Source organism: Ochlerotatus camptorhynchus, unplaced genomic scaffold (genome assembly GCF_037179485.1).
Source record: "Ochlerotatus camptorhynchus isolate MF236.1 unplaced genomic scaffold, CSIRO-AGI_Acam_v1.1 ptg000168l, whole genome shotgun sequence".
NCBI classification, from domain to species: domain Eukaryota; kingdom Metazoa; phylum Arthropoda; class Insecta; order Diptera; family Culicidae; genus Ochlerotatus; species Ochlerotatus camptorhynchus.
In genome coordinates, this window is record NW_027040658.1 from 9,282 (window position 1) to 153,460 (window position 144,179).

The following is a 144,179-nucleotide window of genomic DNA, read 5'->3' on the forward strand; positions in this document are numbered from 1 at the left end:
TTTAGGAAGTCAAGAATACTTCATAGATGTCCCACAAACTTGAGGAAAATTGTAAAAACTTAGAAGAAGTTTCCAGAAGCTCTGGGAAGCTTCAAGGATGCTCAGAGATCTTGAGTGCGGTTCCAATAACTTCCGGGATATTCCGATATATTGAGGAATGTTCAGAATTTTGGGAAAAATTAGGATATGCAAGGGTACGTTCCAAAATATACAAAACAGTTCCGAGAATTTCATAAATATTTCTGGGAAGTCCCGAAAACTACAAAGGAGCATGGAAATATTTCAGGAACTTCCTTGAACTCTTGAGAGCTTCACGGATGGTTATAGATTTTCGGACATTTTTCGGACAATTCCAGAGATATTTAGAACCGCTCCTTAAATTTCTGGGTTATTATATGAACCTCATCAACTTTGGGGCAGTCCTGATAACTTCACGAAAATTTAAGGAACTTTGAAAATGTTTTTTGAACTGACTGCAGGAACATGAGGAAAGTTTTCTAATCTTCTGTAAAAGTTTTGGGCTCTCCTAGGAAACTTCAAGTGATGTAAGGCAGTTTAAAAAGTTCTAAGAATGTCAGGAATATTCGGAGAACTTTTAGCTAGGAAGTCAAGAGCACTTCAGCGATGTCCGAAGAACTTGAGGAAAATTATGAAAACATAAAAGAAGCTCCAATTAATTCAGGGATTTCAGAGAATTTGAGGAATGGCTAAACTTTTGGAGAAGTGTTATGATCTGGGTTAGTTCCAAAATGGGGAAGACAGTTTCAAGAAGCTCAGAAATATTTCATGGAAGTCCAGAAAACTACAAAGAACTTAAGAAATATTTCAAGAAATTCATAGAAGTCATGAGAGCTTCAGGAATAATTATAGTTTTTTCGGAAGTTTCCATTCATTTCAGAGCTTCAGAGAAGCTCTTCAGGAGAATTACGAGAACTTTGGGAAAATTTCAAGCACATCAGAGAAGATTAGAGAATATCAAGGCAGTTCAATTAACCTCAGTGAAATTATCGCTGTTCTGAGAAAATCAGGAAATTACCGGAAACTTTAGCAAGGGTACGAGAGTTTTAGGTAAATTATGAAACCAAGATCTGCAGTTTTGGAAAAAATGGAAAAGAAATCAGAATAGGAAAAGAAGTAAAATCGAAGTAAGAACGAAATTTTAGTGAAAAATTGAAATGGAAATGGAATGGAAATGGAATGGAAATGGAATGGAAATGGAATGGAAATGGAATGGAAATGGAATGGAAATGGAATGGAAATGGAATGGAAATGGAATGGAAACTGAATGGAAATGGAATGGAAATGGAATGGAAATGGAATGGAAATGGAATGGAAATGGAATGGAAATGGAATGGAAATGGAATGGAAATGGAATGGAAATGGAATGGAAATGGAATGGAAATGGAATGGAAATGGAATGGAAATGGAATGGAAATGGAATGGAAATGGAATGGAAATGGAATGGAAATGGAATGGAAATGGAATGGAAATGGAATGGAAATGGAATGGAAATGGAATGGAAATGGAATGGAAATGGAAATGGAATGGAAATGGAATGGAAATGTAATGGAAATGGAATGGAAATGGAATGGAAATGGAATGGAAATGGAATGGAAATGGAATGGAAATGGAATGGAAATGGAATGGAAATGGAATGGAAATGGAATGGAAATGGAATGGAAATGGAATGGAAATGGAATGGAAATGGAATGGAAATGGAATGGAAATGGAATGGAAATGGAATGGAAATGGAATGGAAATGGAATGGAAATGGAATGGAAATGGAATGGAAATGGAATGGAAATGGAATGGAAATGGAATGGAAATGGAATGGAAATGGAATGGAAATGGAATGAACATTGTTCCATGGCATTAGTCTAAATTGAGGCTCCAAATCGTTTTCTTATGAAATATATTGCCTCCGTCGTCATCATCGGAGGGTAGCAAAATGTCACAGCTGCTGCAGCTTACAGTGAGACGCGATATGAAGTGCGACGTCCAACAGCTTTTCCAGTTTCTGCCACCACCACTTCGTACCGTTGAACGCGAACGATGATTGATTATGACATCCACCGTATGGTGCTGCCTGGCACGAATGAACACGCGGGGACACATTACGGATGGTCAGTCTCTCTCTCCCACTTCCTCAACCTGTCACGGTTGAGATGTTTGTGGAATTAGGGAGAGACGGTGAGAATGGTCAGTAATTTGAGCTGGTGGATGTTGGAATCCCAAAGGAAGATTTATGGTCTTTGGGGATGCCTCGTTGATCCCGATGGAATTCAGTGCGGAATGGCAGCAGTGCGAACTATTTTCAGCAGCTGCCGGAGATGTTCGGTTCGAATGCAAGTGTAAGGGTTACCGAACGAAATCAATTATGAGATGTGATTTATTGTGAAACCGTCGGCAGAGTTGGAAATTTGAACTTTCATGAGTTGTTGAAATTCTAAAATACTTACTTTTGTATCGCAATAGATAGCCGCCTTTAATCTGTTTGCCCACGGATGCTGCAATGAAAGAATCAGAAAACAAACAGTGAATTTAAAATTCATTTAAAAAATCGGAAAACCAAAAAATTAATTCAAAAATCTTTCAAGAAACCAATAAATTTTCTGTATTTCTGTCATCATTATTCAGATGTTATATCATAAGCCATCCGATCGCAGCGTCTCGCACAGATGGATATTCATCACAAATATTTACGTTCCATTTCCCAATCCTGAAATGAAGGATTAACAATTCATTCCACGGATCATTGCCGGCCTCCTGTTTTGCCCCACCAACCCAACTTGTTTCATTGTAGCCATTATTACATCGTTTGTCTTTCCACGAACCATCTGCCACTCTTCAATTCGCTGAAATTTCAGACTGCCAGCATTTACCTCTCCGCTAAATGGCGAACGCACCTCCGCCGAGACTCATAATAAAAGTTTTTAATTGCATTTACATTTAAAATTTTATCATCTCATATATCACCGACACAGGACCGTGTGCCAACCGACCTACGTAGGTAGAACTCTCACACATAACCTGGATTGGAAAGCAGTGCAAAAAGGTGGCGTCACGACGGCGACCGACTACGCTTTTGGGGGGAAGCAACAGTGTGTGCCACCAACAGGCACCTTGTTGGAATTTTCTGCTGCCATTCGTCAGACCACCCACCCACCCACATAGCTCCCCATCCTTTCCATTTGGGCTGGGACCAGAAGTTTCACACGCTCAGGGTGTGGAGATTACACGCGTATAAATTCGTAATAGCGTTGCTCGACACCAAGTCATGCGGGAAAAGTCCTTCCATGGTTTGGGAAGGGAAACAGCCGGAACGGAAATGGAAATTTGCAACCGAACTTCTCCGGTTCTCGGTCGGCACGGTATTCAAAGCACATAGGCGCAGTACATTTTCCCGTCTTACTCGTAGGGCCGCTTGTTGGTTGTTGGAACAGTCCCAAAAGTGCTCATACAAAAAGCACACGTTCTCGGAAGGACATTTTTGGGTGGACGGTCGTTTTGGTGGCTTCTCTTGCGACAGACAGTCAGCGGATTGCAATGTCTTGACCATTTATCACTTTAGCCTAGCAGGGGGATGGACGTGGATGGGGATCCAGAGGAGGGGAAAACAAGGCTCTTTGATCACTTGACAGTGTGCATGTGTTTAGTTGTTTGGGATACTTCAAGGACTGGGATGTAAATCCTGCATGTATCATTTTCTTCCCGAGGTAATTTTGTTCAACTCAACTGCCGAGAAAATTGTATACAATGTTTCAAAACTAAATTATTCGCTATCTTGTGAACCTTGTTCATGTGAACACCTTTTCAGAAAACAGAAAATTTGCATCTTACCTAGGTAACAAAATATAGAATACAGTCCATTGGGATCTTTGTTTTTGAAAAATATATCGGTTACTACACAAGTTAAAACCACATGGTTTTATGAAAAGGATCTACCTAGATATTATCTATTCCAAGTCCAAAACAATAATGAATTGCATTTTAATTGCCATAAGTTACAGAGGCCGCACTAAAGAAACGTGCCTTAGATATGTGGGGGAGTAGAATCGCCGTCCGAATGCATTGCTGATGAAGCGCGTTGCAGATTGTTTGATTTGTTGCTGATGAAAGGTTTTGATTTGATTGATCCTTGTGTATGAAATTCAAATGATTTTTGGAACACTGCGTTCGTAGCTTACATCATCTGAAAGAGCTTCGTTTTAATAATCACTTCGCTTTGTGACACAAAACTAACAAATTGACAGATCGCTCCTATACACAGTACCATCTTCCGAACACAATTAATAGCAACAAGCAATACAAGAAAGAAGTTCTCATTTATTCGATTCCCCGAAATTATCATGAAATTAGTTTTACTTATTTTCAATCTCAATTGATCAGTGGTGTTATGGTAATCGTGACTGCCTCTCACTCCAAAGGGCCTGTGCTCAATCGCAATCGGCGTTGTCGGGATTTTCTGAGACAAATCTCTGATCACGCCAGGGAAGTAGGATCCAGGTGTTGGAGCTGGGAAGAACGCTGGGGCGCAATTAACGGCAGTCAAGTTGAAGGAGGTTAAATACGAATCCGAAAAGTGGACTGACCAGCAAAGTTCCACCGACCAGCGAGTGCTCACTCGACTGCGGATTGGCCATACAAGGCTTACACACGAGTTTTGCTGAAAAAATCATCACCACCAGTTTGCGAATGCTGTGGGACTGTTGTCCGCCACTGCAGGAAGTTCGAAACAGCCAGAGTGAAATACGATATTGAATCAACCAGCCGGACGGAACGGATGAAACGTGGTGAAGAGGACGGAAGAAGATGAAAAGGATAACAGGAAGAAAGCTGACGAAGAAGAGGGCAAACGAAAATGTAGAAACTGAGAAGATGATGGAGAGTAAACAGAAGAAGCCCGAGCAGAAGAAGATTAATGGAAATGTAACTGAGCGAAAATAAATGAAAAAAGGCGAAGATGCGGATGAAGAATGCAAACCAGAAGAATGTCCGGAGAAGGCAAGAAGAAGACACGGATTCAAGACGAAGCAAGAAAATTGCGAAGGAGATGTAAAGAAGAGAGAAGTAATTGAAGAAAAACAAGCAACCGAAGACGAGAAGAGCATTATAAGGACGCAGACGAAGTGAAGCGGCAATTGGAGCAAATCGAAAACATGGCGGATAGTAAGAAACGCACGAAGGCTACAGAGAAAAAAGGTGGTGAAAAAAGAAGATAATAAAAAATAAAAAAAGGGAAGTTAATAAAGAAGAAGACGTGAAAACAAGAGAATATAAAATAAAATGAAATATAAATAAAAAACTGTAAATATATAAATAAATAGATAAGGGGCTGTCCATAAACTACGTTGACAGTCTTTTGGGACCCTTCCCCTGCGTAGACAATTGTCCATACATTTTTTTTTAAATTTGTATGGGCCGTGGATAAGTGTCAACCTCCCTCCCCCCTAAACTGTCTACATAGTTTATGAACAGCCCCTAAAGAGATAAATTAATGAATCCAACAAAAGAAAAACAACTAAATACCTAAATGTTTTAATAGAAAAAAAAAATCAAAAATAAATGAATAAACCAGATACAGAACATTGCTAAATAAAAAAATAAATGAAAGACTTAGGGGAAAAGTTGGCTTTGGCAATACCTTAACCTATTATCGTCAGGGGGGTAAACAAAGTCCTAGAACACTCAAATTTGGCCAATAGTTGCTCTGAAACACAATGTATCCACATGCCAGAATTGAGCTCTCAAGGACGTTGTTTACTCCCTGGCGGTAATAGGTTAAGGTATTTCCGAAGCCAACTTTTCCCCTAACCAATATAATAAAAAATAACATAAATATTAAAGAGGTAGATAGTTTAGTAAATAAAAAATAATATTATTTAAAAAAATAATCAGCGGCGCAAGTGGTGTGGTGGTAAGCGTGATTATCTATCACCCCAGCAGGCCTGCGGAAAACAAGATCGACGGAAATGAATCAAGGAAAAAAAAAATTATTTATAATAATTTATATAGGGGAAATGTCTCTAATGTTGGCCTATGGATCTAAGATTGGGCCCATCGCTAAAAATCTGCTTTTTATCAATTGTATCTAAATGAACGCGTTATTGGGACGTTTCTAATGGATAATTTTGGTTGCTATTGAAAATTTAGTCGATTGCTGAATTTATGTATGGGCCCAAATTAGGGACACTTAGGCCGACATTACCTGCATTTCCCCTATTTATTAACTGATGTAGACCATTGGAAATTGTTAAATAAATAAAATAAAATAGAAAATAAATAAGTAACCGGCACTCTTACAGTATTTCCCAAGTTTTCTCACACACACGTCTCTTGGCGATGTTATGTGTTAACCTCTGAGTATGTTTCAACTTTTTTTTTATAAATAAGTAAATAAATATTTAAATAAATCGGAAGTTAATCAATCTATGAATAAATAAAATATTAAACTAAAAGAAAAAATATATATTATACTAAAACAAACAAATGAATGAATTAGGAGACAATCCACCAATAAATAATTATGAAATCAATACATTAATTAAAATAATGCATTCCTTAATACAAAAATAAATAAATTAATAAATCAATAGATAATCATTTTACAAATAAATCCATATATAAATAATTAAATAAATTAAAGAAACATATTTAAAATAAATTTAACTAACATTGCATGGTATAAAAAATTAATAAATAGCTTGATAAATAATTCGGTGAATCAATAAATGAATAAATAAAACTTTATAAGAAACAAATAAAAAAATAAATAAATAAAGTTTTAAATATATTTATTAATTAATTATTTTTAAATTAAACAAATGAATAAATAAAAACATTTTTGAACTTGTTCAAAAACAAAAATCATTAATTTTTTTTATTTTCATTTAAATTTAAAAATGTATTTAATTATTCATTTGTTTAATTTAAAAATAATTAAATAATTAACATATTTGAAAATTTAATGATATAAACAGATCAATAAAGAAAAAATAAATGTTTCAATGGTTTAATAAATAAATAAATGCCTTTATTTAAGAATTAATAATTACAGGGTGCGTGACGAATTTTTGCAGTAAATTTCAAATAGTAATTTCTCATGCTTGCGGATCATGATTTAGATATATTTGGCAGCACTGAATTGCTCATACTGTTAGGTGTAAGGTGTTGCGCGCCGGAGTAAGCGTAATAGAAATAATTCGGTGGATAAATGTGTCTGAAAGAACAGTGTATAATATAAAAAAGGCCTGGGAAAGTGATAAAACGGAGCACCTGCTCATACTGCTAATAAAACACATAAATGGCTTGCGGAAAATATTTCGGAATTTTGGGAGAAAGAAATTTGGCCCTTAAGCAATCCCGATATCAATCCGTTGGATTATTTTGTACGGGGCATCGTCGAACGGAATACTAATAGAACCCCTAACACCACACACTAAGTCCCTGAAAGCTAAAATCAAGGTAGTGATGACATCTATGGATTAAAACATTGTCAAACGTGCATATGGCAGTTTCCGGAAGCGTCTAGCTACAGTCGTCGAAAGGGAAGGCGATTTTTTTTGAATAAAATTAGTTACAACTTCCATATTTTGCGAAAGAAAATAAATCACATAACATTCATTGCTAGAATAGCTAACTGGTGTAATTTTTCTCAAAAATGTCATTTACTGCAAAAATTCGTCACGTACCCTGTAGATTAAGTAACAAATAAGTAAGTATAAAAAAATAAATCTTTATTAAATAAATTGCTCATTTTTGGTTTTTATTAGTTAGGTAGGTTCCGATTCAACACATTGTAGTTTCATTTTTATACCTATGATCTTGACTTTTTATTACCTAGGGGATGAGTACTTAAGGGGGTTAGATTTTGATAAGTTGTTTTGTGGGAATGACACTGATGAAGACTGCACATTGTAGTCGAAATACGTATCTGTCGTGAATACCGAAATTAATTAAGTGGAATTAAATGGAAGATAACCTTTTTTGCTGTTTTATTTAGATTAATAAAATAAAAATAAACTCAAAAAAATAATTTATAAAAAAATAATAAATTACTTAATAATAAAATAAATAAATGAACAAATAAGAAAATAAATATATAAGGAAAGGAAAAAGCTTCTTAGATAATTACTGATTTATTTATTACTAATGTTATCTATTAAGCAATTCGTTTTTTCTTGAAGTTCATTTGTTTAGTTATTGATTTATTTATTTAAATATTTTTGCTATTTAATATTTTTTATTTTTTTTATTTTTTGATTTATTTATTTATCTGGTTATTTTTTTGTATTAAGTTAGTTATTTAATTATGAATTGTTTTATTTTTGTTATGAATTTATAAATATTTGATCATTCAAAAATTTATATATAAATATTTTATTCTTATGCCTTTTTTAATTTGTTATTTAAATAATTTCGTTATTGAATATTTATCTCTAAGATAATATTTTTATTTTTCTACCTATTCATATTTTGATTGAATTATTATTTGTTTATTTCTTTATTTAGTAGTGTATTAATAATCTTGTTTATTAATAAATTAGTTTATTTAATGATTGATAATTTATTAAATAAATAAAATAAAAAAGTAAATAAATAAGTTACCAAAATAAGGTATCAACCCGAGCAAAGTCCAGCATCAAAATAACAGCAAATTGAAATCAAGTTTTGATATCAACATCAAACTGAAATCATAATTTGATTTCAGTTTACGCAATTGACATATTTGATACCAAATTTTGTTTTAATTTTGCTGTACATTTGCTCTTCAAAAATATGTTGTTGCGGGTTTGTTTTCATTGCCTTAGCATAACATCGAATTGAATACTTGTTTTGTTATCAACAGGAAAAATTGATATCAAATTGAGTTTTCAGTTTGCTCTCACTGATAGCAGAAATAGCTTTCAATGTGATGTAACAGAAAGATTTTTTTTGCTCTCAGTCAACGAGCAAAACGACAGCAACCTGAGTGCGAAACCGAACTTTTTGTCAGTGCAAATCTCAACCTGATCTAGGTTTTAAAAACAAACGAGCAAACTGACGTTTGTCAGAAAACAAGCAAACCCAATCTTGATACCCGATCCAGGTTGGAACTGAATAATAAACGAATTCGCTATGAGTCAATGGTTGAGCAAGATTTTACTGGTTATTATGTACGGATACGGAGACACGACAAAGAGAGAGAAAGAAAGTTTTTTTTTTCCGCGTTCTGTTTCATTGGTGAAGCTGATTGTTTTTATTCTTACTGATGCAGATTTTGCCGTCTTCACTTCACCCACTAAGCAATGCTCACCTAAATTTTGCTGCGGGGAGGCGAAATAGGTTGCAACAAATGGACGGTTTTGCGCTAACGAGGCATCTTGAGGGCAGTGAGGGAAAGATGGACACTTTCTGTTTTAATTCAAAAAATATTGTCGCATAAAATTAAATGTACTTAGTTTAGTGCTTTAGCTCACGAAGTGTCCTGTTTTTAATTGTGTCACGATGCAAATTAGGGCTAGAGATTGTTTTTGGATTTATAAACAATAATAATTAAATAGGGGCTCTTCATTAACTACATGGACTGTTTTGGGGGTTCTACACAGTTAAATATTTTTATTGGAAATTGTATGAACTGTGGACATTTGCCATATCTCTTCTCCTATAGATGACTACAGTAGCCTGGGGGCAAATAGATCCCCGGGGTAAAATTGATCACTATGAGATGTATTTTTGGTTAGCTTATAGCATATTTTTGGTGGTAGATATCAATACAATTCTGATAGCATTTCATCGTGAGACTCCAATAACTGCGTTGACGAGTTTTTCGAAACATACATGTTTTTCTGCATAAATTTCAGATTTATTGAAAAGATGTTAAAAATCATCAAATTTCATCACTCAAACAAGTACAATAGAAATTGATGCCATTGACTTGAATGCGGTACTTCTTGAAATTCAAAATTACATAGGGAAAGAATGCCACTCTTACATTAATAAACAAGTTTAAAAAAAATCGAGCATCCGGCATAATTTTGGAATTTCAATCTCCGAAAGTTTATATAAAAATAGTTTTCATTTCGGTGGCACTCTTGTTCCATCTGGCCCTGTATTCCCCGCCCCCTATGTAATAATAATTAGCGAAAAATCACCCTTTCCCCACATACGTTACATAATTTGTAATGCAAATCACAATAGATTATTTTATATTTCTTTTTCAGTTTTAAAAATAATTGTTTCTGTACTTACCCAAATGAATAATTTCAACATTCTCATTGTCATCCATGCATTGTGCGTTTATTGCAAAAATGTGGCGACCCCGACATGACACTGAATCTATTTTCAGGTTCAACAGTCGCCCCTTTGCACGCTTACTATAAAGTTGTTTTATTTCCCTTGCCCCTTTATCAACGTACCCAGGCAAGACGGTTTTATGACAGGTGGGCAGGAACTCACGGTCTCCCAGTGTTGGTGAGTTCTTTGCCGTTAATGTTCACGAAAAGTTCACTATTTTGCTATACAGAAATTCAAAACAAAAATTTTTATCTGCGGATTTGAACAGTTTTTGACCTGTTTCATACTACCGGAAGGTGTATGCTGGTCACAAATGCCGTCCCAAACTGATTTCCTACTCAATTAATCAATATTTGATGTGAAATTCGCTAATAAACACGAGGCGCATTTCTTATAGCAAACATGCCATAACAAAATGGGTATGGTATGGTTTACTTAAATGAACCATACCCATTTTGTTATGGCATGTTTGCTATAAGAAATGCGCCTCGTGTTTATTAGCGAATTTCACATCAAATATTGATTAATTGAGTAGGAAATCAGTTTGGGACGGCATTTGTGACCAGCATACACCTTCCGGTAGTATGAAACAGGTCAAAAACTGTTCAAATCCGCAGATAAAAATTTTTGTTTTGAATTTCTGTATAGCAAAATAGTGAACTTTTCGTGAACATTAACGGCAAAGAACTCACCAACACTGGGAGACCGTGAGTTCCTGCCCACCTGTCATAAAACCGTCTTGGACTCACTCTGACTCAATTTGTCTCTATCAACACACTCTGACTCAGACCTCGAGTTAGAAGCATGGTTAACCAGAACGACTAAGCTCAATGACTGAGAGAGAGTAAGTCTGGTTAGATGAACACATTCTCAGCATTTGTCCCGCTGAGTTGAGTCGGAATATTTTTGTTATTGCCTCTGTCCTATTCGTAGTGAGAGCCTGGTTGGAAAGTGAACATTGTGAGTTGTACCTCTCAAATACTGGTACTGAGTTTTCATTGATGCGAAAATTTGCAACATTGGTTCTAGATGCACTTCCACAGTTGTTAATTGAGAGCTCTCGATGCCTGTACCATTTTTGCATTGATATGATTGTGTGGCAAGTCCAATCATACTTCTATGTCCAGGGAAGTTGAGAAATTTTCCAACCCGAAAAATTCCTAGACCGAACCGGAAATCGAACCCAGCCACCTCCAGCATGGTCTTGCTTTGTAGCTGCGCCTTTACCGACTGAGCTAAGGGAGGCCCCGTTTCACTTATACATTTTTGCCAAAACATCAGCCTTATACATTCCATAAGACAAACCACGTAGGTCCTATAAGAATGCATAAAAGGTATGTGTGACCGCATATACATTTCATTTGACACATGATATTTATTAACTTTTTGCAAGGCGTCTGCTTATTAGTTGACTTATACATTTTATGAATAATTAGCAATAGAAATTTGCCAAAAGGTATAAGGCAATTTCTATCCGTGTACACGGTAAGAAAAAAGTACTTACTATTGGGTATAAAGCGAGTGGAAAATTCCATACGAATTGCACACAAGTAAATTAAAACTAATTTGGCCCGCTTAACCTACTTTTGGGTTCCTGCACTATAGTGCCGAGATGAGTGAAAAGAACTTACTTTTGGGGTACTTTTTTTTACCGTTTAGTGGACGCCCGAAAATTTCGTGTGTGTTTGAAAATGCTGTGCATGGCTGAAAGATTATTTTAGATTGCCGCGAGTGAACAAACGTGTGCTATTTATGAGGTGGAATTTGGTGAGATCTATCTGATTATTAATAAATTATAAATGCCTATTTCCAATTACAACTAAATACCTACATGCCGGATTCTGAAACTTCTCCTATCAAAACCTGGACGTTTTTTTAGAGTACCATTATCCATATGATTACGGTAGTGTTTAAATGCGAGGCTTATTGTTTGTGAAAGTGACCGCGGAATGGACGGGAATTACCAGGCATTCTGAAATGAGGAGCTGGATCTGCAGATCACATTCAAACACCCGGACTAAAGCTGCATTCAAGTATCACTTCAAGGATTATTGCAAGTAGATTTCTTACATAATACTACTGCTGGCAGTGGAGGTTAGATTGAATACACACATACACATATTCAAAATGTGTCGAATTGAATTCAACAAAAACTCTAATCTGCATCCATCACCATTTATTTCACGTTAATAAATCCCCTTCGTCATACCACACACACACACTCACAGCCGTTGCACAAACACATGCAAACCAACCTATGAAGTGTAACTTCCGGCTAAACCAACCCTCTGCTGGTATCCAATAAAATGTAATAAAGTTAAATTGTATTTCAAATTGACGAGATTATGGGGGTCTTCTTAGGAGTAGCTCAGCATCACTACGGTGTGGAAATGCCCAAGGAAAAACTAAATCACCAACTATCATGAGGGCGAGAGAAAGAGAGTTTCCCCGCTTACGAACCGGTTTCTTCTGGCGTTAAGTACCAATAAGGGATGAAAAAAAAAAGACGGAAGCAGCCATCTGATATTGAAAAGTTCCGAACCGAGTTATGTTACTACCCCAGCAGCAGCAGCGCGTCCCAATTCAATATCAACTCAAGTGAAATAAGGGGAAAACTTTTGCAACTCGAACCCCGTTTTTGGCGATCGCCCGCGGTAGGTGCCTTTTGGGGTTCGGCGAGTTTCGGGTTCAATGCAGGTACTCGAAACATGAAAGCGCGAGTGGGACCCCACTTGAAATAAATTACCACGCGAGGGTGAAATAATAGCGAGTGAGCTCCGGAAGAAGAATGGTGAGCAAATTTGAAAAGTTTTATGAACTTGGCTGCTTGAGATGAACGTTCCGGAGGAATGACTAGGGGTTGTAGTGGAAAGCGGTGCGAGGTTGAACCGCAGGTCCCACAGGTTAGGGATCGGAATTTGTCGATGATGATGAAGATTCGGATCGTCAGGCGAAGGATGTGGTATTGATCCGTGGGGAAATAATGGAGAAATTTGCTGCCGGCAATTGTGCGAGTTTTGAATGAGTTCGAGAAGAGTCTTTGGTGGAGGGGAAAGCCGATTGTTGGTAGGTACATGATTGATTATCTGCGGTTGGAGAGGTATATATATTCGGATTTGTGCAATTTGTGCTTTCTAATTTTCAATTTTGATCCGTTCAATTCATGACTGTTTCAAATTTTTAAGTGTTCTATTCTCAAATAATCAATGAACTAATCTATATTAACTATACGTTCATTTTCAATTGCATGTATCTTGAATTAAGATATTAAAAATGTATACTTACACAGCTTACAGCTGCATCCTTTGCATGTGCCTGAAATGAGATAGAGAAATAGACGTTAGAGTGGTTAGTAATACTGAAAACGGATCATTTTTTTCAAATTATCATATTCACTCCACCAAACACAACCAAATCAGACCCAAATATAATCCCAGCAATCTTTTGGCCACGCTTCAAATTGGAAAAATAGACCAACCAAACAAATGGTGGACACGTTCCTCGCCCAGCAAATACCCCATAATCCGATCAAGCTATAATTTGGTCCCACTTTCAAAACAGTTCCACCAGCAGTGCTCAGCGTACCATTCTAAAAATACGATTCCAATTCCTTGAGCCATTTTTTTCGGCCACGCTATCTCCTACCATTGCACTGCCGTCGGGATGGTTTTTCCTTGCCACACGTAGGTCGTCGAAAGGAAATGAGCTCGCTCCGTCTCGTCGGAATTCATTGCCGCGCCGCAGCTGTGGCCTTATCGGATGGTGAACAAGCAGTTCATTTCATTTTCATCCCGATCTCGATGGAGAATGATGAAAGGACAAGAACGAACGTCGAATAATGCGCACTGTCTTGGGGCCCTACCCGAGTAGAAAGAAGTAACAGACCAATAGCAAATGTTGATATTAAACTCCTTTTGCTTTTGCTTTGACCGATATAAGAGGTGAAGTATTATTTAAAAATAAAACAGAGTAATTATTTTTGAGTAATATTTGAGTAAACATTTAAAAAAGTGCTTACACTCCAATATTTAATCGTAGAACAAGAACTTTCAGCCAATTTTTTTTGTTTGAACTTTTTGTAAGATAATTTGTTAATGTATTTTTTTCCGCTGGAAACAATATTTGCACTATTTTTAACCGTGTCACGCGAAACAATTACTTCAGAAGTGTACTAACAAAAAAAAAACTCAAAATTCGACCAAAAGTTCTTGTTCTAATATTTTTTGTCAATTTTAAAGTATGCATAGTTTAGAATATTCCAAAAGTTTTCCGTTTGTCTGATCTTTTCTCGAAAACAAAAAAATTACATGGACATTTTTAAAATATTTGAGTGCTAACATTTTTTAGAATGTCGTCAATTTGGTCAAAGTGGCCATACATAGTTTGGAACATTTAAAAAGTTTTAATTTTTCATGAGCTGTATGCAAAATAAATTAAACAAGTACCTACTTTTTAAGATATTTGAGTGTGACATTTTTTTTAATTTTTTGCAAACAATAAAAATAAATAAATAACCACGCAAATTTTTTCTTAAAAATACATTACTTTCCTCGCCAACTTTGTCTCAGACGACATTTTGAAGTGACGCTTACGTGCTAAAAAATATTAAAAAATGCCACCTTAAAAAAAATCTAGACCCAAAAAGTCTGAATTTTATCAAAATTGTGGATGATTTCCCATATCAAACAAATTAGGCAAAGTTTCATGCAAATCGGTGGCCGAGTCGAAAAAAAAAATGTTTTTGCTATTTGGCCTGGAACTGCTCTACTGTCAAATCGACCAATCAGCAACTGACTCGGATATGACCACACCGGAAACATAATGACTGCTCCAGTGTAATGAACCTCGAAAATTTTGGTTCTCTGGTTCTGTTAAATCGAATTAGTTAAGGTGTAAATTTTCAATTTGGGCTTATTTTAATTAGCTCTTCTTTCGATTGAGCTGATTTTTATTGAATACTGCTACGCACACTTTAAATTTTCTATTGTTCTAATTGGAGGCAGATTGTGCAAGAGTTTCTTTGAAGGTCCGATGGAATGTTGTGAAATGTTGAGCTAGAATTAGGAGATGCAACAGTCTTTCAAATTTTTTGACGTAGAACTACGTCTGTGATTTTTCTTTGTAAAAATCAAAAATAGAACATGTAACGAAATTATGAAAGATTTTGAACGTTAATAATTCAGCTGTCCCTGGACCAATTTCAATAATTTCATCACCAATAGATCAGAAATATATCTATGTATCGATAGCGACTATTGATTTTCAACAAGAAACTATTGAAAAAGTGGACAATGTCAAGCATTGTCCAAAAGCGTCGAAATAACTAACAAATCCACTAATTACGTACATGCATACCGAAGTAACAATTCAGTAACTATTTGGCATCCACTCTGATTTATGATGGTTTTATAACGGCAATGAACAATCCATTTAGTATAAATACAGCATTTCAAAGTGTAAAACATTCCTGCTAGTAATTCAGCTTTTTGCTGTTTTAAAAACCTTTTATAGGCTGACAAGAAAGTCAAAAACTGTCTTGTTTAAAAAAAAATTCAAAACAGTTCTCAATCCCTCCTTAAAACTGCTCTGTAATTCAAGCATAAACGTCATGAGCAATTGTTTATTAATGTCTTGATAAAATACTTTATAAACATGTTCCATCATTATAAAAGCAACCATACAATCATAAGGTTTTGCATTAGAGCATAAAGCATTTATTGTTGCTTTTCATGCTTTTTAAAGTGCATCATAAACTCCCCAATTACTCTGTTTACAAATTGAGCCTAAAAAATGGTTCCTCATAGTTAATAAAAGCCAAATTTATGACAAGGAGATCTCGAAGGATAGACGAAGTAGGATAAAAAATTCAAGTCGATTTGAGCAAAATTTTACTTCTTTAGAAGAACCAGCACACCATCAACGACTGACCATCTGGCGGAGAAGAGTAAAGTGAGCGGGGCCCTCGAATTCATAAAACATTGTCGAAAGTTGAAAAACATACCAGCCGAACGGGAACGATTGCGCTTCCAGCTGTTCGAAATGCGAAATGTTGCAAAACAGTATTGCAAACTATCTGAGTAACTGCGCCCAATCCAACGGAAGAAAACCGCCTGGAAGAACCCTGGATCCCATAGCGCAACTAAATATCGAAAAATAAACAAACTTTGACGTTTAACTTTTTGCAGGCAACTTTGCCTCCATAATCGTCGTCATAAATCTGAACGGGTTAGGATCAAGCAAAATGGCTTTAGATAAATACAATTCAGCCTGCAAGTTTTATTCATAAAAGCCATTTTAAAACCAAATGAATTTGTTAAGGATTTCTTGAAAGCAAAACAACTTTTTCACATATCACCCATGAAAATCAAATTTTATGTCACCGCCATGTTACAATTAGTTGGCTTGTTTTTTACAATCTTCGATTTTCAATCTATATTTCCTTAGATATAACTATATTTTGGTAAATTTAGCAATGAGCAAACATTTAAATGCGAAAATTATAAAAAAAATCTCGGCCAAGCTCGATCTGAAGAATAATTTATTTTTTTCAATGTTTAATAGTTAGTCAAATCGACGTTTTACGAGAGCGGACTTATTTTTTCGACGTTTTCACGTACATTTCACATAAAATTTAATAAGACACTTAAAACTAGGCCACTTAATGTGAACTATTGTAATACATTTGGATATTCAACAAGATTTTTACCATCAGTTTCTATTTTAATTATTTGATACGATCGGATTCATAAATCCTTTTCTATCTTGATTGATGCTTTCCTAGAGGATTTAGCAAGTAGCTTGGGGGAAATGGCTCGCAAAGGAGTTTTATTGTTGCTAAATAGCTTTTGTTGTAGTTTTCAAATGGTTCTCAATGCGTTCGTCATACAACCTTTTGCAGTAAATCAATCTTGAAGAGCTTCGAAAATATACCCTTCAGAACCTTCTCCAGGGTGGGCCAACTAGACATATTCTAGTCTTAATGAGGTTTTGGTGGATGCATTAATGACAAAATAGCCTTGACCAGAGTTTTATGAATGTTGTTTTATAGTTGCTTTGTAGTATTTCATAAAACTTAAAATGATACTTGGGTATGCTGCTTCCCGAACACAGGCATAAGAGAATCGTTTCTAAACGAAACATGTCGATGTAGCATTGCTGCTTCCCCAACAATGTCATCAGAGGGTCGTTAGTAGACGAAAAAAGTCGAAGTTGCATTCGCCTCCGATCTTCCGGCATGTGTGAATAGGGAGGATGCAATTGCGTAACATTTTGCACACTCATCACCCTATTCAGAACGCCGACAAAACGACACAAAATGCTCTCCAGAGTTGTAATCTTGTAATCAAACTTGGAAGCAAGGTTGCAAGTGATTTTGATCGTATCTCTTCATCGGCTTTCTGTTTTCTTAATAACTCGACGGCAAACACATTCATTGATACGTTTGTTGTTCTGGATGATAGAAGAGCATAGCAGAAATAGTGCGAAATAGGTTAGTGAAGCTATGGTCATTAAAAAGAGGAAATCTATGAAGAGAATTGGCTTTCACATCTCTGCTTCTAAGCCCCTTAATTCAGTCGTCGCCATAGCAATAAGAACTAACATCGCACCGCTTTTGGTTCTTGGGTTACAGCAAGTTGCAATTCTGCTGTTCGATATTTTTGAAGGACCACCAAAAACCATGAAATTACACTATTTTCTAGGAATGTTTAAAGGGCCAATTATTCGATTAACGATTAATCTAAAGATTTTTCCAGCTATTCGATTAAATATTTATCGAATTTTCAATTAATCATTTTGTTCGACAATTTTCCACAGAGATGGCGCTGTTCCACTGGTAGGTAGTGATAAAAATCCCCATATAGAAATTGAGAGAAGTGGGAATAATTCGCTTTCGGTGCATATTCAGGTCGAAAAAAGTGAACGACAACCTAAAAAAATTAATCAGGTACTTTGTAGTTCAGTTTTTTCCGGGAAATTATTGTTGATCAAGTTACAATTAAATAAAAATGAATTTTCCTCATACAGTTTTACCTGATTTACTACCAGCTCCCAGAGAGCCGAAAAATTCAAATTTGAGAGAAAGAATTTTCTCTCACGACCTCAATCTCTCAACATGCCATGTATTTTGATTACATTGCATTTGCTTTAACATTTGAAGTCCCTCCTTTTTAACATATTCTGCGCAAAAGATACTTTATGCCCCGCCCCATACATACAATTTGGCGGGAAATTATGTGAGGGGTGAGCTATTTTGTGTGCAGGATGTGTAAAAAAGGAGGGACTTCAAATAATAATCTAAATGCATATATAGAGGTACCAGACATGTTTTGCACTGCAGTGTCCTCTGTGAAAAATTATAGGAAAACAGATTGTGTGTAGTAATCTTTAGAATCGTCATCAATCTTCTTTCTATCTACTCAGCGTGCGCGCAGCTAGCCACAGCAAAATACAATCTTTTTTGCATCGTAGATTGAGTCGTCCCCTTCGCTGACCGAAACTCCTCCCATTTGGTGGTGTCGTTGGCATGTTGTGTTTCGTTCGATGTCCAGTGCCGTTTTTTTAATTGAATCGCATCACAGGCTTTCCCTGTAGTATCTTTGCATCTCTCAGGTTAATCACATTTCATCGTCATTATTATCTTCAATATTTTGAATACGACAACTATGACTCGCCGTTCGAGAGGAAGCCGTGCATCTTGCCGCTAGCAGCAAATTGCTGCTCTAATAAAGGTATTTGTGTACGACCAGAAGCAGAAGACCAGACGAACTTGCCAGAGAAAGCGGAGAAACAGCAAACTATTCATGAACCGGAAAATTCGGGTACTTGGTAGCAAACTGTTTTTTAACTTCAGCGTGTCGCTCATTTCTGCTCACCTGCCACATCTAAACCGGTTGAATCGCTGATTGAATTTACATAAACGGCTGAAAAGGGCCACCAATTTATCTTCAAGAGAGAGGTTGATAGGACAGAACTACTCAAAGTTGGTTCAATGGATCGAGTAACTCGATTTACCTCAAAATATGATCGATGGTTCAGAAATTCTAAGCTAGAAACCACCTGTTTATATTTAATGCCAATACTTACTGACATTGTCTGCACAAGTGACCGCAAAATTACAAATATTTTCTAGGGTAACCGCAAGAATTGTAAGAGGATGCTGATCGCCATGGACTGTTCAGACGTAGGAAGGTTATTCCTACATATTTTTGTACATTTAGATAGATGAAGAAGCTGCTGAAGCAATCGAAGAATGAGAATCGTAAAAGATCAGTTCCTATAAACCACTGCACGAGACCAAACCTACATTTCCCCGCATCCACTCTTCACCCTAAAGTTTGACATTTCTGCTGGGTTTGTTTTGTTTTTGTTCGTTACTGCACATCTCTTTCACTCACGCGAAGAACGACTAATAAAAGTACAAGCAAAAGTGAGGTTAGCTTTCGCGTGCAGTGGTCTAGGTTCCAATTGAAAGTGACCATGCACGCTTAGAAAAAATCATGTAAATTTAGGTGCTCTGAGACTGACATATACGAGCGTCAATTTTGACATAAAATTGAGTCATAACCAGAGTTGCGACCTATCACAATCACGATCGCCAAACAGCTGATGGTAGTAACGCTTTGTACATTCCTATCAATGTGCTCGTCGAAGCTCTCTCCATGACCAACCATCAAGTTGACGAAAGAAGTAAAAAGCAACTGGTGAATGTCGTCTTCTGTTGTGATCCATCACCGATCTGGTCATTCCCGACCATCACGACACTCATCTGTGCTCGTTTTGAAGCAGTTGCTGCTTTGCTTGCTTATGTGAGTGTGTTGGTGAGTGAGCCCAACAGCTTCCGTTTCATGTTGCCTGCTTTGTTTGTAACTCACACAGTCGCGCCTGCCGTGACGAACTTGGAATGCGTAGGAATTGTTTTCATATTCTTCTGTCGTTTCCGGGTCGTACTGCAGAAGTCTTCTCGATGAACATTTCAAATGGTCCTATCTGCTTTGATCAATTCTCTTCATCGACTTTCTCTTTTCATAACCACTGCTATGCAAACAGATTTCGCGCTAATTCTACCACATAGTTTGATAGAGGAGGTTCTTATCTAGCGTCCAAAACGTCAAATACAACAGGGAAAGGTTTTGCAGCTGAGTTATTAACGAAAGAGAAAGTCGATGAAGAGAATCGATCAAAGCAGATAGGACCATTTGAAATGTTCATCGAGTCTTCACTGTTTTCGTTGTGCTTTTCATCATCAGCAGCGAGAGTAACGTTTTGCTTGTGAGCAGCGACCATTACTAGTGATTGTTGTTTGCCATGGCTCTAACTCTCACTGCGTGACAAAACGATCTGTCAGCGATAGTCGGTTGATGCGAAGACGAGTGCCACGTGAGTGTCATGATATTTTGCATCACTGGTCATAACAGACACAAAATTCAACTCAATAAAACGTACTCTCCGTCGAGTAACGAACTTTTCAGTCTCGGAGCACTTAATTTTACATGACGTATTTGTTTACGTCTGATCCTTTTGTCAAAGATGGATTCTGTCACGTGTAAAATTAGTTTTTTGTAAGTGTGTGGCTCGCCGATGTGGAACGGCGAGTTGACGTTAACCATTTTCATTTCTGTGGTAAATTTATACAAATGAGTATTCTGAAGACATCTGAAGACAACGTGCATATTAATTAAAGCATTATTACCCTTGTTTATTGCATTTAATACTTAATAATTATGGACCCACAACCGCAAAAGCTCCTGCTACAGTTAACAAATAACATTTATTATATAAGACCACGTAGTCCTACGTCACCATTGCGTAAAACCTCATAGGGCTGTCCATTGTAGTTTTTGCTTCACGGGCAAAGCATCGTTCATTTGGTGAGTTCGACCTGTTTATTTATCAACCTGTTTCGGTACCTTTTGACCCGTTCTAGGCCAAATAGGATAAACACATAAAAATGTAAACTCTACCTCCTCCGATTTGCATGAAACTTGGCATAATTGTGTGTAATTATATTTTTGCAACAGTTCGGCAATTTTGGATCTTGAATGGTTAGAAATTTTCATGATATTTAAAGTTACTGGCAACATTGTACTACATCTGCGCCTGCTCAAAATGTTAATCATTGTTGTTGACACAATCTAATTTTTGCCAAGTACCACTGTAATCTGGGGGTGATACTGAAATTCTTCCGAATGGTGCTGGAGTCGCTACCGGAATACTTCGAGATCGGAGAACCTCCACTCAAGACGAGCGAACTGTTCAAAGATCTGGTCCGGAAGGCTTTGGTGTTTCAGAACAGTTTGATCGAAGTTGGCAAGGGGGTGGCATCGTTCCGGAAGCTGATTGAAAAGATGACCATGAAGGGATTGCTACTGGTCCTAATTCCGACTCGGAATGTGATTAGTGAGTTGGTTAGTGGAGAAGGAGGAAGTGAAGGGAACGTTGAAGACGTTGGTAGATCGATTTGGGGCGGGGAGATTCGTGACGGAGCTGAAATCACAGTCGAAGAAGGTAGAGTGGAATTGTGAGATGTTGATTATTTGTAAGTTGTTGGGCTGGAAGGTTCCTGAAAGTCGACATCGGTGAGTTGGTTGAAGGATAGGCTTGGCTCTCGGACACGACCCTGGAATCCCAGCACTTGAAATTGAACAGTTATAGGCTTGGCGGAGAATAAGTCCCGGCGAATCCTCGTAGAACTGATCCGAACGCAGCTTTTTGAACTCTATGAGGTACGAATTGATTACGAAATCCGAGTCGCACAGAAAGTCGTAAGGGGATCGGTGTTCATACAAAGTTTACCATGTTTGATTCCGTAACGCTTCACCACTTCGCGGATCTTTCAACCGACATTCAGTTCCATGATTCGTTTCTCATCGTAACACTCGCACCAGGTTCGGAGGTAGAATCTTCACCGGTGTTTGCTTTCCTACCATCGACACCCGAGCAGGAACGAATATCTCGATACCCTACATTGGTATGGATGAGCCTGACATAAGAGGTAAAATACCAAAAAATAATACCAAAAAAATGTTCCCACAATACCATTCCAATACTAAATTCTGATAATGCAATACCAAAACAATACCACCCAGGTATTCTTTTGGTATCCAAATATCAATTTTTGGTATTTAAAAAGTATTTTCCATGTATTTTTTTTGGTATTATGCTTCGGTATTTTACCTCTTATGTCATGCTGGTCAATACCAAATTTTGGAATCAGATCAGAATTAGGTATTCATTAGTTATTTTCTCCTGCTCGGGCAGCGCTCCAGCTTTTACAACTGTTCTCTAGCTGGCACTGCTTTTCGCCAGAGACATCATACTTCTCTCCATTTGTCCGATCGTTGGACTGTCTGACCATGTGTACATATTAAACCTCACCAGGGAAGTCTGATTCCGGTTGAAAACCCCACTCGCTGGCGACGCATCTAGGACTGAGTCAAAATGTCATTTGACGTAGAACTGCTTTTTTATCAGTTTTATTTAACTTTGTTATAATGCTAAACTATAGGGGAAATGGCTCTAATGTTGGCCTTTGGATCTAAGATTGGGCCCATCGCTAAAAATCTGCTATTTATAAATTTTATCAAGATGAACGCGTCATTGTCCGTCCCAATGGATGGATAATGGATATTTTTGGTCACTATGGAAAATTAGTAGATTGCTGAATTTATGCGAGGGGGGCGACACATCTAAATCTCAAGTTTAGATGGTCAACAAATCTCACACTAGCGAATCAATCTTCGAACAATCTTCTTTCATTTGTCGCATCTACTTGCATCGCTCATCAATTTTTTGCAGGAAATCTTCAGAATCGTCATCAATCTTCTTTCTATCTATCAGCGTGCGCGCAGCTAGCCACAGCAAAACACAATCTTTTTTGCATCGTAGATAGAGTCGTCCCCCTCGAATTTATGTATGGGCCCAAATTAGGGGCATTTAGGCCGACATCCATATTCCAAAACATCGTAAAAATACAGTCAAAAGGTACAACACAATAAACACTTTATCTTCCGCTATCCAACAAGCCTCCTCCGTCAGAACGGGAGCCGCTTCCAGTGGTTTCATTGTACGGCAGTATCGCCAACGGGATGCAGACTGCTTCCATTGCAGCAATGGTCATCACTCACACACACATCACGAACGACGCATCGACCGAAAGAACTGCTGATGAAAACACAATGAGGTGGACTACACAATGGTTGCTGCCGAGTAAACACACGATCACGTGACACACATCGAGAGTGGCCTGCTTCTGTCGACAACCGAGTGAACACTGTTCTTCAAATTTGTCTTTAGCTAACCCCACACGTATCAATATATTGACGTGAATGAGAATTACTGAAAATAATATTGTTGATGTGAATTCACAAATATTGTCAATACCGATGGATTGACGTCAAAAAAGAATGTATTGACAATACAATAATATTCAATATAAGCAATCGTGTAGGGTCCACTTTAGACATCATTTCGAAGAGCCGCTTTCGCACTGTAATTTGTCGAACGCGCTATTTTCAAAGGTTGGACATCTAAATGCGTGCCGAGAGATTAAGTTATGCCGAAAGCTGTGCCAACCGCTGTGCCGAACGTATCGAAGTGTCCTATTTATTATGTCATGTGATATGAGTTTGGCAACCCTGAAAGACTTTCGAGATTGTGTTTACATTTCCAATTTTTCTGATCGTTCTTGACAAGCATTCAGCTTCATTTTCTCAAGAAAAGGAGAGGAATTGGAAGTCAGCAAACCTGTACCTGCAAATTTACCCTGTCCATAAGATTTTGGCACGATGTCCCTTTGAATTGCTAATTCCTCGCGGATATGCAGAAACAAAGGCGTAACTTGATCGATGGTAGACGAAATTGCCACCTCTTCGACTAAAGCAAACCCAGAATAAAAACAGGTAGTTTTTCAATTCCACATTCCACCCTAAGAACAACATCCTCGATCCAATTTTTCTGATCGAGTCGGAGGTATGTGTTGGAGAGTATGATGCCTAATACCTGAACCGCCAACCGTTCCAGCCTACCAAGCTACCAAGTTCATGCAGTGGTACCTTACGCAATGAAACACCAATAAAAATCAATGGCCAAAGTGTCACCGATGAAAATCACCAAATATTCCCCCAGTCCAGTTCTGAAATAGGGGAAATGCAGGTAATGTCGGCCTAAGTGTCCCTAATTTGGGCCCATACATAAATTCAGCAATCGACTAAATTTTCAATAGCAACCAAAAATATCCATTAATAACGTCCCAATAACGCGTACATCTAGATAAAATTGATAAATAGCAGCTTTTTAGCGATGGGCCCAATCTTAGATCCATAGGCCAACATTAGAGACATTTCCCCTACTTCGGAAATGGGACTCTCAGTCACCTTCAACAGAAACGCTTTATTCAGTGCATATAGGACTGCATAGAACTCGAGAAGTCTCCGCCCAGGTCACACAGATCACAAACTTAACCAGTGAGGACGATTCGTGATTCAAGAGCTACAAGAAACGGCCTAGTAAACAGTAGTTGATAAACTTGCTCCGTCGGTATACCTTCGGTTGTTTTATATTTTATACGGAGAGATAAACGAAGATCATGAAATCAACGCTTCGACTAGTCAGAGTTATCCCAGCAAGGAAATGAATAAAAATCCATTCCGGAAGATCCTGCGCAAGAATGGGATCTGCATCTGGTGCCCGATTCTATGTTAACCTTTATTTAATTTATTGTTTATTATACAACAACAAAACTCTTGAACATCCTGCTTTGATTTGTCGTTGAACGCTTTGAGATCGGATACCCACGACAGGATATAATTCGGACGGATAACAGCAAAATATAAGTGTTCTGGCATCCCCGGTACACAGTTCCATTCCGGTATAAAGGATCCATTTCCTTCCTTGATGTTGTTTGCGTTTCCTAGCGGATTAATCATCAGAGGCAACGGGCGGACGTGCACAGGCGAAACCAGCGGTTTGACCAGCTTCTAATTTTTAATTTCTAATTTAATAAGGGATTTGTATTGCGAACGAGCATAAACTAACGTTGCATGTTTACCAAATTGATTATGATTTCCATGGACACGAGACCCAACTCGCCTGCACCATAAGTAAACTCAACGATTTCACCGGTCGCATTTCGAACCGTACCAGCGTCCAATACGATCAGATCTACCAGGAATTTTAACAACCATCGCTGGAGATAACCCCATTTGGCCGTATTGTCTGCCGTATCGATTAATACCCTCTCGTCCTGCCATGGTGTGGAAGAAGGACTCGGTAGGTGTGAAGTCCGAATTGACGCTATTCTGAATGAGGGCCACTAGGATTTTCGCTGTGAATCGGATGAGTTGATTTGAGTTTTGCTAGTTGTGAAGTGATCAAAGTTCAGAGTATACTTACAGTATTTTTCTAACTGTTGCAAGTAACGATCCTTGAACCCGTTGGGCATCCGTTTTCCATTTTTAAATCATTGGTTAAATCGCTGTTTCACCAGTTTCAAGTTTCAAGTATGAAATATAATTTTCTAAAACTAGGTTCACTTCGAGGCAAACAAAGTAGTTAACCTTTGGCGAAACGTCAACACTAACCAGTGTTGCCGTTTTGTATTATATTGTTTGTGTCCTACTTGTCAGCGTGTGTCTTAAAGTGCCGAACTGTGCCGATCAGTGTGGCATACTGTGTTTTGGCACAGTGTGCAGAGTTGATTATCCCTTGTGGAATGGCCAAGTTCTAGCACAGATTTACCCATTGGTTCATTCGGCAAGAGAGTCGTCCTAGTACTTTTGTTTCAGTGAGTTTTTGTACTTGAAAGGTCCCATTTTAGCGATCATGATGGTTTTACAGAGTTTGTGAACTAGTTTGGAAATAAACCGGAAAAGTCTTTGGTTCGACTGTAGTACAGCAGGACATCGCTTTTCCACAGTTTGCATACAAGGCAGGATCTAACTAGGGGTCCTTCCAGCAGTCAGCAGTCTCTTCTCCCATCGATTTGGTCTAGCGTTAAGAGGAAGAGGAGACAACTGGCATCTTATTCTTTTATCTCTTTCTCTATCTCTATCTATATCTATTTCTACCTCTTTCTTACGCACTTCAAATCGGCCATTCACGAGCTGGTTTGCGTTTGACAGAAAAGCAGGGGGACCCTATCCCTGTCAACCACATATAGATGCACCATAGCTCACATGATCTTGACATTTTTGGAAAATCTGACACTTTTGGACATACTGACAGCGGTAAAACTGACGGAGGCACGACAGAACAAGATAGCTTACTTTTTCACACTTGCATTGCAGTGCTGAATGCTAGAAAGGGTAGTCTGTTGCAGTCATCCTCCTTACCCACTATATTTATCACATTGATGTGAGCTCCGCCGAAATTCGTGATTGTTGCCCCCGTGCAGAAAAGTGATTCGTTTTCGCCCCCGTATTGTCTCCTCTTCCCCTTAGGTCTAGCGGCAACCAAGGAGGCAATGCAATGTCGAAAATAACATCGAAAAATACCGGGAAGGAGCAAGCGCTGTCGGATGTAGGTATTAGTAGAAAAATGGCTCACATAAATGTTGGTACTACCTCATGGGAACTATAGATACTATAGATTCCATAGATAAGCGGTGGAAAAGTATAATGTAGCCAAACGAACTGTCAGTTAGTGTAGCCAAACGAGCATGACGTCATCATGGTGTTGTTTGAGGGAGAAGTATTGTAATATTATGAGCACAAAACACTTTCCACACTCCACATTCCGATTTATTTCGCGGACAACGGAAGACGGAAAGATAAAGCAAACCATTCCTCGATACATTGTTGCAAAGATTTGCTTTGCACTTCATTTTGAACTTTTACGCACGAAACAAAACAAAACAGCACAACTAAGGCTGTGAACCATTTGCCGAGTAAAATTTAACTCGTGGTTAAAAGTGACATTTTGAAGTTATTTCTTATGTTCGAAAATCCCCGTGCTGTCGATGACCGGTTTTCGAGCTACGGTCGTCAAAATTTAACTTCTTGTCTGTCAGAAATAACCATGCTCGGATAGCAGGGTTAATCGATAACTTTCCATCTGTCAAATTTTAACCAAAAGTTGAAAAAAAAAATCGCCAAATAGTTCAGAGCCTAAGAGCTTTATGATGGCATGAACTTTTTTCACGGATGCCAGTAAGTTTTTTTTTTTTTCTTTATTTTTGTGATTTTTAGCCGTAGGCTAGTTCATCACATAATGCCAGTAAGATCATTTATTTGTCATAGTTGCCAAAACAACTTTTTGTGCCTTCGCTTATCTATGGAATCTAAAGTATCTATAATGGAAACTAATCGAACCTGATTTTGCTTATATGTTGTTGTAGATGATGCGCCAATTCGTAATATTCGTTCGTCAGTCCATTGGAGTGTTGGGGAAGTGTTAATAAGATATTTTCTCCTGTTCGGGTTTTACGAGATGCACTAGTCAAACCCGATAATGTAAAAAAAAAAATAATGTTTGGTATTTACAAAGTCCCCGATAATGTAAAAAAAAATAATGTTTGGTATTTACAAAGTCTTTGGCATGCATTTTTTTCGCATTATTCTTTGGTAGTTTACCTCTTATGTCATGCTGATCAACACCAAATTTTGGTACGAGGAAAGGAATGAAGAAGATTTAGTGTACATGGATGACATCATCGTGTTTTTCACCAGTTTGAAGGAGCACCTAGATAATTTAAGATTTTTTTTGATACATTGAAAAAGTTCAATATGAAGATCCAGTTGGACAAAAGCGAGTTCCTCCATAAGGAAGTAGCTTTTCTGGGTCATATTGTAACCCGCGATGGGGTAAAGTCTAACCCAGATAAACTGTCAGTTATTAGAAAATGGTTTTTACCCAAAACCGAAAAGGAATCCTCGGATATTACCGTAAATTTATTAGGAATTTTGCAAAAATAGCGAAACCTCTAACCCAGGTGTTGAGAAAAGGCGAAACAATCACCCATACTAAGGATTTCGTAGACGCTTTTGAACGTTGTCGAAATATGATATCCTCAATTCACTTCAAGAACGATCAATAAGTCGACAGAAAATTATTCCGCTATTGAGAAGGAATTGTTGGCAAAGTTGCGAACTGTCACAACAACGATCGTCAAACAGTTGATGGTAGTAACGCTCAGTACATTCCTATCAATGTGCTTGTCGAAGCACTCTCCATGACCATCCATCAAGTTGACGAAAGAAGCAAAAGGCAACTGGTGAATGTCGTCTTCGGTGGTGATCCAGCATTGTCATTCCTGACAATCACGACACTCATTTGTGCTAGTTTTGAAGCAGCTGCTGCTTTGTGTGTTGGTGAGAGAACCCAACAGCTTCCGTTCAATTTTGCCAGCTTTGTTTGTAACTCACACAGTCACGCGTGCCGAGACGAACTTGGAATGCGTAGGCATTGTTTTCATTTTCTTCTGTCGTTTCCCTTTTTCTCATCATCCTACTGCGGAAGTCTTCTCCTTTTTTCGTTATGCTGAATATCATCAGCAGCGAGTGTTACATTTTGCCTGATCAACACCAAATTTTGGTATTTCATTAGTTATTTTCTCCTGCTCGGATAGAGAGTATGTTCTTTTAAAGCAAGAATAACCTAATTTGCTATTTAAATGGTCTGTTAATACCAATCCAATAACTGTTTCAGGTGATATTGTCTAAAATCTTAAGGATCACTTTTTGTTATATGAGTTTTTTTTATATTCTACAAAATATTTCCATAACTGACTAATAGACTTCTGTGACGTTTTTTTTTTTTATTTCGTTAGCGTTTAAAAGGAGCTGACCCCATTCTTGCATATTTATTGTACTCATCACGCCAACATACGTCATGGTGCCCAAGGAACTCACCTTGCACTCACACTTAAACATTTCGGAAACGTCAGAGAAGTCTACCCGAGCAGGAGAAAATAAAAAAAGGAGGAGAAATGAATACCTAATTCTGACCTTATACCAAAATTTGGTATTGACTAGCATGACATAAGAGGTAAAATCCCAAAGAATAATACCAAAAAATTACATGGAAAATGCTTTGTGAATAACAAAAATTGATGTTTGGATACCAAAATAAATACCTGTGTGATATTGTTTTGGTATTGCATTACCATTATTTAGAATTGGAATGGAATTGTGCGAACATTTTTTTGGTTTTATTTTTTGGTATTTTACCTCTTGTGTCAGGCTCATCCATACCAATTTTAGGTATCAAGATATTCGTTCCTGCTCGGGTGTAGAAAAACAAGGTTTTTATACCAAAATAAGGTATCATACCCAATTAAGATATTCATACGTTACCGGCTAGCTATCGGTTCTTGCTCGGGTGTCCATCAGGTATTGAAATAACTGATTTATTAATTTGTTAGTTATTCGTAGACCATATTGGAGGTATTATTTTTGGTATTTTACCTCATATGTCAGGCTCGTCAGTACCATAGTATCATTCCTGATTTTGGTATTCTTTTTTTATTTCCTCCTGCTCGGGTCTCCGGGTAGTCAGTCGGAAAACGAATAAAAGGCCGAGCAGTGTTTCCTCGCTGAAGCTACCACCTCCAGTTTTTTTTTTTTCATACAGATGGTATCAGGTTTTTCGAGGTTCATAATGATGTAATCGGGATCTGTGTGGCGATGGGCCAGGGGTGGTTTTTTTCCGGGGTAGGGAGCGTTCATGGTGGGAAATTTATTTGGGTTTGGGATCGGCCCAACCCTTGGGCTGCCAATCTTTTCTAGCCGGTGGTTGTTCAACGATGGGTGCCGGATTCCGATAATTGGATTGTTTTTTTTTTGGAGGTAGTTCAATAATCAACTTTCACTTTCAATTGTTCAATTTTACCTGTCCAATTGTTAATTTTATAGATTTAAATAGGTTCATTCTCGATTTATCATTTCTGTAGAGTATTTTGATCGCAAAAAAAAATGAAAATAGGGTCGTCTACTTTTTTTTAAAAGTGAAAAGAGTCGTTACACGTTTTTTCTTAAATGTGTGTTTATGGGTTTTGCAAGTGGCTTAAGCTCTTTAGTTAAGATTAATGGGCACACATGTTCATAATTAGCCAGAATACAGTCATGATTCCTACATATGGATCCTGGACTCAACGGAACGGTCCTCGGGAAGATTAAGAACATTCTTAAAAGTGGTCAATCCATGAAACTGATTCTAGAGCTCCGCGGTTTTTTTTTCGAAAACATTTGAATCTGTAATATAAGAAAGAATTTGGGGTCGTGAAATAAATATGGTCCCGGATGGCCATGTTGCCGTCCACCGTAAAATCCGAAATATCCGTAAAAGTGGTCCATCCATGAAACTGATCCTAGACATCCGACGTTTTTTTTTTAAACATTTGTAACTGTAATATAAAATTGAATTTGAGGTCGTGACATAAACGTGGACCAGGATGGCCATGGGATCGTCCTCCGGAAGATCAGGAACATCCGTAAAAGGGGTCAATCCATGAAACTGATCCTAGAGCTTCGTGGTTTTTCCGAAAACATTTGGATCTGTGAAATAAGTAAGAATTTGAGATCGTCACATAAACATGGTCCCGGATGGCCATGAGGCCGTCGTTCGAAAAATCCAAAACATCCGTAAAAGTGGTCCATCCATGAAACTGATCCTAGAGCTCCGACGTTTAAGGTCGTGACATAAACATGTACCTGGATGGCCATGGGACCATCCTCCGGAAGATCCGAAACATCCTTAAAAGTGGTCAATGTATGAAACTGATCCTAGAGCTCCGGAGTTTTTTTTTAAACTGTTGGAACTGTGATATTAGAATAAATTTGAGGTCATGAGATAAACATGGCCATGGGACTGTCCTCCGGAAGATCCGGAACATCCGTAAAATTTATCAATGTATGAAACTGATCCTAGAGCTCCGTGGTTTTTTCGAAACATTTAGATCTGTGATACAAGAAAGAACTAGGCGTCGTCACATAAACATGGTACCGAATGGCCATAAGGCCGTCGTCTGAAAAATCCAGAACATCCGTTAAAGTGGTCCATCCATGAAACTGATCCTAGAGCTCCGACGTTTTTTTTTTTTTGAAAACATTTGTAACTGTAATATAAAATAGAATTTGAGGTCGTGATATAAACATGGACCTGTATGGCCATGGGACTATCCTCCGAAAGATCCGGAACATCCGTAAAAGTGGTCTATGTATGAAACTGATCCTAGAGCTCCGGAGTTTTTTTTTAACAGTTGGAACTGTGATATTAGAATAAATTTGAGGTCATGAGATAAACATGGCCATGGGATCGTCCTCCGGAAGATCAGGAACATCCGTAAAAATGGTCAATCCATGAAACTGATCCTAGAGCTCCACGGCTTTTGCGAAAACATTTGGATCTGTGAAATAAGAAAGAATTTGGGGTTGTGACATTAACATGGTCCCGGATGGCCATAAGGCCGTCGTCCGAAAAATCCGGAACATCCGTTAAATTGGTCCATCCATGAAACTGATCCTAGAGCTCCGCGGTTTTTTTGAAATCATTTGTAACTGTAATATAAAATTGAATTTGAGGTCGTGACATAAACGTGGACCAGGATGGCCATGGGATCGTCCTCCGGAAGATCAGGAACATCCGTAAAAGGGGTCAATCCATGAAACTGATCCTAGAGCTCCGTGGTTTTTTTTCGAAAACCTTTAGATCTGTGATATAAGAAAGAATTTGGGGTCGTCACATGAACATAGTCCCGTATGGCCATGAGGCCGTCGTCAAAAAATCCGAAACATCAGTAAAAGTGGTCTATCGATGAAAATGATTCTAGAGCTCCGGAGTTTTTTTTAAACACTTGGAACTGTGATATTAAAATAAATTTGAGGTCATGACATAAACATGGCCATGGGATCGTCCTCCGGAAGATCCGAAACATCCGTAAAAGTGGTCGATCCATGGCAGTTTTCGATCAAATTCCACTACTCAAATTCCACCAAACAGTGGTACAGCGAAAATGCCGTCACTGTAGTTACCACCGAGATGAATCCGGCCAATACTCCGGAACTAAGGCCAATTGAGGAATACTGGTCAATTGTGAAGCACATGCTGAAGGGTGACCTGGAAGATTTCAAGCGGAAATGGGATTTGGCAGCCAAACAAGCTAGAATAGGGCTCTTGCAAAAGTTGCCGTGTACGAAGAAAAGTTCGAGCAATGGTCTATGGTAAGGAAGGAGGCAGACTGAAACAATGGTCATACAATAAGCATAATACCTACTACTGTGTGTAGCTGTTGCGTTGAACTATGAAAAATAATACGCAGTTTTAAGCCCCAACAAGATTTTCGTGTCCGGATTTTTTTTCGTGTTCAACCTTTATTCTAATGTTCTAAGAAAATAACTCCATAACTTCAATGAAATTATAAGACTTCTGGAAGTTCGCAGAAAAATTACTTAAGCTTTAGCAAAGTTCCGAGAGTTCCAGGTAAGTTGCAGAATCTTCAGGGAGCATCTACGGACATCGGAAAAATTTGAGGACATTTTAAGAGGATTTTCGAAAATTTGCGGGAGCTTCATTGATGATGGCAAAGATCATAAAACTTGACGGCAGTTGATCGAGAGCTTTTGAGAAGTTCCAAGATCTGGAGCTCTGAGAACTTAAGAAACATTTCGAATACTTATGGAATCTTTCTTGATATTTTTCAGAATTGTTCTTTGGTCCCTTATGTTTAATATGCCTGCGATCCATCTTATTTCTAAATTTTCATGTAATTTGGTGTGTCGATTCTGATAGGGGGCGCATGGATTTTTAAGAAAAATCCTTGAGTAACCAACGCCCCGTAACGTGGGTAGATCACCTTTTCGTGGTACGTTCATCGTTCACGTAAGATCTACCACCGATTCCTAGTCCTGACTACTTCAAACTAGGGGAACAGGGTTTTTCAGTAATCAAAGGAACACCTTAGTCCTTTTTACTTTTGATGCTTTGTTGATAGTGACAAGACTCGGTTTTGTCCAGCGAGGATGATATTGAAACAAGAAAAAATGAGTTTGTTAGCCTTCATCTATGTGATTCCTAATCTTCTATTCGTTGTTCCCTAGTTTGAGGTGGTTAAGAGTCTTAACTTAAGACTAGGATTCTGATGAATGGTCACTATCGGTGTCATTCCTTAATTTTGTTGCTAAGGAATCCAATTTTGACTGACAAAGGGGCGCGCCTTTGGAGGGTGTTTCAACACTCCGAAGGGTATAAATAGCGGGACCTTTCAATTAGAGTCGGATCCTTGCGATAAATGCGAGAATGTCAACTGTAAAAACATCGAATACTTCATTATTTCTCGATAGTGATGGAGTAATACGACATGCACTGAACTAAGGACACGGGATATACTACAATAGATCAATTTACTGGTCGAAGTGGTGTTAGGTCCTGAACAGAAAAAAACCAACGCATACCATAACAGCATTGGTCGGGTGTAGAATTATTGAGGAATGCAGGTGGCCACAACGGATGGCCAAGAAAATGTGCTCCGGCAATTCTCTTTACCTATTTTCATGCGTCAAATTTAGCCAATCGATGCTCTGAAACATGATGCATTTTCATGCAAAAAAATGGGCACTCAAGGATGTCATTCCTATTATACCAGTTATACCAGAAGCACAAGTAGGAGAGAAGTTATAAAATAGTTCAAATGGAACGTTAACTTCGGTTAAGATGCCAAAAGTGCCTCCCAAGTAAAATTGCAGGTTTTATAGAGGTTTTATAGCATTCTACAAGTCCAAATCATGATCTACAGAACCCTCATAAAACCAAACAAACATCACATTTTCATGTGATTAATTTCCAAATTTTCAGTAACTAGCTGATCATCTTTAACCTTCTTAATTTTCAATGTCTCCATCCGAGCAGCTGTCAACTGTCTAATTTTCAATGTTCAAGCGATTCATTTTAAAATTTTCAACCAACCAATTTATATTTTACAAATTCAGAATCTGAGCCACCTTAACCACCTCAGTTGATAAGGAACTGCATCCCCCCGGGGGACTGGTACTCATCAAACGCGGCAATGGGAACGGAAATGCTTCGTTAATCCCCGTGCTGATCTTGGGAATGCCGAGCCGTACATTGGTGTTCAGAAAGGATGCCAACGGCGGCCGTGCGCTGATGAAAGGGATGCCTCACGAGGGTTCTCATCTACATTCGCACCACCTCCCGACCAACCGACCGACCGTTTTCCAGTTTCAGTTAACGGTTAAGGTATACACACGTATAATCTTGGCCCCCAGCTGACGCGGAAAATCGGTACTTCTTGGAACTGTCGGTGAATGGAACGGCAATTTTGAAAGGGTTTTGTACAGCTGAAGGGATCCGAATGGGAAACCGTCAAAAGTCGAAAAGCCGTCTTGATCCTAGCCGTCGTCGTCGTCGTCGTCGTCGTGGTGGGCGGAGGGATTATGGCATTAAAATTCTACCCAATAAAATTGCACTGATATGGGTCGAGAGCGAGGGTGAACATCGGTGGCGCAGCTGGATTTGCTTGCGGTGGACAAATTTAACCGGGTCGGAGGTTTCGCGATTGGTGGGGTTGAATGTTGATTAAAAATGGATTTTGCTCACAAAGTTGAATTGGAAGGGTGCGGAGGGAAATCGATTAAACAGATAAAATCCAAATGTTTAAATTCCAACGCATGAAAATTAAAGTACTGAAAATTGTTCTATTGAAAATTGGACATTGAACCGGTGAAATTTGCAAATTAAATTTACGAAATCCAAGCACAGTTTGCAAAAAGTCTCAACGTCCCCAGCGTCACTTTTTCCCTCTCATTAAAATCGCTTCAGATGATTGATTTTGCATAATCAACTTGATCGCAGTCCTTGACTCGGGGGACTCCATTACCGAGGGCCACCCAGGATGACGACGACGACGACGACGACGATTCGAGAGAGTCAGCACAGTCCTGCCTGATGTTTGAAGTTGTATGCTTTTCCTCATTCCCATTGTACCACAAGTACTGTCCTCCACCACCCTCCGGTTTCGATTTCAAGTTCATGGAATTTCCCAACTTCTTCACTTTGGTCTGCTTTTCGACATGGTCGGTTGCTTGAAAGAAAGAAAGAATGGAAAAATGCTGATTCGTGGAGAATTTTCCCTCCACGACATCGGTTTGTCAACGCAGACACTGGCGAAAGCGATCCTGTTGTTACCGTAGTAAGGTTTAGAAAAAAAAAAACAACTTTCCATTCTAACGGGAATACAAGTGGAATTGCATAAAGACTTTTCAAAAGCATGCACGGACGATTCAACCGACTCAAAAGTGAGGTGAATTGGACTCCATTTTGCCAAAAAAATGTAAATTTTACTCTGTCTAGGAATATACTAGGCTAATACTCATATTCGAGAAGTTTTGCTCTGGAAAATCCCGGAAAATTCAACAAACTTTTGAGCAAATCCACTTTTGGCAAAATTGAGTCGAATCCAACTCTCTATTGAGTCGGTTTTATCGTCCGTGTGCTGTTCCATTCCGGTGGGTTGTGATGCTTTTGCATCGTCATCCAAAGGACTTACACGCTGTGTGCTTTACCGTCATTACACATCCGTACCCGTAAGTCAGTTGGGCTATACAGCCATTGCCATCAGCGTCGTCATCGTGGTCACAGAGCTACTCCATTGCTCTTCATGTGGAGAGGTTTTTCTTGTGAAAGTGGAAACAAAACTGAGTGTGAGATACATCCCATCATGAGTATGGGAAGATGAGTGCATTAAAGATGGAGCTTTCCTCGTTGAAAGAATCTGCTGCGAACGGCAACCGGTCAGCGATCGAGCTACCGGAGTAAACGGATTAATTAAACTAACTGTGAATCGCCCCTCGGACCAAAACCGAGCAGTAGCGTCTTTTAGGGGCAAAATTTTAGCATCTCATAGTTCTGAGATTTTTTTTATTATAGTCACTTTAACACTTTTGGGTCATTCGTGACTTTGGCGTGAGAGGTATGCCGGGGTCACCCCCTAGCTCTGAGGATTTGGAATCAAACTAATTCCATGCATATATCGATGAACATTTCAAAAGGTCCTATAGGTTGATCGATTCTCTTCATCGACCTTCACTTTTGATAACCTTTGCTATTAAAACACGTGGTCGTTCTTTACCGCCGTCCGTATTCGTCTCCCTACGTTGTGTGTTGTTTTTTTATTTCCAGGTGCCTGGATAGGTGCAAAGCAGCAGACAATCGGCAAGGTAAGTATCCTGATCCAGCAGAAGAACGGAGAACACACAGGTAATATTTTCACTTTCACTTTTATTTGCTTCCTTGCAGTAGCACTGTCAAAACTAATCTAAAGGTCGGTCGGTTGCGAGAAAATTACGAACAGCTGATCGACACTGCAGCGCTGCCAGATCAACCAGATGAATGTATACGGTTGAACCGGTGGTGCGAGAGCTGCTGTGTGATTGCATGCAAGTTGGTTGATGATAAGTCCGAGCGGATCAAATAACCGGGAAATGCACGAGAGGAAGGACCGCTTCGTATGAGGTACATCGCTCGGATCGATGCTGGAATCAAAACGCAACGAGTCAGGTTCCGGCTCCCAGCATACTTCAAGTGCTTTTATAGTTTCGTTAGGACTGAACTGTAGCGATGACTGTGTGCCGATCTGATCATCTTTCAGGCCCTTGAGTACGTCTAGGTGATTTGACGTCCACTTGCGCAATTCGAATCCTCCTTTAGCCAGAAGTTCGCTTAATTCCGTCCGCAAACGAATTGCCTCTTCCACTGATTGTGCCCCTCCAATGAAGTCATCGACGTAGAAGTTTTTACGCAAAGCTGTGTCACCAAGAGGATATGCATGGCCTTCGTCGTCCGCCAGTTGGATAAGCTTGCGTGTTGCGAGGTAGGAGCAAGGCGCCAGACCGTAAGTAACAGTAAGAAGTTCGTAGATTTCTATTGGTGGATCCGGGGAAAAACGAAAGAAGATGAGTCAAAATTCCTGAAGTGGACCACTGATTTTTCACAAATCATTGGATTCCGTTCAAAATACGTCTATATATTGCTCTTACCACGACAAACAATAACCCAAAATATTTCGGCAAAATGCGCATTTAAACAAAAGTTATAAACAATTAAGTTTTTTGGACCCTTTTTCGAAAAAAGATCTTATCTCTAGATCGGGCCAATGAATTTATCTCCAGTTTTGATATAATCACAAGAAGACATGTTTCTTCCAAAATCACTAAAATTTATTCATCAAAAATGTAATTTGTTTATAATAATTACAATTTTTTATAAACAAATGCAATTTTTTTGGTGTTCCCCGCGCGATACAAGATTGCTTTTTTTTTAGAATTGTTCCCTGACTTTTTTCCCATACAGAACCGTTTCAACATTTTTGTCACCAGTATTGGGAGCCGAGTTATAGCAATTTTTGTAACGCGCTGCACCAAGCGCACGGCGCCGCGTCGCGCCGCTCGCGCGTTCACGCATCGGGAAAGACACGGGAAAGACGAAACGAGGAAACGAGTTCGGACCAAGAGCGCGTAGCGACTCGCTTCGCGCGCGAGCGGCGCGTCGCGGCGCCGCGCGCTTGGTGCGGCGCGTTACAAAAATTGCTATAACTCGGCTCCCAATACTGGTGACAAAAATGTTGAAACGGTTCTGTATGGGAAAAAAGTCAGGGAACAATTCTAAAAAAAAAGCAATCTTATATCACGCGGGGAACACCAAAAAAATTGCATTTGTTTATAAAAAATTGTAATTATTATAAACAAATTACATTTTTGATGAATAAATTTTAGTGATTTTGGAAGAAACATGTCTTCTTGTGATTATATCAAAACTGGAGAAAAATTCATTGGCCCGATCTAGAGATAAGATTTTTTTTCGAAAAAGGGTCCAAAAAACTTAATTGTTTATAACTTTTGTTTAAATGCGAATTTTGCCGAAATATTTTGGGTTATTGTTTGTCGTGGTAAGAGCAATATATAGACGTATTTTGAATGGAATCCAATGATTTGTGAAAAATCAGTGGTCCACTTCAGGAATTTTGACTCAGATGCGAACTAGCGGCCAGTCGTCCGGATGATGTAGAACCTGCCTATACATTTTTGCAACGTCACCTACTACAGCCACCTTGAACGTTCGGAACCTGACCAAAATGTCGAGGAGATCATCCTGCACCACCGGGCCCACGCAAAGTGCATCGTTGTGGGAATAACCCGTCGAAGTTTTCGCCGAACCGTCGAATACCACCCGCACTTTAGTTGTCGTACTGGAGTCCTTGAATACCGGGTGGTGTGGCAGATAGTAGGCTACTGATGGTTCTTCTTCGTGCGTTCCGACCAAACGCATATGGCCAAGGTCAAGGTATTCCTGCATGAACATTTAGTAATCTCGCTTGAGCTCCACGTTGCGTTCAAATCGTCTTTCCAGAAGTTCGAATCGACGAAGAGCATTGGCTTTTGACATGCCCAGCTTGACGTCGAAGTCAGGTTGACGAGGTAGACGTACAATGTAGCGGCCTTCCTCGTTGCGTGAAACAGTGGACTGGTAAAGAGTTTCACAATGCCTTTCTTCCACGGAGTATCCATCGTTGAGGACCAGTTCTTCGGATTTTCAGAAGCGTTCGATGCTTTCTTCCAGGGACACCATCGAAATGGTCAAGGAGTTAGACCCAGAAAGGCTCGACGATTTTACTGGGCGAACAAGTGATGATGAACCAGCGACGACCCAGCCGAATACGCTATCGACAAGGACGGGCAGATTTTCAGCCACTGGGGAAGAAGGAGTAAAAGTGCTTTGCTCCGAGTACAAGATCGATCGGCTGCGATTTGTTGAACGAAGGGTCGGCCAGGACGAGATCATCGGGAATATTCCACCCTGTTGTGGAAATATTCTGTGACGGAAGATCGGCTGTCACTTTATCCATAACCAAAAAGTTGGCGCCACACGAGAACTGCTGGTTTCTTGCCCTGACTTCTGTGAATACCAACTGTCGAACTGGTTTGGATAGTTTACCAGCTCCCTGAGCAGTGATGTTGACGTTGCTACGCCTTAAGCGAAGAATGCTTGCCAAACGCTCGGTGATCAGATTCGGCTGTGAAGCGGTATCCAGTAGAGCACGCGCTGGATGCTGCTGCCCAAATGCGTCAACGATGTGCACGACTACGGTCAACAGGAACACATTTTCCCTTGGCTGCTGAACAGGAACGCTAGTTTCTACCTCTGGAACAACTTCTGATGAAGTCACCATTGACTGCTCAGATGTTTCTGTCTGGGAAGGCGAGCGAGACTGGATCAGTGGTGCAGAAGATGACGTCAAAGCTACCGATGAGCCCTCGCTAGACGGCCTTCGGCCAGTGTCGGGTGCAGCAGAGTGCAGAAGAGTATGGTGCCGACGATTACAATGCCTGCAATTCATTTCCGATGGACAGTTGCGCACGATAGATCGACTTTGAAACAGTTTAGACACAGACGCTTCGCATTGACTATCTTCTGACGTTCAGATAGCGGAAGACGTTGGAATTTGAAACATCTGCCCAACGGATGTGGTTGATTACAGACAGGACATCGTTTCAATGTGCTAGCAGTAGACGAGCACGAAGGAAAATTAATCGACGGCCTCCTTGATGACTACGTGAGTGGAACGGTACTCGATGGTGCATTAGACTGATGCAAAATTTGACTTTTTCGCTCCACAGTGCTTAAATGGTTTCAAATCGGGTCCTGATTAGCCTCCCAAAGATACAACTTATTTGGTTAGAAAGAGACTTCGCACAAGCCATTTGAAGTTTACATGTAAATTACTATGGGAAATCTCAACTTTTTGTTCATTGCCTTCTAGTGTTTTCCCATATTAAGCTGCGAAACAGCTCAACAGCCATTCGTTCGCTATGCCAACAGCCACCTAGATCGTTTCTATGTAAAACGAGACAAGAAAAAGTTATTAATTATTTAAGAGATTGGTAAACTTATGACATGATCAAGCAGCTGCTCTGTAGGCAACACTGTATTTTGCCGTGTGACATAGTAGCCATGATTTTTGTGTCCTATTCAACGCACAGAAACACCAATGTTGCCTGCTGAGCAGTTGATTGAGCATGATCATAAGACATCAGCGCACTGAACCATTGATAACTTTCGATCCTTGCATTTAATTAAAAAGTGCTCTTGAACAAAGTTGTAGCTGGGAAAATTTCCTACAAGTACAGTTGAAGGTTTTTGAAGCAGACCGATGTGGTGAATTATTAGATAGACATGAACAAAAATCTTTGTTTTACCATAGTAATTCCCATACAAACTTCAAATGGTTTGTGCCATCTAAGCTTCTCACCAAATGGGTTCAAATTTTGAGAGGGTAGTCAGGATCCGATTTGGAATAGTTTAAGTATTGTGGAGCGAAAATTTCAAATTTTGCATCACTCTAATGGCGCATGGTGATTCACGGAAATGGACTCCAAAACCCGAATTCTCCGTTGCAGGAACTCGATGAGGCAAGAGTAGTTTGGGTCCTTCACCGTAGACGCATGGTCCTCCCAGGCCTTCAGCGTATCGTCGTGGATGCCCGAGCATAGCAAGTGTTCGAGGATGGTACTCCACGTGTCGGTAGGTTCTCCCAGCTGACGCAGAATCTTGATGTGCCGTTCAAATGCGTCCACCAACACGTGAAGTGTTGCAGCAGTCTCCTTCTTCATCCGTGGAACATCGAAGAGTGCCTGTAGATGTCGCTTCTTCATCAAATACTCATTGGAGTACCGACCCTTTAATGCTTCCCATGCCAAGTTGTAGTTACCGGAACTGATCGATATCGATTCGATCACCTGCGCAGCGATGTAGCCAGACATGAATGCCTCTGCCCGACTTAGTGATGTGAGTATCGTGTCCCTCCGGAACCTAAGCTGCTGTTCGGTTGACATGCTCGAATGGCTGTCAGCGACGAAAGGCAGTATTGTAAATCGTGACGCAGTAGCCGTAGGGAACGCCGATGGTTGAACACAGCAGCCAGTGGATCTGAGAAAAATACAGACCACGGTAGACCCGAGGGTGGAAACAGTAGCAACTTGGAAAGGTACTCACCTGTTCCAAGGCAAGTTTTGCCTTGAATTATCAATAAACTGCCAGCAGGAACAAATCAAGCACCGTCCGTGCTAATTGAGCCAAAATCCGTATGATGTGACGGGCGTCGACGAAAGGAGCAGGAACAGCGTCGCAAAATGTTCGAAATGCTGTACGATGGGTTGTCGGACGATCACTGCGTCAACAAGAATGAATCAAATCCAGAAAAATGCCGTAGAAGGCCTTACGGATGATCACAGTCACGTGTGATAACTGCACTACAAGAATAATGGCCACACAGAAACCAAATGCACAGGGGCGATGTTCGGCGTAAAACAATCGGCAAAGCAAGTGCACAGGTCAATACACTACACAACATCACGATGGCGACAATCAGGCCAATTCAATGCGGCTAATCTGGACACTATGGCTGACACTATGAGCTTCGATTTAATCGGAAGCAATTTTCTCAGAACAGAAAAGGTGAAGTGCGTACATGCAAGGAAATAGTGAAATCTAAAGGGTACCTGCGAGACCCACAAAGCTTAATTGGACAGGTAATTACCTTCCTTCTGATAGACTGAGGCCTTGTTCAATTAATTAATCCTCCGGAACAATGGCGATGGCTGCAGTGAACCAAATTTCAGCGTCAAAACAACGGCACCCAGGTTGAATCTGGACGATCTCTGGTGATATCCTGGTCACGGCACCAATTATGGTCGTTCTTTAACGCCGTCCGTATTCGTCTCCCTACGTTGTGTGGTTTTTTTTTTTTCCAGATGCCTGGATACGTGTAAAGCAGCAGACAACCGGCAAGGTAAGTATCCTGATTCAGCAGAAGAACGGAGAACACACAGGTAATATTTTCACTTTCACTTTTATTTGCTTCCTTGCAGTAGCACTGTCAAAACTAATCTAAAGGTCGGTCGGTTGGGAGAAAATTACGAACAGCTGATCGACACTGCAGCGCTGCCAGATCAACCAGGTGAATGTATACGGTTGAACCGGTGGTGCGAGAGCTGCTGTGTGATTGCATGCAAGTTGGTTGTGTTATTTCGGCCAACACGTTTCGCACTATTTTTACCGCATAGTTTGATAAAGGAGGTTCTTATCTAGCGTCCAGAATGTCAAATACATCAGGCAAAGGTTTTGCAGCTGAGTTATTAACGAAAGAGAAAGTCGATTTAGACAATGGATTAATGCCTATAGGACCTTTTGAAATGTTTAGCTAGATATTATCCCCAATTCAAGGTTTACTACTGTCGTAAACTCGTCACTGGAATGACGCCAGCCAAACCATCCTGCGTTGATTAGCTACGTCCGTCCACTTTGAAATTAGACACCAGATTGCGAGACGAACGACTAACCAGCATGAACCAAGTATTTTCATCGCAAAAAATCTTTTCTGTATTTTGGCAACAAGCTCGAACATTTCGTGTTGTCAACATCGAACGGTCTTATTTTGAAATTTAATGTATGCTTTCGATTATTTTGGACCACCGTGAGTCATCTTTATTACATAGTCGTTAATAATATTTTTTTTTATTAAAATTGTAATCACATGGAAAATTGAACCTCAGCCAAAGGCGAACGGTTTTGTGGTTTTGTTGCCAAAATCGAACAGGTACTGTAATTTATTTATTATGGTCCCAGTGTGGATTAACCTAATTCTGCATTGAGTTCATTCATAGTTCAGAAGGAGTTTGTTCAATGTTAAGAATCTTGATAAATGACTAAAGTTTGCTCTTTAAAGAAGTTGCCTTTTTTTAATCACGAAATCCTGCAATCTTGATTTTCTAAAGTGATTGGTATCTTTTCTACAATCAGAAAATACAAAACATTAAGTTTCAGTAGTAGTGAGAGACAAATCTGCTTCCGACTGTAAATTTTCTGGGTTTACTAAAATGGCCGATTTGACATACAAATATAGTTAATTAAATATTGTACCTCTCATCATGTGTGTTAATTAGGAAAAAAGAAAGGGAAACTTATATCCCTTCCAACGAGAAATCAGAACATCTGAACAGCAGAAATCCATTCAAAAGATTCCGTCCATTCGAAGATAATGCAATCATATTTTATTTAGTGAAAATACGTTTTAGGTTTGATGATCATAGATTGAATTCAAGCTGCTCAAAGGTAAGAGACGACTATTTAGCAGAATTTTTAAATATAAAAAAATAATATAAAATATAGTCTCCTTATTTAATAAATCTGTATTTTTTTTAAAGAATCTGTAATCTGTATATACAGATATCTGTATCAGAATATTTTAAAAATATATATGGTTACAGATAAATCTGTATCTGTGGCATCACTTGCCTGAACTAGCACGAGGCATTCATGATTTTGCACTCTTCTATCCCAAAGCATCATTACAATCATTCATTCTATCTCCCTCACCTGATGCTTTGGTCGTCGTTTTTCATGAAACGAATCACATTCGTGTATTCGGAGCTTTCCGAAGCTCATGCTCAACTGCTTTCGACGCGTGTCAATTGTCTACCTATGTTATGTGCTGAGTGGTGCGAAGTGAAATTTTCTTCATGTTGGTAGTGTTGAAATAAACGTTTCATCACCGTCGATTGGTAGAGAGAAGTGTCAAACGGCTTTTTGTGCAGAGCCGATTCGTGACTTTGTGATTGTTTGTTGACATTGTTCATAGCTGGAGTTTTTACGGAGTGGAATCAAATTCAGAATGAAGTATTTTGCTCACTTTTGCAATTATAAAGATGGACACGACGAAAAGCGAAGCCTATTCAGGTTTCCCAAGGATTCAGCAGTACGTATAATGTTTGATTTTTAAGATGTTTAAATAAATATCCACAGAAAAGTCTGTATAATGCATCCTCATTTAATCTCATCCCTGTTTTGCTTCTGTCTGCAAAATAAACTTTTCATTTCAGGGAAGTCAAGAAAGAATAAAACCCTGACACATCCTCTACCTGACCTGGCAATCAAGCATAGTAATTTTTATTTGTATAAATTGTTGCAAATCAGATGCAAATTTAATGTGGCCGACGATATCTATGGAAGTGCTGTCGAAATTCCCTGGGACCTCCAATGGCAACGATTTGACTTCCCTCCAAATCGTGTGAAACTCGAACATGAAAACTCTATAGAACCCCCGTAGAACCTCGCTGGCAGCAACTAAAATATCCACTGAAACCTCTTCCGTCGCGGGAAAAATCTGTTGAAATTTCCTGGAACTTTTGTATTATCATCACAAATCTCCTTAGAACGTTCTCCGAAGTCACAGTCGTTCCTGAGCAAAAAAAAATCGGAGGGGTGTTTTTCAGCGCAGGAGTCTACTTTGGTCCAAAATACGCATTAATACTGTTATTTTTAATTGTTTGAGTCGTTTCGAATCACGTTTTTAAAGAGATCCAAAACATTACTGAAAAATATTTATTTTTTATTTTGGACGATAACAATACTTCTATCTATTTCAACGAACCACAATGATAAAAAAGTGGTTCGATTTGACAGCTCGAAAGTGGTTCGATTTTGAGGTCCGTCTTCGCACCACTCAGGTTATGTGCATGTCGACTCCCAGTGTTGCCAAATACACTTTGTCGACTTCACACGAAATGAAATGAAACTAATTTTTATTTTATAACAACCATATCACATTCACTACAACCAACAATCAATACGAAACTAACCATTTTATATTGGCTCACTACTTGACTAGCCTATTGGTCTCAAGCAAATCGATTAACGTAACCCATTCCAGTCGAAATTCTAGTACTACACTATGTTTGTTTTGATTCGCTATGAAAGTTTGACAGATAAAATGAGGGATTCGTGGAAACATTTATGTTTCGAGGGGTGCATCGATTAGCTTGGGACCGAAGATAGTACCAGAGCTGAGCCAAAAAGTTGAGCTCGTTTCTTCGGGAGACTTTAACGAAAAATTTGAAGGATGCAGAGAAAACAAGAAAGAGCAGGCGAAGCCTGGTGTAGCGGCAAGAAGGTTAAGCTGATAACGGAACAAGGAAGGAAGGAAGAATGGGAAGGAGATGGAGCAGCCGAAGGCCGATGTAGCGGCAAGAAGATGAATTAGTTAACGCAGCAAGGAAGGAAGGAAGAATGTAACATGTAACAGGATGAAGGTGAACTAAGCTGAAGAAAATTGATACGGTAATGTAAAGAAGAATACAAAGCGGATAGCGGATGGAAGATTAAGGAGCAACAACGTGAATTGTGTATTGAAGTAGAAGAAGAAGAAGAAGCAGAAGATGAAGAGAAGATTTTGGATGAAGCAAAGTATCAGATGAAGGTGGAACAAAAAACAACGGTGAAGAAGAGGAAGAAGATCAAGAAGATAAAGCGAAAAATAGCGGAATGAAGTAGAATGGGTAAGAACATTTATTATAATGTGCGACAATTACTAAAGAAAGTGTAAAGAGGCGAAGATGCAGGTGAAGAAGACGAACCAGAAGAATATTCAGAGAAATGAGAAGATTTGGATTCAACAACAACAACAACAACAACAACAACAACAACAACAACAACAACAACAACAACAACAACAACAACAACAACAACAACAACAACAACAACAACAACAACAACAACAACAACAACAACAACAACAACAACAACAACAACAACAACAACAACAACAACAACAACAACAACAACAACAACAACAACAACAACAACAACAACAACAACAACAACAACAACAACAACAACAACAACAACAACAACAACAACAACAACAACAACAACAACAACAACAACAACAACAACAACAACAACAACAACAACAACAACAACAACAACAACAACAACAACAACAACAACAACAACAACAACAACAACAACAACAACAACAACAACAACAACAACAACAACAACAACAACAACAACAACAACAACAACAACAACAACAACAACAACAACAACAACAACAACAACAACAACAACAACAACAACAACAACAACAACAACAACAACAACAACAACAACAACAACAACAACAACAACAACAACAACAACAACAACAACAACAACAACAACAACAACAACAACAACAACAACAACAACAACAACAACAACAACAACAACAACAACAACAACAACAACAACAACAACAACAACAACAACAACAACAACAACAACAACAACAACAACAACAACAACAACAACAACAACAACAACAACAACAACAACAACAACAACAACAACAACAACAACAACAACAACAACAACAACAACAACAACAACAACAACAACAACAACAACAACAACAACAACAACAACAACAACAACAACAACAACAACAACAACAACAACAACAACAACAACAACAACAACAACAACAACAACAACAACAACAACAACAACAACAACAACAACAACAACAACAACAACAACAACAACAACAACAACAACAACAACAACAACAACAACAACAACAACAACAACAACAACAACAACAACAACAACAACAACAACAACAACAACAACAACAACAACAACAACAACAACAACAACAACAACAACAACAACAACAACAACAACAACAACAACAACAACAACAACAACAACAACAACAACAACAACAACAACAACAACAACAACAACAACAACAACAACAACAACAACAACAACAACAACAACAACAACAACAACAACAACAACAACAACAACAACAACAACAACAACAACAACAACAACAACAACAACAACAACAACAACAACAACAACAACAACAACAACAACAACAACAACAACAACAACAACAACAACAACAACAACAACAACAACAACAACAACAACAACAACAACAACAACAACAACAACAACAACAACAACAACAACAACAACAACAACAACAACAACAACAACAACAACAACAACAACAACAACAACAACAACAACAACAACAACAACAACAACAACAACAACAACAACAACAACAACAACAACAACAACAACAACAACAACAACAACAACAACAACAACAACAACAACAACAACAACAACAACAACAACAACAACAACAACAACAACAACAACAACAACAACAACAACAACAACAACAACAACAACAACAACAACAACAACAACAACAACAACAACAACAACAACAACAACAACAACAACAACAACAACAACAACAACAACAACAACAACAACAACAACAACAACAACAACAACAACAACAACAACAACAACAACAACAACAACAACAACAACAACAACAACAACAACAACAACAACAACAACAACAACAACAACAACAACAACAACAACAACAACAACAACAACAACAACAACAACAACAACAACAACAACAACAACAACAACAACAACAACAACAACAACAACAACAACAACAACAACAACAACAACAACAACAACAAGTTGTTGAAGTTTATTCAATTCTAACGATCCTCAGTCCATTCGATCTTTTGTTCCCTTAAATTCAACTTGTTATCCATTCGGACTTGTTTCCCTTCGACCATTTGTCCATCGACCATTTGTCCTTTGATTTTTTGTCATAGATTGCTGGAATCGAAAAATGAAAAGCCGAAGCGCAAAAGTTCGAAGGGACACAAGGTCCGCGGGCCACAAATTCGAAGGGACAAAATGTCGAGCAAAATTTAATGAAACAAAAGCTCAAAAGGACAAAAGTCCGAAAATGAGATTGAATGACAAAGTGTCAAATGACAAAAGGTCGAAAGGACAAAAGGTCGAAAGGACAAAAGGTCGAAGGTATAAAAGGTCGAATGGACAAAAGGATGGTTACTCAAAAATGATCAAAGTAGTCGTAGGACTTACATTCATCAACAATTGCATACTTTGAAATGTGAATAAATATTATGAGTCAAACCGATCGTATTATTTTATTATATTATTATGCTACAAATCGTCGTCAAACCAAATTAATTCATTACAGCATTAATTACCCTGTTAAGTGGAATCTTAGAACATTGCTATGAACTGAAAACAGGTAGAAAATACAATATCCGGAGATGGTCTAGTAAAACGTATCCGTTACACCCAGCAGGACGTGATTTATGAGATTTGGCTGTTCGGCAAATCAAATTTTTAAATATGGCTAAACGACGGCAAAGTATTGCTTTTCTATTTAATACCACGCCAAGGGGTGGTCACTCTACACACTTGTTTTGCGCCAACTTTTTTCTCAGTGTACCTCAGTGTGCCGCAGCTGACCGGCAGTGCCAAGAAGTCATTGAACTGACTTTTAATTGCTTGTGAATAATGCTTTGTTTGGCAACCCGGTATTTTAACAGCTCTTGTTTTTGTTTTGTTTTTCAATGTTTTCAAAAACTACATGGACTCCAGTTGGGACTACACACTGAATGCAGCCGTCTCCAAGGATGCCTGCAACGGACGAGCTCCGTTGCTACACGATCCTTCAATCTTCGGCAGAAGGCCGACCCCGCACAACGAAAGTCAATCATAAGTCAACCAACTCTTCTGGGAGCCGGCGGAGGAAACGAATTTGCACCGAATTTTTCACCGCCCGAGCATCATCTGCCGGACAATTCGGTCAGCTTCAAGGTCTACAGCGCTTCCAAAACAATCGCTTCCCAGGCCAGCAAAAACCGTATTCTCCACTTCTTCAATACCCCAACCGTATGCCGTCCGAGGATCTGCTGCTGCTGGCAGTGAACGCTATCATGAAGTGCAACCGCAGCGCGATCGATCACAAATGCACAACACTCCCGTTCATTATGAAGCTGTTAGTTGGAAGTGCTAAAAGGCAGGAGTAAAAATAATTTGTTGAACTATTTGAGATTTTGCCTAGACGATCCTCCACCATTATATTATGTTGGACGATGGAATGATTGGTGTAGCAGCCACCGCCATGGATGTATTCGAGCAGTTCGAATGGTCGGATGGTATAGTTTTTGTTTGGTTGTTGACTGTCCGATTAAAATTCAAGCACCGCTTGTCGTGACCGGCCCAAGATTTCCAGCGTCGGCCACGGCTACACGAATCAGCGATGCAACTCCCACGACTGCGGTTGCTTCCAATGCTGCTGCTGTTCCTTCTGCTGGTCCGTTTCCTCTAAAATTCCTAAAACAAAAAGACGGACCAGCAGCAGCATTGGAAGCAGCCGCAGCCGTGGGAGCTGTATCGTTAGTTCGTGTAGCCAATGCCCGGAAACCTCGGTCAGGTCAAGATACCGCTGTTAGTCGTTCTTCGTTTGGGAGGAAATGTGGATGCGACTGCCGTCACGGGTGTAACGATATTGAGAATCCATGGCGAGACTTGGTGGAAATAATTTAACTAGGAGTGGCAACATCAATAACATTTTGACACATGCACACTGCGCAGGCGCAGAAAAATTTCAGTGTTGCCAGTAACTTTAAAAATCATAAAAATTGTAACCATGGGTGCCAAACAACGCCAATGACTGCACCCGGGTGTGCCCAAGTTTGATTTTGGCACACTGTATAGAGTGACCAACCCCTTGTACCACGCCAAACTTAGTTGTAAATAGGATTGCTTATAGTAAATTTTCCTGAAAATCCAGCACCCTTAATCAATACATGCGATATTTTTCTAGTACCACAAAGCCTTAATCGTGACTCTTAGGTCAATATAACCAAATGTAACTCAGAAAATACCACAGAAGACGGTTAGAATGACGCATATCTCGATTTTCAAAAGGTCGACTTTCTCTTTTGGTAACCACTGCTATGCAAACAGATTTCGTGCTATTTTTACCACATAGTTTGATAAAGGAGGTTCTTATCTAGCGTCTAAAATATCAAATACAACAGGGTAAAGTTTTGAAGCTGAGTTCTTAACGAAAAAGAATGGAGATAGGACCGTTTGAAATGTTTTTCTAGATCAGTGTTGGAATAATATCAAAAAAATAATTCTCACCAATGAACAAGATCACGCTTTCGTAGACAAAAATCAACAAGCAAACAACTCAGGCATAACATTTGATAACGGCACAAAAGCATTTGTAAACAAACTTTCTAAGGCCCTTTACACGCGAACCAAAGTACGCCTACGCAAACCAACACCATCATCGGATAGGGGCAAATATCACCTTTCCGAAAGTGGTATTGGTTCGCGTGTGCGTACTGTGGCTCGCGTGTAAAGGGCCTTAGAAAGTTTGTTTACAAATGCTTTTGTGCCGGTATCAAATGTTATGCCTGAACTGTGGTTGATTTTGCAAGCTGTGATATCGCTGCTCGGAATATCAAGTTAACAAAACTCACCAGCTGCAAATCACACCAAACTGTGGTGAGATTGAGTTTCATGATTTTTGCATCACACCCGAACCGAAGACAACAAATCAAAAAGACTGGCAACTTTGCCAAAATTCAAGTGACATATACAGTAGCGCTGTGCTTGAGTGAAGGTGGAAGCAACGCATAGAAAAATGAGCAAATACACAAACCCTTCGTCTGAGGATGTAATCTTTGCTATCAAATTCGTTCGAAGCATTTACATTTGAGCGACTGATGACGCAATTGTACCTGTCCCATAGCGTTCGTATGAGAAAATGGAAGAGTTGCCAGTCTTCTTGATTTGTTGTCTTCGCCCGAACGTAAGCAGTCGTTTCGTGTCTCCCATCGGTGAAGAGAAAAGAAGATAGCATTATTATACCTTCTCTTACTAATAGCGAATTTGTTTTTGATTCAGTTCCAACCTAGATCGGGTATCAAGATTGGGTCTGCTTGCTGCTTTTCAAACGTTTGTTTTTGTAACCTGGCTCGGGGTGAGGTTCACACTGACAACATGCTCGGGTTCACACGGATTGAAACTGGTTCCAACCTGGATAAGGGTTGATGCATATATTATGTCTCGCTCTAGCCCTCCCCCCCTATACCTAATGCATTGCTTGTCACAAAATCATAGACCCCCCCCCCGGTCTATTATTATGTGACAAGCAATGCATTATGTATAGGAAAAACGTCACGATAGGGGGGGGGGGGTAAATTTCTCCTCGATTTAGCGTGACATAATTAATGCATAAGCCCTAATAAACAAATTCGATATATGAAAACGAGGTGCAACGGAATCATTTTTGCGTCGATTCAGCCGACAGCTTCAACTTTATTCGTTGTGAATAGTCTCGCAATATCAAAGGAGCTTGTAAAATCAATATCAAACATGATATTTAGCTTCAATATCACGCTTGGTATTGAGACATTGAGAGCGTATGATAGCGGAAAAACATCAATTTACTAATGATTATGCAATCACTGATCTAGATATTGAATCTGCAAATGCTATGGTCAACGTTCACCGATAACAGGTTGCACTAGATTCGGATGAAAAAGGCCTACAAAGGATTGGTACGACGAAATAGAATAATGGGAACCAGTCATTGAAGTTATTCTATTCTTGGTGTGGCAGAACGTGGTATTCTGCCATTTTCCCAACGAAATTTTTATCTTTGGTGTTGCATTGAAGGCGGTCCACAGGAAGCTGAAGGCGGCTAGTAATGCAATGCTACGATGGACCAGCTCTGCGAAATGCCACACAGTCAGTGCAAAACTGCACCATGTATGTTCAATAAACCATCGAGTTCTCCGTTCTCCAATGTGAATTTCCGGGAAGACCATGCCGTACAAGAAATCCATTCGGTTCGCATCCAGGGCGAACGCCTGGACCTTGACCTCACCTTTGGCGACCACTCTGAGATGAAGAAGAGCTTCTAAACAAGAATTGGACCCTATCCAGAAGACATCTTACAAATAACCAAGATACAGTTTTGGATTTATCATGGTCTTGAAGAATGCTTTAAAACTTTAATAAAACATGCAATTTTGGCCAGGCTCTGTTTTAACTGATCTGGGTGTATCCTTCTCAAATTTGGATGTTTTTGGAAAATCGTGAAGAGCTATCAGTTTCGCGGAGAAGGCAACAGAAGCATATGACGAAGTATCCGATGAACATAAATAGAACAGATCAAAGTTGAACGTAGGATGGAAGGAATTCGGACAGATGAAAATTGGGAACATTCTTATTGGAAACAAGAAAATTGGATCGGTTAGTGTTGTATAGATGATAATATTATAGCTGAAAATTGAATAGTCGAAAAATCGTACAGTTGAACCTTCCCCTTCAAGACGAACCGTCCAATTACTATCCCATCCGTGAAACGGATTTTTGCCACTATCGTTCAACCCCAGTAATCCTATTGACTCGGGTGAATGAAATTGCTCCGCATAATGTACTGTGCAACCATCATCGGAGGGCTTCAATGAGCTCTCGTTCCACCCGATCAGATTCAACAGAAGGGAGTGGCAGCGGAGGACTTTCCGAGTGGAGATTTGTTCTGCTCCAAATGAAATGAACTGAATAATAGCCGGATTGATGAGTGGAGCACAAACAGAGAGTTGATGAACAGGTTGCACATGAATGCATTTCACTCTGGGTTGGTCGACTGACAGCTGTGCAAGCAAGAGGTGCTTTTTTCCCATCTGTGCTACAATAGAGAATCTCGTTAAGGAGCAAATGTAATATTGACTGAATCCGACGAGAGCTAGCCATTTCATCATGGTAATCGAGTTTCACGTCAGCAGCATCACCGTTACAGATTCGGTACGACAGGTGAATTTTTCTTAAATTCAATCCGTTTGTTTGGTAGGGGTCAACTGTCTTAATTAAACTCTACAGAGCCGAAAGTCTACAATCAATACAAAACAAATCACGATTAGGAATTGGTGTGTCTTGAGTCCTTCTACGGAAGGTTTGGATTAAAATGAAGATTTTCGCGACTGTACCTGAACACCAGAAAAACCTGAACCAGGAAGCCTAATCTCATTGGGAGAAAACTTTCCCGACGGTAATCAATTGCTCTGTTGGGCTGTCGCAAGCAAGCAGAAATGGGAGAACTGCTCTCTATTGTGTTCGACTTGAAAGGGTACCATTTTGGGAAACTTTTTCTCGGGTGAATCAAAGTGTACTTGAAACTCATCAAACTGGAAATGACGCAGCTTCCATTTTGATGATTATTTTGGTGCCGTTTTTCTTTTCCCTCTTCTTTCATTTGCCTAGGATTGAAGATTCCGATCTGCTTTGTTCAGTTGAAAATGATAGCATCGTTTGAGAATGTTATTTTGCTAGTTGTAATCACGAAGATGAAAGGCTAGGTGGTAGATGTCAATGGTCAAAGGAAGATATTTTCAATTATAATTTGATGTTCGCATTGATTGTAGTTTTGACATTGCTAATAGCCCGTTCTCATTACACTTTCGAATGCTACACAAAACTGGGAGCTGTAAGATTTGCTTACATCGAAGGATGTTAGACCGCATGAACGGAGGATGAGATATACCGAGCTGTGGTCCAATGCAAGAAAATAGAGATTGAAAAATTCGGAGTGAAATGAATTATATCGAAACAAATAGCAGTTATCAAAGATGTGCTTTCTCCACTTTTAGAGTTTCAGCTCTAAAAAGATCAATTTGTTCCGTCTTTTCCGTTCTTACCGAACAGATCAGACAAAACACAACAGTGTCACGGCTCTCGTTTTATTGAAACAAATTGATTTCAAATTTCTTTGACTTCTAGAACTATGGGAGAGAATCCTCAATAATAACGACAAAATAATCGAATCATTGCAAGCTAAAAAGTTCGAAATAAGAAAACTAGAGCAAAACAACTGTTTTTTAAGAGCCACCCTAACTCAATTCAAGAAAATAGCTCTAAATCGGCCAATTTAAGAGATACAAAAAAGTTATTTGCAACAAAGTTGCTTGAAATTAGCTCAACTATAACTTTGCCCAAGAATGTATACCTTAATTTATTCAAACAAAAAAGTAAGATTTTTGATTTTAATGATAATAGGAACCACGCTAGAATTCATTGTCATAAAAATGAGGGCCTAACTATAAGGAACAACTTTGTAGAAGAGACTTTTAGTCTAAAGTTTCAATTTCAGGCTCAAAACATATCATTCCATCTAAATCTGCATTCTGAACCACTGTGCATTGAGACAGTGGAGCTTGCATCTGAGGTGGAAGTTTTTAAAATACAGATTAAAGAGCTATTGCCTGACCTGAGTTCTTCGACTTTTATAGACATCTTGAACTATATCCTTGGATATAATCTCGAAGCATTTTATCCTAACATCGAAACGGTTCTAATTTTTTTTGTTAACGCTTCCAATTACAGTGAAATCGTGTGAACGTTGCTTCAGTTAGCTGAAAATAATAATTTTTAAAATAAATAATCTACGTTTCAAAATGAGCCAAGACGGACTTCCTTGCTTGGCTGTTCTTTCGATAGAAAAGAAATCGCTTCGAGAACTTGATTTGGATGCTATTGTGTATCAGTTTTCTTCAGCTATCCCTGTAGTGGTTTGATCTGGATGAATAATAACAGTACGATGCTGTAATTTAACTTTGACTGTACGCTATTGTTTTAGTTTTTCGTCTCCTGTTTCCAACTCGCGTCCTCGCGCTATCAGCTCCATCCTCCCCGCCCCTTGTTTCTCTCAGTCTCCCACTCTCTTCCTTTCTCTCTTCTGTACAAGGTTTTTTGACGTAGGACTACGTCTGTGATTTCTATATGGGGGTACACTTTGTGAAAACAGAAAATGGAACATGTAACAAAATTATGTAAGATTTTGAACGTTAATAACTCAGCTGTCCCTGGATCTGTTTCAATAATTGTACCACCAATCGATCAGATATCGCATCTGTTAAATTTAAGACATTGTCATTTTCCAAAATTTTACTATTGAAAAATGCACGAATTGTACGAAAAGTGATTTCCCTAACACAGATTTCAAAATTGAATTCCATCCGGTCTCACCAAATGGTGTTTATTTAATCACCATGTGGTAAGTGGTGTTGTTCTCCAGTACACAACGAAAGGCTGCCTGCAAGCAGCGAGCTGCAGCCCACATGAGCATCCATAAAAGAAGGAAGAAGCCGCACCACTGTTGATTTGAATCAGTAGCTCTTCGTAAGTTACTGTGGGCCGTCTATGTCAAGCGCGTCATACTAAAGAGTATAAACAGAGAGAACCCCACTCAAATTCCTATTCCTACACAAAACACAAGCTGCAGTTTTTTTTTCTTTGGTTTGTTTTTTCCGTCGATCTTGTTTTCCGTGCTGAGCACCAATGCTACCGACGTGCCAGGAAGGCAGCTCCCACACCTGGACCCTACCTATCGACCCATCAACTCATGAACCGGGGATCAACGGCTTTACTTCCCATCCGAAGGAAGGCGTGATCAGAGATGTTATGCCTCAGAACATCCCGGCGGCGCCGACTGGGATTGAACCCAGGCCTGCTGGGGTGAGAGGTAATCAAGCTTACCACTACACCACCGGCGCCGTTGTACAAGCTGCAGTTAACAAATAAGATTTATTATATAAGACCACAGTCCTACGCCACCATTGCGTACAACCACATAGGGCTGTCGCTTGTAATTTTCTCTTTCAATTTAACGCTTTCTTCTGAGGACCCTTATTTCTAATTTTAATATGGCACATAGTCTTCTAACTTGTTTGGTTCCAGACACCTTCGCTTAGCTTTAAGATATGGATTTAATTCTGGTGCCTCGTAACTTCCCGTTCCTATCTCCTGTCCATCTACCGATAAATTGTCGAATTTAGCTTCAAGGTTCTACTAACAGTTCCGTGCACAATTTAACAACTTCATCACCTTTTGAACCCGTGCCTTAATCTATTGCTTTCAACTGAATTCACTGCCTTCTTCAAATGTGTCGTTGATATTCATTTCCGGTTTCCAATGACTTGACTGTCGCTTCTGATTCCGAACGCTTGATCTCTCTTTTATCACCCAGGCAACACACATCCATCAAAATAGGCTGCTGCAGCTTGATTGTGACTGACATAAGGTGCATACAAGTAACACCAACTGTTAAGTGGCAAGTGTGCTGCTAGGGCAGGTTGTCGTGTGCTTTTCGTTGATTATCTGCATATTCCTTTCCCTTTTTCTTAATAAATTTGTCGTGGTTCCGTACTTGTTCATCCTTTGTGCAGTATGGCATTGAAGGTAATTTGTTTCTTATCCTGCGACCGAACATCAATTCCGATGGTGACCTCCCAGTGACCGAATGATTTGTGGAGTGGTATACAAATAAAAACTTTCTCAGCTTCAAACGCCAATCTCATTGCCTAACTCCTGCGCTATTCGTAAACGTTTTAAAATACTCCTATTTTACCGCTCCACTTCCCTGTTTGCCTGTGGCCAATAGTTCAAATTCCTGACTAAATAGTTTCAAATCCTTACATTCATTGCTTAGCTGTGGCCCATTATCAGCCCTCATAGAGCATGGGATCGCAAATCTGTCAAAAATCGTTGACAGCTCTCGTATTGTATCACTTGCAGTGATTTTAGTCATCTCAACGACTTCAACAAAACGGCTGTAATAGTCCAGCACTACGAAGAGCCATTGACCATCTGGTAGAGGCCCTAGAAAATCTACCGCTATTTCCTGCCACGGCCCCGCTGGCATTTACCTTCTTCCCATCGGTTCTGAAGCATCCGGTGCCGACACAAGTATACAAACTCGACATTTCCTTACGAAGCCTTCCACATCTCTGTCCATTTTGGGCCACCATACTGATGAACGAAGTGTTGATTTCATCATAGAACTTCCCAAGTGCCCTTCGTGAGCAATATTAAGAATCCGTAATCTTTTAAATTTGTCGAACCTCTTAACGGGATCCCTTTATGAAGAGCTACTACTTGTAGACTTCATCAGTGCCAAGTACTCAACACCATTGTACTCAACAGTGGTGTTGAGTACTTGGCACTGATGAAGTCTGCAAGTAGTAGATGAAATACGCGTATCTGTCAAAAGATAAGCAATTTTAACGGAATTTAAAGGAAATAAACCAACCCACTCAAAGCTTTTCATAAAATAATCCGTAATTTATTTATGTATTTATGTTATGGTCAACAGGTAAAATATTCACCCCAATGACAGTATACTTATTCTAGACAAATTAACATAAAATACTCTTGAAATTGCACTTATCTCTAAAACGGGAAACATTGAAGTCAAATATATTGTAGCATCTGTTAAAGATGCGACACATCCTCCGCATGGGCTCATTCCATCCGTAGTTGGTTCATGAGAGGCGGTTGTTCAGGAAAGCATGCGATCGTAGATTACGGCGGCGGGTATTGATGTCGATACTACGATCAGCAGTGTAGAACAGTCAATTTTTACCCGAAGAAGATCACCGACGAAGCTACGTTACGTCTCGCATCCAAAAGCTCTAAGTTTATAAGCATACAACGGCTTTGATAGTCTTGGTCGGCTTTGGTCATTCCAGCGAAAATGCCTTAAAGCATACCGCATGAACTTCCGTTGAATAGCTTCAATACGCATGGTTTTATTTTGGTAGTATGGAAACCACACGACCGTCGAATACTCCAACGCTTTTAGGCAGTATACACCTTTAAATTTTTTGGCGAAACGGAATATGAACCCGAGTTGTGAGGAAGCTTTGGATACTACGTATGCAACATGATCCTTGAAGCTGAGCTTGGAGTCGATCAGTATTCCCAGATCCTTGATAGTCTATTCAAGTTTCAAAGTTATGCCCGTCAGGGTGTAGTCATGGTGAAGAAGCGAACGCCTGCGGCCAAAGGAAATTATAGAGCATTTCGAGACATTCAGTGACATCCGATTAATACGACACCACTCAGCGAAGACTTCCAATTGTTGCTGCAACAAAATTGTATCACTAGGTTCTTTTATCACGAAGTAGAGTTTCAAGTCGTCCACGTACGATAGTTTAAGGCATTTCAGGATGGTACTGACGTCATTCATGTACAGCAGAAACAGAAATGGCCCAAGATGGCTACCTTGGGGAACGCCGGATGTCACAGGGAACGATGAAGAAACATAGCCACCAATCTTGACAGACATGTTTCGACCAGTCAGATAGGAGTAGAGCCAAGTAAGCAGGCCATCGTGAACACCTATCCTGTCGTATTTAGCCGACGCAATGTCATGGTTCATTTTGTCGAATGCTGCGGAGAGGTCTGTGTAGATGGTATCTACTTGATGGCCACGTTCTTCTTCACGAATGATGAACGAAGTGAACGTAACTAAATTGGTCGTCGTAGAACGCTTAGGCATGAAACCATGCTGATCCGTCGAGATACAGTGTGCAAAACTTTGAACCAATTTTTCGAGTATAATCAACTCAAGTTTGGAGGTAGCACTTAACGAAGCTATTCCACGGTAGTTTGAAACAGTCCTTCTGTAGCCTTTCTTGTGCATTGGGAACACGAAAGACTCTTTTCAGGAAGCTGGGAAAACCCCTGACATCGGTACGGTACGCCATCTGGACCGGAACCCGTTGAAGTTTTTAGCTGCTTCCCGGATGAAATAACCATTTCGCTGGTGATAGAAAATGGATGGCTGGAGAAAGTTGAGGGAGAGACGTTACTACACGCAACAAATACATCCTGAGTGCTGAGCCGTTCGTCGTTGAAAACACTGCTGAATTGTGTGCGAAACAAGTCGGCAATACCCACGATAGAGACCACTTCCACTACGCCGTTCGTCATACTTGAGGGTAGTCCGCTTTCCTTTCTTTGGGCATTCACATGGCGCCAAAAGTTCTTAGGATTTGATTTCAGACGACGCTGAAGCTGGTACAGTTGGTTGTTGAGTCGCTTGTAATCCGTGTTCGCTTTAGAATAACATGCTTTCATGGAATTTCATGGTATTTACTGTGCTTACAAAAAGCAGCCCTTTTCAATTTTTTCAATCGCTTAAGCTCTAAATTCGACCAGGCAGGTTTAAAAGGTTCAGGACTGATTCGCTTAGGTACGAATTGATCGATTGCGTACAAAAGAATGTTGGATGTCGTCGATGCCGCGAGGTTAGAATCACAGTCACGTAGTGCCTCTTCCCAGTCGACATTTGAGGGAAAATCATTCATTTCGCTGAAGTTGGCTTCGCCAAAGCTATAGACTCTACAGCGTCTTTGAAATTACGATGAACGTTGAGCTTTATGCTCACCAGCAGAAGAGGATGATGTCTTTAACAAGCGCGGAGGGGGCTGATATGATGGAACAATCAGTGCACATCTCCTCACTTACGAAACAAAGATCGAGCATGCGGTTGTTATGGTTTGTAATTCCATTCATCTGTCCGTGCCTTGCAGCAAATTACATGATGCCTGACCAATCGACGAACGGGATGCACAAGGAAAGTGAAATCCACGAGCATTGCGCGACGTAGGCTGAAGTATCCCAGGATGATTAAGTTGTCATTGGCGCCCATGTGCGAAAAAATCCAATCTAGTGACAGCAGGTGCTTTTCGAGTACCATCTTTTACACGATCCGGAGGAATGTACACAACGCAAATTTAGAGGGTAGAGTCACGAGAAGTAATTGACACCCACAATTGCTCAACGGGCGAATTTTCAGGAGGTGATAGTAACCGTGAGTTGTAGCAGGAACGAATGGCTAGAAGAACACCACCACCAGTGTTTTTACTGCTGTTGGATGGCGACCGGTCTTGGCAGGAAACGGTGCATGTACGGTCGAACAACTGACATGTTAATGCATTGCCATTGAGCCAAGTTTCGGTAAAAGCGTAGATATCGTAGCAGGCGTCACTGCATGTAAGCTGGTACTCTGCCAGGGAGCTGTTGATTCCACCCAGGTTTTGATAATACAGCAAGCCATCAGATGACACTTGCTTATCGTTTCTACGGACTGCCGCTTGAACTTGGCGAGACGATTGCTGTATCGTACAGGTGGTGGGGGGTACAGGAGCTTGCGTCTCATTATCCGATGGCTTCCATTTGCGTGACGGGTAGCGATAGGAGAGATAGACAACTGGACATGCAGCGATGATCGATTATGAAACGACGAACTAGAACCAAGCGATGGATCAACGGATGAATTGTCAAGATCGGGTCATACTTGCCAGAAACGACGGGTTGGAAGACCCCGTCACCAGGCCCACACACAGGACCGGGACGGCTGTTGGTCTATGTTGCGTCTCGGGGTTGAAGAGTAGGTGTAGTTATTGCTTCGTCGTAGTGTACCAGAATTTACTCCATCATGTCGGTTTCCTCCAGATCTGGTCCGCTGCGGGAATCGACGTCCGATGAAGGAGTGGCTTTTGGCGTACGTTGAGGTTTCAAAAAATTTACTTTAGTGTTGTCCTTAAATTCGCGGAATAGGACACCCTTGGACGTTGAGAGGGTGTAGCCAGAGGGGGAACACAAAGGCTTTCGGGGGAATGGCGTTAGGTGAAATGGGATTCTGCCTTATTTTCCATAGTAATTTTTTTTCGCCCCTCCCTAGCTCGAAACCTTTCTACGCCCTTGCCTGAAAATCATTTTCGGTACAAAAACCGCGCTTCTTCGGCGGCAAAAACGCTGCAGACAGCGAATCGAATGCAAACGCAAAAGAAACGCTGCCAAAACGCGCAAACAGCGTCAACTTGCCACGTTGATTTGAGCGCTTCCGTACACTGTACACAAACATCATCCTCTGATCGAATGAAACCTCAGACCATTCAAAACAAAAGACCGACATCGCTTTTTCGAATGATAGCTGCAACCGGATGACGGTTGTTTTGAAATCAGATGATTTTCCTCTCGAATACTGGAGGAAACTTGTTATGAGAAGGGATAGGGCCTTCAATTGGAATGCGTAATGCTCTCTGCAGAATGACTGTCATACTAAATGGAAATGCATATGGTATTGGTTCAGCCCCATAACGCAAATCATTCAAAACGATGATGTAAATAATTCTATCGAACGTCATTTGCTGATCTGAGCTGACAAACGAGGTGGAAGCATATGCATCGCTATCAGAGCTGTTACGAACAAAGGTAAAGGATGAAAACCAATTGTTTAATGTTCTTCGAATCGACGGCAGTAAGAAGTCAACCTACCCTACTTCGACCGTACACAGCAATCTGATCGTTTGGATGAGTGACGAAACCGCAGTCATCGAGCACCAGCGTTTCCAGAATGTTTTAAAGCTTATCGGTATCAAAGGTTTAAAAAAAAATCGGTATTTATCGGTATTTACTGTTTAAATCAATTTTAAAATTTTGCCATTTTTGAAAGCGAAAATTTTTTATCATTTGGACTATGATCGCAAAATTTTGAACAAAACTCCGGGGAATGTTTGAATTAGCTTCTGGAGGAAGCTGAAAACAACATCTAGAGAAAGAAGAAAGAAGCTCTCCTGGAGAAAATTTGAAGAAAGTTCTGAGAGAACTCGGAAAATCATCCGCGAAACTTCCAAGACATAAACTTCTGGCGAAAATTTAAAGAAACATTCAGAAAAAATTCGGATTTCATATTCAAAGGAAGGCAGAAAAGTTTCGGTAATCAGAAATAAATTCCAGAAATAGCCATTTACAGCGGAGGCCAGAAGAAGCTCGGAAAAACCTTCCAATAGAAGTAAAAAAACCAACCGGACAAAATTCCAGAACTAGACGAAAGACATTTCTGGGAGAAGTTTAATTGAACTTTCTGGAGAAGACGGAAGAAGCTTCCTAAGGCAGATTGAAAAAAAAAAATCTGGAGGAAGTTGGGAGCCAGAGTACTAACGGAACAGTCGAAAGAAACAAGGACATAATTCCGGAAGAAAAAGCTCTTGAGGGATGTTCTAATGATCCAGAAAATTTTCCAAATGGTCATAAAACATCCCTGAAGACTCCGCAACGCCCCTGAAGTTTTTGGAACATTCCTGAAATGTACTTAGGACTGTTCCATATTTCCTCGGGCAGTTTTGAAGTACTCTGATCATCTTTGAAATACTTGGAGCTTCCCGGATTATCTCTGATCAGCTTTGAAGGTCTCTAGACTTTCTTTAAGATTACGAAATTTCTTAAGCGCTCTCACATTTTTTTAGAATTTATTGTAACTTCAGCATTAAAGTTATCTGATCTTCCCGATTTTTCTATTTTTTAAAGGTTATCAACACTGCCACGGAACTTCCCATAAAATGTTCTCACAATGTTCTAATGTTAATGTAACTTCCCTTACGTTTCTTAAATTTGCATGAGCCCCTTGGACCATTGCTGAAGTTTTCGGAAATTGTCTGAGTTTCTCGGAACTCCTTTGAAATTTCAGCGATTTCTTTGAAATTTATTGATATGTTCTCGGAGCTTTCTAAAGTTCTCTCAATTATCCTGAAACTGAAGGAACTGTCCTGAAAACCATTAAATTTTCCAGAAGTTCTTTGGACTTTCGAAGTATCTAAAATATTTATGATGTTTCCTTAAGTTCACTGGAGTTCGCTGGACCGGGTTTTAGAATTTTAACAGAAGCTATTGAAACATTCTTCAATTTATCGAAACTTACTCAAAAGTCTTTTCAGAACTTCTTAAAAGTTCCTGCAGCTAGTTTGGATCCGCAATCAAAATCTGGAAGCATCCCTGAAGTTCCGGGAAAGTTGAAAAAACTGGCAGGAAAAGATGGAAGAATCATTCGAGCGAAGGTTGAAGAAACTTCCAAGGGAAGTCGAAATAAGTTTCCAAGAGGAATCGTAAAATAATTTGCTATGTAAGGTGGAAGATATTTCAGGAAGTTAAATAATGTTTAAAAAGTATTTCCCGATTCCCCCGGAATTACCAGAAAGAGCCATCGACTGCTTATCGATTCATAGGTAGCCAAAAATGGCGAGAAAATTGAAATATTAATCGAAAGAGTATCCATAAGACATTTTTATATATGATTTTTTTTTTAATTTGAAAGGCTCAAAAAATTTGAGATATTCAATACAGATACAAGTCTCTCACAATAATTTTCTCCTAAATTCAAGCGTGGGCAGGCAATAATCATTTTGATTATTTAATAAAATCGGTATAAATCGGTTTAAAACTTCAAAAATCGGTATTCTGAGGAACCTTATCGGTATATCGGTATCTAGTTCGGAAATCGGTATAAATACCGATAAATCGATATATCTGGCAACGCTGTCGAGCACCCACCGTCATTGGGCACCCACCATCATCGAGCACCCACCGTCATAGTTTTTGTTCGTCATGTATACGAAGCCGGCTAACAGTAACGAAACTGTGGAGAGTCTCTCTCGGGTTTATTAGTTGTAAGATAGTATGTATAAATTTGTGCACACATTAAAAAATACATATCAGTTTCCATAAATACGTCCATGAGTTCAGTCCTGTTTGATTGTCCGCTTAGCCAGAGAAAGCTGGTAACACGAGGCTCCACTAGCTCGAGGAGCCGGACGGTGTTGACGTCTCGTACACCAATGTTTGGCTAATTCGTCGTGGAGGAGGTTTTCTCCACCACGAAATTTTTTTGTATCCATGATGGAATGGCTTATTATGGCTATTCAGTATGGAATTGTATATAATCAAATTATAAAAGCACTTGCATGTCACACTATTCTTAAATTTTGTCCTCTGAGTGCCGTATGTTTTATAGCTAATTTTCAAACGAAAATCATCCTGTATTTGGATGACAGTCATATGTTCATCATCTGACGACGAATTCAACCATAAGAAAATCATTCGAAATTCGGGGCTCGAGCAATGCAAATAAAGGGCTCGAGCAATGCAATAACACTAGTTTACAGCATTTTTGAACTCAGTAAGGTGATGATCATTTCCAATGCAAAATCCTACGCTGAATTCAATGCCGTGGTCAGAAAAAAATAAAGTAGAGACATACAAAAATTTTGATTTTTTGAATTTTGGACAAAAGTACGATTACTAAAATGTCAATATTTTTGGAACTAGTGCACCAATTTTAAATCTTTTTTTATGAAAATGAAGCTAAATAAATTTGCTATCGTTCACCAGAATATTATGTCTAAATTAAAAATTTAATTTTGAAGTCATTTAAAAATTTACAGCATTTTTTTTTTATTTTTCCTGCGAATTTTCCATAAAAATCTTGTTTTAATCAACATTTTTAATGGGATAAAAAGATTCAAAAAATCATTCCATAATTTATTCTTAAAGTCCATTCAAAACCGAAAAAAATGAGCCTTTAATGGATGAAATCGGTAGGAAATTGTCGAAGTTATGAGCATTTTTGTAAAACACTTAAAAATGTTGCTGAAATACAACAGCTGTAGAGTTCCTTTTCTAGGTGTCGTTGTAAGCATCCAAATCGCATGTAAAGTTTTCATGGGAGATTCTTTTCTCTACATATCAATTTGATTAAGGCATATCAGGATTTAAAACCGAGTTGATACAAAAGAAATTTATTTAGGTTTTATTAAAAATGATTGAGAATCGAATGACTTTGTCTTCGATGTTTTGAACTTGTTTCTCGAATCAGAAACCAACAATAGTCACCCATCATTGCTTCATCCCAAAACCCTTGGTAACGACGTTCCATCATCTTCATTTGTTGGTGAAAACGTTCGCCGTGCTCATCACTCTCGTCACCAAGATTTTCCGGGAAAAAATCCATGTGAGAATGTAGGAAATGTATCTTCAAAGACATATTCACACCTGTGCTCAGTGAAATAAAAGGATTTGAAATTAATTATATGTAACAAACACAATATTTTTGATTTATACCTATTTTCTCATAATTTTTGAGCAATTCATCGACGGCTTCCTCATAATCTGGGCTTCTGAAATTTCCTAAAAAGGTTGTGACAACACGCTGGAATGATTTCCACGCTTTTTCCTCATCTGGTGTCAAAACTGTATTGAATGCGGAATCATTGAGCAGTTTTTTGATCTGTGGGCCAACAAATACACCTTCTTTTATCTTTGCGTCAGATAAATTTGGAAATACTGATTTCAAGTACTGGAATGCCGGCCCTTCTTTTTGCAACGCTTTGACGAAATTTTTGAATAGCCCAAGTTTTATATGTAGTGGTGGAAGTATTATGCGTTCTTTTATTATTATTATTACTTAGCTTTATTTAGGAGGCTTTCAGCCTTGGGCTGGTTCGCCTCCAAATGCGTTCTTTTACCACAAGAGGATCATTTTTAACGTTATCTTTACCAATTGTGAAATTATCCCGTTTTGGCCAATCTTTTCGGACGTAGTGTTCCTTACGAGCTCGACTGTCCCATTTACACAAAAAACACATATATTTTGTGTATCCCTGTTGCAATCCAGTCAACATGGCAACCACTTTAAGATCGGAACAAATTTTCCAATTGTGTTGATTGTAATTTATCAAATTGAGCAATAGAGCCATTGATTCATACGTTTCCTTCATATTAACGGCATGAGCTAATGGAATAGAAGGTTTCTCATTCCCTTGATGTAGTAAAACGGCTTTCAAGCTCAACTTGCTGCTATCGATGAATAAACGCCATTCAGCTGGATCATATGGCTCACCAAACTCTTCAAACAAGTCGTTTACGTCATGGCGAAAACATGCCTTGTCCTTTGTAGAATAATATTTGTCAAATTTCTTGTGACGATTCCTGTGACAAGAAATTTTGACCTCCTTGCTCAGCATGTTGTGTTCTTTCAAGCGTGATGCCAGCAATTCGGATTTCTCCTTCGATAAGTCGAGATCTCGCACCAAATCATTAAATTCGGATTGTGTAAACAGTTTTGGGTTTCTTTCCAATTCCACCTCGAAGTCTTCCTCGCATTCCTCCTTGAATTCCTCCTCACTTTTTGTAACGGTCTATTCAACAGAGGGTGCTCGTTTCCGCTTTGGATAAACAGGATACGGGACCGAACTTGAATGTGGAACAGGTTTTGTCATAGAAGCCACTTGTGGATACTCAACTGTTTTGTGACGTCCTTGTTGCTTAACTTTTGTCAAGCAGAAATAACAATCCGTTGCATGACAAAACGGTCGACGCCATATGGTGGGCATGTCAAAGGACAAATAGCGACTCACAGATAACAAATAAGTGAGTTAGTAAGTAAGACATTAACACTTATCAAAAATAGATGAAGTAAGATAATGTCGATCAGGAAAGAACAAAGCACTACCATGCTGTACATAAATTGTTTATATGAAAGTTATTCAAAAAATCAATTTACCTTGCGCCTGACATCCACCTAGCCAAACACGTTTTGCACGAACTACATAATACTTTTGGAATCCACGGTTTGTCAAAGTCTCCAGGATCAATTTTAAAATAAAGCCTGTATGCAGTTTGCAACGAAGCAGTGAAATTGACCGATTTTGTAAATATATAGTTGCCACACGCGTAACAAAACTTTTGAGGATCATTTTTACACTTGAATTCACGTTTTGTCGTATACATCGTTAAGCAATGCTAAAGAAAGAAAGCTGTCAAATTGAATTGGTTGCGTTAGGTTCTCGCCGAGCGGTCTCACAAACACTAGCGTAAATTATATTGTTGAAAATATCCCATTTAATTTTGCGTGACAGCTGGTAGTGTTAGTGAAATGCACCGTATGCGTACACGTCCGCAGAAAGGCTTACTGGAAGTGGTGCATGAACCTAGGAGCGGGACAACGGCCAATCTTGGAACATTCAATTTCCATGATTTTACAAAAAATTTCATAACTTCGACAATTTCCAACCGATTTCATCCATTAAAGGCTCATTTTCTCCAGTTTTTAATGGACTTTAAGAATAAATTATGGAATGATTGTTTGAATATTTTTATCCCATTAAAAATGTTGATTAAAGCAAGATTTTTATGGAAAATTCGCAGGAAAAATAAAAAAAAAATGCTGTAAATTTTTAAATGACTTCAAAATTAAATTTTTAATTAAGACATAATATTCTAGTGAACGATAGCAAATTTATTTAGCTTCACTTTCATAAAAAAAAGATTTAAAATTGGTGCACTAGTTCCAAAGATATTGACATTTTAGTAATCGCACTTTTGTCCAAAATTCAAAAAATCAAAATTTTTGTATATCTCAAAAATGGCCCTATTTTATTTTTTTCTGACCACGGCATTGAATTCAGCGTAGGATTTTGCATTAGAAACGTTGGTCAACCACTAAAGTTCACACTTTTTATGTTGTTTTGTAAACTAGTGTAATCATTCGAAGTATTGCGGATGTTTTGGTTCAGTGTAAGCCGCCATGCATTTAAAACGCGGCGAATTATTCGCTGCCGCCGCGTTAAAAACGCGCCAGTTTGGAAAGACCTTGATACGGATTCTAGAGCTCCACGATTTTTGTCGAAAACATTTCAAGCTGAGATATGTGAATGAATTTGGGGTCATGCCATAAACATGGACTTGTATGGACATTGGACCATCCTCCGGAAGATCCGGAAGATCCGAAAAAGTAGTTCATCCATGAAGCTGTGGAAAAACGCATTTTTTTTTCGAAAGCTCTTGGATCTGTGACGGTCCTCCGAAATATCCGGAGCAACCTCCTAATTGGTAAATCTGTGAAACTGATCCTAGAGCTCTGTAGTTCATTTTTAAACACTTTGAACTGTGATATAAGAAAGAATTTTGGGTCATGACTTAAAAATGGGTTCAGATGGCCATGGGACCGTCCTCTGAAAGTTCACGAGAAAACTGCCTTACAAGGTTTGTTTACAAAATGGAGTTGTGGCCTTTTCAACTGTTGGTCTTGAATTGATCGATTTAGATGGTAAGGTTTTGAACCCACCACAGCATGCTTTTGGTGCTACTGTATATGGACGATCAAATGTAAAATACTGTGGTAGCAATAGCATAGTTTTGTGAAAACCTTAGCATTTTCATTATTCCATTGCTAATAGAAGTGCAGACGCTGCTTATATTGACGAGAATACGTAAAATCCCCTAGTTGTTTCTTCATGACAGGTTTGGCTTAAGTTAGAAAATGACTATCAAACATTGCTTTGATTGATTGACGCTCTTGAAACTACAATTCTCTCATGAATACTGCGCTATTCCCAAAAAATCGTTTCAAGCACTGCACAAGGACAGGAGTGACAACCATTTGGGTAGATCCGGGAACAAACGACCCCATAACTCTCCATCAACCGCAGAGAGTCTGAATCTGCACACCCGGCGCCAGTTCCAATCGATTTATTTATTTACACAGCATAGTCACAGTTTGCACTTCCAGCAGAGCCATCCGCTTTAGCTGAACAATCCTGCCGGTTCCAGTGAATTGACTATGGGGGCATGCCAAAATGGAATTACGACAGGACAGCTTTCAGCTGCCGGGGAAGCGTTCGTTCTGTTGTCTCCATCGGTAACTACACAGACAACGGATTTCTCTGTTTACTGTCACGGGCAGGCCTTCTTCGGCATTGGTGGCGATGTTCCAGAACGAGATGGTTTCATAAGAAACTGGCAATTGTTACAAGTGGAAATTTTCCTACAATGACTTTAGCAGCAGACGATTGGAGCTGTTCTTTCCAAATTTGACGTTTTTTCCGACTAAATTCCTCCATTCGCCAACCATTTCGGTCGATTTTCCGCCTCCGAAATCCGAGCAGTGTAGCGCACGAGCTCCACAGTGTAATCATAATTTCCAGTTGAATGATCTTAGCAAATTTGCCGACAAGCTTTCCTCCATGCAGTTCGTCTGTTTCCCCCTGGGAAGCACCCATGGGGAGCTAGAGAAAGGAACCCATTAGAATACACGGTTCAGCTATTCCCAGCAGGTGCAGTGTAAGCAATTGGAAAACAGAGCTCCCAGAACCCATGGGTTTCACTTTGTCTTCTGTGTGTTTGTGTCTGTATCTCGTTTGTATCTACCGGTAAATTTATCATTTAGGTTCGGAATATGCAACCCAGTTGATATCGATGGAGCCATCTACTTCCAATAAAAGCCGGATTTATTCTGCTAATATTCTCAATCGATATCGGATTGGAGAACGCTCGATTGCGAATTGGTTATTTTCGATGTTAAATTAAGTGAATCAAAGTGAGTTTGGATGGGAGTTCGTGCCAACGGTATTGGATTGAAATAGTCCTTCGTGCGAACAACTGACTTAACCACTGTAAGCGTTTGTTTTGAAACGCTTGAGAAATACTTGATAAAGTTGTGTAAAGTTGTTTATTATTTTCCTCTGACTAACCTAAAAAATACATGAAATTACAAACGATTCACCAACACGCTCTATTCAGCTTTCGCTTTCCTCGAAATGCTGATGAGTTTCGTAAAAATTGTTTCGTTAAAAATCACTAACCTTTCCATCAAAAACGCTTGAGCACTTCCGTGAATGTTTTCCAACTAAAAACTCATCCACTGTTCTGAATGCGAAACTGCTTCTTAAGTTCATGGAACTACTCATACCGCCCCAAATTTGACCACGAGCCAAAACAAATCCCCCAACCAGAGGAAAAAATATAAACAAACGCTTGAATTTGGTCCACACAAAAAAAAGTTGGAAAAGTATCCACTCGCATATGGAAAGCGGCCTTGATGGTGTCGAGTCGAGCATGTTTCATGTTTTGAATTTAATTCAAACATCGTCCTCCTTTTGCGCCATGACCATTCCACGCCAGTGAGCTGCGAGAGCAAACTGATGATAAAATATTCCAAACAGGAAATGAGCTTTTTCACCAATTCCCGTGTCGGCACGCGGCCGCTTGGCTCCTATATATGAGTGTTCGTTTGTCGGGATGCCGGGGAAAAGCTTTTTAAAAAAAGAGAACACTTTCCCACCCCGGTTCGGATGGTTCCCAGTGCCGTCTAAATGCTGATTTGATTAAATACGCCAGCCCGTTCCAGTCGAGGGATTTCGCGGGGGGAAAAAGTTTCACGGTTGGTCCCGCAGGAGGCGAAGAAGGATGATGGCTGCAAAGAATGCTTTCAAAATGCGTGCCAAATTAGGAGGTGGAATTTTAATTTTGAGCCACATTTTCCACGAAGCTCAACACGGCCACGGCACACGTGTTTCGATTTCGGATCCGTTCGGGGAAGTTCAACACAGACGAATGGGCTAAGACAGTTGAGCGCTTCAGCCGGGGCTTTGATGCGAGTAAATATGAAACATTCCGAGTGAAATATTCTAGGATTTATCATTCGAATAAATTTGAATGTGTTCTGAGATTCACAAAGGGTACCGTTTTCATCATTTAAGTTTGTGCAGCATACCATATTTTAAGCGGAACCGTATGCGATAACAATTGGACTGAACTGAAGCAATTTCTTGGAAGTTCTCGAAACTTCTGGAAATTTTTCAGAATTTATATGAAGTTCTTAAAATTTCTTGGAAGTTTTGAAAAGATACGAGAACTTTCCAAAAGTTCTCAGAACTTTTCAGGAATTCCAAGATCTAAGAATTTCGCAGAATTTCCGAGGACTCAGAAAACATTAGAGAAGACCCGAAGAGTAGCCAGACATTTCCTAAAAATCCTACTGAGTTATTATTATTTACTGCACAGTAGAAAGACCCGTAGGAGTGAAGCTTCAAAACAGCCTCAACCAAATAAACACAAAACCTTTACTTTTTTCAATAAACAATTCAAATTAGTTGCACTCCCAGTGAGTTGAGCTATTTTAAGGGAATGCGTTTGCTGGCTTAGATTTACAGCTCCAAGCTAAACTGACAACATTGGCTGAAGATTGACGTGTGGCAGGGTGCGTTGAAACTTGGAGCTGGTGTGCCACCAGTCTGTTGATGAGGTATGCATTCCAGAAGGATCGGAGTGGTTAGATGCCATAGGTGCAGGCTGCAAGATCTGAAGAAGAGCTGGTGTTTCGCCAAACCAAATAACAGATGAAGATCCCAGAAGCATCGAACTTGCAGGATGCCGAAACTACAGGTGCATCTTTGGTCGGACATCGAAAACTGCGAAGGTTCATGTTGGAACTGGAACTGTTGGAGATCTGGTGTTCCACTAGACCGAGGAAAATATGAGGATCCCGGAAGCATCGGAATAGATGGTTGCTGAAGCTATAGGTTCAAAAATGGCCGGACTTTGGAGATTGCGAGGGTTTAAGTCAGAACTGGAACAACTTGTGGCACATCTATTAGGAGCGCAGTATCACTGGTGGCTTCGGCCAGACGGCCACCATATCAAAGAACAGATGTGGATCCTTATAGGACTTATAACGAATATACGTTCTGTGGGACATGCATATTCTCTGACATTTAGTGACTCCAACACGGTAAGCATATTCCCTGGGATTTAGTGACTCCAAGCATATGTTACGCAACAGATCAGTGCACGGTCCCTAACCTCACTTTTTGCTCCCTATCATTTTGCTTCTGAGTAAAAGAGATAGCAACGAATGGGAGCCAAAACAAACCACCCAAAACTGTCAAAACTTACGGGTGAGAGAAGAGTGCGGCAAATCTTCGTGAACTGATCAACAGCGTTACGCAATCACTATACTCGTAGTGTTGGCAACACGGCATTCGTTCGCCGCCTATCGAGTCCGAGCCGACTGCAATGCAGCAGCAGCTCACTCTTCATTCTTTCGTATCCAGGACGTCAACGGAGTAAGTCGTGTTCATCGGTCGGGGGCTATTCTTCCCAACGGAAAGTTGAATCCACAAAATGGCGATCCTGCCAGACCTTTTTCGTTGCCGAGAGACGAAAAAAAGGGTTAATTTCCTGGCACTTCTTATCCACTGTGGAAGAATCGCCCCCATTGTTTTTTCGAAAGTGAAGTAAAGTGAAATAATTGAAATCGCAAATTGTGTTATTTCTTTTTTCCTACGTTTTCTACGCGAGTGTTTTAGCCAGAATTTTGTGCAGTATGTGTGTGTGTGCAACAGATTTGGCTACCGTCGAGCTTGGTTTTCCAAGAATGGCGTGTTATAGTGCAGAATGTTTTGCTGTTGGATGGCTCAGGCAATCCAATGCAAATGGCGCACTGATGAACTTGCCAGATTTCACGCGATGTCGTTGTTTTGCTGTCGTGCGGCTCTCAGGGGCCGCTGCGCAAATGTCACATCGCAGCGGAGCGAAATCCGAGACACAGTGCAGGGTGTTTTGCTGTCGAATGGTTTTTGCCATCTATCGCAAATGGCGCACTGACGGTGCCGATGAATTTGGCGGCGATGTTGTTGTTTTGTTGTCGTGCGGCTCTTAGGAGTCGCTGCACAAATGTCACATCGCATTTGGTGGTTGTGTTGCACAGTGTTTGATGTCAAATTTCATACTGTTGGAGTAGCTCAACCGTGTTGTTTCGCTGTCGTTGCGCGAATGTCACACCTTTCATTGCTGGAGATTGTGTATCATGAGCAAATACGCACTGATATAGCTCTTCTACTGTTTGTCTGATGAACTTGTGTCTTCGCATGAGACTGATGAAATGCGCAGCTCAGAGGCCGGACAGTATGTTCGAGCTCATCCGAGTGATGACAGTGAGTACTCATCAGGCGAATACGATGAGGAACGTTCAGCATGTCCGTTGGATTCAACAAAGCCAAACGAAGACATCCATGTGACAGCGGAGCTCAGCCATCCAGAACAACCTGACAAAGAAAATGCTCAGGATTCGAGCAATACGGAGAGAGTTAGTACGACAATGAACAACAGGGTCCTCCGTCTCGAAAATGCCATAGTACGGCTATCGGAAGTAGTAATAGAGAAGCATTTCCCAGAGGTTGCGAAAGCTAACAACAGCTCATGGACCGCCGATGAGCCCATAAAGGAGAAGAGCGAACCCGCACACATCCGATGGGACCATGTGCCGACATTCCCAAAGGACGTGCCAGCCTCCAAACTCTGGGAGACTTGGCGTCGCTACATGGAGACCTTCGAGATCGCTGCTTCTTTCAGCAACGCTACAGATCCCGCGCAGAGAGCAAAGCTTTTGTACCTAGCTATGGGAGATGACCTGCAAGCTATGGTACGAGCTGCGCAGCTACGTCCGAATCTACAAGATCCGGAGTGCTTCAAGAAGCTTGTGCAAAACATCGACGAGTATTTCAAGTCCCTAGCCGATCCAGCCGCAGAACATGATGCTTTCTTAAGCATGAGTCAACAGCAAGGGGAGTCAGTCGTCCGTTTCCATGCGCGTTTGATTGAGAAGGTGCGACTGTGTGACTACCATCTGGATGATCAGATGCAGTTCGTTCGTTCTCAACTTCTGAAGGGTATGAGGAATCAAGACATCGCGAGGGCTGCACGAACCTACGGCCACGACACTGCATATGTCGTACAAGCTGCTACGAGACACGAGGCTTTTGAAGCAGGCTTTCAATCCGGACCATCGACTTCATCGGGAGCTCCAGCGGTGCAGGCGATTGAACGAAATCACCATAAACGAAGGAACTACAGTGCGTCACGTGATCGGGACAATAACTCGAGATCCTCGAAGAATCGGAAGTTCGACGATAGGAAACCATCTGGGACACCGAGAACTTGTGCTATGTGCGGCCGCTCCGGACATATCGATGAAAGAAGGTGCCCGGCGAGAACTCGCACCTGCAATGCGTGCGGTAAGCGGGGCCACTTCGCTGTAATGTGCCGACGCAAGCGAGTTAACAGCACTTCTGGAAACTATCCCGAGGATCGTCGTCTCCCTACAAAAACTCGTGAGCCAAGCGTCGAAGATGACAAGGTATGATCTTAAAACATTTTTTTCTATCTTACACTTTTATACTGCTTTTGTTACCCATAACTGCGAAGAACACCTGTTTTATTTGAATTTTGAAGTTTAGTGTTTTATTTCCTTTCCATGCTTGAAAACCAAAAAAATATAGAAAGCAAGTGTTTCTATCCCATTTTCTCGTTTGTTTTCATCTACAGTCTGTAAACTTCATTTTTTATGAAGACGCATTAGTGAGCTGTAGCGTAGGATCTTCGACACCCATTGAATTCCTGATTGATTCAGGATTTGATGTAAATGTGATAGGCGGTCGTGACTGGGAGCTTTTGAGAAGGGAACTTGAAAATGGTTCAGTGAATATTGACTTCGTAGCGGGGTGTAAAGAACTCACAGTCCATGCTTACGCTGCCAGTACACCGATGAAGATTGAGCGATCTTTCAAAGCAAAAATTACGACCCATGAAATTATGAAGCCGTCTACTTGGGCAGAATTTCTTGTTGTACCTGACGGTCGCCGATCTCTGCTGGGGAGAACAACCGCAGGGGAAATGAAACTTTTGATGTTGGGAACGGCCGTTAATGCTTGTGAAGCTCCAAGAAATGTCGAATTGTTTCCCAAAATGCCGGGCGTTAAAGTTAAAATGTCTATTTTAGTATTCCATTGCCCAGCTCGGCAAAAAAATTTACAGTGCATTGTTCTCAACAATCTTAAAAAACGTTATTAAAAGCCCTTATTTCTTGATTTAATTATTAGTAACTAGATTTGTTTAACAACATATTCCGAAGGCATCATGTATTTTTCAATTTGGTACGGTTATTATTTTATGGAGAAGAGGGAAGATGTGGGACATGCATATTCTCTGACATTTAGTGACTCCAACACGGTAAGCATATTCCCTGGGATTTAGTGACTCCAAGCATATGTTACGCAACAGCGTAACGCAATCACTATACTCGTAGTGTTGGCAACACGGCATTCGTTCGCCGCCTATCGAGTCCGAGCCGACTGCAATGCAGCAGCAGCTCACTCTTCATTCTTTCGTATCCAGGACGTCAACGGAGTAAGTCGTGTTCATCGGTCGGGGGCGATTCTTCCCAACGGAAAGTTGAATCCACACGTTCTGCCCACGGACATCAAATGCAACGCATTATTTCGTCTAATTTATGCATTTTCAATGCAAAATCAGACCTCTTCATATTTCCCTGGATTCCAAATATATTTGTTATAACGCAGGTAGTTCTTTCAAGTAATGCAGAAACTATTATTTTTAAATTTATAATGTCTCCAGAAGATCCGAGAACCTGCCAGAAATTCCGTTCTTAAACTCTCCAGAAATTTCGAAAATTTTACAGAAAATCCAAGAACCTCTTCAATCTTAAAAAAAATCCGAGATATACCAAGAACTTCTCAGATATTCTGAGATCTTACCAGAAATATCTAAAACTTTCAAATGCTTTCGGAATTCTCGAATCTTGACAATCTGAGATCCAGAAAAATAAAATGCCGAGCTGCTCGGTTGTGCCCATCTCGGCAAAAAATGTAAGTGTGTGGGAATTCTGAAAGCTCTCGCAATTTCTGTAAACTACTCGGATCTTATAGCAAGTTCTAGGATATTCTAGGAAGTTCTTGGAAATTCTTGGAAAATCTCAGAAAATATGCAAAGTTCTTGGAATATTTGTAAGTTTACGGAATTGCCTAGTATCTTACATTCTGGTTAGTTCTAAAAACATCTGGGATGTTCTCGCATCTTCTGGAAACATTTTTGAAATTTGAAGGAACGAATTATGAAGCAACTATGAATTATTGTTTTCTTTGAATTCTTGCAAATCTTCTTAGAAGATCTCAGAATTTCTGGAAAGTTCTCTGTGATATCTCTGTGAAATTCGTCGATCCTTTTCTGGGAAGAGGAATTTCTGGGAAGCTCACCGGATGTTCTTTGAAGTGTAAACATATTGGAAGAATCCGAATCTGAAATTCCGAGAAGTTGTTGGAAATCCTGGGCAGTTCTCGGAATTTTCGGGAAATTCGTAAATCTTCTACGAGGTTTTCGGAATTCCTGGTAAATTTGCGAAAATTCTGGAAAACTCTCGGAACTGATGGGAAGTTTTCAAAAAGATTTCGAAATTTCTGGGACGTTCTTCGAATTATTGTAAAGTTTTTTTTTCTGAGAAGTTCTTGGAGTCACTAGGAAAATGCAAATCTCCCTTGAAGTTCTCAGAATTTCTGGAAAGTGCCAAGCACGGCTTCTTAGATGTTTTTGGTATTTCTGTGAAATTTGCCAATTTTCTGGGTAGTTCCCGGAATGTTTTGTAAGTTCTTGGAATTTCTGGACAGTTCTCGGAAGAATCTTCTGGAAGAATCGCAATCTGTGCTTGGGATTCCTAGAAAAATGAAAATCTTCTGCGAAGTTCTTAGAATTTTTGGAAAGTTCTCTGAACTTTTAAGAAGCGCTTGGTCTTTTTGTGAAACTCGCCGATCTTCTGGGGCGTTCTTGGAATTTCTATGAAATTCAAGGATCTTCTGAACGGTTTTTGGAAGAAACTTCTGGGGAGCCCACATAAATTGTGGGCAGTTCTCGGATGTTCTTCGAAGTGTACGCATCTTGGAAGAATCAGAATCTGAAATTCTGAGAAATATTGGAAAATTCTGAGCAGTTATCGAATTTTTTGGGAAGTCCTCAGAATTTCTACTGAGTTTTCAGATCTGCTGGGAAATTAGCAAATCCTCTTAGAGATTTTTTGGAATTCCTGGAAAGCTTTTGAAAATTTTGGAAAGCTTTCGGAATTGATGGGAAGTTTCCGAAAATGTTGGGAAGTTCTTTCATTTTCTAGGAAGATTTAGAAATTTCTAGGACGTTCTTTGAATAATTGCAAAATTCTTTGAACTCCTGAGAAGTTCTTACGATTCCAAGAAAAAATGCAAATCTTCTTCGAAGATCTCAGAATTTATGGAAAGTTCTCTGAACTTCTGAGAAGTTCTTGGTATTTCTGTGAAATTTGCTGATCTTCTGGGAAGGTCTTGGAATTTCTGGGATGTTCTTGAAATATCTGAACAGTTCTTGGAAGAATCTTCTTGGAAGCTCACATACATTGTGGGTAGTTATCGGATGTTCTTCAAAGCACACGCATCTTGGAAGAATCAGAATCTGAAATTCTTAGAAATATTCGAAATTTAAGGAAGTTTTGGGAAGTCCTCAGAATTTCTACTGAGTTTTCAGATCTGCTGGGAAATTAGCATATCCTCTTAGAGGATCTCGGAAGTCCTGGAAAACTTTTAAAACATTCTGGAAAGCTCTCGGAACTGATGGGAAGTTTTCAAAAAAAATTGGGAACTTCTCGCATCTTCTTGGAAGATTTAGAAATTTCTAGGACGTTCTTTGAATTATTGCAAAATTCTGTGAACTCCTGAAAAGTTCTTACGATTCCTAAAAAAAATGCAAATCTTCTTCGAAGTTCTCAGAATTTCTGGAAAGTTCTCTGAACTTTTTAGAAGTTCTTGGTATTTCTGTGAAATTCACTGATCTTCTGGGAAGGTCTTGGAATTTCTGGGATGTTCTTGAAATATCTGAACAGTTCTTGTAAGAATCTTCTTGGAAGCTCACATACATTGTGGGTAGTTATCGGATGTTCTTCGAAGCGCACGCATCTTGGAAGAATCAATATCTGAAATTCTGAGAAATATTCGAAAATTTCGGAACAGCTCTCGTAAGTTTTGGGAAGTCCTCAGAATCTGTAGTAAGTTTTCGGATCTTCTGGGAAATTTGCAAATCTTATAAGAGGTTCTCGAAATACCTGGCAAGCTTTCGAAAATTCTGGAAAGCTGATGGGAACTGATGGGAAGTTTTCGATAGTTTTGGGAAGTTCTCGCAGCTGCTGGGAAGATTTCGAAATTTCTAGGACGTTATTTGAATTATTGTGAAGCCCTTTGAACTCCTGAGAAGTTCTTATGATTCCTAGAAAAATGAAAATCTTCTTTTAAGATCTCAGAATATCTGGAAAGTTCCCTGAACTTTTTAGAAGTTCTTGGTTTTTCTGTGAAATTCACCGATCTTCTGGGAGGTTCTTGGATGTTCTTCGGGGTGTACGCATCTTGGAAAAATCAGAATCGGAAATTCTGTGCAGTTTTCGGGATGTTTGGGAAGTCATCAGAATTGCTAGTAATTTTTCGGATCTTCTGAGAAATTCAAAAATCTTTTAAGAGGTTCTCAGAATCACTGGCAAGCTTCCGATAATTCTGGAAAGCTCTTGGAACTGATGGGAGGTTTTCGAAACTTCTGGGAACTTCTCGCATTTTCTGGGAAGATTTCGAAATTTCTAGGACGTTCTATGAATTACTGTAAAGTTCTTTGAACCCTTCAAAAGTGCTTGGGATTGCTTTAAATAATTAAAATCTTCCTTGAAGGTATTAGAACTTCTGAGAATTTCTTGGTATTTCTGTGAAATTCGCTGATCTTCTGGATAGTTCTCGGAATTTTTGGGAAGTTCTTGTCATTTCTGAACAGTTCATGAAAGAATCTTCTGGAAAGCTCACATACATTGTGGGCAGTTTTCGGATATTCATCGAAGTGCAAGCATCTTGGAAGAATCGATGGGAGATTCTGAGAAGTTGTCGGAAATTTTGGGCAGTTTTCGAAATGTTCGGGAAGTCCCAAGAATTTCTAGAAAGTTTTCAGATCTTCTGAGAAATTCCTGGCAAGCTTTCGAAAATTCTGCAAAGCTCTCAGAACTGATGGGAATTCCTGGAATTCCTAGGAAAATGCAAATCTTCATTGTAGTTCTCAGAATTTCTGGAAAGTTATCGGAGCTGCTTAGAAGTTCTTGGTATTTCTATGAAATTTTCCGATCTTTTGGGATGTTCTCAGAATGTTTTGTAAGTTCTTCGAATTTCGGAACAGTTCTTGGAAGAATCATAAATTCTGAGAAGTTTTCAGAAATTCTGGTCAGTTTTTGGAATGCTTGGGAAGTCATCAGAATTTCTAGTATGTTTACGAATCTTCTGAGAAATTCGCAAATCTTCTAAGGGGTTTTCGGAATTCCTGGCAAGTTTTCGAAAATTATGGAAAGCTCTCAGAACTGATGAGAAGTTGTCGAAATTTTTTAGGAAGTTCTCGTATTTTCTGGGAAGGTTTCGAAATTTCTGGGACGATCTTGGAATTAATGTAAAGTCCTTTGAACTCCTGAGACGTGCTTTAGATTGAAAATTATGGAAAGCTCTCAGAACTGATGGGAATTCTTGAAATTTCTACGAAATTGCAAATCTTTTTTATAGTTCTCAGAATTTCTGGAAAGTTCCCGGAACTTCTTAGAAGTTCTTGGTATTTCTATGAAATTTGCCGATCTTCTGGAAAGTTCTCGGAATGTTCTTGGAATTTTTTAACAGTTCTGGAAGAATCTTCTGGAAAAATGAGAAATTCTGAAAAGTTTTCGGAAATTCTGGTCAATTTTTGGAATGCTTGGGAAGTCATCAGAATTTCTAGTAAGTTTTCGAATCTTCTGAGAAGGAGAAGAAGTTTTCGGAATTCCAGGCAAGTTTTCGAAAATCATGGTAAGCTCTCAGAACTGATGAGAGGTTTTCGAAATGTTTAGGAAGTTCTCGTATTTTATGGGAAGATTTAGAAATTTCTGGAACGATCTTTGAATTATTGTAAAGTCATTTGAACTCCTGAGAAGTGCTTGGGATTCCTAGAAAAATGGAAACCTTCTTGGGAAGTTTTTTGGGAAGTCCTCAGAATCTCTAGTAAGCTTTCGGATCTTCTGGGAAATTCGCAAATCTTTTAAAAGGTTCTCGGAATTTCTGGCAAGATTTCGAAAATTCTGGAAAGTTGATGGGAACTGATGGGAAGTTTTCGAAATTTTTGGGAAGCTCTCGCATCTTCCGGGAAAGTTCTCGGAAACTCTAGGAAGTTCTCAGAATTTTTGCGAAGTTCTTTGATCTTCTGGAAAGTTTATGGAACTTCTGAGAAGTTCTCGGAATTTTGGGAAATTTTCGGATTGTGTTGAAAATGCAGTTTTTTTTTAAATTGAAAAATTCTCGGAACTAATGGGATGCTCTCGAAAATACTGGAAAGCTCTCAGAATTTCTGAGAAGTACTCATATCTTCCAGAAAGATTTAAGAATTTCTGAGATCTTCTGGGAAATTATCGATTTTTTTGGAAAGTCCCAAGAATTTCTGTGAAGTTTTCGGATCTGCTAGGAAGCTCGAGGGTCTTCTGGGAAACTCTCAGAATTTCTGGGACGTTCCGAGATGTAGAAAATCTAGATCTAGTAGTACTCAGAATTTGTGTGAAGTACGCAGAGCGTCTGGGAAATTTGTTGGTTCTTCTGTGAAGTTCTCAAAATTTATGCGAAGTGTGCAGTTCCTAGAACTACTGAGTATTTAAGATCTTGGTGTTATGGAGAAGATCTCGGAAATTGTGGGATGTACTTGGATCTTCTAGGATCTTTTAGAATTTCTGAGAAGTTGTGATATCTACTGGGGAGTTCTCGGATTTTTTGGAAAGCTCCAGGAGTTTTTGTGAAGTTTTCGGATCTGCTAGGAAGTTCAAGGGGCAAACTCTCGGAAATACTGGGACGTTCCAAAATCTAGAAGATCTAGATCTAGTAGTACTCGCAGCTGGTGTGAAGTACCCAAAATTTCTGAGAAGTTGTTGGATCTTCTGTGAAGTTCTCAAAATGTATGTGAAGTGTGCAGTTCCCAGAACTTCTGAGTATTTAGTGGAACTTCTGGAAAGTTCTCTATATTTTTTTTTTAAATTTTTGAGAAGTTCTCCATTTTCTGGGAAGTTCTAGTATTTACAGAGAAGGTCTCTGAATTTTTTGGATGCACTCGGATCTTCTAGGAAGTCTTTTGAATTTCTGAAAAGTTCTGAGATCTTCTGGAATGTTCTCGGAATTTTTGGGAAGCTATCGAAATTTCTTGGAAATTCAAGGATCTTCTGAACAGTTCTTGGATGAATATTCTGGGAAGCTCGCATAAATTGTGGGCATTTCTCGGATGTACTTCGACGTGTACGCATCTTGGAAGAATCAGAATCTGAAATTCTGAAAAGTTGTTGGAAATTCTGGGCAGTTCTCCGAATTTTCGGGAAGTCCTCAGAATTTCTAGTAAGTTCTCGGATCTTCTGAGAAATTTGTAAATCTTCTAAGAGGTTCTTGGCATTTATGGCAATCTTTCGAAAGTTTTGGAAAGCTCTTGTGATGGGAAGATTTCGAAATTTTTGGGAAGTTCTCGCATCTTCCGGGGAAGTTCTTGGATTTTCTGGAAAGTTTATGGAACTTCTTGAAAGTTCTCGGAATTTTCGGGAAGTTTTCGGATTGTGTTGAAAATGCACAGTTTTTTTGGAAAGTTCTCAAATCTTCTGAGAAATTCTCGAAACTAATGGGATGCTCTCGAAAATACTGGAGAGCTCTCAGAATTTCTCCGATCTTCCAGGTAAATTTTAGAAGTTTTGATATATTCTCGGAAATTCTCGGAGTTTTTGGAGAGATCTTGTTTGTGTGAAATTTTCGGATCTGCTAGGAAGATCGAGGGTCTTCTGGGAAACTCTCGGAATTTTTAGGTCATTCCTAGATCTAGAAGATCTAGATCTAGTAGCACTAGGAATTTGTCTGAAATACACAGAACTTCTGGGAAGTTATTGGATCTTCCGTAAAGTTCTCAAAATGTATGCGAAGTGAGCAGTTCTCAGATCTTCTGATAGTTACCGAAACTACTGGAAAATTCTCTTATATTTTTGGACCTTTTGAGATTTTCTGGGAAGTTCTAGGTTTTATAGAGAAAATCTCGGAAATTGTGGGATGCACGTAAATCTTCTAGAAGGATTTTAGAATCTATGAGAAGTTCTGAGATCTTCTTGAAAATTCTTGGATTTTTTGGAAAGTTCTAGGAATTTCTGGGAAGTTCTTGGATCTGCTAGGAAGTTCGAAGGTCTTCTGGGAAACTCTTAGAATTTCTGGGTCGTTTCTAGATCTAGAATATCTTGTTCTAGTAGTACTTGTTGGATCTTCCGTAAAGTTCTCAAAATGTATGCGAAGTGAGCAGTTCCCAGATCTTCTGATAGTTACCGGAACTTCTGGAAATTTGTTTAATATTTGTGGAATTTTTGAAACTTTTCAGATTTTATGGGAAGCTCTAGGTTTTATAGAGAAGATTTCGGAAATTGTGGGATGCACTTAAATCTTCTAGAAGGATTTTAGATTTTATGAGAAGTTCTAATATCTTCTTGAAAATTCTCGGATTTTTTGGAATGTTCTAGGAATTTCTGGGAAGTTCTTGGATCTACTAGGAAGTTCGAGGGCCTTCTGGGAAAGTATCGGAATTCCTGAGATGTTCCATTATCTAGAAGGTCTAGATCTAGTAGTACTCGGAATTTGTCTGAAGTACACTGAACTTCTGGGAAGCTTTTGGATCTTTTGTGAAGTTCTCAATATGTATGCGAAGTGTTCAGTTCCCAAAACTTCTGAGTACTTACCGGAACTTCTGGAAAACTCTGAAATGTTTTTGAATTTTTTGAGAATTTCACGGATTTTCTGGGAAGTTCTAGGTTTTATAGCGAAGATCTCGGAAATTGGGGATGTACTCAGATCTTCTAGGATGATTTTAGAATTTCTGAGAAGTTCTGAGAGCTTCTTGGAAATTCTCGGATTTTTTGGAAAAATCCATGAATTTCTGGGAAGTTCTCGGATCTGCTTGTGGGTTTTCTAGGAAACTCTGGGAATTTCTGGAACGTTAAGGGATCTAGATTATCTAGATCTAGTAGTATTCAGAATTTGTGAGAATTATACGAAACTTCTGTGCAGCTGTTGGATTTTCCGTGATGTTCTCGAAATTTATAGATGGTCCCCGGAATTTCGGTGCAGTTCCCAGAGCGTCTGAGTAGTTACCGGAACTTCTTGAAAGTTCTCTTCTATTTTTGGAATGTTTGAGACGATCTCGGATTTTCTGGGAAGCTCTAGGATTTATAGAGAAGATCATGGAAATTGTGCGAGCACTCGGCTTTTCTGGAAAGCTTTTGAAAATTCTGGGAATTTCTCGAAATTTTCGAGAAATTTTCGGAATTTCTTGAAAGTTATCGGAATTTTACGAAATTATCAGATCTTCAGCAAAGTTCAGGGATTTTTTCGAAAAGCTCTCAGAATTTGCAGGCAGCTCTGGATTTTCAAGAATGTTGTGCAAAATCTTGGTACTCCTGGCATGGTCCGATAATTATTTTACTAGGGGAAATGTCTGCTTCGGCAATACCTTAACCTATTATCGTCTGTGGGGGTAAACGAAGCCCTAGAGCACTCAAATTTGGCCAATGGATGCTCTGAATCACAATGTATCCATATGCCAAAATAGAGCTCTCAAGGACGTTTGCCTTCCTGACGATAATAGAATAAAGTATTGCCGAAGCTGTCGTTTACCCTATTCTTAGATTTTCAGGGAAGTTCCGCGAATCCTTTGTTATGCTTAGAACTTAAGGAAAGTGTCAAAAAAGTTCTAAGTTCTCAGATTTTCAGGAAAGTTTTCGGATTTTTTTTTAAAGTTCTCGGAGTTTCCGGAAAGCTCTGAAATTTATAGAATGTTCTGCAAAGTTCGAGCACTTCTAGGATGGTCTGAGAATTCTTTAACGGTTCCTAGATTTTCAGGGAAGTTCCGAGATTTCCTTTTTTTGCCTAGAACTTTGGGAAATTATCGAACAAATTTGAAAAGTTCCGTGAGCTTCAGGGAAGTTCCGTATATTCGAGGAATTTTATGGAAATTTTCCAGAACTTCAGGAACTCTTAAATTGAACACTTTAAGAGTTCCTAAGTTCTGACCACGACCAAGATTTTCAAAGAACTTAAAAGAAGGTCTCTAGAGCGCTTCGAATACTTCTGCGAAATCACGGGAGCTTATGGAAGTTCTTAGAACTTTAAGTCAATTCTTAGTAGGAAATTGTATTTGGTAAAATGCTTACCTGCAGTTTCAAATTTTACTGAAGTTCTCGAAACTCCCCTAAAGCCTCGGGACTTCATTGAAGTTCTCGAAGCTTCACTGGATTTACTTCAAATGATCTGGACATTTCGTACTTGAAAGTCTTGCTAGGACCAGAAGTCGCCATAATGGATTTCGAAATGGAGTCATACCATGAATTCCTACCTCTACTCGTCATCCCAGATCATCTTTACCATATTCGAGACAATTGGGTTAAAACACCAGTTTTCCAATGAACCAACAAAAATGGCGGACGCGTGACCTTAGACCTTAAGCTTCCTTGGAATACCTATTAAAAGTTGGTCTCAGTATTGGGATTAGATATTGGGATTGAATATTTGAACTGGATACGAAGTTCAGTAAGGCTGAAAACTATACTTCACGGAAACGCTTGTCTTCGAAATTCCAAAAACCATCTGCCAGTTATGCATCGAATAATTTTGATCCTCATAAAATGGATTTCCATCATCCAACACAGACACTTCAGTATCGCACCGGAAAGCTTCTTATGCAAAAACGCTTCGCCCATCGCCCACTCAAGCCATCATGATTTATCGAGGTGATTATGAGTTCATTATAGCCCTCCATTTACCACCATATTGCTCCTCCACAAACAAGATGTTTACATCCACGGTTGGAAATCTTTTCGCCATTAACCGTCCCATCGAGAACCCATCAAGCAGCCATCTCGGCAACCGTTCGAGTGTTGAGTCAGGAGGAACTGATGCTGCACCTTATGATGGAGTGGTCCCCCGCCCCCTTCCTAAACTCATCGAGTTGAAATGAAGCATTTAATGGTGATTACTGGCACTGCCGGCGCACTACTGTCGTCGTTCTCGCACTTCGTTTAACCAGCTGCTAACTTTCCCTCGGATAGAAGCGTCTAGCTACATGTAGAAAAACGAACCGGGACATTGTCATCCTGAGGTGGTGTTGTTGTTACAGGTGAAACGCGAGATGATGACAAACCGGTTTCCGTAACATCATTTGCAGTAAATTAAGAACCCGGGAAACTCGATCCGTTTTTCCTCGGCTTGTGCTACGTGGCTCCGGTAACGTCTCCGGACCGGCATGCGGGGAGAAATTGTTCCGATTTTCAACCTTCATCCGATATGTCCGGGGAGCTAATTTCCCCCCGCCAAGCGATTGTTTCTGGGGCCTCCTTTAACTCAGTCGGTTAAGGCGCAGCTGGCTGGGTTCGATTCCCGGTTCGGTCAATAATAGAGTATGATTGTACTTGCCACACAATTATCCTAAATGCAAAAATTGTACCTGGCATCGAAAGCTCTCAATCAATAACTCTATAGAAGTGCATCTTAGAACTCTGAGCTGAGAGCTCGCAATAAGCTTTAAATGCGAATAAGAAGAAGAAGAATCGTTTGTTTTCGAAGTCACCGTGGTCAGTGTCAAAGCAACCGTCGGGCACGGTACACCAGTCCCGTAAGTTATGATAATCACCGCTATCGGTTTCAAGGACCCCCCAGTCAACAGTAACACGCTGATAAACCCGTTCTACCGGATCCTCTATATGACAAGTGTCGGGGGATGTCCTAGGCTGCCGAGTGTGTCGCTATCGCGTATAATCACTCAATTAGAAGGCAACGAGGAACATGGCACGTGAAGTACGGTTTAACGAGATGGTTCCGGGGGGGGGGGGGGGCGGTTTGGGACGGATTGACGGATGGGTGGATTCACCGCCACCGCAACAGAGATAGATGCCTGAAACTGTGGAACTGTGAAGCGTTTCGCATCGAAGCACAGGTGGCGCTCCAATATCCGAGCCGAAGGGTTTCAACGAGAATTGGCAAACGGGAAGGAAGGGGGGTAGATGATTATCATTAACAACGATGAAATGGTGAATGAATGTTGAGCCGCGATTCGCTTTCGGAACCGCCTTTGGGGTGCGGGAGGATTTGATTGATTGAGCGTTGCTTGCGGGTGGAATGGGTTTCCCATGGAGTGGATGGTTTTGCAAAAGGGGGTTCGTAAAAAGGATAGCATTGTCTTTGTATGGTTTCGTTCTAGTGGTTGACCGACAGGTAAGTTAAACCTTTGGAGAATCCTTGTGACAGATTGCTGCAGCAGGGGTAATGACGTCGTTGCGGCTCGTGTTTCAAATGATCGTTAACCCAGTATTAGTTGCGTAGAGTAGGGTACCTAAAAAGTGGCACGGGAGGTTTTTGTTTGACTGTCGAAGACACACATTTCAATTTGTCTATGAATCTTGGAAGAAAGGGTACTGCGCAGCGTAGGTTATCAAAGGCACTAATACCATATATTAGGCCATGCTCATTTGTTTATTTGTTAATTCATCATGATACACATGTAAACCGCATTGAATCAGTTCAAAAGCAGTTCTTGTTGTTCGCTCTAAGAAAGTTGGGTTGGACGAGTTTTCCACTTCCATCTTATGAATCGCGTTGTATGCTAATTAATTTAGATGAGCTCAAAAAGCGAAGAGAGTTCGCAATGATTGCTTTTATAAACGATGTGATTTCGCAAAGAGTTAACAGTCCAGAGATTTTGGAAAATATCAATTTTTATGCTCCCACTCGCTCACTGCGGAATAGAAATTTGTTTAGCATCAACAATCAAAGAACAGACTATGCCAAAAACAGCCCATTGAATAGAATGATGTCTTGCTATAATACATACTGTGAATATATTGACATAACAATGAATAAAAGTACGCTTAAAAAAACTTTCTTCACGAGGTTAGCTAGGCATCAATAATAAAATATAAATGCTATGCAAGTAATTGAAGTAAAATTGTAACAATTAGCGTTTAAGTAAAACTGTAAAACGGTCTACACTGATTGACGACTAATAAATAAATAAATAAATAAATAAATAAATAAATAAATAATTTGGTTCTACATCAACAGACTGGGTTTAGTCCTAATGATGGATTAAGCAATACTAGGAAATACAATATAGTCAAGAAGTAACAAGCTGCAAAGGCCGTGAAGTCCAACTTAATTCCTTATTCTTAAAAAATATATCAAGGAGTCTCTGACGCAGCGTCTCGCGTGCCAAGTGAAAATCAAATAAGGAAGCAAAACGATTGAAAACCCTTTGATAGCACCATACGAACTATAGTTTTTACGACGAAAAGGTACCTGAGCATTGCGTTGTTACGGAGTGCTTGTGGTTGAACGTTAACGTCGATTTGTTGTAGAATAGAAGGCCAATCGATTCTGCTCTGTAGATTGTCTGTCACAAACAGGGCCCTTGTCGTATCTCTTTGGCCCCACAAAGGATCCAGGTGAATTAACTTTCGTAGCTTGAAAGGCGATGAGGATCCCTGCAAGGCAATCGTCGGAGGGCTAACCAGATGAATCGTCGTTGAATAGACTCTACTCTTTGTACACTGTTTTGGTAATTGGGATTCAGTATTAGCAGTATTCTAACAGCAACCGGACGAGGGAGCAGTAAAGCGACTTCAAACAGTAGATGTCCGTGAAACTTTTAGCTATCCTGAAAATGAAGCCGAGCGTTCTGGAAGTTAACACCCGATCCACCAAATCATCAATATAGCACACCGGACGACCGAGCACCTGCGATACGCTGACGCTGCACCACATCGAGACATTCAACCCGTGAGGAATTCAAGCTGTTGTCAACGAGTAGCCGCTGCTTAGTTTGCATTTTGTACTTAACTCATAATTGAAATAAAATCATACTTCACTTCTGTTTCGACCGTCAACGAGTTCGCGTCCTTTTTTAAAAATTCGAAAAGACCCTCCAGGTCTTAACTGGCGCCCGAATTCGGGACCGTTTTATCCAGTAATTGTATAAGTGTCTAATCACGAAGCTGCCCTGAGCCACCTTTGAGGAGCCAAACGACCGGATCTAACTCCACTTGCTGTCAAATCAGCGACTTGCGTCTTTGGAATCGGCGAATAGGTACACTGGAAAAGAACACCCGCTACCCGTAACAGTGGTTATTGGAGTTTATCGCTGCCACCGACAGGAAATGAAAACCCTGCTCCTGCTGCTACTGTGAGTATCAATTTAACACAGAAAGAAATAGTTTTAAGCCAAAACCGCACCGTAAGCTGCTAGGGCGTAAAAAAATAATCGCATACTAATTCAGAGGGAGGCGGACTGACCCACAGTATCCAAGCCCCTGAAATATCACAAAAAATACCGCAAACTAACATAACAATTTTCCAAACTTTAACCATCTAAATTCAAAACCATAAAAACGCGAAATCGAATACTAATAACACAGCGGCGAACCCGGACCACCCGCAAGTGACCCGCTAGAATATCACAGATAGGCGCGCTACTAACTCAAAACAAAAAAAATCAATAAAAAAGTGAGTGAAGTGAAGTAAAATTAGCAGTGTTATCTTGATTTTTCCAAAAAAAAAAATGGCAAATCCAGCTAACCTAAATCCAATCCTACAACCCGCACGATTAGTTGTTCCAAATCCCGTTCCCATTCCAAACGTACCGCGTCCAGCTCCACGATATGCGATTGACGCAAACGTAGGGTTCCTCGACAGAGGTAAAATTCCTAGTATCATTAAAGATTTACCCGATTTTAATGGCAACGCACGAGATCTTTCTACATGGATCCTCGACGTTGAAGATTGCCTTGAATTATTCAATGAATTTCGGGATAGTTACGAGTACCATCTCGTGATGAAGACCGTAAGACGAAAAATAAAAAACGAAGCAAACGATATCCTCATTTCAAATAACACTCCAAACGATTGGAGTGAGATAAAAGATGTTTTAAGACTATACTACGCTGACAAACGCGATCTGATGACGCTTGACAACCAGTTAAAGGTCATGTCAAGAAGACCGCAAGAAACCATTGAAACGTACTACAGTAGAGTGCGCGAGATGATAACATTGATCAGCTCAGCAATATCTACAGACGAAACTTGGAAAGGGCATGAGGCAGCCCTAATCAAGCTTTATAACATGATGGCCTTTGACACGTTCATCCGAGGTTTAGGTGAACCTCTGTCATTATTCTGCAAAAATTACAAATCAAAATCACTAGCGTCAGCCTACCACTACTGCGTAGAATTTTTGAATCTAAATGCTCGTAGTGCTCCCTTCAAATTTAATCCTTTGGCACCAATCCCAGCTCCTCGTGGTAACATTCCAGTTCCACCACCCAGACCAGTTCCAACAAATAGATACCATCCAAATGCTCCACCACCTCCACCTAGAAACCATTACCAACCTCCACCAGTAAACTTTAGGCAACCATATCCAACCATCAAACTCCTTTCCAAACACATTCCCATAACAAACAACCATATTCCTTCCAAACTCAACATCAACCTCCATTCCGACCGCAAAATACAAATGTTTTTGCCCCAAATAGGACCTTCTACCAACAGCAACCTAAACCTGAGCCAATGGACATAGATAAATCAATTCAATCCCGCATGCTAAATTACGGCAATCGACCAAACTTCAAAACTGCAAGACCAACATCCGAGTCTATGCAGGCTAATAATCCACCTACAAAACGAGTTGCCCATCAACTCGAAGATATTTCAAGAGAGGATTACGATGAACCTGATGAAGTAAATTTGAATTTTGCTGAAGAAATAGAAACTTTCGAACTGCAAGAATAAACAGGACTCCAAGATGAGGAAAATGAGACAAACGTAAATTTTTTAGAGAACGATGCGGAATGGGTGAGCAAATGGTTCGATTGAAAGCCAAAATCTCTCCCCTTCCGTACATCAAAGTCCCTACGACAAAGGGTGAAATGAAACTGCTTATCGACTGTGGCGCAAGTGTAAATTTAATTTCTAAACACTGGGCGTACCACTCTGGTAAACCTATTTAAAAAATACCAGATGAACCTGTTAAAGGAGTAACTGGGAAAATCGTTATCTCGAAAATGGTACATCTTTCGTTATTTGAACCCGTAAGATGTGAACCATCAGAATTTTTGGTTTTTGACTTTCATACCTTTTTCGATGGTTTGATCGGAACCGAATTAATTTTCGGAAAAGATTTTAATCTCATTTCTGGTTCATCGACCCTACAAGTGTTTGGCAATGACACAACTCTCAACATTCCCTTACATTTTTATTTTCCCTCCCCTAATCCACGTAAAATAAACCAAGTGAACCTAACTTCAAATATTAGAACCTCACACCTCTCCGAAGAAGAACAAAGTGCGTTACTCCCAGTTTTAAATTCTATAAAACAAGTCTTTCACAACCCTGATAATCGATTATCATGTACTACAAATGTGGAATGTCATATACGTACAGAAGATGATATTCCTATTTACCAAAAATCCTATCCTTATCCTGTCGCATATAAGGAAGAAGTTAATGCACAAATTTCAAAATTATTAGATGACGGAATCATTCGACCATCTAGATCTCCTTGGAACTCACCAGTTTGGATTGTTCCAAAGAAGATGGATGCGTCAGGTAAGAAGAAATTTCGGCTCGTCATAGATTATCGGAAATTAAACCAAAACACAATTTCAGACAAGTATCCGATGCCAGAAATCTCGAACATACTTGATCAACTCGGTGGAAACCGTTATTTTACTACCCTGGATCTAGCCTCTGGGTTCCATCAAATAAAGATGAATCCCAGAGACATCGAAAAAACAGCATTTTCGGTAAACCATGGCAAATACGAGTTTGTTCGTATGCCATTTGGTTTAAAAAACGCTCCAGCAATTTTCCAAAGGGCAATAGACGACGTATTACGTGAACACATAGGCAAAATCTGTTATGTGTACATGGAAGATGTCGTTGTTTTCGGAAAATCATTGGAAGCGGCTATGCAAAATTTAGAAACCATTTTAAAAATACTACAGGAAGCGAATCTGAAAGTCCAACCCGATAAGTCAGAATTTTTTAAAAAATCGGTAGAATTTCTAGGATACGTAATTACTGAAAATGGAATTAAACCAAACAAAAATAAAATCGAAACAATAGAGAAATGGCCTGAACCGAAAACGATCAAGGAATTAAGAGGATTTTTGGGTCTAATTGGATATTACCGAAGATTTGTGAAAGATTTTGCTAGAATAGCAAAACCTCTTACAAATATGTTCAGAGGGGAGAGAGACCCTTCATCAAATAAAAAAAAATAGCTTTGAAGATACAGAGAAAGAAGCTTTCGATAAACTCAAAACTATACTCACCTCTAGTGATATTTTAACGTATCCAAATTTCAACAAACCATTTTTTATAACCACAGACGCTTCTAATTATGCCATAGGAGCAGTCAAGGCGAAATGGGAAAAGATAAACCCATTCACTTTGCCTCTCGGACATTAAACAAGTCCGAGGAAAACTTCTCAGCCACAGAAAAAGAAATGCTTGCTATCTACTGGGCCTTGAAAGTTTTCAGGAACTACATCTATGGTCAAAAATTCACAGTAATAACAGATCATCAACCGATAACTTTCTCTCTATCGTCAAAAAACACCAATGCCAAATTAAAACGCTGGAAGTCGTTTTTGGAGGAACACGACTACCAGATAATATATAAACCTGGACGGACAAATGTTGTTGCAGACGCTTTAAGTAGAGTTCAGATAAATTCACTCACCCCAACACAACATTCGGCCGAAGACGATGATAGTAACTACTAATTTCAACCGAAGCTCCACTAAATGCATTTCGACTTCAAATTATCCTTGAACAGACAAACACGAACCCCGAAACGACAATGACGACACCCTTTCCCGGTTACAAAAGAATTTTAATTAGGCGAACTCGATTTACAGAACAAATTCTAACTACAATTATGAAAGAGTTCTTCATTCCGAGTAAGCTTACTGGTCTATACACATCTGAAACTCGGACAACATCTATTCTCGGACAACTTCAGGAAATATATAGGAAATACTTTAGCAGAGCAAACTTATTGAAAATCCGATTCACACAAAATTTTCTAATTGACGTAATCGACCCTAATGAGCAAGATAAATTAATTGAAAAGACTCACGAAAGAGCCCACCGAGGCATTGATGAAAACAAGAAACAAATTTTGCGTGAATATTACTTTCCAAAGCTCTTTGCTAAAATTAAAGACTTTGTGCGGACGTGTGAAACTTGTAACACTACAAAATATGACAGACATCCCTTAAAAATTCATATCCCAGAAACACCTATCCCAAACCACCCATACGATATCATTCATATAGATATTTACCAGGTCGATAACAATTACTTCCTGTCTAGCATAGACAAATTTTCAAAATTTGGAAGGATGATACCAATCAAATCCCGACATATTATTCACATTCGCCGAGCATTTGAGGATACTATAACATCTAACATCATTCCTTCAACCGTGACAACAGATAACGAGAAAGCATTTTTGTCACCAGAAATAAGAGGCATAATGTTAGATCTGAACATCCGAGCTTATGTGACACCTAGCAACAAGTCAGAAGTGAATGGACAAGTTGAACGTTTCCATTCAACAATTACCGAATTATATCGTATTGAAAAATCCTTAAACCCATCCTATCCCTGCAAAAGATTAATGACAATTTCCGTGAACAAATATAACGATACAATCCATTCCACTACCGGAAAAACACCCAAGGAAATTCTTTTTGGCAAATCAAATAACTCCATTCCCGTCCAAAAACTCGACGAAATAAGAAACAAAAAATATGATGAAGTAATTGTTAAATTAAAGGAAAAACAACAAAATTTATTAGGCACTCATAACAAAAATCGACAAGAACCACCAGAGTTAGAAACAGGACAGGAGATTTTTGTGAAGGATAAAATTTTCAAAGGCAAACATAAACCAATTTTCAAAAAACATTTTGTTCAAACTAATCAAAGAGTAACAGTGAGAAACGAGAAAAATCAGAATCTACATAAATCAAACATTAAGAATTTAAATATACGAACCCAAAATTAGAGAAGTTCTGGTGAATCCTGCAACCTTCCTCTAATGCCACCCCTATCATTTTCATTTCAGCATACCTCCCATCCTTGCATCCCTCCAGATCCACAACCTTGATAAAAACCCCATAGCAGTTGAAAAATTAAGAGACGGAAGAATATTAGAAGGTTACACAAAAATTATACACACCGTTAACGTTACATCTATCCAAACCACTGTGGCCTATCTGGAAGAAATTGTAAATGAAAAAAATAATACAAACCCCATACTTGCACATAGAATCAAAACTGTAAAAAACAACCTAGCACAAGTTAAACCACTAAAAAGCAATAGAATCAGAAGATGGGACGCTTTAGGCAAAGCATGGAAATGGATGGCTGATCTCCTGATTCAGATGACCTTAATGCTATAAACAATTCAATAAATCACCTTGTTGACAATAATAATGACCAAGTAAAAATCAACGAAAAATTACATGTAAACCTTGTGAATTTGACCAACTACTTGAACGACATTACTTCCTAAGATTCCCAAAACTTTAAAGAAATATCAAAAGAGTAAGATTCACTTAAAATCATGTTCAATTTAGATCTCATAAATGACGAAATCGAAGCTATTAGAAATGCGATTATATTTTCAAAATTGAATATTTTAAACAATAAATTGTTAAACCCAGATGAAACTGAAGAAATCACAATAAGATTAGAAACACAAGGAATTCACCAGCACCTGATAGACGAAGCCTTGCAGTTTGTTACTACATCGGTCATCACCAATGGAGAAGTCATCTTGTACATCGTAGGCATCCCCAACTTCAGCAAAACCACATTTCAACACCTTCGAGCAGAAGCCGTGATTAATCGAGCAGAGCGTATCATAATACCTGGCAAATTATTCTTCAAAAGCGAGTCAAACCTGTATCTCTTAAAAACACCTTGTGCAAAATGAGCAAACTGGACCATTTGTAAAACTCTGAACTAAAAGACGTGTCTAACGATAGATGCATCAGCAACGTCATAATAGGATCCCCTAGCAACTGTTCATACGAAGCAGTCTACAATCACATTCCAGTCATTGAGATGGGAACCACTACAGTAGTTTTGAACGATGTAAACGATACATTACGCAACACCTGCGGAGCTACGAACAGACACCTACAAGGCTCATATCTGATCGTTTATGAAAACTGTTCTATTACCTTTCAAAACTACACTTTTACGAACGCAATAATCCGAGTCGTAGAACAACCGTTCTTCACGCCATCAACTGATTTAAACATATCCAGAATTCAAACATACGAAACTGTTAACATTAACAGAATACATCAACTTCATTTAGAAAACATTAACAAATTGGGATACCTGCAGACAAAGGCAGATGTAACATCATGGTCATTGTGGGGAGGATTATCGTTTACCACAACATTGATCATCTTAATTGGATTCTATATCTTCGTTAAGGCACGTCAACAAACCGCTTCAATCAACATTAGTACACCGCACGAAAAACCACAGGCTCTTCCGCTGCATTACATATATCAACCACCGACACTTGCTGACACCTACATTTCTACCAGTCGTTGACCCAGGAGGCTCAACATTCCAAAGGGGGGAGTAGTTAACACCCGATCCACCAAATCATCAATATAGCACACCGGACGACCGAGCACCTGCGATACGCTGACGCTGCACCACATCGAGGCATTCAACTCGTGAGGAATTCAAGCTGTTGTCAACGAGTAGCCGGCTACTAGCCGCTGCTTATTTTGCATTTTGTACTTAACTCATAATTGAAATAAAATCATACTTCACTTCTGTTTCGACCGTCAACGAGTTCGCGTCCTTTTTTAAAAATTCGAAAAGACCCTCCAGGTCTTAACTTGGATGCCTTTTCGATCACGTACGAGATATGCTGGCTGAATGTGAGTTGACAATCTAAGGCTCTGAACCATTTGGTGGATTATTTTAACTTTTGGTTAAAATTTGACAGATGGAAAGTTATCGATTAACCCTGCTATCCGAGCGTGGTTACTTTTGACAGACAAGAAGTTAAATTTTGACAACCTTGGGTCGAAAACCGGTCGATTGACAGCACGGGGATTTTCGAACATAGAAAATAACTTTCGAAATGTCACTTTTAACCACGAGTTAAATTTAACTCGGCAAATGGTTCACAGCCTAAGATGACTCCCAGATCCTTAATGTGATTCACACGATGTACGTCAACGCCTTCTAGGATATAACTGAATGTAATTGGATGTTTCTTCGGTGAGAATGTGATTACTGAACATTTTGTTGGATTAACAACCAATTAGCAAAAGCGTTGAGTTGGAGTTGGAGAAGGTGGCAGTCAGCGATGGCTTGGATTCGGAAATAGATTTTCATATCGTCTGCGAACGACAGTCGTGAACCGTCGAGGACGAAATTGACGTCGTTGAAATACACAAGAAATATCAACGGGCCGAGGTGGCTACCTTTCGGAATACCCGAAGTGGCATGGAAAGAAGGAGATCGGCAGTCGACGATTGCAACTTCCAACTGACGATCAGATAGATAGGATACGAGTCTATCCAGTTTGGCGATCGCTATAGGATGGTTCAACTTGTCGAAGGCGGCTGATAGGTCAGTGTAGATGTTTGCATATGGTGTGTCATACTCTCCGTAATGTACGAGGTGAGACACAGAAGGTTGGAAGTAGTAGACCGCCCTGCCATGAAACCATGCTGGTCTTCGCTCAAGTGCTGCTTGAAGTGAGAGACTTATGGTTCCATAACGACCAACTCGAACAGTTTAGATATGGCACACAACGATGTTATGCCGCGATAGTTGTCGATGTTTCTTTTGCATCCCTTTCTTATGCACTGGAAACATCTTAGCTGATTTCCAGCAGGAAGGAAACACCCCACCAGGCTATCGATGTGTTGCTTGAGAACGACGGAAGGAATTCCGTCAGGTTCAGGCTTAAATGAAGACTTCAGTTGCGAAGCCGCCCTAGTTATCATAGCGAGGTCGATGTTGATAGCTGCCAAAGATTGACCAGACATTGGAACATTACTGGCTGCTTGAAAAACGTGCTCATCAGGTAGGTTCTCATCCGAGAATACACTCGCAAACTTGGTTGAAAACAGACGGCAAATGTCCTGAGGGGATGAAGCTTCTTCGCCGTTCAGTACCATAGTCGATGGAAACCCAGACTCCTTTCGTTGCTCATTCACATAATTCCAGAAAGTTTTCGGCTGAGATCGAAGCTTCCGTTGATACGTTGATACGCATGATTGATCCTCGCATAATGGTCCTTAAGTTGTAGAGTATGGTACTTGGTGTATTTTCTGAGCGCGGCTCTTTTGGAAGACTTTAACATACGGAGTTCACTTGTTTGCCAATGATGATGATTGTAGCAGCTCCAAATAAAACGTCTTGTTCCGATGAGTAGATGAATTTGAATCACGTTTTATTATCAGTATCCTGGCTTGGCCTACTATCATTACATTCTTCAATCTATGCCTACTACATCTCTCCTTCCATTTATTTTTTTTTAATTTTATTATTATTATTTTTATTATCATTGTTTAATAATCTTATAAACTTCATAATCATTTAAATATTCAGGTTTGCGTTTCTGTCTTTTTCTTCGAATTTCCACCGGTTCTACTGTTGCTTCTTCCTCCATTTCATTAACCAGAACATCCTCAGAATTGGTGAGAACTTCATCTAAAGCTGTACTTCCGACGTTGAATGGGTTACTACAAATCAAAAGTTTTGCATGATTCACGTCACGGTCAAATTCGATTCCCGTGGACAAATTCTTCAGAGTGAGTCTTGTTCCATTTTTCTTCACGACCACATGAGGTTGTGGATTGAAAGTGGTATCCAATTTGCAGCGTTTCACCAGATTCTTCACTACCACATGATCTCCAACGTCTATTCTTGATTCTTTTGCCCGCCTTTTTGTGTCTCCATATTCTTTTCCCTTTTCTTTCTTCGTTTTGTCATAATACCTTGCATTGTTGTAAACCTTCAAACAATCAGCTTGAACAATCATAGGGATTTTATCCTTCAAATTTCTTCCTAACATTAGTTTTGCTGGAGTTACATTTGTTATTGAGTGGGGTGTATTACGATATGCTAGTAGGAAATCCTGAAGATCATTTTTCCATATCTCTTCATTGCTATGCTTATTTTGATTGTTTTTAGTAATGTTCTATTATGTCGTTCTACCAAACCATTTTGGAACGGTGCGTATGGAACTGAGTGCATGATTTTAACTCCGCTCGTCTTGAAAAATTGCATAAATTCAACTGATGCAAAAGGAGGACCGTTATCACATACATCCGATATCCGAATCTTGAAAACATAGTTCTTAACTTGAATATTGTAGCCTTTGCCGTAGTTGAAGTTATAACGTCAATTTCAGGATACCTTGAAAAGTAGTCAACAACAACTAATAGATCAAGATAGAGCTGGAATTAGGGCGTAACAGCTTTTGTAAACAATGACTTCTTTCGATAATTTCTAGAAAGTTAAGGCTCGCCAACGCAAATCAACAACACCTTCGGGTAGAGGAAGACTTCTCCTACTGGACGGTTATGTTGGTTTGCGTGTGTGTGCCTTGAGTTCTTAGAAATCGTCGATTAAAGTCATTGTTTACAAAAGCTGTTACGCCCTAATTCCAGCTCTATCTAGAGATGGACTCCGTTTGCTACTTCAGTGAAATCCAATGCCAATTTACGCCAAGGACCTTCTGGCAAAACTGTCCTTGTCATTGGTTCAACATTTGCCTCCGATACCAGTATACATCCTGTGCAGTCTTTCACGTACTCCTGAACCATTCTGTCCATGCCATTCCACCAAACTTTTTGCCTCAAAATACATAGCGGACTGGAACCCGAAGTTCCCTTCGCTTTTCCCTTATATGGGATCAGTCAAATGGCCTGGAATCTTTGTTCCCTTCATTTGACTCTCTAAATGGCCTGGAACTTGTATTCCCTTCATTCAATTGCCTCACCTCAGTAGACTTTCAGACAAATGGCTTGGAATTATTATTCCCTACATTTATCTACCTAAATGGCCTGGATATTTTTCCATAATTCCCTTCATTTAGGTTCTGTTTTCAACATTGAAAGATTTAAAACTTCACATTTTCCAAAATGAATGTACAAGTTATACTAGTGGAACTCAAACAACTGTTATTAAGAAAAAAAAAATATTCGTTACCATGGACATGTTGACGTTTCAAACAATTTTCACAACTTGAAGAAAATTTCCGTCCAATCGACTTGTGATGCCTTGCTGCTCTAACCTTCGCCCTCGTCTTATTTGATGAACTTCAAATTGTCTTTAAACACGTACGGGTAACGTTTCACCACTCGTCGCCAATGTAGCAGCTCCAAATAAAACGTCTTGTTCCGATGAGTAGATGAATATGAATCACGTTTTATTATCAGTATCCTGGCTTGGCCTACTATCATTACATTCTTAAATCTATGCCTACTACAATGATTACCTTGTTTAGGAACTTTTTTCGGAACGTGTCGGCAGGCTTGCCTCAAACTCAGATTATGCCGTATAGATGCTCATTCATCGTGAGCTAGTTCATCCCTCACATATAAAGAGCAATGGTGTCAATCCAAAGAGCGCAAAAGAGCTCGAGCTCAGATTGATGCTCAAGCTGGACTTCCACAAACACGCATCACGATGAGTGATGCGGGGTTCGTTCTTGAGTGAGGCGTGATTTACATCGGCTCTGCTCACCAAACAACATTTTGAACTTCGGGATGGACTCGGTGAAACCGTAAATATAGAGCTTCGTTATGTATTCGGAGAGAGCTCACACGGCCTTTGATTTATGCACGGTTCTTCCATTAAATATTATACAATGGCCTATAGGATCATTCCCAGAGAACGTAAAATTTTTAGAGATTGATGTTTTTTTTAACTCGGGGACCACTTTTTGGGTTACTCAAACTCAATCACAAAAATCTTTGATCGCTTTTTCCGCTAAGTGCTTTATGAGTGGATAAACGAAATTATATTTCTGACTTAGAATGTACGAGGGAAAAACTAGTAAAGGCACTAATTACTCCGTTTATGGATTATCCCTTGGTGCTGTCTTCGTATTCTCCCGTTGCCTTTTAACATGTTCATTCATTCAATTCCAATTGGACCAACAATTGAAATAGGGAGAACAACCAAACGTAAGCAATGGCTTTAAACACAAACTTCTTGAGAATCAAAACACTACCACGTAAACTAAAATTTCCATTTGATAAAGGAAGTTTACTCTATCAGATGATGGCGTTAGATTGTTTGGATGTGCTTTGATTTTCGAAGAATTTATGTTTTAAGCAATTCTTTACATTTTGTTGTTCCGCCTATTTCAATTGTTGGTCTAGCGTTGTTTAAATCAGGTGAAGTCTGAATCGATTAATTCTAGAGAACATTTTAAAAGATCCTATCTGCATTGATCGATTCTCTTCATCGACTTTCTCTTTCGTCAATAACTCAGCTGAAAAACCTTTTCCTGTTGTATTTGACGTTTTTGACGCTAGATAAGAACCTCCTTTATCAAACTATATGGTAGAATTAGCGCGAAATTTGTTTGCATAGCAGTGGTTATAAAAAAAGAGAAATTCGATGAAGAGAATCGATCAAAGCAGATAGGACCATTTGAAATGTTCATCGAGAATTCACAACTCTAAACATATGAATTATTCAAAGTAAATTGAAAGCATGTTTTAAACTAAATATTTTATGTTTGAATTAAATTCAAAAGCATGTTTAGTTCAACAATATAAGATTTGGGTAAACGGTTTTTAGCGTGTCATGCCTTTTTATTTTCTTCTTGTTTACATTCGGAAAAAGTTGCCCCTGCTTTGCCAACTTAACAGAAAACGGCCAGAAAGTGGCAAAACCGAATATGGATCCGGAAACCAACTTGACAAAACCGGCGAAACCCCACTGTATCAATTTCACCCCGACAGGTCCCCGCATCCCGAACAAGGACCCCAATACCCACAGCTCACTCTTAATCGCACCCCAAAATAAGCAGGGATTTAGATGCCCTGCCCGAAGATCTTTTTTATTTTCATTTCTTTGCAATCCGTTTTATTTTGCTTTACCCTGCACTAAAATACTAAAATAATTTCAAAATATGTTTATTTTGTTCGCATAGTTGTCGAACCAAACAAAAACAAATCCATTTATTTTCAACACGAATATATAGAATAGAATATAGACAGCTACCCTATGAATACAATTGCCACTTTGGGGTATGCATACGTTCCATAATGTTTTTTTTTTCACTTTTTGGTTGTGCACTTCTTTCTCGAATACAATACAAAATCACTCATTCATGCGCACTGGGAGAAGCCATCAAGAGCCAAGCTCTCTACGAATACATCACGAAGCTCCAAGTTTACTGCTTTGCGCGAGCGCATCACGAAGTAAAATTTTCTGCTCGGCAGGCAGAGTCGATGTAGGGTAGGATAGTGCAAAACGCACCGTTTAAGCAAAATCGTCAATGGCTGGCGAGTGGAAGCTAAAATCAAGAAGAAAGTAATGGCGTTTGGTTCATTACCATTTTTTCTACAAAGATCAAGTGATTTAGAACTACAAAAGGATGATTTTCCATGACTTTCAAGGTATTTTTTAAATTGCTTCCAAAATGATATCGGGGCAAAACGCCTGATTCATGATACAATATGCACCACAACATTGGGACAAGACGCACGACAACAATGGCCAAAACGCACCACAACATTGGGGTAAAATGCACCCCATGGTAAACAAACCATAACCCCTGCAAGTAGATAATGCAAAGGAATGCGGTATTTCAAATGATTATTTCTTTATGTTACATCAGAAATAAGGTCTCAAAATCTCAATGGAATGTTAAACTGTGATTCATCAAGTAAAATATCTAAAAAATATACGAAACGTAAATTTTTTAATTTTTTTTTTGTGATACATGATGATAAAAGCTTAATTTACAGTCGATGATTTTAACAACTGTGTCCTGTTTTGCACAAAATGCAATTTTTTTAAGGAATCAGTAGGTCAATACATGATTTTATGATCAAGAATTATTTGTTAAACCTCCAGTTGAAAACAATCACAAACCGTTACCCGGAAAATGCATCTGAGGAAAAGTTATCGGTGTTTTTCTATAAGTGGACATTTTACCCCAGGGGTGCATTATGGGCTGTTCTCCCTTACATACGAGAACGAGCTCCGCATCCCTCACAAAGATGCGGGTTGGCAAGAGCCCAGCTTGAGCATCAAGTATAGCTTCATCATCAAAATATGCTGGAGCTCAGCTTATTGATGACTCTTGATGGAGCTTTTGGCAAGCCTGCGTGTCGCCCAATGACGTAAGCCAAAATATGCGAGAGCGCATTGACTGCATTGACATCGGCAGGGACGAGTATCCTGTGCCAGTCCAAATTTGAAAGAAGTTCCTCGATATTGTCGTGGTTTGCATTTCGGAAATCGTAGGAGACTTCTAGGGGAGAATGACCTCAGGAATTTGGTTGCCTTCAAGTGCAATAATTAAAAAAGGATGGTGTGGAACAGTCTTTATCAACGGAGAAACACCCTTAGGCAAATGCGGAGCAGTATCCTGAGCGGTGACGAAGCAAAGGTCTAAGCTACGATTGTTCTCATTAACCACGTGGTTGATTTGCTTCACAGTGGTGATACTGTAAAGGTCCAAAAGGCTTACAGCTCCATAATCAAAAACCGAATTTATTAAAAAAAAAAAAAAGTTTTCATGCAGGTTCGTTGAACAGTGGTTCAACAATCTAGCGGAACAAAATTAACAACTCTTAAACAAGTCACTTGAGTGAGTATGTAAAATGTGCCATCTTTTGTTTCAAAATTATTGTACTAAACTTGTATGCTATTCAAAATGTAACTTTTTAATAATTTATTTTAGATAGTTGGCGTCTTGCACAAAGTTGTTTCTTAGTCTAAAATATAAAACTCTTGCAAAGACGTCAAAATTACAGCGGTCTTGGTTTTCAAGATGTTGATTCATATTCGAAATTATTTTGCTTTTGCTAGCGTCCTGCAGAAAACCTTACCGTAATTCGAAGTGTTCCTGGTTAATTGACAAGGTCATGTGGTATTCGGTCACTGCGTGAATTTGTAGGTACCACTTCAATACTGTTACGCATTTGACCACAAACTTTTAGTTGCTGGGTACATTATGAAAGAGCTTTGGGAGTGATTTGGCTGGCAGCAATGCGAGCGAACGTTCAATGACAATTAACTCTTAAACAACAATCATTTATGATGGTCCTGAAAAGAACCGCGATTGAATAAGCACCGTTCGGCGAGACCGGATGGACTTCGGTTTTGAAATCTGTGTTAGGGAAAGCGCTTTTCGCATGCAATCGCTGATAATTTTAACTATCATAGCAACAGTTGCACATTCGTGCAATTTTATATTTCTTAAGTCTTAATTTTAACAGATTCGTAGAAAAAACTCCTATCGATTGGCGTATCAAGAATTAAAATCCACCATCTCTGGATCAACATCAGACCACTTTCATGCTGCGACTGACTTGGGTTTTGGAAATTGCACTCCCAATGTTGCTTTAAAAATACATGCCATGTTAGATTTAAACTTATGGGAACTGACATCCGATTGATGACCTTGACAAATGTCCAGAAAATACTATTTAACAAATTTATGGTGGTCCTGAAGAGGACCATTTTGTCGTAATGGTTGAGTAATGCTGAGCTATTAGGGCGTTCAACACAACATGGAAGAAGGACGCGCTTGGCATAGATGGCCCACACTCACTTCTTTGGTGAATGGACGCTCATGTGAGCAGCAACTTGCTGCTTGCGGGCAGCCTTTCGTTGTGTACTGGAGAACTGCTGCTGCTGATGACGACCGACCGGACACCACCACAATCGGTGATTCAATAAGCACCGTTCGGCGAGACCGGATGGAATTCGATTTTGAAATCTGTGTTAGAGAAAGCGCTTTATGCAGGCAATCGGTGATAATTTTGATCACCGTTTCAACATTTGAAGATTTGTGTGGTTTTCAATAGAGACCTATTGAAAATTGACAAAGTGTTTATTTTAGTGGATTTGTAGAAACATTTCCAATCGATTGGCTTGTTTAGAATTTAGATCCATCCGGTTTTGATAGAGTTATAAGTGGCCAAAACCTGACCACTTTTCGTAACGCGGTCGATTTTGGTATTTGAAAATTGCACCCTCAATAACTTGCCGGAAGACGTAATCCTACATCAAAATTAAGAAAAATAACTTATTTAAAGAAGTCCGTCCTGGTTTAGTGCTTCGCATCTATTCCTCGCACGGTAAAGGTCACTGCTTTAAATCTTTTTATCCCATACAAGTCACAAATCAACTAAACGTGTAAAGCGACTGTAAAGAGAAATTTATATTTATTGAATCTCCTGTACATCCCAAGATTCTGATTATTCCTAATCAAAATATACGAAGTAAATTCAACGTATCTTTTCTCATATGAGAACAAATTTTAGTCTCGAAATTTTCAGACTCAGAAAAAGTACAAACTTTGCAAAGTTTTCATAAATCCGGCCTTTACCATCAAACTTTTTAAACCCGGAGAAACTGCCTTCAACTGCGTAGTCCTTCTTTCGAAAGATTTTTTCATTGCAAGATTTTCTAAAACATCGCCATCTTCTTCATCCATGTTTGACGATGATTTATTTACCACGTCCTCGTCCTCGTTTTCAATTGCTTGAGAATTCTATCAGCAGACAGCTAACAGCACAGAAAAGGATCTTCATATCCAGAAAGCGAGGCTAAGTGTAGAAATAACACGTTTAACTGCAGCCTGCAGTTTTTAAGACTGGTAGTTGATCTGAGCGCTTGAAGTGCAGTTTCGAACCCTCTCGGATACGGTTGTGTTTTAAGTTTGCTCTTTGTTTTGTGCGTGCGCTCTCTATCATGGTTTTCGGCTGCAGGAGAAGCCAGGATGGAGGAGCTTGAACAGCGCTACAAATCGCGCGAGATTGATAAGGAATCTCGAAAAGGATAAACATTGTTTTAGAAGACAGTGTGCAGCAAGCTCTACCACAAACTGGACTAGTTCATGTTGGCCTGTGTCAAATGGGCTGTCTACAATTTGGACTTCTACAACAACACATCCTAAGCTGCCTTTGGCTAAACTTGGTGAGTTTCTTCCTTTTTATTAATTTTTATCTTTTCAATCCTGTAACGCTGGTAGCTAAAATTTTCGTGTTGCATTACTGGAGTAGGATTTTTCATCGGGCCCTAGTTCCGACTTGTTATTTTTTTTTGTACCTTGTTAGTAGTGGCAAGACTTGGGTAGTGACCGCTCCAGTTATGTATCGGAAATAAACGTCGCATGAAAGTGGAACTTAATGAAGGCCAAAGTGCTTTTTAGGACCTTTAAGTTTTCAGATTAAAGATCGTCGCTTGCAGTGGCTTTCTTACTGAGCAGAATAATACGGTCCCAAGAATATCCATATCAAAGAGATTTATGGTCAAATCGCTTGTTTATCGTGCATTTTGCGAAACTTGTCGTTGTTGTCGGTGCCGGGTTTGAATGGTTACAACAACTCGAATAGCGGTATGATGAAGGGCTCGGTGGCTGTAGAGCGACCATTTTTGCTTACTGAGCAGAACATCGTGAGTCTAATCTCAAAACCCATCCACATGCAAGATTTGTCAATCGTTTTATTTGTTAGTATGTCTACATGGTAAAAACAGCAACTCGTTGATTAAAAGGAGCTCGTTTGACTAGTAGCAAACGATTTTGCTTACTGAGCAGAATACCGTGGTTTCAATCCCAGGCTTGTTCGCGTTACAGGATCGTTCAGACATCAAGTCAGCTTATAGTTTACCAAAAACGAATCCTGCTGCAAACCCAACCCTCTTACTGAACATCCCAGTGATTCCTCGTGGAAGTGCAGAGTTGTTCTCGGCTTCCATAAAATCGAGTGTCACGTCAACACATTCTTCCAGTTATGATGATTGCTAGTCCCAAGCAGTCTATTAATTCTCTGTGTAATTACAGCTGACATTCAGTCAAAAAACTTACTACTAATTCAAGGCATAATGCTTCAATGTTCAATTTTTTGTTTGTTTATCAAATGTTTAAATCAGTTCTCTATATCCGTAATTTTGTGCGCGAGGCTCAAACCTTTGTGGACTACTTAAAATTACTACAATATCTCACGACGCCTGAGCAAGGATGAACCCGAGGATGCCAGTGAAGGACACGACCGGACGGTTGCTTACCGACCCCACTAACCGACTGAAATGCTGGTTTGAGCACTTCGAACAACTTCTTCAAGTTTCAACGGCCAACCAGCCATCAACGTCTCGGCATGATCCGCCTAGGGTGCGGCGCATCACTCGCGTCAATTCCGAGGCCCTATCACTGCAGGAGGTTGAAGCAGCTATCCGAAGCATGAGCTCAAAGCTGACCCCATGCTATCCGCTCATATGTTGCATTAACTATTCTGCAGGGCGTCTTAGTAACGGTCCTAAAGAAGAGGGATCTGACTGTGTGCGACAATTGGCGAGGCATCATGTTACTGTGTATTGTTCTGAAAGTTCTGTGCAAAGTTATCCTGAATCGGATACAGGTGAAGATCGACGGGAATCTTCGGCGGCAGCAGGCAGGATTACGTGCCGGAAGATCTTGTGTGGACCATATTGTCACGCTCCGCATCATCTTGGAGCAGGTCAATGAATTCCAAGAGTCCCTTTATTTGGTAATCATTGAATACGTTAAAGCTTTCGACCGACTCAATCGCGAGAATCTGTGGGGCGCTCTGAGACGCAAGTCCCAGATAAAATCGTCAACCTCATCGAAGCACAGTATCAGGCTTTCACGTTCTACATAACGGAGCCTTGTCTGACCCTATACGGGTAGTAGCTGGTGTAAGACAAGAATGTATGCTATCACCGTTACTGTTCCTCATCGTAATTGAGGAGATCATAGTGGGTGCAATTGACCGTGTACAGAACCGTGGGCTGCTTTGGCAGCCTATCACCATGGAGCATCTAAACGATTTCGATTTGGCTGATGATGTTGCTCTACCAGCCCAACGGCGCTCTAATATGCAGAGTAAGCGTCGGGTCTCAACAAGACCAAACCGTTGGATGTCAACACGGGCAACCCTTCCAACTTTACGGTAGCGGTGCAAGCATTGGTGAAGGTCGAAAGTTTCCAATATCTTGGCAGCCAAAAAGCGTCACACGGCGGGACCAAGAGCGACATAGGTGCACGAATCAAGAAGGCTAGGGTAGCCTTTGCGAGTTTACGAAACGAATGGAGATCAAACTAGCTAAGTCAACGCAGCAAAATCCGAATTTTCAACTCGAACGTGAAATCTGTGTTGTTAAACGTCAGCGAGACGTGGTGTGTATCAGCGGAGAACACTCAGAAGCTGCACTGCCTATAATCCCATATCAGTCCCATATGGAAAAAGTAGGCTTCGAGAAAATGGCAGTCGAAGTTAGGAAGTGCAATAATAGTAAATTAATTGATAATTTTTTCAAGTTAAAATCTGTTGCAATGAAGTTTGCATATTTTGTTATATCAACGAAATTTATTACAAATTCAAAAAGTAGACCTTTAACTTGAACTATTGGCGATTTGGTTCAGGATGGAACTGATATTCGATTATTTTGCTTGATGGGACAAACTGACCTGATGTTGTTTTCACATTTTTCATAATCAAAGTCCATAGTTTTATCACATAATATGAAAGTAGATGCCAATTGATAGTGGATAGCGTTGTTATCTCAAAATGGACAAAAATCCATATGGGACTGATATGTGATTAAAGGCAGTGCAGGTCTTCATAAGCCGATACCTGCGGTATATAATTCGTGCCTAGTGACCTCACAATTGGATCTCGAATGCCGAGCTCCATCGTCGATGTCATAAGAAGCCGATAGTAACAGAAATTCGAGACCGAAAGTGGAGGTGGGTTGCCAACACACTTCGACGGGGCGGAAACGAAATCTGCAAGCAAGCGCTGGATTGGAATCTGGCAGGACATCGCAGCAGAGGCAGACCCAGGGGCTCATGACGGCGGAGCCTCAACAAGGAAATAAAGCAATTCGATAGGAATCTGACCTGGGCCCAGGTCAAGGTAAAAGAGAGCAGCCGCCCAGGATGGAAGCCTTACACGTTGGCCCTTTGCATCTCCCTTAGCAACACACTCGTCACTGAACAGTGGTGGTAACTTCTGTGTAACTTATTTCAGTCACAGTAAAGTTGCAGCAACTTAATGTGGTGGCCGTGTGTTGCTTGGGTCCGGTGGTGTACAGGACCCTTAAGTAAGTAAAAATCAAAAATATCCCAAAATTACCAAATGACAAGCGATCAACCTGCCGAATGACTTTAAGTTAGGTTAAGGGAAGCTAGAGAACAAAGAAAAGAAAAGAAGAAACAAGAAGAAAAAAGAAATTGTGAAACATTTCATTTCATTTCAACACAAAACTGTAAGTAATGTATTAGAAAAAAAAGAAAAAAAAAATGATAAAGCTACGTCAGAAATGGAAAGCAATAAATATTTTCATGACAAATTGCCTATTCAATATAGCTCGCTCGGGTCGGTAGAAGCAAACTTTTTTTTTAAATCTTTATTAAGGGGCTATTCATATACTACGTAGACAGTTTAGGGGGGGGGGGTTGACAATTATCCACGGCCCATTTAAATTTTAAATTTTTTGTATGGACAATTGTCTACGTAGTTTATAAACGGCCCCTAAGGTGATTTTTAGCCACGGGCAGAGAAGGAAATGATCAAATTGTTTGCAAGCTGCTTCACGAAGTTACGCCGAAAATGATACACGTGAGTTAATGGGATTTTTTTGTTATGCCTTTTCTCGATTCCGATGTCCTCAACCGTGGATATTGCAACAAAGCAGGCAAGCAATATATCATTATCCTTCTACAACTCCGATCAAGCTAAATTACAGAGAGAGTTTGTCGTGGTAGTGGTAGCAAGCGTTCTGTCTTTATCGTTGGTTGCTTTATGTGTCTGGATTCGCTTTTTATATCTATGAAGATCACTTCCTCTTTCAATTCGATCACACAAATATCGAGGCAGGAAACCGTTAACTACTTTAAAAATGAGTACCATCGTCAAATATACTATTTTTTGCTTTCCGACAAACATTGTAAAGTGTCCAGCATCAAAGTTGAGGAAGTGAATCTATTACATCTCAATATCAAATGCATTATTCTACTCTGCAAGCGCTGTAATCTCGATATTTGTTATGTATAGGTCAACAATAAAATGGAAGGGCAAAAGCCTAGATGAGGAGAGATGATTGATTTGTATAGCTGTATTTTACTAGTAATAGTTAAATCACTTTTCATTCGACATAGAATTCCACATTTCTTGGAAATTTTCTTGATGACATTGTCAATGTGAGAGTTAATCTTAAGTTCGTCATCTGTAATCACGCCAAGATGTTTAATCTCCCGAACTTGATCAATCGCCTCATCATCAATTACAACGGAGACGTTCTCATTTACTCGATTCCACGAAATTACCATGAATTTAGTTTAACGTATATTTAATTTCAATTGTTTATACTTCAACCATCTACTTAGAGAATCCAAATCTTCATTCAAGTGTAAAACGACATCATCTTAGCTGCAATGAATAAAACAGTATCATCTGCAAAAGATTAATATTGCAACATCGTAAAACACGTTGCAATATACATAATAAATAAAAGGAGCCCTAATACACTTCCCTGGGGCAGTCCAATGTTATTCCCCATGGGACTGGAAACAGAATCCAACAGCTGACTTTTCACATCAAGTTCTAAAATTTTCTCAAATGTGTGCAACATGTTACATGGGACGAAATTCTTTGGTTTCACACGTTCCAGCAAGTTTCTGAATAAGAACCACTAAGGGTACCTTCCCAATTTATTGCACATTTCTAGTCTGCAATGATTGATTTGCATTTTGAAGACTTTGAGCGCAGAACTAAATTCATGATCTAGGAAAAATCCTGCTGTCTTAGTAGTTTCTGATTGAACCTTCTCTTCGTTTCAATCGCATTTGGTTTTATGCTTAATTTAAATGTATATCGCACAACCGGAAAAAAAATACAAAATCCCTGAAAAAAACGGAAAAAACTGGAAATTGCTAATCGGGATTTACTGGAAACCATGTAAATTTATAAAATGTAACATTTACAGATCTTAGTACTACTTGGTGTTCTCTCCCAAAAATTATAGATCTTTAAACTTCCCCGAAAGTCTGAACTTGACATCTTAAGATCTATTAGGTTCTCTGGAGATCTCTTGAGCTAGCTTTCTTAAAAGTTTCCACAATTCTCCTAAAGTTCTGCATACTTAACAGATGATTTCTTGCCATCTTTCGAGTTTTGTGGATATCCCAGATATCATAGAACTTCTTAAAAGCTACTGCAGTTTCCTTGAAGCTGATGGATCCACCTTGATGTTGCAGATGATATGCCTTCTTGAAGTTCTCTAATCTTCCCTGAAGTTGTTCCTGAAATTTATCCTAAATTAATAAAACTTCCGCAAAGATCTCTAAACTTCCCGACGATTTCCGTGCATTTCGGGCAACTTCAGTGGAATCTTCAAAAAAATTTATTAAGTTATCTAAACTTTCCTTTTGAAATTTCTACGTTACCCCTGGTTTCGTAAATTCAATGCTCTTATATAGGTTCTCCTAATTTTCTCGATAACTCAACATAAGGTATGGCCACTTCTATCAAGTTCTTGCATTTTTCCTTAAGTTAATGGGACTGCTCTGAAGCTTTTTCATCATCATTGAGTTTCTAGAAGTTTTCGTGAAATCTATCGGACTGCCCTGAAGCTATCGGAGTTTATCTGGAAGATCCTAAAACCTGTTTGTAGTTCAGGACGTTCTTGAAGTTTTCGGAACCATCCTGGGGTCAAATGACAAAATTTAATTTCAATCGCAGTCGGCTTGATATAATAAATGATTTGGCTTGATCGATTGGCTCTAATGACAATTGTACTGGCCTGGCTTTTGAAGGATCGTTTGGCTTTAATCGGTTCAGTCCGCTTCTCCCTTACACTAGACTCTCTCTACTTTGGTGCAATCCACTGAAAATGTGCATGCATGGGTTTCATAGAATATAAATTAGATAGGTCGTTGAAAAAATCGGGTCATTACTATAGTTGCTTTATCTTATAAGATTGCATTGATTTTAAACTAATTTTAGTGTAGGAGAAATTGATTTGATCAGCAATGGGTTTGACACGTGGAACGCATTTCAGTTAGCGAATGCCGTTCGCCAATTGAAAAGTAAACATGTTTCAGTTAGCGTACTTGTAGGTGCCTTGTTCTGAGGGTCACAAATAGGTCAACTGTGGTCACGATGACCACTGAGACTAATTCAAAATTGAGAACAGTTCTACGCATTTTCCAAACTTTTGAGTGTAATTTACTCAAATCCTGAAAACTATTGCATGAGTCAGCCCGGTTTATGCGAAAATTAGAGAAACACTATATATTTCTAAGTAAGCCTCAGCAATCGTTTGGTTCTTTACTTTTGAATTTCTGCCAAAAGGTGGCACCAGTACGACCTTTTTCTTTCCAATATCTCATGATCGTCACCAGATAAAGACATGCTTTCTTCAGCTAAAAGATTGAGATTGACTCATTATCATGCGACGAATCAAAAAGGCCAATACCACATCTACCCGAAAGGGCAACAAAGTAATTCCATTTCTCTAGCGCTCGTTAAAAGTAATACGACATTTACTGCGATGCTGCCTTTTACTGCTTAACCATTAAATGGAAATGCCAACGTGCACTCAAAGTAGAGCAACCAACATAGGGAACCACCACCCACAGCCAGCCACAACCAGATAGAGTTCAACGTACCAAATTGAACCACATGGAGAAATCCATTCAGGCAGAAGCGAAAACAGAACTTCCCCGATCCAGCATCGAATTCAATCAACTGAGAGCCAATTCATGGCTGCATTTCATTGCCACCCCCTAGCAGCCCATGCCAAAACGCGAAATGCCCATCGCAGTAATGCACTATTTATAGGTCGGGAAGAACTTACCGTGCTGCTGAGTGCGGTTTGATGACGAAGCACTGCTGGAAGCTGGTTTCGAGCAGAGTGAGAACATGGTTGGTTCGGTTTATCGGTGTTTTCGTCGGTGGAAAATTCAATCAGCGATTGTCGCCGGCTATGAGTTTTCGTTATATTTGTTGAAGAGTGCGTGCGTGCGACAATCGCCGCTGATGATTGCGTGAAGCTGCCCTCTCTCGTTCCTCGATGGCCCGACGGATTGCGTTGTAACCGGAACCGGTTCAAAGTTAGCACATTCTGCAGATGTAGGATTCAGCTCCGTTCACCTGACCTACGACAACTGCGTCTTCTCGGGCTGCTTCGAATTGACACTGACAGGCCAGTTGCATCATTTCGTTTCCACCCACAAATTTCCAACCACCGAATTTCTCTCCGTGCAGTGAATTCACCTTTATTCGCTCCGATTGGGACACCGGCCAGCACCTGGCAATTTGTTGGGAGGCTTTCAAAATAAAATTCCCATCACAGAGGTTTAGATATCACAACAATTCCACCGACCGACGAGGACGACGACGAACTGCTATGAGTAACGGCACAGCCCTCCGCTTTTTATTTTTGAAACGACCAAAAGACACGCACTTTTCCACTTGAACGGGTGAGATTCTTCCGTCCGCTGCTGCACACCACACGGATCACGCGATATTTTCCCGGATGATGAACCTCTTGTTCTTCCTCGCGGTCTTCTTACGCCCCTTTCAGCTATCACTAATCACTGAGCTTAGGAAAAACTGGATGATTATGCTGGTTATGTCTTCCTCTCACAAAAAGCAAACTACGAACGACGACGACGACGACGACGGCGACGACGAGAACGACGACGACCGTTTTTTTTTTTGTGGGGGACTCTTTCTGAAAATGCTTGCTCACTGGGTGCCGGCCGAGACTCTACTGGACAGTGATTTGCGGATTGCTGGTGATGCTGCTGCTACTGCTGCTTTTGCGAAACGAGAGCAGGTCATGAATGGGATCCTTGGTCTATGCCACTGCCACCGCCACCGACTGCTACCGATGATATCGACTAAAGCGACGCGACGGTTCCTGGCTATGGTTGTGTCCTGGAATGCTGGGTGGATGGCGAGAGTTTATGCTGAAATGTGTTTGTGAGGTGGAGAGTGGGAGCGTCGTTGGGTTCTCTCCCGAGAGATTGAAAAAGGACCAAATATTTGCGGAACGGAGATGTTTTCGCTACGTAATAGATGATCAGGTTGAGCTGAGGGTGGATCTTAAGGAAAGATTAGGAAATTCCAGCGTGAAGTCTGATTGAATTTGATCAAATGTTCCGACACCCAAACGGGAAATGTAAGATTCTATTACAGATTTGAAAATCATCTCGTGAAGGTTGATGAGAGGAAAGTTGATACTAGCTATTTAAAAAATAAAAATATTAAATATTGCGTTTTCACACCAAAGTAGATTCCTGCGGTAAAATTTATTAATTTTCCAAATTCAATGACTACTAGAATGTCAATATGATACTCTATTGAAAAATTTAGCACTTCGTTACATTCAAATGGTTAACTTTTATTGTTACTGGGCTGAACGAAAAAGTAGGAGGTTGTCTCCAAGACACGACCGAAAATTTTACGTAGGATAACGTGCTCGGTATCCAGGGATGGAAAATCATTTACATTCATTTCGTACATTCATTTGCCTCTAACTTTTTTCATCAACAGAATACCGTTGAATGATGTATGAAGCTTTTGTAGCTTTTGATATTAACTAAAATCTGAATCTCTTATGCATGATGAAATAGAGCTGGCAGAACATGTTATTGTGTTTCAGTGAATGCAATTAACATTCACTGAAAAACAATGGTGGGTTCTTATCGCTCTGATTCATCATGCATAAGAGATACAGATTTGTGCTGTTAACAAAATATATAGTTAATATCAAAGCCTGCAACAGCTTCCAATACTATTTTACGGAATTCTGTTGATGAAAAAAGTTAGAGGCAAATGAATGTAAATGAATGAACGAAATGAATGTAAATGATTTTCCATCCCTGTCAGTTTCAATATTCGGCGACTGTGGTAGGGAAACTACTTTTGCCCATCTTGGAATTTTTGGCTTATTCAATATATTAAAAAAGCAAAAATTGATTGGAGGAATTTCTTGCTAAAATTCATATAGATTCGAGATTTTTTGCTTTTCTGTGGTAGGGAAACTACTTTTGCCCATCTTGGAATTTTTGGCTTATTCAATATATTAAAAAAGCAAAAATTGATTGGAGGAATTTCTTGCTAAAATTCATATAGATTCGAGATTTTTTGCTTTTCTCTAGCGTCCTGGAGAAAACCTTGCCTTAATTCAAAGTGTTTTTGGTTAATTGGCAAGGTCATATGGTATTCGGCCATTGCGAGAATTTGTATGTATCACTTCAATACTGTTGTTGCGCATTTGACCACAAACGTTTCGTTGCTGATTAACTCTTAAGCAACAATAATTTACGGTGGTCTTGAAAAGAACCGTTTTGTCATGATGGTTGAGTAATAATGAACTATTAGGGTGTTCAACACAGATAAGACTGGCGAGCTGTATGTTGTTTGGAACGAGAGTGACGTACTTGGCATAGATGGCCCACATCGACTCACGAAGAGCTACTGATTCCGATCAGTATCTGTGCGGCTTCTTCCTCCTTCTTCGGTAAATGGACGTTCATGTGGGTTGCAGCTCGCATGCTTCGTTGGGTACTGGAGAACAATATTCACTGCTACTGCTGCTGATGATAATGATCGACCGGACACCGCCACACACGGCGTTTGAATAAGCACCGTTCAGTGAGACCAGATGAGACCGCACCCAACCCAACTCGATTTTGAAATCTGTGTTAGGGAAAGTGCAATAATTTTGATTACCATTACAACAGTTGGAGATTTGTGTATTTTTCAAAAGTGACCTATTGTAAATTATTAAGTGTTCATTTCAGCAAATTTGTAGAAAAATTTCCAATCGATTGGCTTGTTTAGAATTAAAATCCATCCGCTATTGACAGAGTTATATGTGGTCAAAATCTGACCACTTTTCGTTGTGCGGTCGATGTTGCCGAAAGACGTTATTCTACGTAAAAGAAAGGTGGATTATTTTTAGCGCATGAGCCTATTTTAGTGGCAATCAAATATTTTTACAATTTTGATTTGCCATAGTGAGAGCGAAGAGAAACGAATAGGTAAGCAAAGCTTATATAATATCAAAAATGGGAATTTCCATTATTGAAATTAATCTTTAAATTCTTTTCACTACGTATTTGTATTCTTTCTACACTTTGCAAGTACGGAAAATGAACATGTAACGAAAAGTGGTCAGGTTTTGAACGCATATTTTTCCAAAGCATTAATGTGAAATATGTCATGCAATATGCCATTCGACGGGGGCTTCATTCAGCAATTTCGTGGCATATAGTACAAATAATGAAAATAGTTTAACAGCTAAGACATTTAACTAAAATTGGTAGCATTAAAATTCCTCATACACATGCTTAGACCACAAGGTGTCTTTCCTAACACAGCCATAGTTGGTCCCAAACGAAACAAGCCGAAGCCGCATTTCTTTTGGAACTTCGAACGTGTTCATATCGATCGCCCAACACACGACTTGCGGACCGGTGGAGAGGCTGCAAGGCTGCCTGCAAGAGCGCTCTAGCCAAAGAAATAGTAAAGAAGTCACATCGCCACTGTTCAGGAACAGTTGCTCATCGTGAGAAACACCACTGTGAGCTATCTTCATCAAGCGCGTCATCGTCATGCCGAAGAACATCAAATTAGCTTCCAGATGAATACGGACCTGTGATAAGTGGCGTCACGAGATAGTGCGTGTTGTTCATCGTAAACTGGGGATCTGTCTTATATCAAGGCTACACTTTTGCCTAGGTCCAACAGCCGGGTAATTTGCTTGCCACTCGACAGACGACCATGCGCATCAAACCAAACCCGTCCTTTTCAGGGTGACAAAAATATTTCCCCTTGAAGAGTTGATTTTCATAATTTTGCCAGAAGCAAAACGCGTGTGAGCAAAATTGATGCACCACAACGTGCTTAAAGATGACTGGATCAGGTGATTAACCAATAACGTGTCTGCAGTCAACCAGCAGCCACTATATAAGGCTAGTGTCATCGTGCTTGTGCTAACATTTCGCAACCTGTGACCCATCAGGGGCTGAGTTCGGACCACTATCCGGTGGTGGCCGATGTGGGTTCATCCGTCAACCGATTCCAAGCTTTCCGACGCAACTACCATCGCGTCAGCTGGGATCACTTCCAACACTGTGTCGACTCCGCTGTCGACTACGGTGTCCTTCCGGAGACGCCCGAAGACGTTGACCGGTGTCTGCGTTCCATCAAGGAAGCAATATTCCGGGCCAGGGAACAACACGTGCCAGTAACCTGTCTGGAGTAATACTTTGAACCTTGATATAATTATCAAATATATCATTAGACTCCGTAACTCCATTCGAAGGCAATACCAGCGTTCTGGCTCACCTGTCTTGAAGACCCATTGTAATCGCATAACAAAAACCATCCAAGCTAGCATGGTGGACCTCAGAAATCAGAATATTGCGAACAGGATCCGCTCTCACCCAGATGGTGCAAAACTCTTTTGGAAACTAACCAAAATCTTTAAAAATAAGCCAAGACCCATTCCACCACTGACCCAGTGGATAGTCGCGGAGACCCAGTGGTTCATCTGATAGCTCCTGAAGAGAAGTCTACCGCGATGGGTCAACACTTCGTCAGCTCCCATAATCTCGGACAAAACATCGTCAGCCCTCACGAAGCTGAGGTTGCTGTAAACGCAGCCAACCTTCATCAAATTCCTAATATTTTTCCCGAGGAATCCGAGATTACGGCTGACGAGGTGTTGGCCTATATAAAATCATCTAAAAACATGAAGACCCCAGTTTTCGACAGCATCCTGAATCTGGAACTCAAACAATTGAGTTGCACATTCTACAACCATCTGGCACTGATTTTTAATCTATGCCTCCGACATGGCTACTTCCCCTCGTGTTGGTAGTCAGCTAAAGTCATGTCCATCCGGAAACCTGGGAAGGATCCCTCCTAGCCTTCTCTCAGGGTTATCAAAACAGTTTGAAAGAGCAGTCTATCACTGGCTGCTAACTTGTACCGAAGAAAACAACTTGTTAATCGAGGAACAGTTTAGTTTTTGGAAAGGTCGTTCGACCGTCCACCAGCTGACTCGAGTAACAAACATTCTCAGACGGAACAATTCTGTTTCGAAAACATCTGCCATGGCGTTGTTGGACGTTGAAAAAGCATTCGACAATGTCTGGCATGATGGCCTGGTGTTCAAATTGAAGCAGTACGGTCTTCCAATCTTCCTAGTGAAGATAATAAATAACTATCTATCGGACAGGACGTTCCGAGTCTCTCTGAATGGCATCACATAGGATGCTGTCATCATCAGTGCCGGGGTTCCACAAGAAAGCATCCTTGGCCCCATTCTATTCAACCTGTTCACCTCCGATATGCCGGCTCTCCCTGATGGTGGATCGTTGTCTCTGTTCGCAGATGACACATCCATCGTCTTCAAGGGTAGGGTCATCGGAGCTCTGACTGCCAAACTTCAGAGAGGCCTGGACGTCCTGTCTGAATATTTCAACAGCTGGAAGATCCTTATCAACGCGGCAAAGACCCAGGTCATCATCTTTCCACACTCTAAATCTCCCAGAATTATTCCGTCGGAGAATAATAAGATCTGCCTGAACGGCACAGTGGTGGAATGGTCGAAAGCGGTAGTCTACCTCTGCTTAACACTAGACAGCAAGCTGATTTTCAGGGAGCACGTTGACAAAACCATGCTTGGCATACACAGTTTTGGTCACAAACTGCTCATTTGCTAATAAATTTGCACATAGTTGACGAAACATAGTTTTTTTTTAAGCAGATAGAATATAGTTTAAGCTTGTTATATATACTTAAAAAAAGTCAATTTCAATTATAGTAATAAACTATATTTGTTTTTGCGTTGTAAAAATGAAGTGAGAAATGCTCGCTGCACATCTCGGACTTTAAGTGTAAAAATTCATTGGTGTTAAGATTTACCTACTCTTTGCATAGTTATGGTCAACTATGATCCTAATCTATGAATTTTTTTTTAAAGAAAAACAAATTTCAACAACTGATTGAAAAGTTATTGACAAATGAGCAGTTGGTGTGTACAACTGTGCATGCCAAGCATGGACAAAACGAAAGTTCGGGTTTTCATTCGCTCTGTCTAAGTGAAAGTACGAGTGTATCGAGCGTTTGTTCTCAACGAAAGTTGATTCGGTCGCATCGTGTTAGTGTGCCTGCCCTGAGATGGGACGAAGTCGCTTGCGGAGTATCCAACGTGGGGAAAGTGATGCTTTGAACAAAAGCGGATTACGACTTGGTCGTCGCTCACCTGAAGAACGCCAGTGCGGAATTCCTGGCGAGAGTGCATTTAAAGTGGTTGTCAGAGGTCTTCCAAACTACGACACGAATCTGATCGAGGCTAAGATTAGGGACCGGTACAAGTTGGCTCCCATCGTGGTTTTCAGAATCACGAGAAAAGACGAGACCGCGAAAGCATATCCGGACTGCCTATTCGCGGTGCATTTCCCGAAGGCCAATTTGACGCTAAATGCGTTGAAAGTCATCCGCTCAATCAACTCGATCATCGTTCGTAACTGCCACATCAAACCGCGTTGTGGAAAATGTCCCCAAAATCACGTGACCACCGAATGTGCAGACGGAGCTGCGGTGGTCATATGCGTCAAATGTGGAGGTGCGCATCAGGAAAACGACAGGCAGTGCATCAAACGCAAAGAATTAAAACGGATCCGAAAACAGGCGTCTGCAAACAATTAACTAGGACGAAGGAAGGAGAAGGCGCCGGCCTTTAGACAAGAAGATTTTCTTCCGTGGACCCGATTTGCCCCCTCTCAAGAACGCTTTAGCGCTTCTGCTGGACAAGGCTTTCCATCCCCCCTGGATTCTGGAGTCAACCAACAGCACAAGCCAACAATCCTGATCTGTTCACAGCCAATGAACTGATGGAGATTTCGTAAGAGCTGCAGTAAGCCCGAACAGATTCAAGTGCTCGGTAAGTTCGTCATCCAGTATGGCGTTTAAGCCGTTAACTATCGTCACCTGGAACGCTTGATCTGTACGAGCAAAAAAGATCAAAATTGCCAATTTCCTCCGCAAGCATAACATCGACGTGGGGCTCCACGGTTGCCGGACCACACCATCATCCGGCTTGATCGCACCAACTCCAGGGTGGTGGTGTTGCGGTTAAGTTCGTCACTCTTCCCCACATCCACACCTCTATCATCGAAACTCTCAGCGTGGAGGTGGAATCGCCAAACGGAATCGTCCGGTTAATCGCTGTGTACTGCCTTCGACAGTGCATCGCCAGCAATGGATTAGAAGCCAAATTTAAGAACGATCTGACCGTCATCACTCGCACTAGCTCTCGATTCGTCATTGGAGGCTATTTGAATGCCCGTCACGAGGCTTGGCGGAACTACCAGCGGAACCCGAACGGACGTCTGCTGTTTGATCACTCGCAGTATGGGATGTACACAGTTGAGTTTCCGGATGAACCAACTTGCATCTCTCCGGCGGGAAATTCTTCCACGCTGGACTTCTTCCTGACTAACATCGGTATATCCAAACCGGTGGCACACAGCGACCTTAGCTCAGACCACCAACCACCGGGTGGCTGAAGTCGGCTTCAAAGTGGCAGCTGCTTCAAGTTGCCTACAATAGGACTACCTCCGCGTAAACTGGGTCCAGTTTGGACGTGTGGTGGACAGAAACATCGACGAAAATCCGCCGCTTGACACCGTAGATGACATCGACCGGGCGCTGGAAGTCCTTGTGAGGGATAAGTTTACTACCATTGCTTCCCACACCCAAATGATAATTCGCGTGAGAAATATTCGTAGACGCCAGTTTCAGAGGACAAAAAACGTGAAACGGCCGATCTGCACAGGCAGATTGCTTTCAGAATGGACTCACTCCGAAACGGAAGTTCACGGCCATTTTGAAAGGTAGCCAAGGTTCTGAGGTCTCATTCCAAACCTGTTCCACATCTAAGACTCGAAAATGATGACGCTCGGCTCATAACACGGAAGGAGAAAGCAAATACGCTTGGTGATCATATTGCTGCATCGCACTTGCTTGGCTCCAATATCCAAAGTCTGCTCGAAAATCAGGTGACGCAATGCGTCGTCCCCCGGAGGATAAAATCACGGTAGAACAGATTTTCTCAGCGCTGAAATATTCTAAGAATATGAAGGCGCCCGGCTTTGACGGCATTTTCAACATAATTCTAAAGAGAACAAGTACAAGTTTTTGACCACTATGTTCAATAGATGCTTGGAACTGCACTATTATCCAATCATCTGGAAGATGGCGAGAATTATACCAATTCGAAAATTATCCAACATTGCAGTCAAGTTACAGTTAACTATCAAAAAGAAATGAAAAAGAAAGGAAATCATTATCTGAAGGTGGAGAAAAGAAGAAGAGTAAAAAGGAAAGAGTAGAGAAGAAATTAGGAAAACAGGAGTTGAGGAAAAAACGAGAAAGTGGTAGGTCGAGCAAACAGGAGAAGAAAAGCACACAAGTAGTAACCGAAAGCGACAGTTCTAGCGCGAATAGTAGTGGGTCTGATTATGACCGAGATAGCTCCCGAGTTTTCAGAAGAAGGCCTCGGTCGGTAGTTGAATGGAGGATGCGATATAACGGAAGGGACGATGGGAAGAAGCTCAATTCAGGACCTTTTGTATTACCGTTTGGTACACACCGCCATTTTGTCCGTTGACAAGATCAACCGACGCGCACGTGATCCGGTCTAGCAGTCTCTATGGGCCGCTAGGTCTAAAAGCATAGGAACTAGCCTTCCTCAAGCCAGACCAAAAATAATTGGCTGGAAGGAATTGGTCTCGGGAACCCTCCCTAACCGCCAAGAAGACGTTCCCCTCTCGGTAGAGTCACTCCGGCCTTGCCTGGGCTCTGCCGATGTAAGTCTATGAGGAAAGACGCCTGGGAGGACTTATAGTAGTTTCGCGAGCCAACGAAATCGCTTCCTCACTCCGCCACTCAGCCACTGACCACGATCGCCACACCGAATCTGGTAGAATTCATAGCACAGTGAGTCCAGCGAGCGCTCGCCCAACGTCGTCGAAGACGTCCATCTTCAGCATCAGTCATCATCATCAGCAGTACCGGTACGTTTTTTTAAAGAATAAACCACCCACTTTACACCCACACCACAATAGTAGTAATATAAACCAACCCTCTCAAACAATAGTTGTCCTCAATAAATTGTTGCCATCTTGAACCACAGTTGCATTTTTTTTCCATAGCTTTAATCAAGTGACAGTATTCTGCATATTTGGTTGCGTAGCCCCTCCGATTGCCCAGTAGTAAGCCGACTTTGAGCCACAGCTCGAGAGGTCTCTTGCTATTGCAAAATTACCGGGAACAGACAGTAAAGTAACACTAGTAACAAAGTGTTCAAGCTTAGTTAGGTGTCTGTATCCGCTCATTTGTCGTAGATCTCGTCTCTTTATGGTGAACAAACTGACCGTCTACAAACACATCATTGAGCGGCGCCGGTGGTGTTGTGGTAAGCGTGATTACCTCTCACCCCAGCAGGCCTGGGTTCAATACCAGTCGGCGCCGCCGGGATGTTCTGAGGCATAACATCTCTGATCACGTCTTCCTTCGGATGGGAAGTAAAGCCGTTGGTCCCCGGTTCATGAGTTGATGGGTCGATAGGTAGGGTCCAGGTGTGGGAGCTGCCTTCCTTGGCACGTCGGTAGCATTGGTGCTCAGCACGGAAAACAAGATCGACGGAAAAAAAACAAACCAAAGAAAAGAAAGAAACACATCATTGGGTCTGCAATTTTCTACGCTGCTCCGGTGTGGGAATCAAGTGCGCAGACTCACAGGAACAAAGTCCAGGTGGCAAAAAACCGAGTGCTCCCTTTGACACAAGGATAACAGAGCATCATCAGGATACTGAGGTTCCAAAAATAGATTTTAAAATTACCGACATCAAGACTAGATTTATGCAGATTTGTGTTAGTGAATTTGATCGATTATCTTCATCGATTTTCTCTTTTGATAGCCACAGCTTTATAAACAGATTTTGGGCTATTCTGGCACATAGTTTGATAAAAGGAGTTCTCATCTAGCATCCAGAATGGCACACGAATCAAGGAATTTGTTTGCTGCTGAATTATTAACGAAAGAGAAAGTCGACGAAGAGAATCGATCAAAGTCACTTGCACCCCTTTCCTTCTAGCCCCCTCATATATAGCAGCTTAAGTGTAAATAGTTAGTAGTTGTAGATTAGTTGTAGGTTGTAAACAGTAGGTTTTAGTAGCCCGTTTTCCAATTCAAACCAAACCAATTCCACTAAGGTGGTAAGTCCCGAAACAGGCCTGATAGGTCTAATTAATTAATAGTTTTATATCAATCAAACAACTAAAGATGAATAGATCCCTCTGTATCACTTGAAACAACAAACATGCAATCCCACTACAAACAAAAGAAATAAAGATCAATTTAAGCGGAATTTAAGCGCCTGTGCTCATTCTTGTTCTGGATCGCATGGCGAACGGATCGCCTTAAGAATTCTGGTGAAGGAGAAGCTTTGCTCGACTGCAGTTCACAGTCGGTCACATCCATCGTGTGCTCTGGAAGAACAACTACGCCGAGTCTGGGCACCGGTGCCCCAGTCTACTTGGCTGCTAGTTGATAAGAAACGGCGGCTGTGATGCAAAGAAGACCAACATTACAGTATCCATTTACAACACCTTACACACCTTTCATTTTAAAACAACATCACCAAAACGGTCCTTTTGAGGGCTATAAAACATCAAAACGGCTCTTTTCAGAGCCACAAACCATCGAAAAGGGCCACCACAATTTTCGAAGAAAGAGTTTTTTTGGAATTCTTTCTAACAAGAATAATTACACATGAACTGAAAAAGAATCTTGTTAGTAATAAACGGAACATGGACACTGATAAATTATTACACTTCGGAAGAAATCAACAGATTTCATGATAATATCGCGAATTTTAAATAACATATTTGAGGAAAGAAGGCCTGATCAGAGATGTTATGCCTCAGAAAATCCCAGCGGCGCTGACTGGGATTGAACCCAGGCTTTTAGAGTTGAGAGGCAATAACGCTTACCACTACACCACCATGACATTAATCGTTTTAATAGCCAAGTTATTAACGAAAGAGAAAGTCGATAAAGAAAATTGACCAAAGTTTGCCCAGGACCTAATCGATTGTTCGGCTTGAAATGAAAAAGGCAGCTTGAAACAGGTTTATCGTACATAGATTCATCCATTATAAAAAAGCAAGTTTAGAATGGTTGAACTGCCCTGATTCAATGGGACACATCTTCTGGTCAGCCCTTAGAACCCTTTCCAGGACATAGTTCTCCGGAAGACTCAAGCAAGAAGTTAACACTTAGCTTCCATCTGCGAGCAGGTAAAAATTTCCCTTTTCCATCCAATCAGGCAACTTTCGTCCACATGTTTTGCTGATAACAGAGCCAAACACCTGGTCAGCGAAAAAGAAAACTGCAAACGTTATCAGTTTTTCTCGGAAAACTCACCCGTCAGCAAGCGAAAACATTTAGTTGTGAGCGAAAGTGAGAGTTGTTTTAGCCTCTTTCTCTTTGGCAAAGAAAAATCAAAACAAAAATTTGCAACCCACCGGAGAGAGAGAAAGGGAGAGAGAACCGAGAGCGAACGAACTCCGCCTTGTTTCGTGCGAATGTGTTCGTGTGTGAGGTGAGCGTGTGTTATCATCCTTTCGTCATTGATAATGCAAAAGTCGGTCACGTAATCAGCTGCTGCTGCTGCTGGCTTTTCTGCTTGTGAGCGGGAGACGATTTTCCTTTGGGAGAGCGAGAGTGACCCACCCGCGTGCAGGAATTTTTATCAATGAATTCAACTCTCCATGCACACCAACGCATTCGCGTTGTTGTTGTTGGTCACTGACTGACGGCCGATTCGGTTGATTCGGCGGAACAATTGGCACATGGTACCCTTCCTTTGATGCACACATTGGAAATGGGGTTGCGATTCTCTTGGTCGGAGCTGGAATGCATTGTGCTGAGTGGGAAACATGTCAGCGAGAAAGAGAGATCTATGAAATTTTGAAAATACGGGGATCAAAAGGGACCCAACGGGAGACGGTTGAAGACGATGGCGAAAGAAGTCGTCGTTTTGCTGAAATTGAATATTGATGAATTCTCGATTGATGTTCAAACGAGATGGAATATTCATTTCTTTGGCAAAGTTTTTGAAGGAACGGGTGACTCGTTCATGGAGAACATTTTACTTCGGGAGTTACTCACTAATGGGATTATCATTTTTGTTATAGATCATGATCATATCCTATCATATCCAAATCCAGTAGTGATAATTTCCGATCATCATCATCAACTGTCGTCACTGAAGATTCACCAAATTAGGAGAGAGTAATCTGTTTATCTTTTGATTCCTGCCATTTAGGAAGTACGTTCGATTTTGGCAACAAGCCCGACAATTTAGTGTTGCCTAAATCGAACCGTGCTAAAATCGAACGGTTTTATTTTGAAATTTAATTAATGATTTCGTTGATTTTAGACCACCGTGAGTTTTTTTTTATGACATCGACGTTATTAATCATAATAATTATTCTTTTACTAAAAATTGTAATCACAAGGAGCAAAAATACATTACACATCGAACGAGTAGTTGTCTTCGGCAAAGTAATACCGATAACCACAGCCTTTCGAATGGTGAATACATTAGTTCTGATTTCTGCCACTACGAGACACTAGTGTGCATGTGAATTTTCAACATGTGCTATTTCTCGTGATCCTGACTATCTGAGAAGTTGCTGTTTTCGGAAAAGCTGTTCAACTAACCAAAGACTTATACATGGTGGAAATGTCAGTTGGAAATTTACTCACGAAATATGCGGTGCAAATGTGCATATGAACTTGCAACATGTTCAAACAACCAAAATCGGTCGAATGACGACTGATTAGTTCAGGATTATAGGCAACACTGCTCCAGTAGAATCAAATAGAGCTCAATATCGTGGTTTCGTTTTAAGATAGTGACTTCGAATGTTCAGCAAAGTTTGAGTATGTGTCAAGGGTCATCCAGGATTGACAAGAATTATTTGAAATACTGGCATTAGACGAAAACACAGTTTGTGTAGGATCAATTAAAGCTCAATATCTCGATATCATTTCAAGATAGCGACTTCTAATACTCAGAAAAGTTGAAATATGAATCAAGCAGGCTTGATGGAGCTTCACTCGCGAGTTTGAAATGAGCCGAGCGTAGCATTTTTCTGAGGAGTAGAATGCCTACTGCCAAATCATTCCACTGAGCTTCAGAGCTTGTGAGCGAAGGGGGATAAAATGAGAGTGAGGTTTGCTGCCATCCATGTTCATGTTTTCTAAAACACGCTTTTAAGCTGGGTTTAGACAGGGCAAGTCATTTGATCAATTCAGTTGAATTCAATTGGCTTGAAAAGTTGAGCCTGGTTCAACTTTTTTCAATTCAAGTGAGTTGATCAAGTCAGTTGAATGGCAAGGTTTACAGGTTCAATTCGCGTTCAAGTCAGTTGAATTCAACTGACTTGAACAATTGACTTGCCCTGTTTAAACCCAGCTTTACTCTAACTCTGGGTGAACTCTGAGCTTCTTGCGTCAAACAAACAAGTCATCCGGAGTCTCGAAAAGCGCACCTCACGTCAAATCATCCTCTCGCTGCAGTTCACTATCCCTCTCTCTCTCGAGGAGTTTTTGTTTACTTCTGCCATATTCCTGCCGCCACTCACTCGAGGTGAGGGCTGGCTAGACAAGAGTGTTTTAAAACCTCCAGTGAATTTGAGGAGTTCTAGCAAGCCTGAAGTCAAGAATCAAGAATCAAGAATCAAGAATCAAGAATCAAGAATCAAGAATCAAAGAATCAAGAATCAAGAATCAAGAATCAAGAATCAAGAATCAAGAATCAAGAATCAAGAATCAAGAATCAAAGAATCAAGAATCAAGAATCAAGAATCAAGAATCAAGAATCAAGAATCAAGAATCAAGAATCAAGAATCAAGAATCAAGAATCAAGAATCAAGAATCAAGAATCAAGAATCAAGAATCAAGAATCAAGAATCAAGAATCAAGAATCAAGAATCAAGAATCAAGAATCAAGAATCAAGAATCAAGAATCAAGAATCAAGAATCAAGAATCAAGAATCAAGAATCAAGAATCAAGAATCAAGAATCAAGAATCAAGAATCAAGAATCAAGAATCAAGAATCAAGAATCAAGAATCAAGAATCAAGAATCAAGAATCAAGAATCAAGAATCAAGAATCAAAAATCAAGAATCAAGAATCAAGAATCAAGAATCAAGAATCAAGAATCAAGAATCAAGAATCAAGAATCAAGAATCAAGAATCAAGAATCAAGAATCAAGAATCAAGAATCAAGAATCAAGAATCAAGAATCAAGAATCAAGAATCAAGAATCAAGAATCAAGAATCAAGAATCAAGAATCAAGAATCAAGAATCAAGAATCAAGAATCAAGAATCAAGAATCAAGAATCAAGAATCAAGAATCAAGAATCAAGAATCAAGAATCAAGAATCAAGAATCAAGAATCAAGAATCAAGAATCAAGAATCAAGAATCAAGAATCAAGAATCAAGAATCAAGAATCAAGAATCAAGAATCAAGAATCAAGAATCAAGAATCAAGAATCAAGAATCAAGAATCAAGAATCAAGAATCAAGAATCAAGAATCAAGAATCAAGAATCAAGAATCAAGAATCAAGAATCAAGAATCAAGAATCAAGAATCAAGAATCAAGAATCAAGAATCAAGAATCAAGAATCAAGAATCAAGAATCAAGAATCAAGAATCAAGAATCAAGAATCAAGAATCAAGAATCAAGAATCAAGAATCAAGAATCAAGAATCAAGAATCAAGAATCAAGAATTCAAGAATCAAGAATCAAGAATCAAGAATCAAAAAAACAAGAATCAAGAATCAAGAATCAAGAATCAAGAATCAAGAATCAAGAATCAAGAATCAAGAATCAAGAATCAAGAATCAAGAATCAAGAATCAAGAATCAAGAATCAAGAATCAAGAATCAAGAATCAAGAATCAAGAATCAAGAATCAAGAATCAAGAATCAAGAATCAAGAATCAAGAATCAAGAATCAAGAATCAAGAATCAAGAATCAAGAATCAAGAATCAAGAATCAAGAATCAAGAATCAAGAATCAAGAATCAAGAATCAAGAATCAAGAATCAAGAATCAAGAATCAAGAATCAAGAATCAAGAATCAAGAATCAAGAATCAAGAATCAAGAATCAAGAATCAAGAATCAAGAATCAAGAATCAAGAATCAAGAATCAAGAATCAAGAATCAAGAATCAAGAATCAAGAATCAAAAAAACAAGAATCAAGAATCAAGAATCAAGAATCAAGAATCAAGAATCAAGAATCAAGAATCAAGAATCAAGAATCAAGAATCAAGAATCAAGAATCAAGAATCAAGAATCAAGAATCAAGAATCAAGAATCAAGAATCAAGAATCAAGAATCAAGAATCAAGAATCAAGAATCAAGAATCAAGAATCAAGAATCAAGAATCAAGAATCAAGAATCAAGAATCAAGAATCAAGAATCAAGAATCAAGAATCAAGAATCAAGAATCAAGAATCAAGAATCAAGAATCAAGAATCAAGAATCAAGAATCAAGAATCAAGAATCAAGAATCAAGAATCAAGAATCAAGAATCAAGAATCAAGAATCAAGAATCAAGAATCAAGAATCAAGAATCAAGAATCAAGAATCAAGAATCAAGAATCAAGAATCAAGAATCAAGAATCATAAAATAAAAGAAAAAAAATCATCTGAAATCAGAAATCAGAAATCAGAAATCAGAAATCAGAAATCAGAAATCAGAAATCAGAAATCAGAAATCAGAAATCAGAAATCAGAAATCAGAAATCAGAAATCAGAAATCAGAAATCAGAAATCAGAAAGCAGAAAGCAGAAAGCAGAAAGCAGAAAGCAGAAAGCAGAAAGCAGAAAGCAGAAAGCAGAAAGCAGAAAGCAGAAAGCAGAAAGCAGAAAGCAGAAAGCAGAAAGCAGAAAGCAGAAAGCAGAAAGCAGAAAGCAGAAAGCAGAAAGCAGAAAGCAGAAAGCAGAAAGCAGAAAGCAGAAAGCAGAAAGCAGAAAGCAGAAAGCAGAAAGCAGAAAGCAGAAAGCAGAAAGCAGAAAGCAGAAAGCAGAAAGCAGAAAGCAGAAAGCAGAAAGCAGAAAGCAGAAAGCAGAAAGCAGAAAGCAGAAAGCAGAAAGCAGAAAGCAGAGAGCAGAAAGCAGAAAGCAGAAAGCAGAAAGCAGAAATCTGAAGAATCAAGAATCAAGCATCAAGAATTAAGAATCAAGAATCACGAATCAAGAATCAAGAATCAAGAATCAAGAATCAAGAATCAAGAATCAAGAATCAAGAATCAAGAATCAAGAATCAATAATCAAGAATCAATTATCAAGAATCATGAATCAAAAACCAAAAACCTTCAATCCAAAATCAGAAATCTGAAATCTGAAATCTGAAATCTGAAATCTGAAATCTGAAATCTGAAATCTGAAATCTGAAATCTGAAATCTGAAATCTGAAATCTGAAATCTGAAATCTGAAATCTGAAATCTGAAATCTGAAATCTGAAATCTGAAATCTGAAATCTGAAATCTGAAATCTGAAATCTGAAATCTGAAATCTGAAATCTGAAATCTGAAATCTGAAATCTGAAATCTGAAATCTGAAATCTGAAATCTGAAATCTGAAATCTGAAATCTGAAATCTGAAATCTGAAATCTGAAATCTGAAATCTGAAATCTGAAATCTGAAATCTGGAAATCTGAAATCTGAAATCTGTAATCTGAAATCTGAAAACTGAAATCTGAAATCTGAAATCTGAAATCTGAAATCTGAAATCTGAACTCTGAAATCTGAAATCAGAAATCTGCACTCTGAAATCTGAAATCTGAAATCTGAAATCAAGAACCATGTTAGTTACTTACTTGAACTACTTTACCGAAGACAGCGTCATCCCAGACGGTCAGGGTCTGCAGATAATGGGCTGGCTAGGATTCCACAAAGTTTAGTGAGTGCATTTTGAACTTACGTGCTAACCATTCAGTAGGTCTTGATAACCTGAGAAGCTACTCCGAATACAGCATCTTCCCAAATTGTTAGGATTTTGAGATACAGGACATCCTAGAATTCTAAACGTTAACTAGCACTGCGTAGTGAAACGAATTTGTATATAAGGTTTCACAATGTGGAAGGTCCTACTTACCTGAACTAATTTACCGAAGACAGCGTCTTCTTTGAAGGTCAGGGTATTGCGACATAGGACATACTTGAATTTTACAAGCTCGCTAGCGCCTCGTAGTGAGTGGAATTTGAACTTATTTTGCCACCATGTAGAATGTCTTATTTACATACCTGAACAACTTTGTCGAAGATAGCATCTTCCAAGATGATTCGGATTCCGAGATAGAAGACATAGTGAAAGTACATGTACTCTGTAGCTGCACTTATCGGTGGATTATTGGTGTTTGTTCTGATCTTGAGTGTAACAAAAATGATAAAAGGGTAGGCAACTACTTTGGCTTGATCGCCCAAATATTTCCATGATTTAGGCGCAAACGAGTCAATTTTTATGTTTGGTACGATACTTCAATTCAAAACCCGAGCAAAAGAAATACCTTATGGATACCAAATTCAGGTATGACAATAGCCTTACTAGTGACCTTATTAGGTATTGACAAGGCTAACATAAGAGGTAAAATATCAAAAATAATACCTTCCTCCTTTTTCGGTGGATGGAGGCTCATGTGGGCTGCAGCTCGCTGTTTGCGGGCAGCCTTTACTTGTGTACTGGAGAACATTGTTCAACGCCACGCGCCGTAAGCACTGCTGCTACTGTTGCTGATGACGGCCGACCGAACACCATCACACACGATGATTCAAGCACCGCTCGGCGACACCGGATGGGATTCGATTTTGAAATCTGTGTTAGGGAAAGCGCTTTCTGCAGCCAATCGGTGATAATTTTGATCATCATTGTAACAATTGGACATTTGCGTAATTTTCAATAGTGACCTATTGAAAACTACTAAAGTGTTTATTTTAGCAGATTCGTAGAAAAATTTCCAATCGAATGGTATGTTTAGAATTAAAATCCATCCGCTATTGACAGAGTTATAAGTGGTCAAAACCTGACCACTTCGCGTAACGCGGTCAATTTAGGTTTTTGAAATTGCTCCCCTAATATATTGTTGATAATATTTTAGTATTTTTGAAAATATTTAGTAAATTTGAAATACATCTGTAATCGAAAAATTACATTTTATGTAAAAATCGACTCGAAAAAGAGAGGCAAAGTGCGGGTTGTGCTAAGTAGGCCCAAAATTAAATCTAAGACCTAGCATTATCCTTTCCGGAATTCACGATTTGGATTTGCTGGTATGCAATGCTCATTAATGTAACAGTAAGAGACAACCTCACTATCATTATCAGCTAACAACCATGAGAAAACGAAGATCTGCCCATTCTTTCATCTTGGGCAACAAGGCATCTTCCAGCACATGTTCCACCGCTCCCCTCCCGCCAAAACCGAACGCTACCCTAACGAATGCAATAAATAGGTCAGGCACGCGTGCATCATCCACGCCCTGATGCCGAAGCGAAAGCCAGGCAAAGCTCAACAGAACAGCAGAATCAAACCACCACCACCACCACCACCATCGATGAACAACGGGGTCATGGAAGAGGGATGACAAAAAGCGGACTAGTTATTGATTTTATCTCATTCTGAGTGCGAGTGCAGTGCAAGTCCGTCGGTCCAGTTTGACAACGGTAATAATGATGACGATCTCGGGACGTGTGTGTGTTTGATCTGGAATGCAATTATCTCGCTGCCCCCTCCTGATGTGTCGGTGTGACTCTAGCCGGGATTCACTCTCCGCCGGGGTTTGATCTCATTTGTTCTGAGGAGATTTTGGGGGTTGGGGGAGACGGGGTAAAAAGTAGGACAACAACTACTGCCTCAGATCGTCGTCGTCCGGCGGACTTTGTTTCATATCAGGAGAATTCTGACTGCTAGATGGTAGGTTGGTAGGTATAGAGTGGAGAGAGCAATGTAATCTGATAATTGGTTTGTTTGAACTTTGAATTGCTAATGCGCTTGGGTTTGGTTTGTTCGTCTCAGCGCTAGTTGTGGTCGTTGGGATTGAGCACTGGTTGTTTTTCTCTCTCGTTGGATTGTCATCAGAATTTGGATAAATTGTGGGAAAAAGTTGGACATGTAGATGAGATGTAATGTAACGAGTCCAATCGATTGTCCGAGACGACAAGGATCGTTGTTGAGAAGTAAAATATTAGTGGGAGAAAGTTTCTTGTTTCTGGTTAAATTACTCGTGAACGTTGGAAGGGAATGGGATTCAAAGTTGTTCCTTACATTAACTGATTGAATCACTTCTTTGGCGAAAGATATCACTTGGGTGATCAAAATAGTTCAGGAAACTGTGTTGAATTTGTTAGGAAAACATGGTTTTTTGAATTACATTTTGTAAGATAAATCAGTTCCAGTAATGCTTTGAGATGGCTCTTTCGCTTTCAACGGATTAAGGGTAATATCGTGCATTTGTGTCATGAAATCCGTTGAAGCTGTCACGATTGATAATTGAAAGTAATAAAATGAGAACTACTTGTCAGCTTGCTTTCCCGAAGACGATTTGAAATCAATTTATAATTAGGGGTCATGCATTTATTATCGCCACGTTTTTCCTAAGCTAAATGCATTGCTTGTCTCAGAGTTCTCTCTATCCCATTAGAGCGTAACATAATTTATGCATCACCTTTTAACGAAAATTACTCTTGAAATATGGATCTTAAACTAGCATAAAAAACAGCCCCATACAATGATTCAAACGCCAGCAACATTTGAAGCTTTCAAATTTGCAAAATGGGTCACTGATTTCATCGAAGGCACTGCAAGAATTTGAAACATTTCAGCACCCATTGAAAGCTAACTCAAACCGAACTTATGAGCGTCATGCTTTTATCCAGGTACTGAAAAGCTTTTCCTTTGATCAACTTTGCATGCGATAAAATTCCTGATGCCATGCGCATGCCCACCATTTAGGAAAGCACCGTTTCGAAAATATTCAACAACTAGAAAAAAATTTCAACAACTAGAATTATTGTTCATTCTTACTTTCGAGCACGACTCTTACGATTAACGATGTATACAATAAACAAAATTGTAATATAGACCAACGTAATTCAAGCTGATATTTGAAATAATAAGGTAATAGCAAAAAGCAGGTAGAATATTACATAAATGGATGTAATGTTGTTCGCAAAATCGATGTACATCGTACAACCAGCGGAATGACCTCTATGCAGCTGTTTGGCTGTAATATTCAACAACTTTTTTTTTCTGTGCGTATATATGGCAAACATACTTTTGCATATGCCTCAATTCACGCCAAGTCGCAATGGTCGGAGATGGCAAAATCACGAACCTAATTGAATTGTGTATAAACTATTGAGTACTATAAGCTATTGGGGCCTTCTTTAGCTCAGTCGGTAAAGGCACAGCTACAAAGCAAGACCATGCTTGGAGGTAGCTGGGTTCGATTCCCGGTCCAGTCTAGGAATTTTTCTGGATGGACAATTTCTCGACTTTCCTGGGCATAGAGTATGATTGTACGCAATAAGCTAATATACGATAAGCAATAAGCTTGAAATGCGTAGAAGAAGAATGAGATAAACTATTGACTTAATAAACAAAAAAAAAATCAGAGGAATTTTTCATACAAGAGTTAGAAGGATACTTTTTTGGGAAAAGTTGTAGAACTACTCAAAATATGAATCTTTGTTGAAAACACAAATTTTCTATGTTTAATAGTTTTGAAGATAGGGTATACGTCCCTAACCTCGGTCTAATATGCAGCCATAGATTACGTTTTTAATCATAACTCATCAATTAATTTACCTGCAAACGATATTCTACTGCTAAATGGTATGCTTAGATATGCTTATCATGTCGTTTGCTATCAGAAACCACGAAAAGTTGAAAAACTTACTTTTTTTAAGACAAAAACTCACCAGGGAAATGTATGTAATATCGGTCTATTGTCCCCAAATTGGGTCTATTTATGGATGCAACTTCGTCCTATCCTGTTTGATTCTCAAAAAAAACGCTCTTGGTAACGTTTTCTTATGTATTTTTTTTATCACTATCACTGTTAACTTAATACTCTTCATTCCTCAAAACATTTCTTAGAGAAAATTTTACGAAAACTACATTAAATCACTCAAGTTAAAAATTAAAAATTAAAAATTTCGCTTATCGTCTTTCGACCGCAGAATATCTAAATCAAAACATTGTGATGTTCATTATACAGATTTGGCAGAAAAAATCTCCCTTCCTGTTCGTTCCTTATCATCCAAATGCAAACCACATTGTTGACGTTACTCTTATTGCTATATGCTGTCAAATGAATTTCATGGGCCAAAGTTAGGAACATAGAAAAGAAATGTGTCCCTAAAGTTGGGTCCATGATTTACTTGTGAAAACGTTGTTAAACAATTAAAATAAACATAAAATATTCAAACAGTAACTGTGAGTTTTACGTCTAGTGTGTATTATCAGGTAATTCCATTCAATAAATGCCATAATCAGGCCATTTGATGATCGTCAGTGCAACCTTCCCATCTTAACCTTAGAAGTCATGGCGGCTAAAAACTCCGAACAGAGTGATATTCTCAACCAGTTTTATTACTTACGAGAGCTGAAAATGTATTGAAATGTTGTGATATAAATTGATTTGTGTGTGGTACACATTTATCAATCATCAGTGATCAATATTTTCCTTATTTTTTGTGTAATATTCCTTAATTAATTATTTATTTGCGTGATAGGCCGAATGAAAGGACTAGACCCACATTACATACCGTAACCCTATTGTAATAATGTTCAAGACTGAAAACTACATGTTTCTGCTGAACCACAGTATGTGGTCATATACATTACACTAGTTTACAAAACAACATAAAAAGTGTGAACTTTAGTGGTTGACCAACGTTTTTAATGCAAAATTCTACGCTGAATTCAATGCCGTGGTCAGAAAAAATTAAAGTAGAGCCATTTTTGAGATATACAAAAATTTTGATTTTTTAAATTTTGGACAAAAGTACGATTACTAAAATGTCAATATCTTTGGAACTAGTGCACCAATTTTAAATCTTTTTTTATGAAAGTGAAGCTAAATAAATTTGCTATCGTTCACTTGAATATTATGTCTTCATTAAAAATTTAATTTTGAAGTCATTTAAAAATTTACAGCGTTTATTTATTATTTTTCCTGCGAATTTTCCATAAAAATCTTGTTTTAATCAACATTTTTGATGGGATAAAAAGATTCAAAAATCATTCCATAATTTATTCTTAAAGTCCATTAAAAACTGGAGAAAATGAGCCTTTAATGGATGAAATCGGTTGGAAATGGTCGAAGTTATTAAATTTTTTGTAAAATCATGGAAATTGAATGTTCCAAGATTGGCCGTTGTCCCGCTCCTAGGTTCATGCACCACTTCCAGTAAGCCTTTCTGCGGACGTGTACGCATACGGTGCATTTCACTAACACTACCAGCTGTCACGCAAAATTAAATGGGATATTTTCAACAATATAATTTACGCTAGTGTTTGTGAGACCGCTCGGCGAGAACCTAACGCAACCAATTCAATTTGACAGCTTTCTTTCTTTAGCATTGCTTAACGATGTATACGACAAAACGTGAATTCAAGTGTAAAAATGATCCTCAAAAGTTTTGTTACGCGTGTGGCAACTATATATTTACAAAATCGGTCAATTTCACTGCTTCGTTGCAAACTGCATACAGGCTTTATTTTAAAATTGATCCTGGAGACTTTGACGAACCGTGGATTCCAAAAGTATTATGTAGTTCGTGCAAAACGTGCTTGGCTAGGTGAATGTCAGGCGCAAGGTAAATTGATTTTTTGAATAACTTTCATATAAACAATTTATGTACAGCATGGTAGTGCTTTGTTCTTTCCTGATCGACATTATCTTACTTCATCTATTTTTGATAAGTGTTAATGTCTTACTTAATAACTCACTTATTTGTTATCTGTCAGTCGCTATTTGTCCTTTGACATGCCCACCATATGGCGTCGACCGTTTTGTCATGCAACGGATTGTTATTTTTGCTTGACAAAAGTTAAGCAACAAGGACGTCACAAAACAGTTGAGTATCCATAAGTGGCTTCTATGACAAAACCTGTTCCACATTCAAGTTCGGTCCCGTATCCTGTTTATCCAAAGCGGAAACGAGTGCCCTCTGTTGAATCGACCGTTACAAAAAGTGAGGAGGAATTCAAGGAGGAATGCGAGGAAGACTTCGAGGTGGAATTGGAAAGAAACCCAAAACTGTTTACACAATCCGAATTTAATGTTTTGGTGCGAGATCTCGACTTATCGAAGGAGAAATCCGAATTGCTGGCATCACGCTTGAAAGAACACAACATGCTGAGCAAGGAGGTCAACATTTCTTGTCACAGGAATCGTCACAAGAAATTTGACAAATATTATTCTACAAAGGACAAGGCATGTTTTTGCCATGACGTAAACGGCTTGTTTGAAGGGTTTGGTGAGCCATATGATCCAGCTGAATGGCGTTTATTCATCGATAGCAGCAAGTTGAGATTGAAAGCCGTTTTACTGCATCAAGGGAATGAGAAACCTTCTATTCCATTAGCTCATGCCGTTAATATGAAGGAAACGTATGAATCAATGGCTCTATTGCTCAATTTGATAAATTACAATCAACACAATTGGAAAATTTGTTCCGATCTTAAAGTGGTTGCCATGTTGACTGGATTGCAACAGGGATACACAAAATATATGTGTTTTTTGTGTAAATGGGACAGTCGAGCTCGTAAGGAACACTACGTCCGAAAAGATTGGCCAAAACGGGATAATTTCACAATTGGTAAAGACAACGTTAAAAATGATCCTCTTGTGGTAAAAGAACGCATAATACTTCCACCACTACATATAAAACTTGGGCTATTCAAAAATTTCGTCAAAGCGTTGCAAAAAGAAGGGCCGGCATTCCAGTACTTGAAATCAGTATTTCCAAATTTATCTGACGCAAAGATAAAGGAAGGTGTATTTGTTGGCCCACAGATCAAAAAACTGCTCAATGATTCCGCATTCAATACAGTTTTGACACCAGATGAGAAAGAAGCGTGGAAATCGTTCCAGCGTGTTGTCACAACCTTTTTAGGAAATTTCAGAAGCCCAGATTATGAGGAAGCCGTCGATGAATTGCTCAAAAATTATGAGAAAATAGGTATAAATCAAAAATATTGTGTTTGTTACATATAATTAATTTCAAATCCTTTTATTTCACTGAACACAGGTGTGAATATGTCTTTGAAGATACATTTCCTACATTCTCACATGGATTTTTTCCTGGAAAATCTTGGTGACGAGAGTGATAAGCACGGCGAACGTTTTCACCAACAAATGAAGATGATGGAACGTCGTTACCAAGGGTTTTGGGATGAAGCAATGATGGGTGACTATTGTTGGTTTCTGATTCGAGAAACAAGTTCAAAACATCGAAAACAAAGTCATTCGATTCTCAATCATTTTTAATAAAACCTAAATAAATTTCTTTTGTATCAACTCGGTTTTAAATCCTGATATGCCTTAATCAAATTGATATGTAGAGAAAAGAATCTCCCATGAAAACTTTACATACGATTTGGATGCTTACAACGACACCTAGAAAAGGAACTCTAAAGCTGTTGTATTTCAGCAACATTTTTAAGTGTTTTACAAAAATGCTCATAACTTCGACAATTTCCAACCGATTTCATACATTAAAGGCTCATTTTCTCCGGTTTTGAATGGACTTATGGAATGATTTTTTGAATCTTTTCATCCCATTAAAATTTTGATTAAACAAGATTTTTATGGAAAATTCGCAGGAAAATAAAAAAAAATGCTGTAAATTTTTAAATGACTTCAAAATTAAATTTTTAATTAAAACACAATATTCTAGTGAACGATAGCAAATTTATTTAGCTTCATTTTCATAAAAAAAGACTTAAAATTGGTGCACTAGTTCCAAAGATATTGACATTTTAGTAATCGTACTTTTGTCCAAAATTAAAAAAATCAAAATTTTTGTGTATCTCAAAAATGGCTCTACTTTAATTTTTTCTGACCACGGCATTGAATTCAGCATAGAATTTTGCATTGGAAATGATCATCACCTTACCGAGTTCAAAAATGCTGTAAACTAGTGTTATTGATCAGGACAGGTAGTTTATTAAGAGTGATTGTTGACCAAAGTAGACTGATATCAAAGGCAAATTGATGATTAAAACAATGATAAACGAACATTGAAGACCAAGGCAGATTGTTGATCAAGATAGATTCCCAACAAACAATTTTAGCTGCAGATTAGCTTATACAGCCAAAATTTGCATTATGCAGCTACTTTTTGCCTGTATAAGCTAAGCTGCAGCTAAAATTGTTTGTTGGGTTGATCATAAGGGTTGATCTATGAAAATTTTTGATCAAGGCAAATAATTTATCAAGGCAGTCAACAATACTGTTGATCAAAACAGATGAATTATAAAGTAAATTGTTTTTTTTTTTTTTATTATCTGGTTCGTTTATTTGTAAGGCTCAATCGCGTTAGCTTTACGGAGCCGATAGTTCATTGTTCTTTGTTTGTAACAAAATTCACTTAATTCTATGTCTAGTAGGAGTTGGGCCGAATACTCGCGGCTTACTCGAAGTAAGAGAGGTACATTGTCGAAGGATAGGATCAGGGGAGGAGCTTGGGGGCAAGGTTTCGTTGTCTCATCAGAGCGATGTCGCCAGTATGAACGGTAGTGTGATTCTAGATTCGTCTGGAGTTCGACCGGCTATGGTGACCAGTGGGCGACGATGAGACTAATCGAGACGGGGGACAAGACAAACAAAAACTAATAAAGAGATACAAAAGACAAACGAATTAAATTCTTATACTAGACATTTGCAGAAACACATAAATCGACTGCATATAGCAGAGCTCGCGGGAACCCAACACGTCTCTGATAGGGATATAGGGTTGTCTTCCTTGGGCCTCGAGGGTATTCAAAACTCGCTCTCTGGCGGCGTCATTATCCGTACATTGCCAAACTGCGTGATCGATTTCGTCGTAACCGTTTCCACAACGACATATGTTGCTGTCCACGAGGTTTATTCTAATGAGATGCGCATCTAGCGAGTAGTGGTTGTACATAAGTCTACTCATCACGCGAATGAAGTCACGACTTAAGTCCAAGCCTTTAAACCACGCTCTCGAAGAAACATCAAGAATAATTGAATGTAACCACCGTCCAAGATTTCCATTGTCCCAATCGATTTGCCAACTCGAAAGGGTACTCTAACACACTAAATGGTAAAATTCATCGTGTGAAATTTGCCTGTCATAATATTCGCCTTCCTGCGCACCCACCTTTGCGAGAGAGTCCGCCTTCTCATTGCCTGGGATTGAGCAATGTGAGGGGACCCATACAAAGGTAATCATATATGATCTTTCAACCAGTACACTCATCTGCTCCCTTACCTTTGAAAGGTAATAAGATGAGTGCCTACCTTGTTTCATCGACCGAATAGCCTCGATCGAACTGAGACTATCCGAGAAGATGAAGTAATGGTCTGCGGGCATGTTGGAAATCATCCCCAATGCGAAGTTGATTGCTGCCAGCTCAGTAACATAAACGGAACAAGGTTCCTGAAGTTTGCGGAAGGCGCTAGAGTTTTCATTGAAGACACCGAAGCCAGTGGATCCACTGAGACGAGACCCGTCTGTAAAATATCTTTTCACGCAATTGACGTGTTGGTACTTTCCAGTAAAAATACGTGGGATAATAATAGTTCAAAGTTGATCTGGAATCATGGAAAGATCATATTCAATTGAGGAACTGCGATTGGTGAAGTGAGCACGGTCTGGAGTATAACAAGGAAGACACATATACAAGGATATGTAGTGGTGGTAGATTCTCATAAATCGAGATTGTGTGTTCAGCTCAAAAATTTCTTCAAAATTTTCAATTATAAGCGTGTTTGTCACTCCGCATTTGATTAGTATTCTGAGAGAGAGAGCTCCCATAAACGGTTCTGGAGCGGTGTTACTCCTGCCAGAACCTCGAGACTCATGTTATGCGTTGAGTGCATACAGCCAAGAGCAATACGCAGACAACGATATTGAATTCGTTCCAATTTTATTAGGTGACATTTTCTTGCCGAGAGAAAGCAGAAAGAGCCGTACTCTAGAACAGAGAGAATAGTTGTTTTAAAAAGCGTTATGAGGTCTCCCGGATGAGCACCCCACCATGTGCGGCAATTTGAACGGAGAAAGTTGATCCTTTGCTGACATTTTTGCTTCAAATACGTAATATGGGTATTCCAAGTGCACTTTGAATCAAACCAGACCCCAATGATTCAGTAATGTTTCTGCGCAAAAGATCAAGTTGCATTTGGGCTGGGAATGACACTGATGAAGACTGCACATTGTAGTCGAAATACGTATCGGTCATGGATACCAACATTATTTAAGTGGAATTAAATGGAAGATAACCCTTTTTTGCTGTTTTACATAATTTTGATATTGATATGTTTAATTTTGAAATATTTACCATTTAAATTCCCCTTCACATTTATTATGCATGAATAAAGCTGTTTTAAATGAATAAAAACATAAATTCCATGATATGTACATTTTAATAAAAACTCTAGTGATAAACTTCAAAAACTGGAAAATATCTGAACCTTTAACATTTATTAATTTCTATTCATTACATTATAAAAGTTTAACAAAAAACAAGCTTCGAAACCTCAATCATTGGATTCATAACCTGATGCTTGTGACCACTTGTCTATAAGACTATTGATGCTCAAACAAATCTGTATTAAAAACAAACTGGTTGCTGCGCTCGGTTTCAGACTCTACATGCACATTAGACAATTTATCATTTAGGGGAAATGCAGGTAATGTCGGCCTAAGTGTCCCTAATTTGGGCCCATGCATAAATTCAGTAATCAACTAAATTTTCAATAGCAACCATCAGTGTTGGGAAAATATCAAAAAATCAAATCTCATCAACGCCCAAGATCACGCTTGATTTTCGTAGACAAAAATCAACAAGCAAACAATTGTGGTTGATTTTGCAAGCTGTGATATCGCAGCTCAGAAGATCAAGCTAACAAAACTCACCAAACTGTGGTGAGATTGAGTTTAATAATTTTTGCTTTACCCCCGAATGCAACCGAAACTTCCATAACGGCTTGCAGCAGTCCCTTCGCATCTACCATCGGTGAAGATATAAAAGAGATAGCAAACTATGCTTTCTCTTTCTAAGAAAATGATATGCAATGGAATCATTTTTGTGTCGAGTCAACTCTCAGCTTGATTTTTGCACGTTGCGAATAGTCTCGTAATATCAAAGGAGCTTGTAAAATCAATATCAAGCATGATATTTTGTTCCAATATCACGCAGAAAAATATCAATTGATTTCTGATTTTGCCAACACTGCAAGGAGCTGTGTCGAGATGCCGATGACAACCCCTGGGGCAACGCATACCGAGTCACGATAGCGAAGATCATGGGTCATCGTGGAGAGACTTTTCCCACATCATGACCCAACGACCTGGCCACCTACACCATATGGCGAGGAAGATGGAGACAACGTTTAACAAGTCTCCAACGTAACGGCGCCGGTGGTGTACTGGTAAGCGTGATTGCCTCTCACCCCAGCAGGCCTGGGTTCAATACCAGTCGGCGCCGCCGGGATGTTCTGAGGCATAACATCTCTGATCACGCCTTCCTTCGGATGGGAAGTAAAGCCGTTGGTCCCCGGTTCATGAGTTGATGGGTCGATAGGTACGGTCCAGGTGTGGGAGCTGCCTTCCTGGCACGTCGGTAGCATTGGTGCTCAGCACGGAAAACAAGATCGACGGAAAAAACAAAACCAAAGAAGAAAAAAAGTCTCCAACGAGGAACTCCTAGCAGCAGCGAGAGGGTTGATGGCGAAGAAAGCTCCGGGCCTGGATGGAATTCCCAACGTGGCGTTGAAGGCGGCGATCCAGACGTTCCCGGACATGTTCAGGATGGTGCTGCAGAAATGTCTAGACAAGGGTCAGTTCTCTGATAAGTGGAAGGTACAAAAGCTTGTGCTGTTGCTGAAGCCCGGAAAACCGCTGGATACTGTCGGAAAGCTCTTGAAGAGGATCATCCTGAACAGGCTGACGAAGTGCACGGAGAGTGAACACGTATTGTCGGAGAGGCAGTTCGGATTCCGGAAAGGGAGATCGACGGTGGTTGCAATTCGGACAGTGATTGACAGAGCCGAGAAAGCTTCCAAACAGAAGCGGAGAGGAAATCGATACTACGCTGTGATTACGATTGATGTGAAGAATGCATTCAATAGCGCCAGCAGGGAGGCCATCGCCAAGGCGCTCCATATAATGAGGGTGCCAGACTACCTCTGCAGGATTCTAAGTAGTTACTTCCAGAACCTGGTCCTGGTCTGCGAGACAGACACAGGGCGGGGCAGGAATCGCTTAGAATCACGGCGGAAGTTCCACAAGACTCCATTCTAGATCCCACGCTGTGGAACGGAATGAACAATGGCGTGCTGACGTTCAAGTAGCCCAAAGAAGTTGAGATCGTTGGCTTTGCGGACGATGTCGTCTTGACGGTAAAGCTGGGTTTAGATAGGGCAAGTCAATTGATCAAGTCAGTTGTATTCAACTGACTTGAACGCGATTTGAACGTGTAACCCAAGCAACACCGAAAACATCGTCAATTTTTTACTTTTTTTATTTAAGTTACCCAGAAATCCCTTAAATGGTACATGAAATACATCTTGACACAAAAGTGTTTCAAATTTGTTGCTTGTTAAACATTAGGTCTCAATAATGAAACATAACAGTTTCAATGTACTACTTGGATGACCTCTCAAAGCATGCATAAAATGGGAGGAGCAAACATGTTGCTATCAAATTGGTATGAAGTCATATGCTACGTGGTATTGTGTGAAACACTTGAGCAACAAATCTAACTTGTGTTGCTTTTGTTGTATAAGAGTTTAATAAAACATTATGTTTCTTGTGATTGTAGCGTAACAAAGTGTGAACTTTATGTTTTTGCACCTAGTGCGCAACTTTTTCGAGACGTTACTAAAAAGTTGACGAACCAAGATGTGTCGAAGAATCTATTTGCAATCTGCGTTTTCACAATCATTTCATTATGTTGCAGTAAGATTTCACGTGTCTTCTTGTTAAGTATGTTACAATAAGGTTACAGGTATCTGTTTGTTGTTTAAATCGTAAAATTACTTTTAAAAAACCTATTGATGTAATAATCTGTAAGAAGTCTTTTTCATGTGTTCAATGCAAATTTCAATCAGAAGAGATTATACTGTCAAACAAAGCAGATCTACATGTCTGAAAATTTCTGAAGTTGCTGTGAGTTTGAAAATGGATGATTCTGATCGAGAATTATGGCGGAAAATAAAACGAAACGGTCACTTTGCAAGCCAAAAACGAAAATTGTTAAAAACAAGTGTTGAGAAGAGTGAATCTGCAGAAGGCTATACAAATAATAATCCAAGCTGTACACCGAAAACTGCAGCAGAGTTGGTGAGCCCTTTAATTGAGGAGGAAGTGGGTAACAGCAGTGAAAGTGAAGATGAAACTGACAACACATCTGACCAACATGAACTGTGCAATGAGCTCAGAGATTGGGCAATAACGCACCAAGTAAAGCATGCCGCAATTAACTCGCTACTTGTCATTCTAAAATGCTTTATTCCCAACAATGTACTGCCAAAGGATGCTAGAACATTGGTACAGACACCTCGATCAACAATAATTTGCTCGAATGAAAATGGCGGAGGAAATTATTGGCACTACGGTTTGAAAAGATCGGTTACGGAAGCTTTATCTACAGTTACCAATAAACCATCCGAAGTCTCACTAAATGTGAATATTGATGGGCTACCAGCTTTTAAAAGCTCATCTCAATCATTGTGGCCAATTTTGATAAGTATACAGGAGCTAAAAGATCTTTTGCCACCATTAGTAGTGGGCATTTTTTGTGGGTTGTGTAAGATAATACTAGAAATTATTTTTGGGGTCAAAGTAATACGACTATTTATTTCCAGACAAACCGTAGGATGTAAATGCATTTTTGCAACCATTCGTATCAGAATTGAACGACGTGCTTCTAAACGGTATCCTAATTGACGATAAACAAATAACGATTAAGTTGCGCTGTTTCATTTGCGATACCCCAGCTCGATCAATGTTAAGAGGTAGTACACATACTCTCTCTCTCTCTCTCACACACACACACACACACAAACACACAAACACACACGCACACACACACACACACACACACACACACACACACACACACACACACACACACACACACACACACACAACACAGACAGACAGACACAGACACACACACACACACACACACACACACACACACACACACACACACACACACACACACACACAGACACACAGACACACACACACACACACACACACACACACACACACACACACACACACACACACACACACACACGCACACACACACACACACACACACACACACACACACACACACACACACACACACACACACACACACACACACACACACACACAGACAGACACACACACACACACAGACAGACAGACACACACACACACACACACACACACACACACACACACACACACACACACACACACACACACACACACACACACACACACACACACACACACAGACAGACACACACACACACACAGACAGACAGACACACACACACACACACACACACACACACACACACACACACACACACACACACACACACACACACACACACACACACACACACACACACACACATGCACGCGTACACACGCACACATATTTGCAGCCTTTTTGTTTGACCTCATTATTTTCCATTTTAGGTGTAATTGGTCATAATGGATACAACTCATGCTTAAAGTGCGTGACCGAAGGCGAATACTCGAGTACGGCCAAAACAATGATATTTCCACAAATCAATGCTCCCCTTAGAACCGACGAAGGATTTCGCTCTCGTCAATATGAAGATCATCATAAATATGACAGTATACTGGAGTCCATCCATGGATTAGACATGATTCAAGATTTTCCAATTGGAGATGGCTTACACTTGATTGATCTTGGGATCACCAAGCGATTGCTAAATGGCTGGAAAAATGGCACATTGAACAACCTTAACGCCAAGTGGTCAGCAAAACAGATTGAAAATGTGTCACAGTTTTTACAATCTTCTAAACTTCCCCGTGAAATGCGACGACCAGCTCGGGGTCTCGAACATTTATCTCGTTGGAAAGGTACTGAGTTTAGGACCTTCTTACTATATCTAAGTCCAGTAGTTCTCAAAAAGTTTTTTGAATCACAGGAAATTTCAGATCACTTTCTAAATTTCTTTTGCGCAGTTCAAATTTGCTCAAGACACGATCAATCACCGGAAAATTATACTGTCGCTAAGGCCCTTATCGATGATTTCTTAAATGGTGTAAAAATATTGTACGGAACACAGCTTTTTAGCAGCAACATGCATAATCTAACACATCTGATTGATGATGTTACACGATTCGGTCCGCTGGATTCTTTCGACGCTTATCCATTCGAATCCAAGCTTTTTACTTTGAAAAGAATGATAAGAAGTGGTAACCTTCCTCTGTCGCAAGTATCTCGAAGAATTATTGAGATGCAATCTAATTTTGCAAATTTTAAACGGCCGAAGCAATCACAGGCACCTACTCTAAAAAAGAAATTTGTATTGAATAATGACGACCATGATTATTTGCATTGTTTTATCAAAAAGAGTGAATGTGAAATTTACGCATACGTAAATCTCGGTGATTTCTGCCTGGATACAGAATCTTTAGCAGATAAGTGGGTTTTAACGTCAGACTTCCAAATTGTATCCACTCAGTATATTGTTCATAACACTGAACAAAACTCTTTCCATTTATTTGGTTACCCGTTGAAAAATCTTTCGGATTTCTTTGTCAAACCAGTGCTGTCGTCATTATTGCATATCTACGGATCTAATTTAGAGAAAGATCCTCATAAAATGTTCAGTTTTGACAATATTCTCTGCAAAATGGTTAAGATAGATTGCCAAGATAGAAACATGCCTAAGTCTGTATTTTTGCCACTCATTCACACCTTAAAATAAATTAAAATTGGTACCAATAAGTCAAACTTAACATTTTGTTTTAATATTACCCTAATTATAGACAAGCAGACGGGGAACACTTGATCATTTTCCTTGCCGTAAAATAAAATCGATACACGATAAAGCAGATAAATCACGCTAACGCCACCTAGTGAATCAGTTTCGAGCTGAGAAGTGCATTGCTAGGTAGATTATA

General features: G+C 39.6%; 1 long non-coding RNA gene across 1 annotated transcript; it reads right to left on the reverse strand.

The window, feature by feature from the left end:
* Positions 1–2,459: 2,459 nt before the first annotated feature.
* Positions 2,460–111,491, reverse strand: LOC135701562 (uncharacterized). Its single transcript, XR_010517626.1, has 3 exons — positions 110,496–111,491; positions 13,561–13,590; positions 2,460–2,507 (listed from the first exon to the last, which is right to left on the reverse strand). It is a non-coding gene; the product is annotated as an uncharacterized LOC135701562 (long non-coding RNA).
* Between the last annotated feature and the right edge of the window lie 32,688 nt (positions 111,492–144,179).